The sequence below is a fragment of the Danio aesculapii genome, chromosome 3, assembly GCF_903798145.1.
Source record: "Danio aesculapii chromosome 3, fDanAes4.1, whole genome shotgun sequence".
Classification (NCBI taxonomy): domain Eukaryota; kingdom Metazoa; phylum Chordata; class Actinopteri; order Cypriniformes; family Danionidae; genus Danio; species Danio aesculapii.
This window is the reverse complement of record NC_079437.1, coordinates 16987498-17131676: the sequence shown is the minus strand read 5'-3', so window position 1 is coordinate 17131676 and position 144179 is coordinate 16987498. Positions and strand designations below refer to the sequence as shown.

The 144179-nt window shown below is 34.5% G+C and overlaps 8 protein-coding genes across 8 annotated transcripts in view; 4 read left to right on the top strand and 4 right to left on the bottom strand.

Annotated features, from left to right (window-relative positions):
* hagh (hydroxyacylglutathione hydrolase) overlaps positions 1-8035 on the bottom strand; it is a 12290-nt gene extending 4255 nt beyond the window's left edge. The window contains exons 1-5 of the mRNA XM_056453276.1: positions 7914-8035; positions 4884-5047; positions 4743-4807; positions 2773-2890; positions 1751-1859 (exon numbers count right to left, since the gene is read on the bottom strand). Coding sequence (XP_056309251.1) covers positions 1751-1859; positions 2773-2890; positions 4743-4807; positions 4884-5047; positions 7914-7983 — 526 coding nt within the window. The 5' untranslated portion in view covers positions 7984-8035. The remainder of the gene's footprint in view (positions 1-1750; positions 1860-2772; positions 2891-4742; positions 4808-4883; positions 5048-7913) is intronic.
* A 3066-nt stretch (positions 8036-11101) lies between these two features.
* On the top strand, positions 11102-12111 carry fahd1 (fumarylacetoacetate hydrolase domain containing 1). The gene has a single exon (XM_056450525.1). It carries the CDS (start codon positions 11343-11345, stop codon positions 12000-12002), a length of 660 nt encoding a protein of 219 aa, XP_056306500.1. The 5' UTR covers positions 11102-11342; the 3' UTR covers positions 12003-12111.
* A 2065-nt stretch (positions 12112-14176) lies between these two features.
* On the bottom strand, positions 14177-22481 carry msrb1a (methionine sulfoxide reductase B1a). The gene is made up of 4 exons (XM_056453275.1): positions 22301-22481; positions 21149-21291; positions 17333-17447; positions 14177-16980 (listed from the first exon to the last, which is right to left on the bottom strand). The coding sequence occupies exons 1-4, from the start codon at positions 22353-22355 to the stop codon at positions 16961-16963; spliced, it is 333 nt and encodes a 110-aa protein (XP_056309250.1). The 5' UTR covers positions 22356-22481; the 3' UTR covers positions 14177-16960.
* A 4531-nt stretch (positions 22482-27012) lies between these two features.
* Positions 27013-32668, top strand: ndufb10 (NADH:ubiquinone oxidoreductase subunit B10). The gene is made up of 4 exons (XM_056453274.1): positions 27013-27248; positions 28120-28258; positions 30852-30991; positions 32503-32668. The coding sequence occupies exons 1-4, from the start codon at positions 27101-27103 to the stop codon at positions 32586-32588; spliced, it is 513 nt and encodes a 170-aa protein (XP_056309249.1). The 5' UTR covers positions 27013-27100; the 3' UTR covers positions 32589-32668.
* Positions 32669-34800: 2132 nt separating this feature from the next.
* On the bottom strand, positions 34801-39047 carry rps2 (ribosomal protein S2). The gene is made up of 8 exons (XM_056453273.1): positions 38962-39047; positions 38400-38537; positions 38138-38227; positions 36832-36939; positions 36574-36747; positions 35183-35342; positions 35004-35095; positions 34801-34927 (listed from the first exon to the last, which is right to left on the bottom strand). Exons 2-8 carry the CDS (start codon positions 38532-38534, stop codon positions 34844-34846), a joined length of 843 nt encoding a protein of 280 aa, XP_056309248.1. The 5' UTR covers positions 38535-38537; positions 38962-39047; the 3' UTR covers positions 34801-34843.
* Positions 39048-40617: 1570 nt separating this feature from the next.
* si:ch211-139g16.8 (uncharacterized) lies at positions 40618-49308 on the bottom strand. Its single transcript, XM_056450512.1, has 6 exons — positions 49156-49308; positions 45139-45462; positions 43696-43793; positions 42803-42856; positions 42299-42406; positions 40618-41369 (listed from the first exon to the last, which is right to left on the bottom strand). Exons 1-6 carry the CDS (start codon positions 49244-49246, stop codon positions 41310-41312), a joined length of 735 nt encoding a protein of 244 aa, XP_056306487.1. The 5' UTR covers positions 49247-49308; the 3' UTR covers positions 40618-41309.
* A 3118-nt stretch (positions 49309-52426) lies between these two features.
* Positions 52427-61369, top strand: kdelr2a (KDEL endoplasmic reticulum protein retention receptor 2a). The gene is made up of 5 exons (XM_056450502.1): positions 52427-52672; positions 53776-53876; positions 54021-54179; positions 56897-57149; positions 60898-61369. The coding sequence occupies exons 1-5, from the start codon at positions 52582-52584 to the stop codon at positions 60930-60932; spliced, it is 639 nt and encodes a 212-aa protein (XP_056306477.1). The 5' UTR covers positions 52427-52581; the 3' UTR covers positions 60933-61369.
* Positions 61370-65083: 3714 nt separating this feature from the next.
* spag9a (sperm associated antigen 9a) lies at positions 65084-139461 on the top strand. Its single transcript, XM_056453272.1, has 31 exons — positions 65084-65630; positions 77296-77416; positions 84532-84602; positions 86084-86175; positions 90799-90949; positions 91739-91819; positions 97475-97634; positions 99126-99216; positions 99691-99812; positions 110769-110826; positions 110911-111063; positions 111292-111346; positions 113353-113483; positions 114681-114737; positions 114843-115007; positions 116944-117073; positions 117410-117499; positions 117689-117841; positions 119561-119726; positions 121119-121340; positions 124626-124809; positions 124888-125010; positions 126068-126148; positions 127316-127383; positions 127472-127620; positions 129177-129348; positions 133393-133506; positions 133601-133633; positions 135458-135637; positions 137279-137389; positions 138936-139461. Exons 1-31 carry the CDS (start codon positions 65331-65333, stop codon positions 139064-139066), a joined length of 3915 nt encoding a protein of 1304 aa, XP_056309247.1. The 5' UTR covers positions 65084-65330; the 3' UTR covers positions 139067-139461.
* Positions 139462-144179: the final 4718 nt, after the last annotated feature.

The window sequence follows — 144179 nt, the reverse complement described above, 5'->3', positions numbered from 1 at the left end:
GAACTTCGAAAAGGCCGACTGACAGCAAACTCTCTGACAGGAGGTGGGGTTTTAAATGCGTCACGCTTCTTGAGTGTACTGCTAAACACGACATTGGCCCTCTCTAGTGAGAAGTGTCCCATGGTATGTTACATTGCTTTATATTTGCCGCGGACAGACACCGAATGAAACATTGTTTACAACTTTCTCAGATGTGGCACAATGCGGTTGTGCTTTTCAACTGGTCTATGAAATTCTCCGCGAGTGATAGTACAGGTGCGGATACAGCTGTACCAGCTCTGTTACTCAACCGTGTAATGTATTCATGCTTCTAACTTGGTGTTGTTGTGCTGGATATTTTTCTCCTGTCTGATTTTTGAACTCCAAGAATACTGAGCATGTCTAAGAAGACGGAGTTCCAGAACACACTTATGGACTAATGGCAGCTCAAAGGTGTTTAGTATGGAGCCAGATCGGTCTCAAAAAGAATACAATTACAAAATAAAATTCATACATGCATGGCACAATTCATATTTACAAAATGCAATTTATAAATACACGTGTAAAAATCATGAACATTTTCTCCAAATAAATAGGATGTGTATTTTTGAATCGTGTTTTGAATTGATGAATTGAATTTGCGTATGTATGAATTGTTTTAAAATTACAAATTGGATTTGTGTATTTTTGATTTGTGTTTTGAATTGATGAATTGGATTGTATTTATGAATTGTGTTTGGACTTTACGAATTGTATTTGTGTATTTTTTTTTATTGTGTTTTGAATTTACAAACTGAATTTGTGTAATTTTGAATCGCGTTTAAAATTTTACGAATTGGATTTGTGTATTTTTCAGTCGTGTTTTGAATTGAGGAATTGGATTTGTGTATTTTTCAGTCGTGTTTTGAATTGAGGAATTGGATTTGTGTATTTTTGAGTCGTGTTTTGAATTGAGGAATTGGATTTGTGTATTTTTCAGTCGTGTTTTGAATTGAGGAATTGGATTTGTGTATTTTTGAATTGTGTTTTGAATTTTGTCAGGAAAAAGGATTTTTTTCTTACATTTTTGTCTCTTTATCTTTGGATTTGTGTATTTTTTTTTAATCGTGTTTTGTATTGACTAATTGTATTTGTGTATGTTTGAATCGTGTTTTGAATTACGAATGTTTGAATTGTGTTTTGAATTTACAAATGTTTGAATTGAGAAACCCTAAGTGTCTATATGTCACGCACACAAAAAAAAAGTCTTAAAGGGCAATCAATTCAAGTAAAAGTCCTTAATGTTGCATAATTATTATTTCCTTAGCATACAGTTCTGTTAAAACATCTGGGGTCAGGAAATTTCCTTTTATTTTGGAAATAATTAAAAAGAACTATTATATTACTTAAGAGTAAACGTAAAGACATACAGATTTCTAATTTCATCTAAATGCTTTTTTTTACTTTATCAAATAATGTTGAATAAAATGTATGGCAGTTTCCATCAAAAAAAACAACAACAACAACAACCCATTTTTAACCCAGGATAAAATCCTAAAACATGTTTCAGGATCATCTGACACTGAAGACTGAAGTACAGCTCTAAATGACAGGAATAAATATTAAATTGCATAAAAAACTTTTAAAAAATCAAGTAACCTGCAATGCAGTTGCATTATATACGCCAGCGCACTGATCACTAGACTATCAGTGACCACATATTGCTGTATTTTTGCTAGAATAAGTAAAAAACAATGTTCGAAAATGAGTGTATGTAAAACATACGTCTTACCCGTAAACACAGCTGGTGCTTCAGTGCTGTTTTCTTTTGTTACAAAATAGCAGATGTGACCGCTGGTGTGACACGGTGTAAACAAACACTTTACATTCAGAGAGCCCACCTGAAATGAACCAAAAAATAATAATTTATCACGAAAATGAAAATAATATGATCATCAAGGCTGCATGTATTTGATTAAAACACAGTCAGAACTGCAATTTTGTAAATTATGAAGTATTATGAATTATGACTTTAAGGAATTTTGAAATGATTTTATTTCTCTGAACATAAGAGCTGATTTTTCAGATTCACTCCTGCAATCTTCAGTGTCACATGATCCTTCCTAGTATTATCAGTGTTGAAAGGAGGCTTTGTACTTTAATCGTGTTCCAGCAAAACATCATCACAAGCGGCCAAGGCAGGCTCAGCGATCACTCACTGTGAATGAAACAACTGTTTTTTGTAGTACAGATATGTGCAATACATCATTCAAAACTGTAAAAGGTTTACGTTCATTTGTGTCCTTGAACAAGAATGGGTGTTTGAGGAGGAGTTGTGATCCACTTCAAATGCTGACCAATGTATTCCCTCCCCAAAACAAAACCATCTTCCTTTATGAATATAAAATAAAAGAAATGCTAGAGCGTATTTTTCCTCCCACACCACATGTGCATGATGCGTCTCTGTTGTTATTGTTGTTATAATTATATGTTTGTTTCATTTTTTATATATATATATATATATATATATATATATATATATATATATATATATATATATATATATATATATATATATATATATATATATATATATATATATATATATATATATATATATATAAATAAAATGAAACAAACATCACAAACTGTCATATGGCATTCAGTAGCTATCCGAAGCATGAAGTGACCAGGTGTAAACAGCCCTTAAAATGCCTTGTCACTTTTAATGAACTTACTGCCTCGTCGCAGACTTAAATTCACCTTAACCCCAAACGTTTGAACAGTGGCACTTGTAATATCAATCTGGCTTACTTTAAAAGTGTTGTAGTGTGTGACTTTCTGAGTTAAAGCTCCGACTCGATCATCTCCGCCGTACACTGTCAGTCCCGGCATGAGCTTCACCAGCTTCTCATTTCCTCCAGCATGATCCCTGCAGGTTATCAAACATCTGCTCTGAATCCTTTTGCATATTGGCTTCATGTGCAGCAAATAACAGTTGTTTTATTTAGTTATTTATTTAGCTGTGCCTTTACTGAATGAGCACCGTGCTACGTCCGACAGATAGCACTAGTATGTCTTTCTTTTCCCTTTTCATTTCTTTAAAACCTGTTTTAACACATTATAATCATGTTTACAGTCATTTTTATTCTCTTATACTTGTATGTTGTTTCTTTTATTCTTGTTTATGTAAAGGACTTCAAATTACCATTTGTGTATGAAATGTGCTATATAAATAAACTTGCCTTGCATTTATTTATTGCCACATTAGCATCTTATGGCAATTCCATGGCCAGATTATGAAGACCCCGAATGATGTGATGGTGGGGGGAAAAAGGGTGGGAGAAAAATAAACTGAATGATAGGAATTTTTTTTTTTAAGTTTTTGCGTTCCCTCGCAAAACTGTTTTTCCACAAACACTTCCTGTTCACTTCATACATGTAACATGTCAACTCTCCTGTTTTTGCCGGGTTTCTCACGTATTTTACCATTCTATTCCGCTATTATCCTATCATTAAATATTTTCCCATATATTTTTAATCTTGGAGGCACTCTCAAATTAAAATAAAAATATCTGCATTCACTCTCTTTGCATTAAAACTGTGCATTGATCGATCATCAAACTTCATACACAATCTCTGAATCAGTCAGTGCATGTTTAAGCGCTAACTGACGGACGCGCTCCGTATTATAAAATGATCTTAGATCAGCTTCTGTACACTTCATTTAGAGTGACACTTCTATTATCAAACAAGTGAAGAGCAGCAAATAAATCTCTGGTTGTGTTTTGTTTGATAACTGAGGTGTCACTGTAAGAATACACAGTATTGCTCTATAATGAGAGCATTTTATTACTTTAGTAACTGTTTGTGCTCATTCAAGTGAAAATTAGTTGTGTTTAAAATAAAAACATGCAGGACAGACATGTTTACTTATTATTAAGTGTATTAGTCTGTTTACATGTACCCGAATCCCAAAGTGTCCTGCACTTTAGCTCCTCTTTAAATGGCATGAACAGAAGCTGATCCGGGATCAGTTTATCATATGGAGCGCGTCCGTCAGTCAGCGCTTATACATGCATTCACTGACTCAGAGGTTGTGTTTGAAGAGCGATGATCAACGCACAACTTCAATGGAAAGAACGTGAATGCAGACATTTTCATATTAATGTCAGCACGCTTTCAAGATTTAAAATATGGGAAAATATTTAATGATAGGATGATAGAGGGATAGAATGGTAAAATACAGGAGAATCTCGGCAAAAACGGGAGGGTTGACATGTATGAAGTGAACAGGAAGTGTTGGTGGAAAAACCATTTAGAGAGATAACGCAAAACATCTTTGCGAGGAATGCGAAAGCTTAAAATATATTTTCCTATCACTCTCCTTTTTTTTTTCTCCCACTCATTTTATTCTCCCACCCAGTTTTTTTTTCCCCTTCCACCCTTTTTTCCCCACTATCACGTCCCTTCCAGGTCTCCGTACAAGATCAATATACATAAAAACATCAAATGATAAGAACAACTTCATATTTCAATAAGAGATAATACACAAACAAATCTATAAACAGAAATAAATGAATAAAATGATCAAATGATGTACATTAAAAGTGAATAAATATGATTTTTCAATTCAATATTTGATAAATAACATAAAATCCCTCTTTAAAAACATCCATCAAAGTGTTTTCATTATAAAAATCATGCCTTAAACTCCCATTCTACTAAAATATGTTTTTTGTTGAGAGCATCCTGACGGTAATTACTTAATTAGTTAAGTTTACCAGTGATGGTGAGTGGTCATGACAGTTTTGAGCTTCACACCGTGCTTTTTGACTGCATCCACAACCTGGAAATAAATGACAATTGTGATTTAAGTGCAATGCAATGTGTGATGTATGATACATGTAGACAAATGTTCATACTTTTTGTGGCTCAACAGGGTCGACTATGGCAGCTTCTTTCGTTTCTTCATCGATGAGGAGGTACATGTAGTTGTCAGTGAGAGCAGGTAGCAGTTCCACCTTCATGTCGGATTGTTCCACCAGAGAGGATTTCCGAAACACGGAGTGAAACAAGGCTGTGGGGACTTCAAAACAAAGATACAGGTTCAGTGCATGTTCATGACCAAAAAAAAATGCATTTGCAGAATTCACTTTTTTTGTGGAAAACGTGCTGTAGATTACAATAAATATGGTTTAAACCAGAGATGCCCAAACTAGGGCCTGCGGGCTAAAGTTGGTCCAGTCGGTCCTTTGATTTGGCCCACCATTCCATCTGAGAAGAGATGGAGAACGATGGGGATGGTTTAGAGACTGTAATTTCTAATTTAACATAACTTTTTGTTTGTTTGTTTTATTGCTAAGCTACTAAAGCTATTGCAAATTAAATGTTTCAATTAAATTAATCAGATTTGTTTTAAATGTACATACTGTCAACCGACAGAGATATCTGTGAGCAAATGAAGGCAAAGGCAGATTCTGCTTGACTAATGTATTGAGGATTGAACTCCATGTGATTGTTTTAATTGCAATAAGTTATAATAAAAATATAATTATATATTCTGCATTAGTTAATACGATTTAAAGTAGTGTTTTCAGTTTATTCGTGAAATAATATAAAATAAGTTAGGAAATTACTTGGAATAGCTTGGTATATTTACCTTTGGCCCACGGCTCATATGAAAAAGTTTGGGCACCCCTGGTTTAAACTAATTTTAATTTAAAAAATAATCTTGTTTTTCATGTTGACATAACATTATTTAGCTTGTTTTAAAGAAAAACACTAATTTGGCATTTAATTCTTTTAAATAAGATTAAGAATACTGTATGTGCCAAAATTAAGTGTTTTTTCCCTTAAAACAAGCTAAATAATCTGTCAATGGGATAAGTAAAATAATCTTGTTTTTGGTTTTGACAAAACCATTTTGCTTACCCCATTGGCAGATTATTTAGCTTGTTTTAAGGAAAAACCTAGCTAATTTTGCCATGTTATTTCTTATAATAAGACTATATATATCTTTTGCTTGTCTAGAAAATGCTTCTTGATTTAAGATTTCTTTAGATATCTGGACTAGAATCTGCACAAAATAATCTAGGTAATAAAATTGTTTTACCAAGTCAAATTTGAGACTTTTTAAGAAAAATTTCATTATGAATTATCATGAATTATTTTTGATTTAGTGAAAGAAAGAACTACAACACTGTGGAATCAAAACAAACAAAGCATTTTAAATAAGTAGCGTTCAATTTTATTACCCGTTTAAAGTGGTTTAGGAACTACAACACAACACTTTTTAACATTTAAGATATTTTAAGGCCTAAAATTTTTATTTTGAAATTGCAGCCATTTTAGGACTGCAGAAACCCTATATAAAGAGGGAGAAAAAAAATCTCTCATTTGGGTTATAGTGGTCAAGCTTCATAGACTTTCTACATTAATAGTACATTTTTAGTCATGAAGTAACAATTACTAGAGTAACTGGAGTATTTTATACAACCAACAGTTCATGTGCTACGTTTCTAACCTCTAATCTGAACAAAGATTAAAAATCTGTGGTATTTTTGTGTTTATGTGTGTGTTGAAGAACAAGGGTATTTCTAACCAAGTCTGCATTTATTTAGTAAAAATACAGAACTACTATATATAAATATAATATAAGTATTATACAATAAAGTAACTATAATTATATATACATTATTTTATGGAGACCATGAAATATTTTTAGGGATTTTTTCTTTGATTAGTTGAACGTATAAAAAGAACAGTATTTAATGCATTATATAGTTAATGCTTACAATAAACACCCCCCACACTCCTCTAACTTATACTCCTCACAATCACTGCACTATTTAACATTTGCACATTTAAAGTTTGCACATATTCATTGCACTGATTCATTTACTTGAACTGTACATACCCACAGCACATGGACATTTGTAATTATGTTTATCTATCTGCACACTTCTGCTATTGATAGTATCCTGTACATATATTCATTTATTGTAAATCTGTTCATAGCTAATACAACCTGTATATAATGTTGATAGTACATCCATCTGTAAATATCACCATAGTTTTTCTATAACTGCACTTTATAACTTATACCTGTATCCTGCACTTGCTGCTATTGCACTGCTGGTTAGACCTAAACTGCATTTCGTTGCCTTGTACTTGTACATGTACATGTGTAATGACAATAAACTTGAATCTAATCTAATCTAATCTAATAATGCATATTACTGCATAAAGCAAAAAATCTAATAAGCATTTACATGTTACTAATTTAAAACTTTTGAACAAAATATTTAAATATGAAATGCTTACATATTAACATTATGCTAAACTTTTACATATTAAATGACACAACAACATGGCTATGTTTATCAAAACTTATCCACACGCAAAATGGTGCCCACTAGTGTATATTTCAATCATCTTCATCAATAATTTACCTAGTTTATATTTTGGACAATTCATATGTTCAAATTGATAACGCCTCAATATGCCAATGCAATGTCTCTCTTCACAGTGCATTTGATTCAATGTCTTAAAATAATTCATCACAGATATGACCGCAAAACTCGTCTGTAAACACAAAAGTGAGATTTAATAAAACTTGAGTTGCACAACATCGAACAAACAGAAAGCGCGCTGTGTGTTTACATGACGTCACTCTTAACGCACAGCACATACAGCGTTACATTCATTCTACTATATATATATATAACACGATAGCTGTGATCATGCGTGTGCATTAAAACATGTCATGCTTGATGACGTATGCCAACAGATAAGATGATGTAACTCTTCCCAGTACAGGGAAACACTGTTCAACTCGATCAAAACATAGAAGCGCGACTCTGCGAATACAGTAAATGTTCAATGACAGCGCTCATATGCTGATGGATATCGACCAGTGTGCTATTATGATGAAGATCTAGGTGTAAACATACCGAATTTCTGCGATAAAGCTCCGAGGACTCCGACGGTGCAGGCGCTCACGGCCAGCGACCTGAACCACATAGCAGGACTCCAGCTGTCTGACAGGACGGCCAGCGCTCGGAGGAAGAGGAAAGGCTGATTTTTACACTCAAAACCTGCCCACTTTTTCACTTTGACCCCTCGCTTAACCAATCCTGTACGGAGGAGTGTCTCGCGCGTGCTCTGGCGTGTATGTGGTTATTTACTACAGATCCTACTATGGTGAAGGCTGCTCGTGCTTTACTTATGGTGACGCGGACATCACATGATCTATTTAATATTCAAGAAACAAATGCATTTTATGTTTACCCTTTTCTGCTCCTTTTCTTTTCTTGTGTTTGCTTTTCAATGTTTTTTTCAATTTCATTTTTACAAGAGTGTTTGGGCGTCACGGTGGCACAGTTGTCAGCACGATCGCCTCACAGCAAGAAGGTCGCTGGTTCCAGCCTCAGCTGGGTCAGTTGGCGTTTCTGTGTGGAGTTTGCATGTTCTCCCGTGGGTTTCCTCCGGGTGCTCTGGTTTCCCAGAGAGCTTGCGTTATATTGAATTGGGTAAGCTAAATTGTCCGTAGTGTATGTGTGTGAATGAGTGAACCCAGTGATGGGTTGCAGTTGGAAGGGCATCTGCTGAATAAAACATATGCTGGTTCATTCCGCTGTGGCGACCCCAGATTGATAATGGGACTAAGCTGAAAAGAAATGAATGAATTATTCATGAGGGTGTTTTCATCTTAATTATATGTAGTTTTTTTCTTTGCTTGATAGAGCTTTTTAGGTAAAATGCCATATTTATTATTATTATTATTATTATTATTATTATTATTATTATTATTATTGTTTTCTTTTCAAATTAACATTTTGTTCCCAGAACTAGAGTAATAGACAATACATTTTACAAATTTGTTCCCCTTTTTTACTTAGTTTAATTTATGTTGTATTTTAGTTGTATGTATGTTGTATCCACATTTCAATAATCAATTTAATTTAACCTAAATTAGGCAATAAATTCTAAAAATATTCTAATCATTTAACCAAAATGAAATGACGAATAAAAAAATGTGCACTTACAATTTAGATGAAACAAGATCTTTTTTAAAATCAAATTTTTGGATAATCATGAGCATGTTTTAATAACCTTTTGCCTAATTTTAATCAAATTGTGTGTTTGTTTTAGTGATTTAATATGAGGGGTGAAACCCAAAAAACTAAAATAAATAAATAAATAAATATGCAAATAAATAAATAAATAAATGAGTAAATAAATGTATAAATTCCTGCATAAATAAAATAATAAATAAATAAATATGCAAATAAATAAATGTATATAAAAATTGCATTCATTAATAAATGACTAATTAATCAATAGTGCGGGCAGGTAAATAATTAAATAAATTAAAAGAATGTTGGGGAATACAAACATGGTAAACCTAATGTAATTTTTTTCCCCTTTTCAAACGATTATTAATTTCTTGAACTATAGTTTCGTATTTACTTTTCCTCAGGTCAACATGCTAATGAGAGGGTGTCTATCAATCATCAGAAGCCATAGATATTTACATTAGATGTCCCCTACCCTGTTGCCTATTGAAAGGAATGTGTCAATAGAACCGCCGTTTTAGTACAGGGGACCGCTGCTTTGAAATAAATGTGGGACCAAGGTACGGTGGAGGACTGGCCATCCAGAGCCAGAGAAATATACACATATATACAGGATATGCAAATATTTTTTTAAACTACGAAAATTATAATTTGACATCACTTTTCTACATCGATGGATAAGTGACCGCACAGGCATTACCGACAAAGAGTGAGTGTTTGTGTACATGGAAGTGTATTATACTCCCTACCTGTTCAATTTGATCTACTCCGTGTCCTGAAATGCACACCCTCTTCATCTTTCACTTCTCATTCTAATGGAGGGAGGGATTCGTGTGTGAATGAATCTCGGTTATGAACGACACGTTCACTTATGTAATTATCAGACAATAATACAAGTTTCTGGCTGCACAGCATCTTGTTGTCATATTTCTTTTTCATTGTTTGCTTATTTTATTCAACAAAACCGGCATAAGCCTAGTGTTTAGTGCAAGTTGGTGCTACTTTGCCTTATGATCAGAGCAGAGACTGTATTATTATCAATAACACGTATTACTTGTTACGAACTTTTGTGCTAAACATTCAAAAACGTAAAAAACAAAATCTGAGCTAAGAAATGTTCTGCCTTTGTGTTTTGTTTTCTTCGTTTGCTCGTTCCTACACCCGTACACAGCACTAAAGTCCAGCATCTTCACACTGGCTTTGGTCTTGACTAGTGCGGTTGAATGACTTTTGTCCTGGGAGCACTGTACAAATGTGGCGGCGTTATTGACGCATGCTCAGGGTCCGTATACGATATCTAGTGTGTATATCTGTGATCAGAAGCCAGTCAAAAAATCGAATGCTACATTTTTCTAACGATCAACCAATGATGGCATAAAGACCGACTTCTGTTGATTGTCAGAAACTCTTTCATTAGCATGTTGAGCTGAGGAAAAGTAAATACGCATGAGTTTATGGATTTATTTATGCATTTATTTATATAAATATTGCATATTTATTGTTTTTGCAGGTTTCATCCTCCATAATTTATTATCTATTTTTAGGTTATTTGTTAATAATTCCTTAGCTAATGTATATCGCGTTTTTACATGACTTTCATTTTTTATGTAGCCTATATAGTGCACATTTTACTAATGTTACCTCATTTCAGGTAAATCATAAGCACAATTTACTTACTTGATCTTGATCATCCAGAAATCAGTGTATATAAATGTTGACTTATAAAAATTTTTTTTTGAAGAAACACCATTTTAAGTCATTTAATTCATAAATAAATCATTTAAATGATTACCTATTTCACCATTCTCACCAGCTATAACATTTTTGTTTCTGTTAGCGTTTCCTTTAGTTTGTTGATCTTTATTTTATTTAATTTTTTTTCCAAGTGACATTACAGTTAAAAAAAAAGCTTAGTAAAGTAAATCATGATAAATATTCTGCTTAAAAACAAAGTAGTAGCGACAGCCAAACGTATTTAATATTCAATGACGCAGGCTTCGCTATAGGTCAGATGTCAAGAACGTCAACGCGACCTAATAAATATTCATAAGGTAAGCCTTCGCCGTAGTAGCCAGACTTCGCTTTCGTGTATGCGTGTTGATCGCGATGAACAGCTTAAAATGAATGTCATGTCATACTTGTCATTTTGCACATCATTTAAAACCAGATTGTGTTTATTTACACCAAATTCACAAAAATAATTCGCTCTGTACTGTACAAACGTGTCTATCCGCCCTCGGTTAATCAGCGTCCAAAGGTCATTTCGACTTCCGGTCGCAGGTTGAGCTCGTGTTGGACTCAGAAATGAGCGCAAGGAACATTTCTCGCTTTTGGGAATGGGGAAGGAAAATCATATGCGTCGGGAGAAACTACGCAGACCACGCAATCGAGCTTAAAAATGCAATCCCTAGCGAACCCGTGCTCTTCCTCAAACCCCCATCTGCTTACATTAAAGAGGGCTCCCCAATTCTGGTGCCCTTCTACAGCAGCAACCTCCACCATGAAGTTGAGCTGGGGGTGGTGATTGGGAAAGGGGGAACCGCTATACCCCAGTCTTTAGCTATGGAGCATGTGGCTGGATATGTGCTGTGCCTGGATATGACAGCTCGGGACGTCCAGGACGAATGCAAGTCCAAAGGTCTTCCATGGACCCTTGCCAAAGCCTTCAACACCTCCTGTCCCATCAGTGACTTCATCCCCAAGGAGAAGATCCCAGACCCTGGGAGCGTCAATCTGTGGCTAAAGGTCAACAATGTCCCGAAACAGAATGGCAGCACGTCCCAGATGATCTTCTCCATCCCGTATCTCATCAACTACATCAGTGAGATCATCTCTCTGGAGGAGGGAGACCTCATCCTAACTGGGACCCCCAAAGGAGTGTCTAGTGTCCAGGAGCACGATGAACTTCAGGCTGGGATCGATGACATTGTGACCATGACGTTTAAAGTGGACCGGAAAAGTTGATGGACAGAAAAGTGTTGCCATTTGATGATAATTAATTTCAGTGATTTTAGAATTATTAAAATTGGGAAACATCATGTTTAGGTTTTTTAAATAAAAAGTTTAATCCTAATTTGTGAGAAAATGTATTTATGAGACTGATTTAAACTCACTTTACACTATAAAATATCTGTTAATTTGCAGGATCCATATTTCTGTGAAAAAAAAATTGGTGCAAAGTTTACAGTATTACTGGCAATGTTGGCTGCCAGTAATACTAGAAAATGTACAAGCGCACTGTAAGTTAACAATTACAACTGTTGTGTAGTTTTACTTGTAAATTCTACAGTATTACTACCTATTTTTACAGTATTACTGTCACAATTTACTAACCCACTGTAAACTTATAATTGTGCTGTAAACTACACCACAGTTGTAATTGTTATTGTTAATTTACAGTAAGCTTGCACATTTTACACTATTAGTAGCAATTTTTACAGTATTACTGCCATATTTTACAGTATTACTGGCAAAATTTACGAGCGCACTGTAAATTATCAATTTCAACTGTGGTGTAGTTTTACAGCACTTGTAATTGTTAATTTACAGCGCGCTTGTAAATTTTACAGTGTTATCGGCAACCAAAATTGCCAGTAGTACTGTCCATTTTACAGCAATTCTTTACAGTGTGATTGAGAGTTTTTTTTTTTTTCATTTATGGTTATGAATTGCATTATGGGATCTTTATTTGCGCTCTGTCAAGTTTTGATGTTGTAAATTCAGCTGTGCATTTAACAGTGACCTTTTATTGACTTTTTTTTAGTTTGAAGCAATATAGTGTATAAGAAATAATATATAGAGAATTAAGTCTGTAAATTAACAGATGTACTGAAAGGTACTGGCAGTTTATTATTAGGTTTTTGTAACACCAACCCAGGCAATACATCACTCCAAATTTTAAAAATGTCAACAAAAAGTAAACTTTTCAACATCAAAAGTTGTTGGAGGAAAGAGCGAGGTCCCATAATGCAATACAAAATATTTTCACGATAATACAAATATAACCAAACATCTTCCAAAAATTGGACAGGCTCAGACTATACAGTATAAGGGGTGTCATGGAAATCTGCTGAATGACTTCAGTCAGACAAGGCAAGGGTTAGAGCAAAGCAAAAAGGTAGTTTATAAAATAATCCTGCAGGATGACACCTGTTACACACACACGCACAGTTTTATACCCATTCAGTGCAGGTATACTCACATTTGTGCCAAACTTCTGGAAAGATACATTTCTGATGGGAAAGAAAAGATGTGTTTTGTGTTGTGCTTTTCTAACTCCTGACTAGGAGTGCTAAAGTGTATCCGGCTTTGGCCTTGGCCAGTACAAAAGAGCTTATTTTTGTCTGCATTTTACAAAAACATGTTGTTCATTACAAATTTCCATCACGGGGTTCAAAGTTTTGTTAATAATACAATTACAATGTTCCTTACAATAGGGCAAAGGCTAGGTTAAAAATAACCAAAACATGGGAGCCCAGACGTTGTAAAACTGGCTTTGTTTTTCATGTAATATGCTCTGGGGAATTAACTTTAAAAAAAAAAAAAACTGTAATGATTGGTTATGAGTGGTTATTACAAGGCATTTGAATTATATTAGAATATAATCAAATTCTACTGTAATTAATGTAAATACAGGTACAACCGTGTATGGTTTCTTGTCAGATACAGGGTTAAAAAAGGGTCTAAATGTACTTTAATAAATATACAAACTTGTACAAAGCAAAGATTGAACAATTATTAAAATACGAATTAATTTTTATTAATAATTAAATTAAATAAATCTTTGTGCTTTACCACTATCTTTCAAACCACTACGTAATGTTTTTTATAGCTATTTGCCAGCATTCAGTTTTTAATCATTTAAAAAAAATGATTGTTGTTTAGTTTATTTTAAATAGGTCTGAATATGCATGCCGTTTAATTTTCACATAAATATATATTATGCTGAATGATGGTGGAAAATGCATTGACATCTTTTCATTTCGGAAAAGAATCTAAAACTGAATCGCCTGGTCCTAAAAGTGAAATGTACTTTATTCAGAGCACAGTGTACACATCACAAATAGTGACATATTGACTAGATTGTTAACACAGGGACATATCAGTAAATGCAAGAAACACAAGTATTCACACACATGAATGATTAAGCAGTTTAATGTGAAGCAAATGAATATTACAGATATTTTTGTTTGTTTCTTGCTGTCTTGTTTGCTTTTACCATCAAGGTAGTGTGGATGTATTTTTACATTCAAAGTGTCAACAAACTCATTACATATTTAGTCACACCAATAATTGATTTACTGATCTAATTTAAAGAGATTTTAGACTTTGAGCATCTTCTGGGTCTCCATCAATGTGTAACAACAGAAACATCCAGCAGTTTAATGTGCAAACAATGTTTAGTGATTGAATGACACAAACACTGATATACAGCCGGAAACTGCAGAAATAGTGTCCAAAATAGATTATTTTGCATGTGTGATAGAGCTTTAATTTGTATTTTGAATATTATGTGGCCTGATGTATATTTTAAAAAATCTGAGCAAACAATAATGACGTTTTTATCATGATTTAAAGAAGACAATGTAATTTAGTGTAACAATATATAATATAGCACAAAATTAGTTTCTTTTTTTTAAAGCAAAAATTATCTAATGACGTATTAAAAGACTGTTTTTGTGACCCTGGAACACAAAACCAGCTATAACTGTAATGTTTTTGAAATTGAGATGGATAAATCATCTAAACGCTTTATTAAATAAGCCTTTAATTGATGTATGGTTTGTTAGGATAAGACAATATTTGGAATCTGGAATATCTGGAATCTGAGGGTTCAGAAAATATAAATATTTATAAAATCATCTTTTCGGTTGTCTAAATGAAGTGCTTAGCAATGCACATTACTGATCAAAATGATGTTTAAATATGTTTACAGTAGGAAATTTACTAAATGTCTTCATGGACTATGATCTTTACTTAATATTCGAATGATTTTTGGCAGAAATGAAAAATCTATCATTTTGCTCTATACAATCTATTTTTTTCTTTTGCTAATAATTGACTCGTGCAACTGATTTTGTGTTTTAGGGTCACATTTAAGTAGCACCAAAATAGTGATTATTTAAAACATTACTTATTTATTTACATTATAAATCTGAGATACCATCTTTTGTCAATCAAGAAGTATTTGATGATTTAAAATATAATCAAATTTGGCATGATCACTTTTATATATGAATTATATAATAATTATCATGTTTAATTTTTTTTATAAATATGTAACACTGAGCATTATTTCACCCATGTTTTTTCACATACAATTGCTTTTATTTTTGAAAACAACAAAATGGCTTAAAAATAAATTATGAATTTAGGTCAAAGTGGTAAATGTGCAAAACTAAATCCAAAAGATTATTTCCTCATGTCCAATTAGAACAGCATAAATGATAAAGTCAGCATTTGAGATTTCGAAGTTAACCAAAACATCTAAAGGATAACTGTTAATCTATAAAACCTAAGATAAAAGGTGTAATTTTGTTCAAAAGTTTGGAGTCATGTCCACAAAAAAACTGTTTAATGTTTCTTGGGCGTCAGAATGATTTCTAAAGGATCATATAACACTGACAACTTTTTAAATTACAGTGGGGAAAATAGGTTTTGAATGTTGCTTTCTGGGAATAATATTTCTAAAGGAGCTGTTGACATGGAATTGAACCAGATTTTGTTAAAACCCAAACAACACAAACATAAAAATTAAACAAATGAGTTATGTGTAATAACAATGGAATGACACAAGGAGAAAGTACTGAACTACTGAAATGTATTTTAATACTTTATATAAAAAGCTTTTTTTGGTGATGGCAGCTTAAAGACGCGTTTCATTCAGACTTCAACAGAGTGTAAAAGTCTTGATGGAACTTTGGGTTTCAAATGTGGTTTCAAATCTAATCTTTATTTTGTATTCTTTATTGGATTTAAGACAGGTAATTGGCTGGGCCATTCTACAGCTTGATTTTCTTTCTCTGAAGGCATTTGAGTTTGCTTGACTGTGGCTCATTGCCTGATCAGCGTAGTTTCTCCTGACGCTTATTTACAAAATGTCTTCATGGACCATGCATGATCAATTTGTCTTGCTGAAGACAAATTGGATCATTGTCTTGCTGAAATACCCACCATGGTTTCAACTTCATCATCCTGCTAATGTAAATGCTGGTTTGAAGCAGCTAATACTACTACTAATAATAATAATAATAATGAGGAAGGGCAGAGGGATGCTAAAAAACTACTGAGAGATTTCAGCTGCTGTCTGGGCCCTTAATACACCTTCCTTTCTTCATGTGTTCTATACTTTTTCCCTGTGTCATTTCATTTTATTACACACAACTTCATTTGTAAACTAACTAGATTTGGTTTCATTTCATATATGTATTTCTGTGGTTGTTATCAACACTGGTGAAAATTTCAAGTCAACAGCACCTTTAGAAATATGTTTTCTGAGAAAAATGGTGACGTGTTCAATACTTATTTCCACCACTGTATATATTCAAATAGAAACAATATAGTTAAAATTGTAATAATATCTAAAATATTTTGATCACAAGAATTAATTACACTTTAAAATATGTTTAATGTTCATTCTAACACTTAACATTTTATTAATATTTTTTATTTATAAAAATCTTTTGACCCCAAACCTTTTTGGACTGTAGTGTATTTTCTAAAAGAATTGATCATGCATGGTTGTGCGTGTTGATTGTCAGTAGCAGTAATTGTGAGTGAGCATCTTAATGTGTCCCATGAGGCTGTTTTACACATCCTCGCTCTGAATGTTCCTCGCTGGGCTTTTCTTCAGTGCGTTTCATTCGCCATCCACACGGTAGACACATTTGAGCTCCTCCATCCTCTCTCACATCAACCGAGCTCTACTGATGCTCACTCTTCACTGGGAAACAAACACAGAGGGTTACACAACATAATATTACCTGACATACTGTAGGTTATCACAATTAACTAAAACCGTGTATATATATATACACAGTATATGTGTGTGTTGTATAGGTTTATTCTATTTATTTACTAATAACACACTAACACTAATATAACACGAATGCATGGACAGAGGTAGTTGCCAAGACCTTACTTTTAGAAATTAAGAATAATATTAGGCATATTAAAGTACTCTTTTTTTTTTTTAACAGCCAATATTGTTATGTTTTTTATCACAGTGGTAAATTAAATACTTTATTTAAAAATAATAAAAATTCCAGTATGTTTGCAGTAAATGAGCATGTAACCTTTAGGAATGAACTTCAGAGAGCTGCTGAATATTCAGAATCGTGAGAGGCCGTGTTTGGGTCCATCATTCACAAACTCGTGGCCAAGACCATTTCCACACTTTCCACATTTGACCTGTAAAAGATGAAATTTTTTTTTTTTATTATTTATTGTTCACAATCTCCAGATGCGAGATAAAGGAATTCTCTCAGTTAATATGGTTTATATGCACACAGACTTTGAATTTTAAGTCAGCCAGCCCAAGCATTTGCGGTGAACTGTCGCACCATTATAAAATCACCACGTTTAAGATCTGATTTCTTTAAAAATCTGTGACCTTCACTGCCTGATTGATATATGATATAAAGTGGATCTCAGATTAGGCAAGAAGCACTGCATTAAATTCCATTTTTTCCCTGCCATGTGTTTAAACGGTCACAAAACACCAAAACACATTTTTTGAGATGTTGACAGTCATATATGTGTCCCATGCTGCTAAAAACACTATTAGGACACATATATTTCACAAAAAAGTGAAAAATTTTTGTTTTTGCGTTGTTTCGTGCAAATTTGTTCTTCCTGTTTGAAAAGAAATTTAGAAGCAAAATCACTTGTGTAAATTCCAGCATGTAGACTGGCTGTCTGTACCGGTGGATACAACATGACATCTTTGAGTTTATCAATAATTCAGCAGATAGATTTGGATCGAACCAATCAGCGTGCTCTATTGTGAATGAGGCGCAACTTCATCAATATGCATGACAGCTTCGAAGACTGTAACAATGTTCAGACGGCAGAAAGACACCATGTTGTGTTGCCAACTGTAATTAAAACAAGTGGAAGAAGAATTGTTTGGAGACATGGGTCATCAGTGTTGCGTTTATAAATGTGCCGCAACGACGTTTTTTTTTAATTCCCCGCAATGAGAACACAGCTGGACTCACGTGTGGATTACAGTGGTCTGCTAACACGTGACAAAATTACATTTGCAAGGAACATTTTTTTTACTCGAGCTTTTCGAATTGGCAAGCGGTGAAATCCAGATTTGTCGCTCGTCTTCTTGTAAAAAAAAGTTGCAGTTCCGGTTCGTGTTGATTATCCTGTTTCTACAGATTTGGTAAGTGTGTGATCAGTGTTCTTTGTTTGTTTATTCAGATGGCAAAGTTAGTTAGTATCGTCAGCAGATTTCTTTCAGTTTTTAAAGACATACCTTAGTCAAAATGATTTAGTTACTAAGTTTACAGTACGTTAATATCACTACAATATTATGGACTGAAAGATCCGCTGTAAATGCTGCTCTCCGAATGTAAACACCTTAATCAAACTAATACCATTGTGTAGGATTTTCACTGCATTTTGTGACAGGATAGTCTATACACACACGGCTTTCTGATACTATTCTCTGCATCTAAGTTACCGAGAAATGTGGAGGGTTTTTTTCCCCCATATGCGTGCGTTATCAAACATTCCATTAAAACAACACTCTTCCAGCAGTTCCTCGGATCCAGTATCTCATTTGTTACCGGGGGCATGCATGAAATGTCCTTGAATGAAAGAGAAAATGCAGTTAAATTTGACAAATTAAGAACTTGGCAAATAATTCGATTACTGATGTCCATGTAAACATAGTCACTGTCTTTCTCCCCTGCGTCTGTGTGTTGTTTTGCTTCTGTGAAAATCAGCGCGTGCTTGAACTGAAAAAACCTAAACAGAGCTAGACTCACCCACTTTCCTGATTTTTTTAAAACTAAAGTGTGAAAACCCATTGCTGAGACGAGGAGTTTCATGGCCCTTTAAAATACTGTGTATAATTTTCGATATTTTAAAGACAGTATTTTAAAGAGACAGACTTTCATCTCGTTTTACACTTGACCAACTAAATGAATGCTTAAAGAGCCCATATTATGGGTTTTTGAAAATGCTCTTCCATGTAGTGTGTAACACAGCTCTAAGTAAAGTGAAATATCCAGCTAAGGCTTAAATCTGTAAGTGTACAGTGTTTAAAACTATTGATTCATCTATAAAAGAGTCGACTCATAGTGCTTCAAACGAGTCGTCTTGATAACGAGTCATTAGGTGTTTCGCGATGACGCAGCTACGAAACACAAGTAGTTGGGCGCGCAAACCCGGGAGATTTGAAACCTGCGGCCCCGCCCACTAACAGAAAAAAAAGTCACACACACACACAGAGACACACACAGACACTGGTCGAATGAAGTCACGCTGTGCAGATGGATATTATTGAGTCTAATTAAAGAGGAAACCTCAGCATTATAGCCCAGCCTTGAGCAGTTCTGAGTGCTTCTGAAAACTATATGCTTTCAAAGAAGACTTCATCAGTTTGTTAAAGGAAGGATCAGTATAGACTGTCAGAACATGGATCAGTGCATCATGAATCAGTTTCTACCCCCATTTCACCAGTGTAAGTAAGTGCGATTAAAATTATTGCTTCGTTTACTCTATCTTGCAAATGATGTATTTAGTTGTGTTTTGTTACTTGTAACCGTGTGTGCTGTATCAGGTTAACTCTTTATATTCTCATATCCCGTGTAAAGCCACGTTGAAAACGCGACGCGTGCCGCTTTGATTACGGATCGTCAGCTGTTTACACACATGCAACGGTCAAGTAATGTGTGTGTGTGTGTGTGTGTGTGTGTGTAACGCACAGGTTTCTGCGGATATAACTGAGCGCCGCGCCGCCTCAATTCAGCCGCTCATTTATGGACGCGCCGGCCCTGTGTGTGTGTGTCTCCTCGTGTGTGTAACGCACGGGTATTCGCGGATATAACGGAGCGCCGCGCCGCCTCAATTCAGCCGCTCCTTTATGGACGCGCCGGCCCTGTGTGTGTGTGTGTGTGTGTGTGTAACGCACGGGTATTCGCGGATATAACCGAGCGCCGCGCCGTCTCAATTCAGCCGCTCATTTATGGACGCGCCGGCCCTGTGTGTGTGTGTCTCCTCGTGTGTGCAACGCACGGGTATTCGCGGATATAACTGAGCGCCGCGCCGCCTCAATTCAGCCGCTCCTTTATGGAGGCGCCGGCCCTGTGTGTGTGTGTGTGTGTGTGTGTGTGTGTAACGCACGCGTATTCGCGGATATAACTGAGCGCCGCGCCCTCTCTATTCAGCCGCTCATTTATGGACGCGCAGGCCCTGTGTGTGTGTGTGAAAAGAGTAAGAAGACTGTGACTAGGAGGCTAGGAGATCTCCTCGCCAGTTCTTGGACTTTTTGCTCAATAAAATAGTTAGTCGTCAGTATTTTCTAGTCCATCGTCTGTGTTTACATTCACCCACTGGCAGCCAAAATCCACTATGAAGCGTGTGTGCACTGTGACTACTTTTATATTGTAGATTAGCAGCTGGGCATTTCACTCTGTCTCGTGCTGAAGCCTGTCACTGTCGACCAATCGCAGCAGGCTGCCATTTGTCCAATCAGCGCAGATTAGCTTCGCGCTGAGGATGGGTTTGGGAACAAATGAATCGCTGAACGATTCATATGGGAGTCGCTGGGATAATTAGATAAAAATAAATGCAGATTAGAAGACCATCAAAGTGTTGTTTGACCTTGCATGCATATTAGACTGTTGTTGGAGACCCTTACAACCTAAATATGACCCTATTTCATGTATAATATGGGCTCTTTAAGTTTATGTAACTGAATGTATTTTAATTATAATTACAACATTGATGCTGTAATAAAAACCTGATGAAAATAAAATAGTCTCTTTGAAATAAATAATAAAATTATGAAACTGATAATGAAATTAAAATAGTCACATTAACCTTTCATCGCTGGCTGAAAAACACTAGCTGTGCATATACCCCATTGAGCTGACCTTGTAGGCGCCCCATCTCTCCTCCTGCTTCGACACACTGTCTTCGTGAATGGTTTCAGTGAAAGCTGGCCAGGGGGACGAGTGCTCGTATTTGGATCTGCTGGAGAACAGCTCGTATCCACACTGAGCACACACATACATGCCTGCAGGAGAACAAATCTCATTTGTTACTATTTCTACAAGTCACTAAATATCATTTAGGCTAAATGGGGTTTAAGAAAAGCATTAAAAATTAAATACATGAATGAACGAACGAATAAATAAATAAGGATTGTGAGACACTGAAGACTGACTTAATGGTGGCACATATTCATCTTTGAATCACAGTAATAAATTACATAAAAATTAAAGAAAATAATAATAATGTTATTTTAAATATGGTTTAAAATTTGACAACACGCTGTGTGACCAATTAAATAGATGCATTTTAAATTTCTTTGAAAAAATAAATACATTTTAATAAACATTGACAGAATTTTCAGCGATCGTGTACATCATGACCTTATAATGTTTATTCAGAATTATTATGAACAACAAGACATATAATGAAAGTGATTAAACATCTCTGATCAAAAGTATGATACAAAATAGGGGAAATTAATTATATTAAAAACGGTGAATAATATATCAATTCAAAATTATATACACGTTATTATGTAACAATACATTTATTTCACTATTCATGAATATTTGTTATATTATAAAAATAGAAATGCTGATAGTTGATCCACCTTAAATAATGTACTATAAATATTTATATAACATCAATAAACTTTCTCTGATCACACAACTTTAAATAACACGGTTAATGACTGATATACAAGTCATAAATAATATATCAGTAGACAAAGAATATGTGATTACCTATGATTAATATAAGCTGATGATGTTAATGTTAATAACAACTAATGTTGACTGATTAAACATCTTAAAGTGGCACTGCAAGACCTACATTTTATTAGATGCAAGTAACAATAATGTTCAACAATAAATATAATATTATATCTTCTCGAAGCAACAAGAAACTCGTGTAAAAGTTTAATAGCAAGACATTTCCGTAGCTTTAACATTCAAACGACACAAGTTTAATACATACCTACACATTACATAAGTTGACTTGTTTACACGTTACAGCACACAGGGTCAACTTACCGCTCTCAAAATGATCTTTATAAATCTCCCCTCCAGAGAATGAACAGAAAGACATGTTTAGACGGACTGGGATCAACTGAAAACGAACGACTGTAACTTTCTGTGTTAGCTGGTGTTTTATAAAGTCAGTCTCTGGATCAGGTAAATGGAGGAAGCGTGTCTGCTGTACCACGTGTTCAGACGATCTGCGACTGCGGTAAACGACCGCATGGTGGCAGTAAAGATCAGCAGCTCTGAACTGAGAAATTTACAGTATACAAAACAATGGCCAATATCATTAGAAATGATGCCAGAAAACCGTGCTATTTCCACCATCTGCAGGATGCAAGTGCACAATTTAAGACATTAGCAAAATTACTGAGTGCTAGGCTTTTTACATTTATAAGGCAAGACAAGGCAAGTTTATTCATATTACACATTTCATACACATATGGCAATTCAAAGTACTTTACATAAACAAAGAATATAAAAAAAAACAAAATACAAGTAAAAGTCTTACAACAAACAAACAAAAATAAATTAAAATTAAGAAAAACTAATTAAAAATGTGCTAAAACAGGATTTAAAGGAAAGACACAGGGCCTACTAGTGCGATCTTTCGGATGTAGCACAGTGCTGATTCAGTAAAGGCACAGCTAAACAGATGTGTTTTAACTAAGTCAACTTGAATGAGTCTAATGTTTAGCCTAAAGTAACACAAACACACATTAATGTATTCATAAAAATATGAATAATCATTTATTTGACAACAATAATCATTTACATTATTCCTGAGCATCAAATTCTCATAATTTGAGAATGATCTTTCGACACTGAAGACTGGAGTAATGAAGCTAAATATTCTGCTTTGAATTACAGGAATAAATTACATTGTAAAATATATCCACCTATACAATGTTTATTTTAAATTTAAATGAAGTTTAAAGTTTGCAAACATTGCTGTTCTACAAAATAAATGCATCCTTGTTGACAATATATATATATATATATATATATATATATATATATATATATATATATATATATATATATATATTTATTGTAATAAACATTGGCAACATTTTCTAATAGTTTACATCCAGGGGCGGACATAGTAATTTGGGGCCCTAAGCAATTCCAGGTATTGGGGTCTAGCATTGAAACTCAAAACATTCTCTTTCTCACCATATTTTTTTTTCTGTAGATTCTTTTTTTTAAATAAACTGCATCTTAAAATATATTTTAAGTGTAACCTTTATTTTCTTAGAGTAAAATACAATAAAATTTACAAATAAAAACAAAGTTCACAAACTTTGTACAGTTAATTAGCCATATTTGTGATGAATTTTTTTTGCTTATTTAAAAAAAATATATTTATTTGTTTTTATTTAAACAACAACAAATATACTTTTTAATTCAATTCACCTTTATTTGTATAGCGCTTTTACAATGTAGATTGTGTCAAAGCAGCTTCACATAGAAGATTATAGTAAATAGGAACAGTGTAGTTGTTTTTAGTGTTTAAATTCAGTTCAGTTGAGCTCAGTTCAGTGTGGTTTAATAATCATTACTGAGAGTCCAAATATTGAAGAGCAAATCCAACGATGCACAGCTCTACAGATCCCGAACCATGCAAGCCAGTGGTGACAGTGGAGAGGGAAAAAAAACTTCACTAAATTGCAGAAGTGAAGAAAAAAAACCTTGAGAGAAACCAGACTCAGTTGGGCACGATCATTTTAATTTCTCCGCTGGCCAAACGTCTTGTGCAGAGCTGTAGTCTCAGTGGCGGAGGCTGGAAGCTGGCCTCAGCGAAGACTCCTCTGTCTCATGTTCTCCACTCCTCCATGACCACCACAGTAGCTGCTCAGGAAACGACCTGGTCCAGGATATGGAAACCTTGGGATCATCTCGTCGCTGGTCTTGGATCGAATCAGTGACTCTGCAGAGTCTGAGGGCCTCGGGAAGAGTATCCCCAGGTGGAAATGGAGAATAAAGAGAATAATTAGCGTAGCTGCTGTTCATGGTGTATATAAACAAGATGCAGAACCTGTGTGGAAGCCCGCTAAGTGGTGCACTGAGTGTATGCTTTACTGAACAGATAGGTCTTTAATCTAGTTTTGAATTGGGAGAGTGTGTTTGAGCCTCGGACGTTATCAGGAAGGCTATTCCAGAGTTTAGGAGCTATAAATGAGAAGGCTCGACCTCCTTTACTCGACTTTGCTGTTCTAGGTACTACCAGAAGCCCTGAGTTTTGAGATCTTAAAGAGCGAATTGGATTGTAGCGAGACAGAAGGTTGGTTAAATAAACAGGAGCTAGATTATTTAAAGCTTTGTAGGTAAGAAACTTAACAGGCAGCGAGTGTAAGGAGGATAAAATTGGGGTGATGTGATCAAATTTTCTAGACCTGGTAAGAACTCTGGCAGCTGCATTTTGTACTAATTGAAGTTTGTTAATTGAGGATGCTGAGCAGCCCGCAAACATAGCATTACAGTAGTCCAGCCTAGAAGTCATAAAAGCATGGACTAGCTTTTCTGCATCTGAGATGGATAGCATACTTCGTAACTTAGCTATATTTCTCAGATGAAAGAAAGCAGTTTTTGTGACATGGGATATATGATTTTTAAAAGTTAAATTGCTGTCTAATATGACACCCAGATCTTTTATAGTAGAGCTAACGCTAACTTTGTATCCCTCTAATTGTAGATCGAGTTGTGAGATCTGCTGTGTACAGGATTTAGGCGCAATAAGTAATAATTCTGTTTTGTCTGAGTTTAAGAGAAGATAATTGTTGGTCATCCAGTCTTTAACATCTTTTATACATTCAGTTAGCTTGAACAGTTTAGACGTCTCGTCAGGTTTAGTTGAAATATATAATTGAGTATCATCTGCATAGCAGTGAAAGCTTACCCCATGTCTTCTAATAATGTCTCCCAGAGGTAGCATGTAAATTATATACAGAAAAGGGCCTAAAACTGATCCTTGAGGCACCCCGTACTTTACTGGGCTGACTTGTGAAGACTGACCATTAATATTCACAAACTGGTACCGGTCAGCTAAGTATGACTTAAACCATTGTAGAGCCTGTCCCTGGACACCTGTAGATTTTAAGCGATTAATAAGGATACCATGGTCAATGGTGTCAAATGGTGCACTAAGATCGAGTAAAACTAATAGCGAGATGCACCCTTGGTCAGCAGCTAAGAGTAGATCATTGATATTTTCACTAATGCGATTTCTGTACTTTGTACACTTCAAAAACATTGTTTGTCTGCATTGGGTAGAAACAACTTTTTCTAGTATTTTAGACATAAATGGAAGGTTTGAAATAGGCCTATAATTAGCTAAGTTGCTGGGGTCCAGTTGTGGTTTCTTAATAATAGGCTTAATAATAGCTAGGATTTGGAACATGGCCTAAAGATAAAGAAGAGTTGATAATGTTAAGAAGAGGTTCTCCTATAACAGGTAGCAATTCTTTCAGTAACTTTGTTGGAATTGGGTCCAATATACACGTAGCTGGTTTAGAGCTATTTATAATTTTGTCTAGCTCTTCCTGTTTTATGATTTTAAAGCACTGTAGGTTATTTAGATTCAGTGGCGTGTTTACTGGATCTGAAGTATAAGGCGGTGCAGAAAGTTTAATATCTCCTATTTTCTGTCTAAAGCCTTCTATTTTATCACTGAAAAAATTCATGAAGTCATCACTACTAATTTGCGGTGGAACGTTTTGTTCCAAAGATGACCGATTATTTGTTAATTTAGCAATGGTGTTAAATAAGAATCTAGGATTGTTATGATTATTATTATTATTCTTTTTAAACATGACATCCAAATAATACAAATGTAACTATTAATAAAATAAACAAAAAAATAATTACACAATTCAGATAAATAAAAACACAACTTCAATATAGACACCTTTACAATGTCAATGAAACTAAGGGATTATTTAACCTACCCAATTGACAGCAAGTTTACTATTCTTTATACTTTACTATAATTGTATCTTGACATTTCTTGCTTTTAATGTACTTGAGCCTATATATAGTACTCGAGTCTATATATAAATGAAAATCTATCATAGAAACCTTTAAACAAGGTTTAAAATTATTCAGTCTACATTTATGAATAAGAAATTTACCAAATAAAATCAAAAGATTCATAATAAATTCCACAAATAAATTCTTTGTCGCCCCCATGTACATCATGACAATGTTTAATCAGCAAAAGAAGAAAGAAAATAAAAGTTAGTGATTACAATCATGACAAAAAAAGGTGCATTTAAGAGGAGTATGAAAATAATAAGAATTTAAATAAACAAGTCAATCAAATGCAAAATAAAAATGACAAATTTCATTCCTGTTACACGCTTGTTTAAATGGATATCTGTGAATACATGGATGGTAGAATAAACAAAAAGCCCTGAAATGGCATTAGCCGCGTTAATGCCATAGACTGTATAAAAGTTAATACGCTATTTTAATATGTATATATTAGACGTATTGTGTTTCGCAAAAAACGACGACATCTATTGGCAGAAAACAAAACTGCGTGTATAACCTTTCACCTTCAACCTGTCTGTTTTAAAAACGAGGATAAAACAGGCAATTGTATTACTTTTGTACAATATTAACGAATTTTATGTGTTTTGTTTTTTTTATGCATAATATTTTTTACAAAGTAATGTCCACTCGGTTTATTAATCGCAGCTCGGTGACCTTTCGCCATGTTGTGAGAAGCGCGCATGCGCACTGTGGAGGAGAGAGACAGACTGAGGTCGACTAAAGGGTTGTTGAAAATTCCCTTCAAATTAAAGGCTGAAAATGCCGCAGGATTACAATAAAGATGCGTATCCAGAGCCGCCCTCTCGGACTCCGATGGAGAATAAACAAACGGCGGTACCGAATCCCGTTGTGCTGATTACAAAGGTCTTCTACTACACGGTGGATCTGCCAGTGAGCACATTCAGAGGTGAAGTACTTCACACTAGCGCACTTGAAGCGGTGTTTACCTCTGCTTATTCATCTGCTTTCATTTACAGTTGTATTTGTGGTGTTAAAATCGCATATATAATAACAGATATGCATTTGTGTGTTTGTATAACGTAATGCATTGTGTTAGGTATGTATTGGTGCTGGAAAATCCTCTATTTCTACTATTATTATTGAGCACTGTTAAGATACTGTTAAGATTAGCTGGTGCAGGTTCCTTATTGACCGTATTTGGATAACTTACAGTTCACCAAATATAACAATATGAATAAAGATTTGGTACACAGTAAACTAACACTAATACTTTAACACTACACCCATAACACCAATACTTCTCACAGGTTACTAAAATACTTTAATTTCATAAATGAATCAAGACATCTTTAAAACACTTGTTCATACCAATTTATAAATGTTCTAAACAGTAATATTGGTCGTTTTTAACCTTTTAAATTAAATAAAGGCAATTATTTGAATCACAATGCCAAAGACCACAATGAAAAATGACCAAAGTACAAACTGATTTAAAATGTAAGTCTTTAGAGCAAGGTATGTGTCATCTTATAAAAGTCTTCTGTCAAATGCATAATCTAAATGCCCTCAGAATGGAGAAACAGACATTTTTTTTTAATTTTGTCTCCGTGCAGCCTCTTTTAAAGTTACTGTTCACCTAAAAATGTAAATGTATTTTAGTTTAGCATCATTAGCTTTATGATTGTAAATACAGCCTTAAACAATTATATGCTTAAATACTTTGAAAGACTAATACAATACACATCGATATAAATATCTGCTTGTCTTTTCTTGTATTTCTTGATCTTTATTTTATTGTCTGATTCATGTTCTACCAGGCATCGTTGAGCGCTTCCGTGGGGATAAAAAGGCCTACTACTACCACCAGAAGTTTCGCCGTGTTCCTGAACTGACCCAATGCCAGCAGGGAGATTTTCTGTGCTATTATGAGGCCGAGATGCAATGGAGGAGAGACTAGTATGTTATATTTTTTTTTACAAAAATATTGCGAAGGCATGCTCATTTCGGTTAATTTTGCCAGCCAACAACCGCTGCTCATTAACCCAATATTAACGGTTAACTGGTCAGATTAATATTAAATTATTATTTAATTTTTAAAAAATTATTGACGTGTCTATTTTGTGTCAGACATATTAAATATTACATTTTAAAATACTGATTTATTTTAAAATGTGAACAACAGCATTCAGAACAACAGCACATCTTCAAGCACCTGCAGCGTTTCCAACAGCACAGAAAAACAGAATAAACTAAATAAAAAGAATAAAATAAATGGTCCTGCCCTAGATAAGTTTAGATTACAAAATGAAAACGCTGACTGAATCCTTTTTTTAAATAATTTTTTATTTTTTTTAAGAACCGGCATATGATGCTTGTCCAGTCATATGGTTTTTTTTTCCGTCAAATAAAAATAGCAGGCTACCTCAAATCGATCACTTCACAGAAAATATACATTTAATCAATGGAAACTCCGCTTTCATTTGATTGAAGGATGAAAAAGACACGACTGTTGAAACACGTATTTTCCGCTCAGAGATTACTTTATTTTAACTGCGAGCACACTGCGCACAATGAAAAAACATGAGGTGCGCAGGACGCCACAAAACGCTCGCGGTGTTTAGTAAACCATTCAAAAATGCACCTCTCAACGCAAAAATCGTGTTCGCTGTGATCAGCCCCTTATGCAGCCTAACTTTAAAAATGTATATAATAAAAAAATTTTATCATTTAACTGATACCATTAATTGGTTAAAAACGCACCCTTTCAGTTAATGGTTAATCGGTTATTATGAGCATCCCTAATATTGCAATATTAAGCCACTTTAAGTTGACATGAAATCAGTGTTTTATTGGTTAATTTGTTTAAAAATGTCAGTCAATATTTCAGCAAATCCCAGGCCGGATCATTATGTAAAAAAATACAGTTAAACGTTTTAACTTAAAACATTTTTTTTAAATATATATTTAATGGCACAGATATAGAAAAACACAACAGAGACATTGTCCTCATTCTCTCCCCCGACCTCTTTTTTTAAGCCCAAGTTCAAGCTAGAACAATCCAAAGTTACGTATCCACACCCACCCACAAACCTCTCGGGAGGAATGAGAATCAAATGAGAGATCTATACAGGCTCATTGAAATGTACACAAAATAAATGATAAAATGTATATTAAAGTATATAGTCCATAAATTTATTAAAAATAACCCCTGACAATCTCAGAATCTAATGAGGTCAAAGAGTCGAAAAAAGGAAGAATGGGCGTCCAAGTTTTATAGAATTTGTCGTTAGAGCCCTAAATGGAGTACTTTACTTACATTTGAACTATTAAGATAACCAATAGTCTCCAAGCATTTGGTGCCTGTTATGAACACCACTGCAAATACAATGTGAATGTTCTTAAAAAGGACTTAAAGACTAATATATTGAATAATTAAAAAGACATGATTTATTGAATTATTGAATATCGGCATTTGTCCACATGTTACTCACCTGAGATAGACCAATAGCAAAACCACAACCACCATTTCAATTCCTATATTAAGTCAAATTTAATATATAGTTTTCCACACTATCTCATTGCAATTTGTAACTTAAGTGTCTAATGCGTAAAACAGAATATTCCTAAATGTCCAAAACTTTGTATACTAAATGTTTATCCTGTTACAAGCTCTTTTACTCGCTCCGATAAGAAATTGTTGATCTTCTGTTTATTAAATGCAAAACCTAAAATAGCTTGTCATTGGACAAATACAGAAAGCCCACATTTTAAACAATGGTTGCAAGAAATGTCTCATTGACATTAGAATATTAATGTATATAAAGACACGGTTTTAATTTTTTTTTATTAATTTGTAGAATCTCATTTGTACAATTTAGCATGATTTGCTCATCTGCTCATGATGGTGGACATTAGGGGTGGGGTTTGGTGCGACGGCTCCTTTTAAAAAATCTTACGTTTTTTTAACGAATGAATTTACATGAAATGAATGAATTTAGTTCAGTCATTTTCTTTTCGGCTTAGTCCCTTTACTAATTAGGGGTCGCCACAACGGAATGAACCGCCAACTTATCCAGCACGTTTTATTCAGCAGATGCCCTTCCAGCTGCAACCCATCACTGGGAAACACCCATACACTCTTGCACACACTCACATACACTACGGCCAATTTAGCTTATTCAGTTCATGTCTTTGGACTGTGGAGGAAACCGGAGCACCCGGAGGTAACCCACGCGAACACTGAGTACATGCAAACTCCACACAGAAACGCCAACTGACCCATCAGGGGCTTGAACCAGCAACCTTCTTGCTGTGAGGCGATTGTGCTACCCTCTGCATCACCGTGCTGCCATATATGGATGTAAATATCGAATAAAATAAGTCTTAAGTCTTCGTTTGTTTAAACAGAAGCCATTTCATTCAGATAAACATCGCAACAGGGTTGTGAAGACAGCATTTAGTTTCATGTTGACTTGAAACTTTCTAAGTTTATGTTCACAAGCCTCTATTTTTGCTCACGATTACGTGTTTGTTGTCATTTCCTTTGCAGTAAGGTGGATCAGGAGATTGTGAAGGTGATGCAGAATCGCCTGAAGGCCTGTCAGCAGCGTGAGGGTCACAGCTACGTGCAGAACTGCCAAAAGGAAATTAAGCAGTTTAACGAAACGTCCAAGGCATTTCAGTCGCGCTGTGAGTATTTACTGCAATATTAATGTTATTGGTGGCCAAACAGAGGGTGCACAGGCATCTGTTTTCTGTTTCATCTTCTTCTGCTCGAGTCTAGAAGCTATCTCTATGAAAGTGCTTGCAGGAAAGTTACAAAATTTGGCTCACAGATCCTAAGCTCCTTTAGCTTAGTTTAGCTTGAATTATTGAATTGATTAGACCGTTAGCATCTCACTAAAAAAAGTATTGATGATTTGATCATTTATTTTTATTTCAAGGTTGACCCGATGTAGTTATCTGTGTTCTAAGATCAATGGCAAATGATATTACGCAGCAGTTACCTACCTGGGGACTATTTTCTGGTGCTGTGTAGTATTGTGCTTTCTGAGCCTTGGTACATTGATTATTACCCTAGAATTAGAATGTATTTCCTAGCAATATAACCATTTTCCATCAGTCTTAGTACATAATGTAACTACAGAAGGGTCAAGCTATAAATAGGACAATTATCGAGACTCTTTTTTTTATTTTGAGCGAGATGCTAATGGTCTAATTCAATTCAGTGATTTATGCTAAGCTAAGCTAAAAGTGCTCCCACCAGACCCTGAGGTCAACTAAATGCATTCAAAAATGGTAAAACTCAACTGTTTAACTCTAGAGCTCTTGTAAAATGAGCCTATTTCCAAAAACGTGGAGTGTTCCTTAACTGGGCCAGTTTTGGATTCTCTTAACTCAATCCCTCTGTCCGCTACCTGTCCTAACTTTGTTATAATTGTTTATCCGAATAACCTTTGAACAGGAAAAGCTGGAAACAGAATTAGTTTTCCCTCTTATTCTATGAATCAGGAAAATGTCATTCAACACAGACATTTTTCATTATGACAGGTTTTTTTCTGATATTCTGAATTAAAACACGCACAACTATAGGTCAGATATTCGCAAACAATGAATCCAATCTTCAGATAATGGCAACAAACAATTACTCTTAAAGTAGTTGTATAGTTAAATAAAACACAACTAATAAAACAAATTGGACAGAGACTGCCAAATTGGTTATGACGACAAAGATATGTAGTTTCTTGCTCAGTAGGTGAACATTAGAAACATTTATATTTTTATGTTTGGGCGTGTTACTAAGGCATAAACATTTTACTCTGGCCAACAATCACAAGACTAGAATTTTTATATTTGATGATTGTATTGATATTTGATGCAGCACACAGATATGACTGAAATTGTCTTCCTGTGTTGACCATTTTCATGTATTTATTCAGTGTATTTTGTCAATGCATAGTTGAATCGTTACAAATCTCAGTATATCTATTCAACATGAGCTGAAGATAGTTAAACAGTTTTTGGGCCAACGTCTGCCCTTAGACATTTCAAATCAATCCTAATAGCTTTTGATTAGTTTTGCCTAGAACATTGATACCAATTTTGTCAACTAGTGGACGGAAAGAGCTTTTCAGTTGTAGCTTTGTAATGAAACCATAACAATGTTTATATTATTTTTGGTGTGTCTGTATTTATGGTAGATGGGGACCTGGGTGCATACGGCAGTGCACGGAAGTGTTTGATGAAACAGAAGGATAGAATGATGAAAGAGGCGCAGAAGGAATAAAACTCCTCTCCTATGGCTTTTCCACATCAGTCTCTCTCATCTGTGCATCAAATTGTAAAATAAAGTTTATCGTAAAGTGACTTCTCAGTAGCTGTAGTTATTTAATAAAATCCTGTCGGTTTCAAAATACTCTTTTACATGGTTCCTTTAATTACTTCTATACAGTGGAAGATTTCTCCTTTTAGTATTAACTTTTTACAGCTTAATTTATGTGCAGCTTATATTTCATTTCCTGCTTATGATCTGTTAGTGTCACTATGGCCACTTAGTAACACATCGTCACATCCATTTTGTTTTTATTAAAATCACAACGTTCAGAATTTTGCTATTTGATGCATGACCTCTGTGAACACTATGCTATTTAATTGGGAAATAGCTATTTAATAAAAAGATTTAAGCTGCGGTCACACTTGACTTTTCCTCCCATAGACTTCCATTCATACGCACACGAATACGTCAGACCGGAAACGCGGGGTCATGCATTAAGTTTTGCATGTTGCTGCGGTACAAAGTTCAAGCTTGGTGAACTCTGACCTGTGTAGTAGCATCACTTGACTGCGTGAGACCAATTGAGGATCAAAACACGACTTCCCTGGACAGAAATTTAAAACATGGAGCAATCGCTCGCTTTTTTAAATGTCTAATCATCTTGTTTAATCCCGCCCCTTTTCGCAGCGCCGTACGACAGAATTTCGCGCACACAAAGCCCAGTGTGACCGTAGCTTTAAGATATAGGAATTTCAATTTGAATGTTTTAATTATTTATTTAATGCAGGGGTGTCCACACTTAGTCCTGGAGGGCCGGTACCCTGCAAAATTTAGTTCCAGCCCCAATCAGACACACCTGGACTAGCTAATCAAGCTCTTACTAGGCTTTCTAGAAACATCCTTGCAGGTGTGTTGATGTAAGTTGGAGCCCACCAGGACTGAGTTTGGACACCCAATTTAATGAGATTTTATCCAAGGTAACTTTACAAACTAAAATTATTCAACCTGAAAATATTAATATTTTTATATCTTTGCAATTGTAAAATGCAATGAGCATTATTAGGATTCACAGTATGGAGTTTGAATTAATTTCTTAAAGTGGATAGGTCCACTAATGCACTATCAAGTTTAAGATGACAATTGAAAGCATTTTATTCCAAATTAAATTGTACTTGAACTACATTTTTTCTGAACCATTTATGGATTTAAATAGATATTAAGCTTAAAATGTAATGCAGGTGTAAACTGGAAAAAAGGTCAGTAGTGCCCATTTTAGATCGGTAAATCATACACAGTGCATGTTATAAGGCTCCCACACCTTGGATAACCTCAAATTCAGTAATTTTTATTTCTTATGGGTATGTGAAAATTTAAGTCATGGCAACAAAGTTCCTCACATGAGAAACTAAGTGTAATGAGAATTAAAAAAAAATTAGCATTTAACACAAAAAAAGCTTGTTTGCAGAGGCCAAAGTGTTAAGCAAGATAACACATTAGCAAACCATAGGAAATACGGATTTTTCCCCAGAACTTATACATCATCCAATTTGCATACTTTTAATACACCCTTAGGTATTCACTTGATTTGCAAAGGAAAAGTCCATACTTTTGTGTGTGTAAGCTTTGGAACATATTACTTTAACAGACGGCCATGTTGTTTAGTTACATCGAGTCAATCACATTGACTCTTTCACATTTCTTTACCTACCTTATTGAAGCAGCAGATTAATCTTACATTCGCAGTGTTTTATGTAGAGAAATCTCCTCAGGTCTTTGGGCAATTATGCATTCATAAGTTAATGTCCAAACATCTTTATAGAAGTTCACATTTTTGTTGTAGATGAAATATAACACTAATGCAGTTTATTTAGGTTCCAATTCGCTAGATATTAACAGTCATGCAAACAACTTGACCAAGACTCTGTACTTGACAGTTGGTCTCATGTGTCCGCCTTGTCCACTTTTCACCCAGGTTTGTAGTTCTAATCAATTTCACATCCAACGCGTACTGAGGGCAATATTAGCGGTTAGAGTATAGACGCTACTACACTTCGTATTTTTACCGGATATAGTAAACCATCCGGGAACCTATGGCATACCCTTTTCAACATGCTATGCTTTAGGACATACTAAGTCTGTTTTCGAATACGATCTAGTATAATATCTAGTAAACCCTGATATTATTTAGCACCTTTCACCCAAGAACAGACCACACACACAAAGATGGTTTTACTTCTGGACTTTTATTTCAATCCGTTGTACAAAATTTAGGAGGTTCCCTGAGGAAGAGCTCCCTGAGTCCTCTGCACAGAGACCCTGGTGTGAGTCTTGGCCAGATGATCAGTGAATTCCTGGAAGACAAAACACACATCAGCTTCAAGAACGACAAGACAGGTTAGCAGAAACAAACATATGAACACACATTACCTGGTAAGGAGACTTGGTGAACACTGTTTCCTTCCAGAGATCAGGGGTCAGGTAGCTGTAGGTCTTTGAGATCGCATCAAAGGTGGCTTTAGCTGCAGATGACAATGCATTGGTTATTAACAGACTCATGCATGTATTGCTGCATCCTGAAATGCTGGGATTCAAACACAATGACCTACCAAAGTTGCCCAGAGTAGCGGTGCAGCCCCTAGCAGAGGTGTAGCAGTCGTCAATACCAGCCATCATCAGCAGTTTCTTGGGCACAGGAGCAGAAACGATACCAGTACCACGGGGAGCAGGAATGAGACGGACCAAGACTGAACCACAGCGACCGGTCACCTGAACAAACACATTACAGCCATTAAAGCAGCTCACTTTCAGAATAAACTCACCCTCATCATCCAAGATGTTCATTTCTTTCAGGTGAAGAGAAATTTAGGAAGAAAACACAGATTGTTCTTCATATTGTGGTCAGCATGGTTCTTCCAAATTGCAGTTTTAATGCAGCTTTGAAAGGTCTCACAAAAATCTTACTTTATCAAACCATTGGTTGATTTCATAACCCCCTAATAATGGTCACCCCACTTTTAGAGTTGACGCTTAAATTCTAGGTGATACATGCAGTGTGTTTAGTTTAGCAAGATTAGATGAGGTTTAAGGAATTCTTTAGTAAGTACTGATAAAAGCATGCACCTGTGTGAGGGTGATAGTTAAGAATGCTGAAGAGTTAAAGAAATGGACTAAACTAAAAAAGCTGGTCTGGATATACTGTAGTTAACATTAGAAGTGGATCTAAACCTTTTATTAAATTGGTCCTTAAAATACTGAACATCCATTCTTGTGTTTCACACAGACATTCGCCAGGTGGATTTCCAGTACAAATGTAATAGACTCACCTAAACAAAGACTTACCTTTACAAATATATAAAATGCATATCTAGAATCCACCTAAAATTTCCCTTAGACTATTAAGGGCTTTAAAAAAACAGCAATAATTTGGCAGAGTGTGACCCTTTTTCCTCATCTGGGATCATGTGAAGCCATTTGAAACTGCAATTTGGAAGATCAAACCACTGACGTCCAACTAGGGCTGCATGATCAATCGAAAAACAGATCACGATCTCTATTCGACCCTACACACAACCTTATTCAGCTTTTCTACAATTCATCTAAATTCTTTGATCAAGGTTAGGAGAGAAGAGTAAAGGCAGTCGCACAAATCTTCACGTTTTATATTCGTTGCTCAGCAAATGGACAAATTAAATGGTCACATACTGTGTTTATAAGAGACAAGTCGAAAAATCTAGATGTTTATCAATTCCATTTCTTTTTGACAGAAGTGATAACACAAAGGGGGCGATTTAACTTCCGGAAGCATAGCAATCCTTTAAAACTAAGATCTATTCTTATTTAATACCATATTAGCAACAGAGGCCATTTTCATGGCAAAAGCACTTCATTGCTAATATACGATCACAAAAGTCCACCAGACGAATGCATAAATGAAGGAAGATTTTCTTTAAGTGCAAAACTTGTCATATTGTGCAGCAGATAATCTCTGCAGACTGACCTTGCATGGCACGGTGTGTGGCTTTCCGATCTTGTTACCCCAGTATCCTCTTCTGACGGGAATGATGGACAGCTTGGCCAGGATGATGGCTCCTCGGATAGCGGTGGCCACCTCTTTGGAGCACTTCACTCCCAGACCAACATGGCCATTGTAGTCACCGATAGCAACAAAGGCCTGGAAGATGGAGATACATCAATGATTAAATGAATGTGCATGCAACCGGGCTGCTGTGTGTCATTCAGGACGAGGTCAAGTCACCTTAAACCTGGTGCGCTGACCGGCCCTGGTCTGTTTCTGGACAGGCATGATCTTCAGGACTTCATCCTTCAGCGCAGAGCCCAAGAAGAAATCAATGATCTCAGACTCCTGGAGAAAGAGGCATTATAAAAGTAAGTGTGTGTAAGCTGTAATGCAACCAAAGTATCTAAAAATTTTGTCATATTGTGACATGCATCAGGTTAAAAGTAATGAAGTTAAAACTTTTACCGCCATGTCAGCAACAATGGCTATTTTCATGGCAAAAACAACTCATTTGTTGTTGTTTTTTTTAATAAATAAATTAGATAATACTTTTAACTGTAATGCATTATAAAAATCTTTTTTTCCCCCTCGTAAACCTTTAGTTTAAGAAACAAGTCTGACTTAATTCAATTCTATGCATTGGTTAATTAAATGTAGCATTATCTGGGGTTCTCAAAAGCAGAGTTAAAACAAATTCATTTTCACATTTGTTTAAATTAAATAAAATATAACTTGCCCAACTTCAAAAATTGGGAATATTTTATATTTGAATGTTATAGTATTTCAATAAACTAGTAAAAAACAGGCCTAAAGTAACTCACCAGGTATCAAATAAGAATTAACAGTAATTGGTGTCTATTAAAGTGTTACTTGACAATTAACAGTAAACTTTATTCCAATGATGCTTAATGTTAACAGAGTTTGACCCTTTGGTTTAGAAATTGCATCAGATCTGATTGTTTCAGAAATTTTCCCCATGTTTGAGCATGAACATAAAACCTTTTAAAAGAATTCAACTATTGGCCAATGTGGAAAAATGTTCATTTAAGGCACTGAAATTTTACCCAAACTATATGCATTTTTTGGTAATTGTGGATGCATGTCACAGTCTGAAAACCCCTTATGATATTCATTAAACATTACAAAGTAAAGCTAGTAATTAGTAGGTAAACAGAAATAATAGTAGGTAAACAGAAAATACCATATATATATATATATATATATATATATATATATATATATATATATATATATATATATATATACATACTATAGACCATATTGAGGGATGTAAATCAAAACAATGGTCCCAACGCATTTCCCGTTTTACATTTAATTTCTATAGCTGCCTAAAATCCAAAAAGAGCCACATATTGATAAATTGTTATGAAAGCTGCTTTAAGTTATGATTGAATTGGCTCGTTACAGTTATGAAATAGTTTGATAAGCAGGAAATGTTTATGGGCCAATGACATGACCACATTGAATCGGTCTATAACGTTAATACATATATTATGGTCAGTTTTCATGCCAACTTCAATACCTTGATTGGCAGAGAATACAGATAGATCTCCTCCAGGGACTTGATCTTCATGTCCTTCACCAGACGACCAAGTTTGGTCACAGGCACCCACTACATGTGATATAGAAATATAAATTAACACATGGAAACTGATAAAACTACACAATATACGTTTTAACAGCTTATACAAAACACTCATTACAATTTGTGCCGAATGTTTAAGAGTATGATTATTTTAAAGCATGAATTAGCATTAATTAGAGTATATAAAGCAATGTTTCACCTCCTTATCTTCGGATTTTCCTCCCCGGGCACCGCGGCCTCTTCCACGGCCCCTGCCGCGGCCGCGACCGCGACCCCGGCCGCCAGTGCCGAAACCTCCGCGAAAACCTCCTCTACCACCGGCGTCGTCCGCCATTTGCTTTAAATTAAAACAAAAACATTCTGCATTAATAATGAATTAATACGTGATGAATATCATCAGACACTTTATGAACGTACACACATGATTAATACGCGCTTATTGCATTACTAGCGTTACGTTACCTATCACCTACAATGTAGCCGATAAAGTAGATGTACCGCTACGCGTTAATCGTTTTTAAATAGTAGAGTATTAACAGACTCATGTATTCATACGACATATCACCAGTGCCGCCATTTTTACACTCATCTAGTCAAACTACGATAAAACATCTATCCTCAGATCATATACTCAATTTCTCCATCATGTGGCTAATAATCCACGCGCACACATTTGCTGAAAAACTGTAATGTTTTTTATTCTGCGATTGCAGTGATACGAGCAGATTCAGATAATCAGAGAGAAAACCATGTTGACTTACGTGATGTGTATTCAGGAAGAAGAAGGCCGCACGAGAGTTCGCGCAGCATATATTCAACGCGAATCCTCGCGAGAATTCATGACAGCCGCTATGATGATGATGGTGATGACGACCTCTAGCGGCAACGGAGAAGTCTGTCAGTTTTGGACCAAGACGTTATAAACAAAGTAAGGATTTTTGGAAGACAAAAAGTATGTTGTCAGTAGTTTCGTTTCAGTTTTGTTGTTAATTAGCTAAAACAAACATATAATTCCAGTCAATGTACTGTATATACAGTTGCTCAGGGAGCAAATGTGTATTGTTTTGGAAATGAAGGCACATATCCTTAATTTTGTGATTTTGGCCGGTATCCCCCCTATATAACAACGATTATCTCTTACATTATTAAAGTCTTTTTTCAGGTTAGTGGAAAGAAAACAACCAAAATACGCGTTTAATTCATACATATCTGCATCTGCCGTTTTCAACTGCTGTACACCTCTTTAGTAGCCATTTTCTTCAAAGTAATGTATTTCTTGTGCAATAATTCAGAAATCATCACTTTAGTAGTTTTCAGATCATGATACACCAAACATTTACAGTTTTACAATAATTTATTTTAGAAAAGTGTTTAATCTAAGAAATTTATTTAATATGTTATCAGATAATTGCATGGTTTATGGTGCTGAAATCAATGCAAATAACAACAGCAGTATATCTGCTTTACACAAATTACAGCTATTTTGAACAATGAATACATTTTAACAACATATCTTTAAAGGTTATGATAGTTCACCCCCCCCCCCCCCCCCCCCCCCCCCCCCCCCCAAAAAAAAAAATCTCTTTTCATTGTTGCACCATTACGTTGTTTTTTTCTCTGTTGAACTCAGAAGAAGATATTTTGAAGAATGCTGAAAACATTCTTCACAGTGCAGTGTTGACTATTTGTTTTTTCTGGTGGCTGAGAGAGCTTAACGAGCTACAATTTAAGAAAAAAAAAAACGCCAGCAAACTGAGAAAAGTTAATCTGTTTGACAGCAAATGTTTAAACACAAACACAAACACATTTTAAAACAACACAAACAATTGAATAAAATGTCCTGCTTTTTCTTACAACACAAACAATTTATGAAAACCCACTGCATTTTCTCACAACACTTTACAATAGCATGGAACTCAATGAAAATATTTCAAGTGGGTCCTAAAACATGACGAACCCGGCTATTTAGGTTATGGTTATTTAGGCTAATGAAATACAAAAGACAAGGGAATCAGAATGTTAAAATAAACAAACATAAACTCACCTCTCAGAGATCACCTACAATTTTACTGAGCAGTCATGGCACAGCGGTGTCCATCATGTTTTTGGGCCCCCTTGAAACATTTCCGTTGTGTTCCGATGTTTTTGCAAGTGTAAGAAAATGCATTGTGTTTTTTAAATGTGTTTGCATTGTGAGGATTTGCAGCTTGATGTTTTCTTAATTTGCTGGTGTTTTTTGTAATTGCATGTGATTTCTTAAATTGCAGCACGTTAAGCTCTCGGCCACTGTAATTTTTCCTATGAAAATTAATAATTTTCAGTTTTCCAGCATTCTTCGAAATATCTTCTTTTGTGTTCAACATAGAAAAGAAACTCATATAGGTTTGGATCCATTTAAGGAAGAGTAAATTAAAAAATTGGGTGAACTATCCCTTTAATACAGTTTCAAATGGACCCTTTTCACATTTCCAGATTTCTCAGTAGCGGAAGTCGTCATAGTTGGGTAAACTTAGTGTGAAGTGACTGGGAGAGTACGACAACATATTTTTTTACAAGCCTATTTGCTGAAATAATATAAGAAAAACTGAATAATGGTGTTATCAAGACATTCAGTCAAATGAAAAATAAAATGTGTGGGACAGCAAAAAGAGAGTAACATCAAATTTACTGTCCTGTCTATAGATGCTGCATTACAAATGCCTCACATAAGCAGTATGTTGATGCAAAGATGATATAATACATATGTAAATACATTTATATATATTAAAAACGTTTAAGGATTTCAGATGCTTATGCCTGTTAAATGCGTCACAACAGTCTTGTGAAAAGGGTCTAATATTAATGACCATACATAAATTGTTAAACACTTGTGACAGGAAGGTCATCAACAGACATGTTGCAATTTTGGGTAAACCAATAGCCATATAGCATATTGCATCACATTTCAGCCGTAAAAATAGCAGTACAAAAGTGAACATGACAGATTTTTAAATTATGCAAAAATTCCTCTAGGTTGAGGTTTTCCCAAAACAGAAGCTTTCAGGTTTTCAGGAAGATGTAGGTTTTGTTGATGAGCAGGTCAGGAATTGATTAGGGCATTTGCTTTCCTTTACTCATCAAGATTTTGGTAAACATCTTTATTAGGCTGCACGTTTTCATGACCTTTGGGCTATAGTGAAGATTGAAAATATAAGTTACAGTTAGCACAGAAATTATGGAAAACTCCTTCTTTCAAAAATTATACATTTGCGAAATAAAATTCATACATGCACAGCAGAGTTCCCATTTACAAAATCCAATTTGTAAATACAAATAATTACAACACACGATTTGTGACGTAGAAGTCAACTTTGAAGTAGAACTTCAAAGTAAAAATTTGGTTTGATTTGGATTTTTGATTTTGAAAAATAGATTTTTGAATTGTGTTTTGAATTTACGAATTGGATTTGTGTATTCGTGAATCAAGTTTTAAATTGACAGACTGAATTTGTGTATTTTTGAATCGTGTCTTGAATTGAGTAAATGGATTTGCGAATTTTTGAATTGATGAATTGGATTTGTGTATTTTTAAATCATGTTTTGAATTGATGAATTGGATTTGTGTATTTTTGAGACGTGTCTTGAACTTATGAATTGGATTCGTGTATTTTTGAATCGTGTTTTGAATTGAGTAAATGGATTTGCGTATTTTTGAATTGATGAATTGAATTTGTGTATTTTTAAATCATGTTTTGAATTGATGAATTGGATTTGTGTATTTTTGAATCGTGTTTTGAATTGATGAATTGGATTTGTGTATTTTTAAATCGTGTTTTGAATTGATGAATTGGATTTGTGTATTTTTGAATCGTGTTTTGAACTTAGGAATTGGATTTGTGTATTTTTAAATCGTGTTTTGAATTGACGAACTGGAATTGGTTTGTACGAATTGTGTTTTGTGAAAATGTTTTGTGGATGTATGAATTTTATTTTGTAAATGTATTTTTTTTTTTAGACTGATCTGGCTCCATACTCAAACAAAAGGACGCTCAGCACAAACAAATGATGTGCATTTTCTCAAAGTCTGCATGCGTTGTTTTAAAAGAAGAGTCTGCAAACCTTGTCTTGGGGATCTTTGTGCGTCTGTATTTTGCCATGTTTTGGTAAGTTCCTCTTGTACAGTTCTTGCACCACTCCACTGAAAAGCACTTGCTTAGAAAAATCCTCCTTAAAAGACAAACAGTTGTTGATATTAAGCAGTGCAGATGATTTCAACATTGAAAATGTTGAAATGTTTCTTGAGCAGCAAATCATCGTATATGTAAATAGATTTTTAAAGTACCGTTTGTCATGATGTAAATCACAGCAATAAATTACATTTTCAAAAATACTTGTATAGAACATTATTTACAATTGGAATAATATAATACTGCATTGTTAGTTTCTTTGACAATTTTTTCTTGCAGGTTTGTCAAGCATTTTTTTTCAAAAGCATTATAAAATCAGACCAATCCGATAGTTTAGAGATTTAAAAAATATATATTTTTATTATTTAATATTTGTTTTATCATTTATTTTATAGATTATTTTACTTTATGTCATTATACAGAACAGAAATAATACCTTGTTTTCATTTTTGCCCAATCTTCTTTTGAAGACTGATTTGAACTGTCCGGTCTGTGGATTAAAATATACATTCATACAAAAAATTATTGAATTTCTGTTGAACACCACTGGCCAAATGTTTGGAAAATTACAGTTTTTGACATGCTTTTCAAAACAACTGCACTGCTTTATATATTTGTGAAAACTGTGATGTTTAAATATTCAGAAATAAGTACATTTCCCTTTTTTTTTTACAATAATATGAAGTAAAAAAAAGTTTTCAACATTGATAAAAAAAAATCTGTATTAAAGACTGAATACCCATGATAATTGATTTATTGATACTATTAAGATTGCTTATAATAGAGCAGCAAATCAACATGTTAAAATGATTTCTAAAGGGTGTTGTGACTATATAATAACAATTGACCAATAGCTTCGCACTTTAACATGCGTTATGTGTTTTCAATACACAATTTTATATGCATTTATTAAATTACATTTTCAAATGTGAACTCAGGGTGCCACAGTGGCTCAGTAGTTAGCACTGTCACCTAACCGCAAGAAGATCGCTAGTTCAAGTCCCAGCTTTTGCCAGTTGGCATTTCTGTGTGGAGTTTGCATGTTCTCCCAGTGTTAGCGTAGGCTTCCTCAGAGTGCTCCGGTTTCCCCCCCACAGTCCAAAGACATGGTGAATTGAGTAAGCTAAATTGGCTGTAGTGGATGAGTGTGTGTGTGTTTGAATGTCAGAGTGTATGGGTGTTTCCCAGTACTGGGTTGCAGCTAGAAGGGCATCTGCTGCGTAAAACATATTCCAGAATAACAGGTGGTTCATTCCACTGTGGCTTTGTGAAAGCTGAGTGTAAGTTAAGGGGGTTCAGAACAGGGGTGTATTATACCTTGAACAGTACCTTTATGCAAATGAGGATTCCAAGGATGAGCAAACTGTACACTGATAGCAGGACTAGCAGTGCAAACAGCAGTACTTGTCCAGTGGTAAAGCCTTGCTCTGGATAAAAAAACACATCTTTTTTTATAACAAGAATATTCAAATAATGTGCTGATTTCTTTTTTCTATGTCCCACGAAGTGTTCCATGAAATATGGGAGCAATTGTTTTAAACTGTAAACAATTAGGAAGTTTAAAAAAAACTGGAGCTGTTCTCATTTCCCTTACAGTTCAACCAAATATTAAAAGGACATTTAAAACTTCAATTGAATAACCCCAGGAACTTAAAGCAAGTCTTTCTGCAGAAATGGATTTGTTGAATATTACTGAACTGTAACAAAGACAGTGTAAAAATAAACTGGAGGAACAGTGAACTCAAAAGAGCTTTGGCCACATATTTGTGATACAAATTTCACGTAAAAACACCAGGCATAATGTCATAACAGATAAACAATAAAACACAAAGGAAAATATATGGTGACTCAGCTTTCACTGCACTGTAACAAATGTAGGACAAAAAGTCGCTACAAATAATGTTATGTTGCTTTAACATATTTTAAAACGTTAGTCATGTTTCAACTAAATTTTTTAACTTATACAAAGTGTGACTAAATATTTTTAGTCAGTTTGATTGATGTAAGTTGAAATGACTATAAAAGTTCATTTGATTCAGCTAAATTTAAGGCAGCTGAAATTGTTTTACAGTGTACAGATATGGATTATTTGTAATTAGGGCTCTGTGATTAACCGGACTAAATTTACAGCCGCGATTAATGATTGTCCTGCACATCTTGCCAGTGATGATCAGTTCTATGATCAGTAGTAATGCTCCGATAAGCCAGAGGGCGCTCTCACACTGAATCTACAAACACCCATGAAGAAGAAATCCAGGAAATTCCCATAGCATTGCATTATAAACAGAAGATTTAACAGCGTTCCTTGATTCAGCATGACTAATAAACACACGACACGACTAAGGAATTGTCTCACACAATTTATTTCAGACACTCGACTCGACTGAAGTTACAAAGTGTGTTTGGAGTAAAAATGTTATTATAAGTTGTCATCTCATGTGCTTTCAGATGTAGCAGCATTTACCCGCAGTTCACTGAAAAGCTATGCAGACTCCAGTCATTATCACAGAATGATTATATCCATTTCATTATTAAATTGATTTGGTGATTCTGTGATTCTGTAAATATGATTCTGTAAATGCTGCTCCATCTGAAAGCACATGGTGGAGGTTTACAATATCTGGCTTTACTGACAAAATGCAGATGAATATCACCTTCAATTAACTGTCCAAAATCTTATACTTAGTTCCAGTTCTTTAAAAAGAAACTCCTCAAGCTGGAAGTGCAACACATAGTTTGAAACACATCAGGAAACAATAGGACAGTTCTTACCTGAGACTTTGAGAGTGGTTCCCTTTCCAATGGCCTGCGCCCCTTCATTTGTGTGCCCCAGCAGAGCCGCGGCACAATAATAAACCCCACAGTCTGCTTTTGACAGAGACTGGATTGTCAGATCCCCCTGATTCAGGGTGAACTTCAGTGGCTGACTGCTCAGATTTATCTGATCGTGCGAATCTTTCTTGAACACAAACCAGGAGATTTGAGGCTTGAGATTCAGGCAGGATGTGTTGACGAAGCAGGGAATGGAGACAGATTGTTGCTCAGTTTTTCTTATCAGCCTCTTTGACTGTTGGACATCAACCTTACATTCGTTCGCTGTGGAAATTCACATTTTAATGTTAACATTAACACCAAACATTTAAGAGCAGACAAAACATTTAAAACTGTTGTAAATTTACTGTAAACCAAGGCTTGACTTGGCTTATTGCCAAAATAAACCAAAGCAAAACATAAAAAAGTCTCTGGTTGTGTCTGAAATGGCCTCCTACTCAAGTAGGTACTATATTTAAATTGCATTTACTACACAACCTTTAGAAAAGTGTGTTCTATATAGGCATGGGCCGGTATAAGATTCTGATGGTATGATAACCTTGGATACAAATATCACAGTTTCACGGTATCACAGTATTGTGATTACTGCTCTAATGTATATTCTTTTTAAATGTCTGGGTAAAAAACAACACATTTTTCCTCTTTTAAAACATTATATTTTATTTTTTGAAATATTTAACATATTTTGGAGCAGTAAACAAGTCAGGCTAGATAATTCAAATAAATCATTGACCTCCGATGTCTTCATTTGTTTCCAAACCACTGATTTCTTTACAATTTAAAACGGCATCTTTGGATATCTTTTCTGCTGAGGACATCTACAATCTTACACATACCTTAGGAACAGTATTACAGAAAATTTTGGTGGTTTTAAAACCTCGACTTTTCCATACCGCGATATACCTTGAAAACAGTTATCGTCCCACGCCTAGTTCTATATAGTATGATTGTGAGTAGTATGAATGGAATTTGAATGTTCTACATCCGCATTAGTCATTGTCACATGACCTACCCACGTCTGTTTAGTCGCTTCACTCCCATTCATGAATTCTCTTGTGTAGCATCAAAGGGCAGGATTGGAGGTGAACTACAGAATCTCGCTGGATATAGTAGGTCATCCGGGAGCTTCTCACGTATTGTTTTTCGAATACTATGAATTCTGACATTCTACTCACAATGCATACTGATTTTAACATGCTATATAGTAGGGACGTATGCGATTTCAGACACAGCCTCACTACAAATAATAGAATGGTTGCCCAGCAACAATAACGTATATAGACCTTTTTCTTGGCTGCTGCATAGAAGGTGCCATAGCGACCAGCGTCTTCCGGTAAAATGTTCAGAACTTCCGTTTACAGCGTTGTCAACTGGTAATTTGCGATCCGAAAATGGGTTTCAATAGCATTTTGAGTGGATTACGGAGTGTTTTGTGACACACAACTTTGAAAGGTGTGTGTTAAAGCCTTTATAATCTGTCAGATGAAGTTCAAGCGGGAGAGAAAAACATTCTCCTAGTTCACATGTCTGCCGTCAGAAATAGTGTGTGTTCCCGACCAATCAGCTAATATTTTTTAATAATATTATATTACAAAAATTACAAATAAAAGTCAGTGACTGATACTCTGCTAGCTGATGTGCATTAATTCCAAACATTAAAAGCAAATAAAATAGATTAAAACTATCGTTTCAAAGCGGTCCAAATGTGACTGTTTATACGCATCAGCTGCCGACCGGAAGTTCTTAGCATTCAGGGAAATAAATGACCAAACTATCAAATAGTAGCAGTAATGAGTACAACCGCATTAACCATTGGGAGACAACATAATCACTTACATAGGAGAATTTTGCTTGCATAGTCCATAATTCATAAAGTAATGCAACCTTAGTGCCTGATAGCTCCTCCCCTTCTGTTACACGAGCAAATATGTGTCTATTAAAGTACATCATCTGGGTATTTTAAGTGCCCTTTTCTGTTTTTAGAATGTTCTGTGTAAATGCATACTTACACTATTTATACTACAAAATGGCGTAGTGTGGGATTTGGGACACATTTCTTTGTTGAGAATCAAGGACTGAAATTATGATTTTAAGAAATTATGACTATGCGCCACGGTGGCTCAGTGGTTAACACTGTCGCCTTACAGCAAGAAGGTCGGTGGTTTGAGTCCTGGCTGGGTCAGTTGGCATTTCTGTGTGGAGTTTGCATGTTCTTGCCACGTTGGCATGGGTTTCCTCCAGGTGCTCCCGTTTTCCCACTGGAGTTTTGGGTTTCCAGTTTGAATGTGAGAGTGTATGAGTGTTTGGGTTGTGGCTGGAAGGGCATCTGCTAAATAAATCATATGCTGGAATAGTTGGTGGTTCATTCCGCTGTGGCGACCTCTAAAATAGAGACTAAGCCCAAGGAAAATTTATTAATTTATGAAATTATGACTTACAACGCCTTCGCAGCGCGTGGTGAATGCGCATGGTGAATGCATGTAACCTGAAGCGTTTGTGATGTCACAAACCCTCTCTGGCATTAAACTTTGAGCGTCTTACAATCAGAGATTTTGTTTATTCACACAACTGCATTACACATCAGCTAAAGTTTAAAATATGATACTCTAGTGCCATGATTCTCAACAGGGGGCGTCAGTGAGTTCTGTGGGGGGTCGCGTCATATTTTAAAAAAAATGTAGCAGTGGACAATTAGGAGAACGATCATGTTGCCTTATTTCATTTTAACCCCTGGTTGACCAAAAATTGGACAAATTTGTAATTCGTCCTCCACAAAAAAAGATCGAGTCTCACTGATTCGCCTTCAACGGCTAATAGTAATGACCCAAGCATACTGGACCCAGATGAGGAAGTTCCAAGCATTTTGGGTCACAGTGCTAGCAATACATGAAATGCAGGAAATACCAAGATAGTTACCTGAACTATGGTTTATCTCATAGCAAAGAGTCCCTGACCCAGCCACAGTGCATTATCTGCGACAAAGTTCTTGCTCATGAATGCATGAGGCCGTCCAGATTAATTAGACATTTGCAGACGACTCATCTCCAATTCCGCAAGTTGTACCCAATACAAGTGGCCTACTGATGTTTCGCTTTTATATTTTACACTAGGCTATTATTTGTGCATAAACATATCTACATATAGTAATAACCATAACATTTGTATGAGAACGACCTTATTTTTGTCATATCTACTAAAAACTTAAATGAGTAATAATATCGATAAATGTGGAGGGGGGCTTATAATATTTTCCAGCGGAAAAGGGGGTTACAGACAAAAAAGGTTGGGAACCACTGCCATAGTGGACCACCCCTTTAAACACCCTGAAATGATAATGATGAGCTGATACTAACATTTGCCTGCTCACATGTGAGGTTTGAGTTCATGGTCATGATTTCAACACCACCTTGCATTGACTGACTTGGACAGTCTTTGTGATTCTTCTTACGCTAGGGTCTCGTTTTAGGATCCTTTACCATAATGTCTGCTTAACTTCATCTTTTGTAAGTTTAATGTGTAGTGAAATTTGCTGTGTATGTTTATAATGAGGCAACAAAATCAGTGCATTTAATGGTTTCTTTAAAATGATTTCTTCTTAACTTGATTTTATTCACGTATGTATTTATATCTATTTTTTTTGCCCTGCTGCCCCAGACAGCAATGCGAGTTACATCTTGTTTTATGGCCAATTTTTATGTAAAAAGCAACCTGCTTAATAATTATAGACATCATCAATAAATGATTGTATATATAGATCACTGTTTTAAGCAATAAAAAACACACTCAGGGGGGAAATATGACCAGTACGAGCATAACACTCTTTTGTTATTTTGCTTTGCTTCTGTTATCCTCATTTGCAAGTCGCTTTGCATAAAGCATCTGATCTGCTATAAATAAATAAATAAATGTAAAGATAAAGATGCGTGATATTTCGCTAAAAGCCGAATCTCTGCTCACCTGAGTTGAAAGTTAGGAATATGATGATGATGGTGAAGAGCAAAAAGAAGTTCATGATTCCACAGGACTTTGTGGCTACTCTTCCTTTCATTAATGTCTGTTTTTGATTGTTTTCAATCTCGCTAGACAACGGAAACAAAGTTATCTCGCCTGAAACAGAAATGACAAACCACATGTAAAAATGAGAAGTAAGACAGGCCCTCCCCTCACTTCTTCCTTCCTTGTGAGAGAGTGTTTGTCACTATTTACTGCTACACCAGACTAACGGGCTAAATATTCTACCACATATGGTTGTTGTGAGGAAAGTCATTACATTGTTTGTTTAGAAAAAAAGTCAATAGTAAATAAATAATAATAAATAGTAACATTTTTAATAGATTTCTTTCACATGAAATGCCATCCAGAGTAAAACAATATATTTACATAGAGTATCTGTCTGTGGTTCAAATGTATTCAAATTTGATTGCATGACCTAGATTTTAAAACAGCCATTATTAATAATGAAACTGCATACAATTACAACAGAAGAAAAATAATCTACATTTGTAGTAAATAAACTAATAACAAAATAATTATACATTTTCCTTATGTGCTGTTGTGGATGTTTTCATCCACCCTGGGGTGATTTTGAGTCTTAATTTGGCCATTTCTTTGTCTGTATTTCAGCAAACTGATTGATTTTTGGTGATAAATCCTGACACATATTTTGGGAAAATGCTTTGCAAATTTTCTAAAATTCAATAATACACTCTGCTGTTATGTTGGTGGCTGTTTTTGCCCCTTTGACTTCCATTATATTGACATTTTCCAATAGTATCTGGATGCAGCCTTTATGATGCAAGCTGAGATAGCGTCTAGTGACATCACTGTGAGGGTTAGGGCTGGGGTTAGGCCTCTCATATTTTTAAATGACAAAGCCATGACAGCAAATTATCATGCGTTCTTGCCTGCTGCTGGTATTCCCTGTTGGGATGAGGTAGAATGAATCGTTTTTACTATTTTAATTAGTCATTTTACAATTGCCGTGTAAAAAAGCTTAGCTTCTTGACTTAAGATTATATGGTTATATGGTGTGTGTGTGTGTGTGTGTGTGTGTGTGTGTGTGTGTGTGTGTGTGGTGTGTGTGGTGTGTGTGTGTGTGAGAGAGGCCTTTGCGCACTTGATATGTTTGAGAAAATAAATAATAACAAGCTCAGTTTTAGAACATAATAAACATTAATTCATTCGTTCATTTTCCTTCGACTTAGTCCCCTTATTGATCAAGGGTTGACACAGCGAAATGAACCGACAACTTTTCCAGCATATGTTTTGCACATAGGATGCCCTTCTAGTACTAGGAAACATCCATACACACTTATTCACACTCATACACTACAGCCAATTTTAGTTTATTCAAATCACATGTAGTGCATGCCTTTGGATTGGCGGGAAACCGGAGCACCCGGAGAAAACCCACATGAACATATAGGGAGAACATGCAAACTCCACACTGAAACGCCAACTGACCCAGCCGGGACTCAAACCAGCGACCTTCTTGATGTGAGGCGACAGCGCTAACCACTGAGCCACCGTGTCACCCCATAATAAACATAGTAAGTGTATTTATGCACACACTGTAATTTGCTGTTTAACGTCTTTGCACAGGCCCATCTAAAGGGTTAATGGCGCCAACTGATGGACAACAGTAAAAAGAAAATAAATAAAATGTACCTCTTTCCAACAGGGAAAACCACCAACAATAAAGATTGCATGATTATATGGTGTCATGGCTTTGCAGTCAAAAATGTGCTTATAAAGGAAGTCAGTGGGGGCCAGTGTTGGCAGATATAGCTGACTTTTTCCAGCCCAAGCTGTCCAAAACCCACCCAAACGCACAAAAAAAAACAGCCAAAATGTTAGATATTTTATTTCATTTGAATTGATTTGAATGAAAATTAACCTAGTTACTTTAACTGTCATCATTTTTTCACCATATAAAAACCAACACCAGCAGTCACACAGAAACCACAACATAACCGGATCCCATCGAAACACTGCCCCTACTCACCCACACACTGCACTTAATGTTTTGTACATTTCACTACCTATTAGATTATGTTTTACTTTCGAAATGGGGTATAAATTCATCCCATTGAGCGTTTTAAATTCTTTTGGACATAATTAAGTGCTGCTCGTCAATCAGAGAACACTACTATGTTTGTTCTTGCTATCAATTGCGTAAAAAAAAATGTATCGTTAAGTGTTATGATAAACCGCTGCGAGTTTAACTGCAGGCGCTGTGTGATGCGCATGCATGGGAGTCAGATTTGACTGGGGAGTCAGATTTTAATACAACTTTTCTTCACCTCCTCTTGCGGGTGGCCCTATGCACATTGCACTGTACACTGGTCACTACTAACTGAATGGAGTAGGAGCACAGTTATATTTTGTTAAATAGGTTGCATATAAGTTTCAAAACCGCCCAAATTTAGTCAACCCGTACATTACTGCATTTTTTACCTGCACAATAAAATTCAAAACCAGCCAATCTGGCAACACTGATGGGGGCAAAACAGCCACCAACATAAGGACAGGGTAGTCAATTTAAACAGTAAACAAGGGATATTCATAAAAATCAGTGGTGTACAGTAACAAATTACAAATACTCAAATTACTGTAACTGAGTAGTTTTTTTCAGGAATTGTAATTTACCAAGTAGTTTTAAAATGTGTACCTTTTAGTACATTTTTATTGCAGTATTGGTACTTTTACTCCGCTACTGTAGAGTCTGTTTAAACTGGTTGATGGATGTATGATGTCTGAAATGGCCTTAAACAATCACTAAATGCACTGCAGAATGTTACTTTTTACACACATACATGCACAAATTGCATGTAAACGCATTAGACTTTCATAGTATCACAACCCTTGAGTACTTTTAAAAGCGCTACTTTTTACTCGTACTTTGATTAATATTTACAACAGGTATTTTTACTCTACTTGCACTACATTTTTGGCCAAGTAATGGTACTTTTACTTGAGTAAGATTTTCCAGTACTCTTTCCACCACTGATAACAATACATCTATTTTTACAAATAACAATTGAAGTGTATATTTATACATAACATGGTACTTCTCAGCAGAAATACACACTTAAAAACGGCACAGAACACAAAACAAAACTTAGCATTTTAAGATTTTTCGTGATATTTCAGCGGGCGTGGCCAGACTCGACGCGTCGCTCCGCATACAACTACTTTTCCCAGCATTCATTGCGGGTTCGCAGTTGGCCACGTCACGTCCACCGGCCACGTCGCCCCTCGTTCGCCATATTTCGTGGAGGAATGATCTGGAGGAGAGCGGCACTGAGCCGGTTTACACATCTCACACTCACCGCGAGCTCTCTTCACCGCAACTGAAAGCCGCCCGAGAGGGAATAAAACACCATGAATATCTTTCGGCTGACCGGGGATCTGTCTCATCTCGCCGCCATCATCATCCTGCTGCTCAAGATATGGAAGAGCAGGTCCTGCGCAGGTCAGAGCAACTCAAAAACCCAAAATATAGCATTTCCTCACATTTCTCTGATTTAAAGTGTGTGTTTTTGAAACAGAGAAAAGACTGTAGACTGAAATCAGCTGTCCTCAAAGCTCTCGTGATCTTTTTAATGCAAACACGAAGCGATAAATGAAGTTCCATTTGTGTAGCATGAAAGCTAGTAGGTTAGCTTGAGTTATAAGCTGATGAAGCTTTGTCAGTTGGTTTAATTGAAACGTAAATTGGGAGTTAAACAGACTGAATATGGATTTGAGACGTTGAATTTAACGTGTTTTGACCGCTAATGTTGTGCAAATATGTGACTGCCTTTATGTTCTTGCTGAAATGACAGAAATGGCTAAAAACTTCAGGCCTAGTTACTAATTGCAGATCAGTTATCAGTGTACATCAAATCAGATCAAATATCAGTTATTTTGCATATCTATCTATCTGTCTATCTGTCTGTCTGTCTAATCAATCTCGTCATCAACCTTATTACTCTTAGTATGCAGAAGGCATGTTGCATTTTCAATTTTTTGCATTGTGAGAGAAAAATGTGCATTTTATTGTGTTGAAAGTAAAGTTCGTCCATGTCAAATTATTTATGCAAATCCAAAGTGCATTGCGTTACTTGGATTGACGTGGCAGGTCGGTTGTCTTAGGAATCCTCATGGACTGACATCAAACTTGCTCTGAGAACTTAAATGCAACTCTTTTGCAATGTTTACTGTGGGTTTAAAGGGATGGTTCACCCTAAAATGAACCCTGGACTGTTTCCAAACCTTTATGATTTCACTACAGCAGATATTTTGAGGAATGTTGGAAACCAATAACTACTCGCTTCCATATTAGGAAAAACAAATACTATGCAGCATTTCTTCTAGCATTCTTCAATATCTATCTATCTATCTATCTATCTATCTATCTATCTATCTATCTATCTATCTATCTATCTATCTATCTATCTATCTAAATTTGTGTGTATTTAACTGAAGAAAGAAATGTAAATATTTGAAACAAGTAAAGGGTGAGTAAACGATAACAATTAGTTTTTTTGGTGAATTACTGTATATCTCTTTAAGTGAAATATTTTGTGTCCTCAGGTATCTCTGGGAAGAGTCAGATACTCTTCGCCTTGGTGTTCACCACAAGATACCTGGATCTCCTGACGTCCTTTATTTCTCTTTATAACACTAGCATGAAGGTAAACCGATTAAATGAACATTTACATGCACACATTAATATATTTGGTTGCTAAATCAATGATTTGCCACATGTGAGTAAGCAGTTTATTTGTATATTGATCTTTTATGTGTAATCAATGTTTTGTGTCTGTTCTGTGAATCAGATCATCTACATTGGATGTGCCTATGCTACCGTCTACCTGATCTATGCAAAGTTCAGGGCGACCTATGATGGGAACCACGACACTTTCAGAGCAGAGTTTCTGGTGGTTCCAGTGGGAGGTCTCGCCTTTTTGGTCAACCATGACTTCTCTCCACTGGAGGTGATTATTAGACTCTGGACATTTGGTGATTTGACTATCAGAATGTGTTTAGACTAGGGCTGCACGATATTGGAAAACTCTGATATTGTGATATTTTTATCTATCTGCAATAAATATTGCGACATGAATACAGTTTCATAAGATAGTTTGATGATTTTAAGTGTATTCAGGTACAGAAATTAAATAATCGCAATGCAAATAGATGCTTTTCTTACTTTGCTTTCTCATTTATAGTCCAAATATTTAAATTCTTAGACCACTTGGAGTTTTTCCTTAAAACAAGTAAAAAAATAATATTTTTTTTCCTTTGAAATTTAGATATTTGGACAAGAAACAAGAGAAAATTTCTAAGAAAGAAACTTTTTGCATTGTATAAATCCAATATAAATACAGTAGTTAAATGCAGATCTGTAGCTCCTGGTGAATGATAATTCAGACTCAACCCTGCATGTCCTGCAGTGTGACTATTGCGCATGCACACATTGCAATATCGATGCTGTAACGATATATTTTGCAGCCCTAGTTTAGACTGTGACAAACTCAGTCCTGGAGAGCTGGTGTCCTGCTTATTTTAGTTCCAACCCTATTTAAACACCCATGAACCAGCTAATCAAGCTCTTTGTAAGTATGCTAGAAACTTCCAGGCAGGAAGTTGGAGCTAAACTTTGCAGGACACCGGCCCTCCAGGACGGAGTATGGACACCCCTAATTTAATGACATGTAGATTTAAGATATTGAATTTAACGTGTTTTGACCGCAAATGTAGTGCAAGTGTGTGACTGCTTTTATATTCATGCTGAAGTGACAGAAATGGCTAAAACCTTCAGGTCTAGTTACTAATTGCACATCAGTTATCAGGCTACATCAGATCAAATATCAGTAATGATGTTTATATGTAAATATAATCTTGTTATTAACATAATTAGGCTAAACTAATATGCAGAAGACATGTAAGCATTTAAATACCTGTTACATGGTGTGTGTAACAAGTTTAGATGGCAAAAATGTTGTCAGTCACGTATAAAGAATCATTTAATGACATAAAAAGGGTCTGTCCCAGTGCAGCCTTAAAATATTCAGTAATTGTCATTTAAAATTGTTATATTTTGCTAATATGCATAAAACCGGTAGGTTTTGCTATTTGTATTATTTTAAATAAAAAAGGGAATAGTGTGAAGATTAGATATACTTTTAAATATTTTAATACGTACTGATCTTGTATAATTTGCAAAACATTTGCATAAATGTATAAAAATACATACATATTAAATGATAATGGAACAATATTTCACCTATCTTGATTTTCAATTAAACTATATGAAATATTAAAGAAGATATAAAGAAATAAAATGATTTGTATTATATGTAATTCAGTGGGATGCTGAAACCAAAATATTATTTTTGAGAGACGTGTAAGTAGGGTGTAATTTGTACGGATCACAACCCGTGTTTTGGAAAACACATGACCCGTGGATTTAATACTTTTTTTTTTTTTTTTTATACTTGTAGATTAATCCTAAATTTGTAACAATCATAGAGAGATCACCTCTCACATCATTCAAATCACATGTATGAAAGCATTTAGGCTTTTCTGTAAAATATAATGATGACGGAAGAAGTTGTTAGATTATTTGGGATCGGTTGGGTTTCTTAGGTTATTAAAGGTGTTTTATGTCACTACTTGTTTACCCTGCATGAATGCATTCAGTATGAGCTGCATGATTAATTAGTAAAAGATCGGGATCTCAACAATAACTATAAATTCTAAATGATGGTGATTTGTTTATCAATCCTTTGGATCACTGCATTCAAATCTGAAAACTCAAAAATCAAGAAAGAGATTCAGTCTTTTGTCTTTTTAGTTATGACGGTACAAACATTCAAATAACACAGAAGTACCGGGAGAACAGTTTATAGTTATATAGTCACTGATAGAGAAAATCAGTGATGTTTATGGTAAAGATTAAAATTTTACTTGACGCTCAAATGAAAGTTGTAGGTAGAAATTACATAATTTACCCAATAGGTGGCGACAACCAGCCATCAAAAATATGCCGCAGAATAATTCTTCAAAAATGATCCATCTAGCAATAAAACATTAAGTTTTATGAGTGAATAACTGAATCATTTATTGGAAATGAGACTAAAAATAAATATTGGTTGTACAAATTATAATGTTAGATTTATAGATTTAGCATTATCAGCAAAAGTTGTAGTAACAGTGAATTTTTCACACTACTGAATATTTTCTTGCAGTGATCCAAAAAATGGTACGATCCATGACTTAAAAAAAAAAAAAAAGAATCTGATCCGAACCTTAAGATTTGTGATCTGTTACACCATTATAAATGAGGCATTAAAATAAAGAAAATAAAAGATAGATATACATCTGTTGTGTACATTTTCCTTCTAAAAATATTGCTGTGGAAAAGGGTATTTAAATGAAAGGTTTATTGAAATAATAAATAGTGTTTTGTGCACATTAACCCAAGCTAAATGATTTATGATAAATTGGTCATAATTGCCAATGGTAAATATTAAATATGGAAACATAAACATCAAAGTAACCTTAGGGTGGTTTTAGCTAATTTTGGGTTTTTTCTTTATGTTGCAATAATGCAGTAACCATAAGAAATCTGTCTGCTTAAAATATTAGTACACAAAAATGAACCACCTTGGTCAGAAGTCAATGCTTAATTTTCTGATTCTCACGGCAGATTCTGTGGACTTTCTCCATCTACCTGGAGTCGGTGGCCATCCTGCCTCAGCTCTTCATGATCAGTAAGACGGGCGAGGCCGAGACCATCACCACCCACTATCTGTTCTGCCTGGGGGTTTATCGCGCTCTCTACCTCTTCAACTGGATCTGGAGGTTCTACTTTGAGGGCTTCTTTGACATGATTGCCATCGTGGCTGGAGTCGTCCAGACGATTCTCTATTGTGACTTCTTTTACCTTTACGTCACAAAAGGTAAATTTAAGTAAAATATACTTGCATCTTAGAATGGCTGTGAAATACTTTTTTTAGGGGTGATCTTGATCTGAAAACGAAGATGATACGAAAACTGATTCCATTTACTGTCATAATACATATGTAATCTGAAATTAAATTCATTTATATATATATTTATATATAAATATATATATATATATATATATATATATATATATATATATATATATATATATATATATATATATATAAAATAATTGATCAATTATTATTTTTTGATTATTCAATTTATTAATCATTTTAAAAAGCTTATTTAAGAGGCATACAATTAGGGTGTTGCACTAAAGTTGATCGTTAAAGGTGCACTAGAATGCATTGATACGTTAATACATTGTTCTTGATATCTATATAAAAGGTATGTGGTTTGAGTAAGTGCAAAGAATTTGTGTTTTCTATGAAATATTGGCAAAATTCTAGTTATATCTGACTCAAAATGGATCTACAGATGTATTTAGAGTTGTATTTTGTAGATTTAATGTGTATGACAACAAAGGCAGGAATCAATATAAACCTTTGTGTAAAAAGATGAGTTGATCAAAGTCAGTTTTTTTAGTCAATTCGACCACATGTACAGGACATACAGAGACTCTAAATTGAATTGTATTACACTCAGACCCTAGGTGGCATGAAGTGTAAACCAGTTGTGTAGATGCAAAAAGTATATATTGCAATAAAGCTTGTAAATATGATAAAGTGACTGTCTTAATAATATACAGGGAGGCAGTATGAGGTAACTAGCAGTTCAATGTTACACAAAGTGACCGATGCAGATGCTCTTGAATTTACTGGCTTCCTCAGACGTTTCTAAAGTTATTGGCATCCTTTCACTCCAGAAAAATCACAGTAAGAGCGAAGTGATATGACACGAAGTATATATGTGCATAACATGAATATATTCCACAGTTTACATGTGTTTGTTGCCTCATTACACATGTAGACAGCAAATTTCACAGTATACGTGTTAAACTAACAAAAGAGATATTTAAACAGACCTTATTCCTCTTCTGGGCTACTGAATAAACTTATAATTTGTCTTAGGATGAGCTGTAAACAGATAAGATAAGTCTCGCAGCTTGGCAGGTCTGCCTTGCCTTCGAAAAGCGCATGCTGTCATGAATAATTAAGAAGCAGGGTCTTCTCATAGGATAAGAAAACTCCGCTATGAATAATAATAATAAGAAAGCAGCAGATGAGCACTGTCACCGATTTTGATCCCACCCCAAAATTATTTTAAGCCTGGAAGATGAAATTAGCTGACAAAAGCTTAAAATGATCCAGTTTTCCCCCACAATTAAAGCTAACAGGTGCTAATGTTGTCTTAACTGATGCTCAACACACAAATCTGTTAACATTTCAAAAAGATTTACTCCAGGGTGTCTTGAACATATAAGAAAATTTGCCTTTTCTTTTTAGCAAACTTTTAAAACATTTTAACCGAAATGACTAAAACTCATATAAAACTAAAATCAAGATGAATTAAAGTTCTATATTTATAATGGTATATAGTAAAAACTATGATGGATGCTAAAATCATGCTACATTTTAGAAAGTAAAAATGACGTTAACCAAGAATTTAATTGATTTCTTTTTCCGTTTCTTTTCAGAATTTAAAACTAAAGATTTAAAAGATTTTGATTTAAGTATAATGGAAGTCTATTCTTTTTTTACAGTACATATATATATATATATATATATATATATATATATATATATATTAGGGATGCTCAAAATAATCGATTAACCGTTAACCGAAAGGGTGCGTTTGTAACCGATTAATGCTATCAGTTAAACGATTAAAATCATTATTTTATATATTTTTAGTTTGGCTGCATAAGGGGCCGATTGAATGCGCCTTTGCGTTAAGAGGGGCATCTTTTGCACGCGGCTCATCCCAGAGCAGCAGTTTGTGTTCAAGACAACTACATAGAACTTTTAAAGAGCATGGTTTCCGCTACATTCATTCTTCCATGGCGGGGACCAAAATGCATCTCGCCACGGCTACATTACCCATTCAAAACATTCAGTTATTGTTGTTGTTTTTAATAGCGGATTATAATCGCACCAAAACGTATTAAAAGGTAAGTGAATTATAACAGCGCAAACTTTTCTGTAACCGTATAGTGCTGTGCGCTATCTGTTTAACCCTTTGGCGTTACGTGCTGACTGACTGACTGACTGACAGGTGCGCGATGCGTGAGGCCAGCAAACACAACGAAGCATTTAGTTAAGATGAACACAGTTTCTATAGTTATACTTTATTTATAGATAAAGTATGAGTCTGCATATAATCACTCTATCTTGCTGGAGTTTATAGCCGTTTCACTTTACTCCAGGACGCATTAACACCGCTCTGAAGGTCTAATGGCTGTTTTAAGTTATCCAGAGCTGTATGAATTTACAAATCTTGAATATCACAATAGTATTAAATATTACGACTGTAACAACACAGACAGCAACACTTATGCACAATCGATACCAAGCTGATTCAGTCGTTTTATAAGAGGACCGCGCTTCTTCTCTTCTTTTTTCCTTGTCAACATATAAAGGCAGGTGCGCCTCGCGTTTTTGGAATGAAAAAAGCTTGTTAGCTGTGTCGGCCACTTGTTCAACTGCAAGACATACTTAACTAGGGGGACGATAACTTATAACCCGTGGCTACAGACACATTTGCCAAAGAAGCAAAATGGAAGAAGAATATTGCTGTTTGAAACAGACGTGTTGATAAAAAACCAGCGCTGATGTTGACCTGGATCTGCGTCATAAACGCAACAAATAGGCTTTACCTTTTATTTTACAGCTTATAAAGCATGTATGCACATTAATGCAATATCATATTTAAACAACAAAACTGTTTACAAAAAGTCAACATATGCGCGCGTTGTTGTCTTTTCATCACGCAGCGCGCGCACTTGAACTGCGAGGGAGAGAGAGGAAACCAATACATAATCTTTAAAATAATGATTTCTATTAAAAATGTAAAAAGGTTTTGTGATTATAATAATAACAGCGGGGCATTAAATAAATGCATATTTTCCATGGAGCGAGCGATTTGAGGAAGTCTGCTATTTTTATTTGACGGAAGACAAAAATATGATAGGAAAAAAACAGCCTATGCCGGTTATTAAAAATAATCAGTCAGTGTTTTCGATTTGCAATATAAATTAATTATTTAAGTGGAAAATAATTTAGGGCAGTCCTATTTATTTTATTCATTTTATTTAGTTTATTCTGCTCTTCTGTGCTAAACACTGCAGGTGCGTGAAAATGCTCTGTTGTCTTGTTCTATTATTAATATGCTAGCATAAAAAAATAAATCAGTATTTTAAAATGCAATATTTAATGTGTCAGACACAAAATAGACACGTCAATTTGTTTAATATAAAATTAATAGTAATCTGACCAGTTAACCGTTAATAACCGATTAATGAGCGGCGGTTGTCGGTTAGCAAAATTAACCGAAATGAGCATCCCTAATATATATATATATATATATATATATATATATATATATATATATATATATATATATATATATATATATATATATATATATATATATATATATCTTTAATATACAGCTACATTTTACAGCTTTATTTACTAGAATACCATCAGAACATTAATTTAAGTTTAAGCACTTGTTAAGCTTCAGTTTGAAAGATTTGGCTTTTAGGATTTTCTTAACATTTCTTCATCTGTTCCACAGTGCTGAAAGGAAAGAAGCTGAGTCTACCAGCCTAAAGTGCCAAAGAACAGCGAGCTGTGTCTCAATCAGACTTATAGAGGGGGCACAAGCCAATGATGCCACCGCAAGATGCCCAAGACAAAGAATGCAGAACAACACGCCACATTTATTTCTCTCCGCCTGGACACCAACTATCCCCATACAGAAACCAGGACGTTTTCGAAAACTTTTCTTCTGTCTTTAAGCATCTTGCAATTCATCTTTTTTATTGCTATCAAAACGAGAAAAAAAAAGACAAAATCTTTTCTATATGCAAGGTGTATTGAAATATTGAACAGTGTATTGTACACATTAACTTCAGTTTAATGCGCCATTTGTAAATTTGTCCATGATCGGTTCCCAGAGTGTCAAATAAGTTTGTGGTTCGGGGGGGAAAATGAAACGCGTATGTTCAATACTTCAAATAATTAAATCTCAGTCTTTCTTTTTTTAATTATTTTTTCTTTTCCCTTAGCTTCAAGTTTAGCTGCCACTTTATGGAGCCAGATCAGTCTCAAAAATAATACATTTACAAAATAGAATTCATACATCCTCAACACAATTCTAATTTACAAAATCCAGTTTGTTAGTTCAAAACATGATTCAAAAATACACATAACTAATTCGATATGGTTCAGAAATACACTAATCCGATTTGCAAATTCAAAACACGATTCGTAAATACACATCCAATTTGTAAATTCAAAAATAGGCAAAAATCCAATTCATAAATTCAAAACACAATTCAAAAGTACACAAATCCAGTTCATAAAATCAAAACACAATTCAAAAGTACACATCCAGTTCGTAAAATCAAAACGCAATTCAAAAGTACACATCCAGTTCGTAAATTCAAAACACAATTCAAAAGTACACATCCAGTTCGTAAAATCAAAACACAATTCAAAGTACACATCCAGTTCGTAAATTCAAAACACAATTCAAAAGTACCCATCCAGTTCGTAAATTCAAAACACAATTCAAAAGTACACATCCAGTTTGTAAATTCAAAACACAATTCGAAAATGCACAAATCCAGTTCGTAAAATCAAAACACAATTCAAAAATACACGTCAAATTTGTAAATTCAAAATGCGATTCAAAAATACAAAACACAATTAAAAATAGACAAATCAATTCATAAATTCAAGACACGATTCAAAAATTCACTAATCCAGTTCGTAAATTCAAAACATGATTTAAAAATGCACAAATCCTATTTGTAAATTCAAAATGCGATTTGTACATTCAAAACACTATTCAAAAATAGACAAATCCAATTCGTAGATTTAAAAATACACAAATCCAATTGGTGAATTCAAAACATGATTCATAAATAGACATCCAAGTTGTAATTTCAAAAGACGATACAAAAATACACAAATCCATTTCATGAGTTCAAAGCACGATTCATAGTATTTACAAATCCTTTTGGTGAAAATATTTATTATTTTTACTTGTGAATTTACAAATTGTGTTGGATTTACAAATTGGATATTGTAAATGTCAATTGTGCTGTGCATGTATGAATTTTATTGCGTGAATGTATTATTTTTGAGATCTGGCTCCATTCCACTTTGTTTAAAAAAATACTTATTTTCATCACATAAATGCCTTATTTTATTTCAGTTTCTGTACAGAACTACTTGTGTCAAAGTCCCCGTAATAAGAGCTGTAAATAAGAGGAAAAATCCAGCACATTTCTCCTTGTGTGACCCAACAATATTAATGACATGCTATTATTATTATTATTATTATAGTAAGGTTGTTTAAATATTTGGTTATTATCTGCAGACATCAGCTTGTTAAAATGCAGTAATTTATATGGTATAAGAACATTAAAACTAGTGGTGTGGAAACTGTCAAAGCACATTTTGGAGTGAACATGAGTTTTGTAGCGTAGTTTTTTTTTTTGACGCACTACAACTTTTCTTTTAATTTGAGCATCTCCAATGTTTTCCCCTCTCGAGTCATTCCTGTAGGGTTTACAGTTATTTTTCTAGTTTTTACATGTCTCCCAATAAATATTTTAAGGGACACTATTTTGAGTTTTTTTTTTTTTTTACATTTGTGTTATCAGTTGTCTAATTTATGTTGACAACAATAAACATTCAAGTTTTCTAATATAAACTACAAAATAAACACCTTTGGATTATTGTTTGCACAATCAAATAAAACTTTTGCAAAGTTCAAAAGGCAAATCATGCAAATATGAAAAATTATGGAAAACTTAAATAAGAAAAAATAATAAATGAAAAGAAACTGTTCAACAGTGTAATCTTTTTAAAAATAATGTTAATATTATCTCTTGGTAATCATAGTTTTAGACTCTTCATAAATAATAAATATGGAAAAGAAATGAATCAGAAAATGAGTACAGAATATATTGAAAGTACCTAATGTTTCAATAACTTGGCTGAAAATATGGTCTGTGGTTCAGCATAATTACTATATTGAAGTAAAATGAACTGTTTCTGATGTACTTACTAATATAAAATTATTACATTTGATTTGACTTCAAATTTTTCTAAACTTCTTGAGGGCAAAAGGGTAAAACCTAGCAGTTTTTAAAGATGGCTTCAAAGTAAAAAAGATTTAAAATTACAATTATGAAATGTATAAATATAGATATAAATCTTGTAAATGAAAAGTTAAATGCAAAAGTTACATAATTTTTATTTGAATATTCATTATAATATTTATTTTAATATATTTTATTATTGTTTTACCCCCTTCATTGACCAATTTCACAGTTTAAATTAATTCATTTATAAAATTCACGTGATTTAGGCTTGACTAAACATTTTGACCAATGTTTGGTTAAAATTAAGATAATATAGGATATTTTAATCAACACTTGCAACAATTTATTTTAGTGACAAATCACAAAACAATGAAAAGAAAAGTTTAAACTTCATTTTAAAACAAGTTAAATTGGCTATAGGTTATATATATATATAAATATACACACAACACTCACTGGCCACTGCAGTTCAAACCGAGCATCAGAATGGGGAAGAAAGGTGAATTAAGTGACTTTGATTGTGGTATGGTTGTTGGTGTCAGACGGGCTGGTCTGAGTATTTCAGAAACTGCTGATCTACTGGGATTTTACAATTACAATTAACACAGGCTCACCAAAAATGGACAATAGAAGATTGTAAAAATGTTGCCTGGTCTGATGAGTCTCGATTTCTGCTGCGACATTCGGATGGTAGGGTCAGAATTAGGCGTCAACAACATGAAAGCATGGATCCATAATGCCTTATATCAACGGTTCAGGCTGGTGGTGGTGGTGTAATGGTGTGGAGGATATTTTCTTGGCACACTTTGGGCCCCATTTGTACCAACTGAGCATCGTGTCAACGCTACAGCCTACCTAAGTACTGTTGCTGACCATGTTCACAGTTCACTTTATGACCACAGTGTACCCATCTTCTGATAGCTTCTTCCAGCAGGATAACCTGTCATGTCCTAAAGCGTAAATCATCTTAGACTGGTTTCTTGAACATGACAATGAGTTCACTGTACTCAAATGGCCTCCACAGTCACAAGAGCTCAATCCAATAGAGCAGCATTAGGATGTGGTGGAACAGGATATTCGCATCATGGATGTGCAGCTGACAATCGTGTCAATATAGACCAGCGTGATGCTATCATGTCAATATAGACCAAAATATGGAGCATGGACCAATAAATATATATATATATACACACACACACACACACACACACACACACACACACACACACAATACGATTGGTAATATTACAATGTTTTTTTTATTTCAAAAACAAAAAGGAACATATTACACAAAATTATGCACAAAAATAAAATACTGTCAAAAGACATAGCATACAGTGTCTTTACATTGTCATTTTAAAGATTACTAGAAGAATAAAAACATTTGTTGTAATATTTTATACATATCTTTCTTTATATTATTATTATTATTGTTTCGGTATTAAACATATGAACACAATATGCCAACATTACATATTATTACAAGTAGATGAAATAAAGCTAAATCAAATTTAGACAAAACATGTTGTGATGCTGCAGCTTACTTGTCAATTTTGAATTTACAGCTAACATTGAGTCTTGAGTTTTACGACGATTTAAAAAAAAATTATTGCTTTACGACGAATTTTCAGCGTGTGTTACGGTACCGAGCGTGACGTCACCGCGCGATTGTCTGGTCAACAACTCAGCTGCTGTGGGGCGACCGCGGGAAAATATTCCACGTAACACATCGGCCGGTTCCAGGGAGGGACTCCGGGACTCTCTTTCTCGGCATCACCGTGGCTGTGTTTTGGTGAACATAACGGGAACACGTCTCCGAAAACACGCCGAGACACGTCTGTCCGGAATAAAGCGGAGGAGGTTTTTCTAAATCTAAGACAGAAGGGGGAAAATGGAGCTGGATGACGGAGTTGTGTACCAGGACGACCCGGGGACATCGGCGGTGATGTCGGAGCGGATCTCGGGCCTGGCCAACTCCATCTACCGCGAGTTCGAGAGACTCATCCGCAAATACGACGAGGACGTGGTGAAGGAGCTGATGCCGCTGGTGGTGGCGGTGCTGGAGAACCTGGACACGGTGTTCGCCGAAAACCAGGAGCACGAAGTGGAGCTCGAGCTGCTGAAGGAGGACAACGAGCAGCTCGTCACTCAGTATGAGCGCGAGAAAGCGCTGAGGAAACACACTGAGGAGGTGAGCTTTATGATTTATCGTCTTCATCATCAGGGGCAGAGCAGCTTTGTTTTGTTGCAGCAGACATGATCATATGATGCACGTGCGCGAATGGCTTTGTCATCATCACCATCACCATCACCATCATCATCATCATCATCATCATGCCCTTTGATGATCAATCGGGCCCTGAGTAGATATAAATGCATTTAAGCATCCTCAGTGCGCCAGGCAGTCTCATGTCTTTCGATTATGTTTGTTTGCCCCTTCCTTGTTAAATGCTTGAACTTGCTTGCTTGCATATAAAGGCTGCAGATTGTAAACAAGCAAAAATACTGCAAGTCTGTTTCTTGTTTCAGCATGTAAACTACATGAGAGTCATGTGGGACAGTAAGTTTTCACAATGGCTAACTAAGGTTTTATTATTTATATAATCAGTTTTTATTACCACATACATTTTTACCATATATATGTAGTAATAATATTGACCGTAGCAGTTTTTTAATTTAAAATATATACAGTTGAAGTCAGAATTATTATCCCCCCTGAATTATTAGCCCCCCTGTTTATTTTACTTCCCAAATTTCTGTTTAACAGAGAGATTTTTTTAACACATTTCTAAACATAATAGTTTTAATAACTCATTTCTAATAACTGATTTATTTTATCTTTATCATGATGACAGTAAATAATATTTGACTTGATATTGTTCAAGACAGATTGGCTTAACTAGGTTAATTAGGTTAACTAGGCAGGTTAGGGTAATCAGGCAATTTATTGTATAATGATTAATAGTTATTGTAAAATGGTTTGTTCTGTAGACTATCAAAAAATATAGCTTAAAGGGGCTTAATAATTTTAGACTTTCTCCAGAAGAAAAAATGTTATCAGACATACTGTGAAAATTTCCTTGCTCTGTTAAACATAATTTGGGAAATATTTAGGGCTAATAATTCTGACTTCAACTGTATATAATTTCAGCCAAACTAAAAGAAAGAAGACTTTAAAGAAAAAATTAAATCTGAAACACTGTGGAAAAATTGCTGTTGAACATCACTTGGAATAATAATTTTGTCTAAAACTAAATAAATAGATAGATAGATAGATAGATAGATAGATAGATAGATAGATAGATAGATAGATAGATAGATACAGTGCTCAGCACATATAAGTACTCCCCTCACAAATCTATCCTTTAAATTCTTATTTTTAATAGGAAGCTATACAATATTATATTTGTGCATTTACATTAGATTAGTGAATACTGAAGCCAAATTTGGAGCTTATCTAACAAAATAACTTATGGTAACGGTCCAAAAACTAGTACAGCCAAATTTATATGTTTAAGAAAAATATTAAATACAAATTTTAAAAGAAGAAAAATCAAGAGAAGCAAAAAAAACAATAAAACAATTAGTTGACATTTTGTAGGTTGTTTTTTTTTTTGCAATATTTGCTTGAATTTAATTGTATTATCTTTCAATTTTTAAATATGATTGGTGAAACGTGTGAAAATGTACGTACACCATGTTTATAAATGTTACTCCTGTAAGGTGTTTGCATTACATGTGTGTTTTAGCAGAGACTTTTTTGTATATATACAGTTGAAGTCAGAATTATTAACCCTCATGAATTTTTTCTCCAAATTCTGTTTCACAGAAAATAATTTTTAAGATAATAGTTTTAATAACTGATTTCTAATAACTTCTTTTATCTTTGCCATGATGAAAGTACATAATATTTTACTAGACATTTTCAAGATACTAGTATGTTTCTTCTGTTGACAATATATATATACATATATGAAGAGTTCAGATGCAAAGCCCTCTAAATCCATCAGACCTCTTTTCTTGTAAACGAGCATTTTCTATCAGGCTCCTCTAATTAGGTTCAGAAGTTTCATTTTATATGTAATGAAAAGGTTATTAGCTGGTAAATAAAATTACTTTTTTTTTTCAAAAATGCAACTTTAGACATTTCTTTGGTTTTTAACAAGGTAAATTTTCCTTGGCGTCAAAACCAGCTATATCCACTTGTGCTTTTTATGCAAAACCCTCTAAATCCACCTATTGAGACAAGACAGTGTAATTAGTTGAAAAATCACTAAAGATGCCATTAGAAATTATTTCACCAAACATAAAACACATTACACAAAACCACCTAAAATACATGAATCTGTCAAGTAAGTGCATTAATCAATAACATTAAAACTGACATTAATTAAATCTTTCAACATTCTGTTGTCATTTCTGATTTAGATTTAATTTAAGTAGAACAATGTAAACATTGTGAAAATTGTAAGCTAAGCTTGTTAGGTTTAAATATTGTAGTTTAAAACATTGTGAAACATCAATATCTGTGCATTGTCCATTGATATAAAAAGCTTATCAGACGTATAGGTAATATGAGGTAATATAAATGATGTATAGTTTTATACATTATATTTATCTTTTAAAAAATAGCTTAAATTAGCAAATAAAACACAAGGTCGGCCTACTGGGCAAAATTGGGATGCCTCTCAATCAATTTTAGAAACTGTCATTCATTCTCACTATACTTAAGGTCTTGGTCTCTTGTTTATCCTCATAACATCCACGTAGGATAAAAGAACGGCATCTTAACTCTGTCTTTCGTGAAACGCAGTTGCAGATTATTGTATAGTAATTCGGATGCAAAAGCACATTATGAATGCATGTTATACTTCCGACTGTACATTGTGTTTTCTATTCCTTATAGTGCACAGAGTTTTAAGGTAAGAGACGTTTTCATTTGACATTCAGTGACAGTCAGACAGGCTCATGCAATTCATCAAACTCCATCTTTTAAAATTGAAATCGAAATCAGAATAAAACAGTCATATATATATATATATATATGCACAAATGTATATCGTAGGTTAATACAACATTTATAACAATTGCAGAGAGAGATCGCCTTCCACATCATTTATACCACGTGTATGAAAGCATTTTGGCCTCCCTGTAAAATATAATGATGACGGAAAAAGTTGTGGTGGGACCTAAATGCTTTCTTAGGCTATTAATTAAAGGTGTTTTCTGTCACTGTTTAGCCTGCTTTAATGCAGTCAGTTTAAAGCTGCACAATTAAACATTAAAAGATCTTGATCTCAAATCAAACCTGCGCAACATGAATGATAAATGATAATGATTTGCAAATGTTTATTAATCCTTTGAAGCGCTGCATTCAAATCTGCGATTGATCGAGAGAGATTGTTTTTACACTTTTTCAGTTACGAACAATTAAATAACACAGAAGAACTGGGAGAACAGTTTATAGTTCATATATAAACACTGATGTTTATGGTAAAGATTAAAATCACTGTTTAATGGAACTTGATGCTGGTGTATGTTGTAGCGATTACATTGTGTAACCAATGGGTGGCGACAAACACGCGTCAAAATTATGTCACTGAATAGGTTTTCAAAAATGATCCACCTATAATGAAACATGAGGTTTTGTGTGTGAATGGTTGAATCATTAATTGAACATAAATATGATGTGTATTTTTATTAGAATTACAGGCTCTATAGACAATGCAAATTACATTGTCTCCTCTTTTTTTGCTGATCCGGAAAAGGGTCCGATCCGTGACTCAAAAACCGTAGTGTGATCAAAACTGTGAGATTTGTGATCCGTCGTCTTTCTTTTTATTGCCATGGTTTTAATGGAGCAGCTGAGATGCTTTCATGGTACCCAAAACCCAGATTTGATAGAAATTAAACTGAAACTTGCTTGCTAGATATTCATGGTACTTGCTGTCTTCAGTGAAAGAGGATATTGTGTTCATAAGATGAACAGAAATGTGTTCAATAATGTAGTTGAAATGCTCTAGGGCTTTTTTTGTGTTTTAGATTAGATTAGATTAGATTCAACTTTATTGTCATTACACATGTACACGTACAAGGCAACGAAATGCAGTTTCGGTCTAACCAGCAGTGCAATAGCAGCAAGTACAGGATACAGGTATATAGAAAAACTATGGTAACATTTACAGATGGATGTACTATGAACATTATATACAGGTTGTTGACCAAACTGTTGTTGACCAAACTGTAGGATTTATATCTGGAAAAAAATTACTAAAAAAAATAAAATAAATGTATGATAATTTTTGTTCAACAAGAGCAAAAGGAAAAATGACAGAACCAGAAATATTACTAATAAATAACAGTACAAACTTTTAATTCAGAAACAAAGACCAAAGTTTAACCCACATATTGTACAATAAACAATATATGATGCACATAATACCTGTAGGGGTGGGCGATATGACCTAAAATTAATATCACGATATTTTTCATCTTTTGAACGGTGAGGGTATAATATGATGGTATTACTTTTAAATAGCAAAATAATATACATCTCAAGGAAGAACAGACAAAAAAAAGTCTCACTTCTATCACTCTTTAAGTTTTGGTTTCGGTTTGTGTCATTGTAAATGCTCCGTCCCGTTATGAGCTGATCTTCATTTTTCTCTGTTTGTGGAATAAAGCCGCACCAATTTATGAGCAGACAGAGCAGGATTCTCGCAATGACCACCGGCGCAATACTGCTCTTTGTTATGAGCCGTAGTTTCAGTGTAAACTTAGTAAAGACGAGTTTCTTTGGCGATGATGTGTACAGTATTAGATTTTATATTTAGCGGACATTTGCGCTGAACACGCAGTGAAAGCAATGCAACAAGATTCGGGCACCTTCTCCGAAAACCCTCGATTGATCTCAGCTGGCGGATCAACATTTACCTCATGTCATGATCGCTGTCCTCTGCGCCATTACTATTATTATAACTTTAGGTGAGGTTTGCAAACCTGTGAACTTTTCACTCTTCAGCCGTTTGCATTTCCTGCAGTAACAAAAGCTCCCTGTTATCTGTCAGCGGGAAGCGTTGAGTGATTGACAGCTAATATGAACCAATACAGCGGCAGGGTAGAGCGATTCAGCAAGTTTTTAGAGAAAATCAAATCAGATTGCACTACAACCATTATATTCAGACACACAAATGCTCCCAAATATATTATGAGGGCGCATAGATTAAATTTCGGGCGCTCATGCGACCAAAATGGTTGCAATTTCGAGCCCTGTAGTATAAGGACATGTATTCAGACCACAACTGAACGTTTGAAGAAAATTGAATGCCTTATTATTTAGAATTAGCTATTATTGATGTAAATGCAGCCGTTCAAGGCGCATAATTGATTTATCACGGTATTGACGGTATTAGAAAATCCATGTCGTGGCGCAATGTCACACCGGTGATGACTATGACACCTGTGTACCGCCCACCTCTAAATACCTGTAGGTAAAAATTCAGGCAAATAAAGGGTGGCAGCATGGTGCATATAGTAATAAAGGAATGAATGATAAAAAAAATAGTAAAAAAAAAAATAAATAAATCAAAAGGAAAGTAGAGTAATGTGAATTGGTTGGGGCAGAAATTAATAAAAAAATATTATTATAAAAAATGTTTAAAAAAATAATAAATAAAATGATCTGAGTAGATAATAAAAAATCTGCTCTGATATTAATTTGAGTCTTCTGGTTTGCATGATTATTAAGCAATTTCTCATTTTAATCTTTGTGAAGTATTAATTTTACATGTGTGATTGGTTTTGTATTAAATTCGTGCAGGAGTTAATTGTTTAACGTGACTTTAATCTGTTTTAGAAATAAGATTACAGTGCATTGTACAGTTCTGGATGTGTATAAGCCTGAGTTTGGACAGATTAATGCTGCTCAGTGGCTTTGTGTGTGGCTGATACAGTGACGGACGCTTAACTGGGATTATGAGCAATATGCCTGAAACATTCAACTATCTAAACACAAGTGAGCATTGAGCTGCATTAATCTCTCTGTTTGTGTGATCTGCCGTCAGACTGAAGTGTGACAGACCGCTGCGGTCATTATTCACTGCTCAACATTGATCTTCTACTCACATTTCAGATCACTGATAAACTAGAGAAACTTTGAGGACGGTTTAGGGTGACGTTTCAGGCCTGATGCGTTAAACTTTCATGCTGTGTTAAATAATATACTGAAAATTAATTACTGTCTTATTGTATTTTAGAATTTAAAAAAGAGCATAGTATATGTTATTAAGAGAATATATTAATAACTTATTAGAAATATCGTGAATTAGTTTTATAATCAAATCAGTTTTTCCAATTGCATTTGTTTTATATTTGTTATTTGTTTTCTATTATAAGTGTTTTCAGGTTTTTGTTATTTTATTTTATTTAAGATTTATTTAGTTCAATTTAATTTTCATTTAATTTTATTTATTCATTCATTCATTTTCTTTTCGGCTTAGTCCCTTTATTAATTTGGGGTCGCCACAGCATGAATGTATGAACAGAATGAACTGCCAACCTATCCAGCACATGTTTTACGCAGTGGATGCACTTCCAGCCGCAACCCATCACTGGGAAACATCCACACACACTCATTCACACACATACACTTTGGACAATTTATCCCTCCTAATTCACCTATACCACATGCTTTTGGACTGTGGGGGAAACTGGAGCACCCAGAGGAAACCCACGCGAACACGGGGAAAACATGCAAACTCCACACAGAAATGCTAATTGACCCAGCCGGGGCTCGAACCAGCGACCTTCTTGCTGTGAGGCGATTGTGCTACCCGCTGCGACCATCGTGCTACCCCTCATTTAATTTAATATTTATTTAATTCAATTTCATTTTAATTTAATTTAATACAATTTTATTTAATTTAAGCCTTATTTAATTTAAATGTAATTTTTATTTTACTAATTTACTTTAAGCCTAATTTAATTACATTTTTAATTTTAATGTAATTTTATTTTATTTTATTTGTCTAATTTAATTTAATGTAATTTTTATTTTATTAATTTAATTTCATTTAAGCCTTATTTATTATAATTTAAAATTTATTTTATTTAAGCCTTAATTAATTTATTGAAATTTTTATTTTATTTTATTTAAGTTTAATTCAATTTTATTTTATTTTATTTAAGCCTTATTTTATTTTACCAAGCTAATATTTAACATTTAGCATAGTTCATTTAACTTGATGTATTAAAATAACTAATACTTAATTGAAATAATTAATAAAAGCTGTATAGACATTAAATAATTAAATATATTTTGTTCCAGTCTTTTTACAAGTATTTTCCATCTTCTGTAGTTCATAAGATAACTACAAACAAAATAATACTAGAATAAATACAATAAATAAACATAAAAATTATTTAGAAATTAATAAAACTGAATGACACTAAAATGACACCAATGCCAGTGTGTTTGGTTTTCGATTTACACCTATTTTTTTATATATGTTCTGTGCAAATACAATTATTCAAGAGTTATTTCAATTATTTGTAATAATTTTAGTTTGTTTATGTTTGTTTATTATATTTTAATTATATTTTATTTGGACCTTATTTTATTTTACCACGCTAATATTTAACATTTAGCATAGTTAGTTTAACTTGATGTATTAAAATGACTAATACTTAACCAAAATAAATAATCAAAGCCGTATAGATATTAAATAACTGAATTTATTTTGTTCCAGTCTTTTCCAAAGGAAGTATTTTCCATCTTCTATTAGTTCATAAGATATCTAAAACCCAAGTAATACTAGAATAAATACAATAAATAAGCATAAAAACTATTGAGAAATTAATAAAACTGAATGACAGTTAAATGACACCAATGCCAGTCTGTTTGGTTTGTGCAGATACAATTATTCCAGCTTTATTTCAATTATTTGTAATGTTTACGCTTGTTTATTACTGTCTCCATAATGGATGTCAAATCAATATGAGATCAAAGTTTAAATCAATAGCTGTATGGTCTCATCTAAAATATTAAAGTCCATAGCTTTGAGTTCCTCCATGGTTAATGCTTATTTATATATATATATATATATATATATATATATATATATATATATATATATATATATATATATATATATATATATATATATATATATATATATATATATATATGGACAGCATATTGTGTGATTATAATGCAATACAGTTTATGTTGATGACTTAATTTGCTTCACAGAATATTCACAGTTAAAAAATATAACTGATTTACTATAATGTTAGATTATCTTGAAGTTCTTAAACTTTAAATCTCAGCCTACATATATATGAGGGTTTGGCATAGCACTGAAAATGAAAGTGAATTGAAAGTGACATGAGCCTTATGTTTGTTGATGTCTGAGCTCTGGGGGTTGCTGAATGAGTTTTGTGTGCCAGTGTGATGGAAACCTAAAGTGACACCGAAACGGCTCCTTTTTAAAAGATACTTGCACTGCACCATGCTCTCCAGGAGACCCCTGTACTCCAGGCATCAAGCATGAGCTCTGTATTTTAGAGTTTGCTGTAGAGAGATTCCAATTAGGGAAAATATGTCAGGATGTTACTTCCAGGTCACGAGGTCCTTTACAGTGTGACCAGACTAAATATCCCTTTCTGTTTTATTTCTTGTCAAATGTTACGACTATTTTGTCTGCATAATGCACATTTTGTTGTTTTCATATTTCACTGCTCGAATGTTTGGGATTAAGAATTTTTTTGCGAATTATTTAAAAGTAAAATAAAAAAATAACAGTATATTTAACAAAAATAAAAAAATAATACACAAAATATAATAATAATAATATGAATTTAGAAAGAATGCATTAAATTCATTAGTTTTCTTTCTTTATTTGTTAAGCATTAGCATTAGCATTATTTGATAGGGACAATGCACATTAAAAATACAGAAATGTATATATGTCAGAATTAGCCAAAAGGCTATTTTGCGTCTGAAGGTAAAATGTTCTTCTTAAAAATATAAAACTATTAATCAATATATAATAAATGAAAAATCTTAAGTTTCACAATACATATCAAATTTACTGCATTTATAAAATAAAATAACAATCTACCAAGAAATTATACTATGCTTACAATTAGGGCTGCACAGTACTGGAAAAATCTGATATTGCGATATTTTTTTTCTGTGATTAAATGTTGCGATATGAATAGTGTTTCAGAAGAGGGTTTGAATAGCACTGTTAAACGGTTTTCTGGGGAGTCTAACAGTATTTGGGTACAGAAACTTAATAATCACAATGCAAAAATGCTTTTCTTACTTTTTGTTTTGTTTAGTACAAATATCAAAAAATTATTTGAGCAAGTAAAAATATTGTTTTTCACCGTCAGAAGAAATAAATAAAAATAATAAAGTTAAATAATTTTGCTTTCGCTTTAAAATGTGTAGATATATTGACTAGAAACAAGACAATTTCTAAGTAAGAAATGTTTTTTTAGCATAAATTTGTAAAAATTTCACTCAAATACAGGGATTAAATACAATTCTTTAGCTTCTGTTCAACTATACTATAATTCCAACTTAACCTTGCATGTCTTTGTGATGTGACACATTGCTATATATTGTGCAGCCCTACCTACAGTTATACTATAAATCCAATAAGAATACTATAAACACCAATTTATTAAACCAACACACACAACTGTCTGACAAAATGACCAACACATTTCAGGATAGAGAAGTAACATAGCATTTGTAAAATGTGACTTTAAATACACTATGATACAATGACGATATCTATATTAAATCAATACAGCTATTTTGAGCTTGTTAAAATGTTTCTTGAGCAACAAATCATCACACCAGTGTGATTTCGCAGAGTGATTAGACACTGAAGACTGGAGAAATAAATGACACTGAAAATCAGGAATAAAATGTAAATACATTAAAATAGAAAAGTAGAATATAATTTATAATAAAGATAATGGGAATTTGCAATGTTATTATTTTACTTTTGGTGAAATAAATAAATGCAGCCTTTATAAGCAGAAGGGACATACTTTCAGCATCCTTTACAATGTTTAACACACTGAAGAAATATGTGGAGTAACGTTTACTTGGAAATAGCTTGTCAAGTATTTCCAATCAAAAAAGGCTGATAGTAAAAAAACAAATCTTTGCCAAGTAAAAGCCCAACTATAATTATTGGTATCATTAATTAGAATTTTTATTGTGTTCATTAATTTAATATTAGGATTACAGATATAAACATTCTTTTGTTTCATTTTCAATTAAATTGATCAATGAGCAATTAGGGTAGGACGGTTAAAAGAATGAGATAACTGCATTGGTTGGCATAACAGAGGGTGGCAGATGCACATTGTATTTTTAAATTATTGTTTTAATGGAACTGTATTTATATTAGGAGGTATTTTAGGATTCGAGTTTTAATATTTATGTTATATGTTGTCTTGTGGGTGTCCATGTAAAGCAGAACTTTTTTTCTAAAACAAATCTCTCCTAAAGGAGACCATAAATTTTACCTTGAAATTAAATTTTACCTTGACCTTGATCATATTTATTACTCATTAAACTTGTGAATTGGCTGCCATTATATCATATTTGTTTAATTTCAAGCACTGTACTTTTGAGATATCGGAGTCTGCTGAACATCAGTCCACCATTTATACAACAGTTTATTTCAGTATAGATTTTGTTATACAAGTTTCTCTTAAATGAAACCTGTAGAAAACTGTTCTACTTTTTACCCATCAGGCTTGATAGATTTGACATTTCGTTCATCCATAAAGATCTGAAAGATCTATAAAACTGGATATGATGTACCAGGCTTCACGTTTATCCCTGATTCTAATTTTAATTAGTCCTACTATCTAACAGAGATCATAGTGCTTTTTCTGCATGAGGTTTTCTAAAGGTTTAATTCCCTAAATTAAACTTTTCTGCCTTTTACCCATCAATAGATTTGGCATTTCATTCATCATCATAAAGATCTGAAATAACCATAAAGCTGAATACGATGTACCAGGCTTCACATTAATCCTTGATTCTATTTTTAATCATCTAACAGAAATCATAGTGCTTTTTCAGCTCGAGGTTTTGTATCCTTTAGTTTAAGAGTGCAATCAATATCTGTGAAGTTGAATCAAAGTTAGCAGACACAGGTTTAGTTTATTTTTTTAAAGTGGACCAAAGATATTGCTAACTCATCTTGCTAATACAGAGGAAAAATAGCCACTTTCCTTTTAAAGCAATAGTTCACCCCCAAAATGAATAGTTACTGTTATTGTATACACCCTCTGGCCATCCAAGATGGTGACTTTTGTTCAGTAGAACATTAATGACTATTTTTTAGTTGAAATTCACTTTGGTGATTCATAAAACCCAAGTCAGCTGTTACTTGCATTTTGAAGTACACATTACATTTTGTTTTAAAAAGCCCACAATTCACAATGGTGAACATGCAATCATAAGTGTGCGTCTAAATGCGTTAATATCAAATAACATTTAAACTACAATACAGATTCAATTTCAGCTTGTACATGTTTAGTTTTGGTAATACAAACTCTATAAATTAATTTTCGTTTTTATTTTGCATGAAGGTTTGTATGGTAAATTCTGGTCTAAATATAGAAACACAATGCCGTCTTTCATATTCCATTGGCATTTTGCGTATTATTTCAAAATGAATTGTACTTCTTGTACACTTCCATAACCTGCTGATATATTGAGATCTATTGAAGCAAAATGAAACTGAACACCATTTACAGCTAAATCCTCTTATGTCTGTTAAAAACCAAGGTTATGCAATGTTTCATTTTTCTTTTGTCAGAGGTTCATTGAATTTGAAGATTCCCAGGAGCAAGAGAAGAAGGACTTGCAGAACCATCTGGAAAGCCTGGGATCACATTCCCGTCAGATGGAGCTGAAGATCAAAAACTATTCTGACCAGAGTGAGAATCCTGCTTGTATTTTACGTATTCTCTCACTATTTCTAAAACCTTCACACACACAGTACTGTGCAAAAGTCCTAAGCACTATACCAGCTTTGTTGGCCTAAAACGTCTGCACAATATATAATCAATAAGTCTCTTTATTAAAACCGGACAGAAAATATAGGAAATATGTACAAAAAAACAACAACAGCACAACAATTCCTCCTCAAGTTAAGGTCTATGTTTAATGTGGCTTCCCTTGGCACCAAGCACACAATTGTCCTGACATTTTCTAAAATAATGGATGTGTAATATCAGGCTTCTTTCAGCACTTTCCAGAGTCCTTCTTTAGGTTTAGAGTGTCATATCTTTATTTTTCTGTCCAGGTGATCTCATACAGCCTCTATAATATTCAGGTCTGGACCCTGTGAAGGCCATTTTATGACTGTCTGTGTTTTATCAGCTGTTTTCTTTTTCCAAATTAGATTTCACTGCAATTTGCGGATCATTATCATGCTGAAAATGAAAACTATTACCACTGAAGTCCTTTCCAGAAGGAATGGCATAATGGATTAAAACCTATTTGTACTTTTCAACATTCACAGTTCCATCAGTTATTACAATAACTGACAATATTGATAATAGTGCTAATAACACTGGTAGAAATGCAGCTCAAACCCGGACAAACAGCCTCTCTCCAACATTGTCTTTCACATGTCTTAAACATTCATTCATTCATTCATTTTCAGCTTAGTCCCTTTATTAATCTGGGGTCGCTACAGCGGAATGAACCACCAACTTATCCAGCATATGTTTTATGCAGAAGATGCCCTTGCAGCTGCAACCCATCTCTGGGAAACATCCATACACACTCATTCACACCCATACACTATGGACAATTTAGCCTACCCAATTCACCTGTACCGCATGTGTTTGGACTGTGGGGCAAACCGGAGCACCCAGAGGAAACCCACACGAATGCAGGGAGAACATGCAAACTCCACACAGGAACGCCAACTGACCCAGTCGAGGCTCGAAACAGCGACCTTCTTGCTGTGAGGCGACAGCACTACCTACTGCGCCACTGCATCACCTATGTCTTAAACAATTAAACCAAAATAATTCAAACTCTAACCTGACTCCCATCCTAACAAACCATACATCAACTGAAAGGTCATTTATTCACCCTGTATAAATCTCAATTTAAAACAAAATTGACACAAATATTTACACTTATGCCTGGTTTCTGGTAAAGAGTCACATATATCCATTATACCATCAGTAAAACAACAGACTTAATGTTGGCCTAAAACTTTTGCACAGTACTTTATGTCCATGCATGTGCTCTAAAAGTCCTCGTTCTTAGCTATGACATGATATATTCCACACTTATATTAGCTGTTAGGCGAAGTGTCTTACTGCTTCATTTACACGTGGTCGATAATGGAGTACTGTGCCATTATTCAGTCTGCTGTCTCTCTTCGACCCCATTGATGGATCACTGATAATGTGCAGTGGGCTATTTACAAAACAAAGCTTTCACATTTTCCTTGGGATCAACATGTAGATGTGTGATTCCACCTGTTCCTCCATTCATTGAAGTTGCCGGTTGTTGATTTACGGCAGGGTTCACTCTATTAAATTAGATCATACTCCAATTCACTTTTGTTCTGGATGTGAATGTGAAACCTGTAATGTTTGATTTCTGTCAGTATTCCAGTATAAAAGTCCCCGCAAGCACATTTGGATTTATGGATGGACAATATATCAGTATCATATCACTTCTCAGGGAATGGTTGTTTGTTTGTGTGTGTTTTTTTATTGAAATGTTTTATAGGGTATTTATTATTTACTTGTAGATGCATATTTTAAGATCAGTTACTTAATTTAGTGTTGATTTGTAGTGGTGTTGTTATGTATTTTACAGTTAATATTTCTTTAGATAGTTGCTGTTTGATCTAGAAAGTGAAATAAGCACATACTCCACTCTAAAGGGGGTATTGTGTTATCAGTGAGCTCTGCTTCTTCACCCAATGGCTCCATTTAATCCTTTTCTTAATTTGACTGAATTTAAATAAAATGTTAAATAATGAAGCCTGGCTGCTGTGCTGTCTTGGCAACGCTGGTAAAAAGATGCCTCCAGACTTTTGTTTACTGTAGGCGTGGAACGATATCCAGTTTCAAGGTTTACAGTGGTTTGGAAAAGTCAAGGTTTTAAAACCGCAAAAATGTTCTGTTATACCGTGCCTAAGGTTTTATATATGTGTTTTTTAATGGGTTGTAAAGGAATCTGTGCTTTTGAAACTAATGAAGACAGCAGAAGTCAATATTTATTTGTTTTCTAAAATGAAATATATTGTGTTATATGGGGAAAAGTAGTTGTTTTTTACCCAGACATTTAAAAAGAATATATTTTAGAGCAGTAATCACAATACCGTAATATTTTAATCAAAGTTATCATAGCATTAGAAACGTATACCGGCCCATGACTACTGTCAATACAATTTTATTGCCAATAATATGTAGTTATTTTATTGGCTCGTTTTATTTTTATTTTTTTCAATCTGTATAATTTATACTATTATTGATTTGAATTGAAAAAATCTTTCAAAGTGACTTCGATTATTATACTGTTATTTTATTTAATAGTATTTACAAAAGTGTAATTAGTATATTTTGCTTGTATATGCTGTCTGTTATATTTCTTTAGAAAGTTATATTTTATATTATAGAAAATCTGAATCTGCTAAAATCTGTTGACATGTCACACTTAGCCAATTCAGATTTTTTTGCTATGAAAATTGCTTAAAGGGGACGTTTCATCCTGCAAGATGATGTAAAAAAAGTGTGATGTTTCAGCTCAAAATACCCCACACATAATGCTGTATAACTCTTCAAAACCATTTTGGTGACTCGCTTTAAATTCGAATGAGATTGTGCGCTTTTTAAAAGAGGGTGGAGCTACAAATGCGTGTCAGCATAGTGGCAGATTCAAAAACTAGACTAACATCCTATGCTAATGAGCGAGAGATTGACACTAATGGGCGGGGCTTTTCCTCTCTGATGACATGTACAAAAGGAGAATGTCAATCAAAGAGTTTCTGCAGACTGTTTTTATAAAGTGAGATTATAAAAAATAAAATTAACAACTCTGTTTAAACCCCTTAGAAATGGGATTTTTGCGTAATAGGTCACCTTTAAATTATTATAAAAAAGCAGTTTTGGAATATTCATCTGGGTGCATCTCTACCTAAATCCTTAATTCGATTCAATACAATTCAATTCATCTTTATTTCTGTAGTGCTTTCACAATGTAGATTGTGTCAAAGCAGCTTATCACAGAAGTTCTAGTTAACTGAAACTGTGTCAGTCCAGCTTTCAGTGTTGAAGTTCAGTTTAGTTTAGTTCAGTGTGGTTTAATTTTCAGTGCTGAAAGTCCAAACACTGAAGAGCAAACCCATTCATGCGCAGCTCCACAAGTCTCAAACCAAGCAAGGAACAAACTTCACCAATTGACGAAAGTGAAGGAAAAAACCCAGAGAGAAACCAGGCTAAGTTGGGCACGACCACAAGCTTAAGCTTTTGGACTATTTGTTTAATAACTTCAGTCTAATTAAACACAATTTTTCTGTGGCCCTGAATCACATGACTCATGTACTGTTGTTCAATCACATTTGTAAAAATGCTAAACAAGGACAATTCAGACCAAGCATGTGCTAGAATCGTGCTTGACAATATTCCCATGGGTGATAATGAAATCAGTCAAGCACCAATACATGCTAATTACAAACATCTGCTGTTTTAATCTGGCTCTAATGAATTAATTCTGGCATCAATTAATAGTGTGTTGCCAGCAAGATTTGAAAAGGATATCCGTTTCACTAGAAATCACTGTGCTGAAATGACAGTGAATTAGCAGGTTTGATGGTGGGAACGAAGCATCGGGCAGTTCTGCTGTAGGCTTACATTTAAACCTGACAGCTAAAAGTGGATTATGTCTTTGTGTCACCTCTTAAATCAAGCCTGTTTAATATCCTCTGCTTATCCTCTTTGCAGAACTTGCCAGTGTTTTATGGGCCCCACTGAAAGCATTATCTTGACTAGCTTTCAGGCCAGTTTAAAGTGGTTTTACAGTGCTGTACAGTGAGTTGTCATTGGTCATTTGGGACCGTCTAACCTGTTACGAAGACGACTGTGATAATTAATTAGCCTCATTTCTCTGTCCTCATTTAGTTCTAAAAGCTTCTGCATTGCTTGCTGAGTGTAACATGTGCTTACCGGACACTACACATGAACATTTTGCACACTGTATAAAAAATATTCTTATTAAATTAGCAGTTTTCTGTATTTGGTGATTGATGTTTTCATTTTTTTTATTTTCCCCAATTATTTATGCTTTTGAATTGCATTATGGAACTTTGATCTTTCTACCATAAATTTTCATCTTAAAAGTTCCAAAAAGTGGCTTTTAATAACAATTAAAGTGATATATTGTCTGGGTTGGTGTTGTATATTATGGTAGTAAAACCTTGTAATAAACTGCCAGCACATTTTCTGTTATTTTACAGACTTATTTCTATCTATATTATTTTTTGAGGCACCTCCGCTTAGGTGAACCGTAGGATGGCAGCATGCATAGAACCTACTCTCCCGGTCAAAATGTTCAAAAAGCTCTGCATGGTTTCTGCTACATTCATTCGTCCATGGCGGGGCGCCACACCAAAATTCATCCCGCCACGGCTACATTACAGCTTCTCGTTCAAAATATTGTTTTTTTTTTTTTTTTTTTAAATAGCGGGTTATAATCGCACCAAAACGTTTAAAGAGATAAGTGAATTATAACAGCGCAAACCTCTGTAACAGTAGTGCTGTGCGTTATTTGTTTAACCCTTTAAGGTGACATGCTGACAGACTGACTGAGAGAAAGGTGTGTGATGCATGAGGCTAGCAAACACGGCGTAGCTTTCAGTTATGATGAACACAGTTTCCATAATTATATTTTATTTATAGATAAAGGTCTGTGGTTCTGCATACAATGACTTTATCTTGCTGGAGTTTATAACCGTTTCACTTTACTTCAGGACGCATTAATGCCGCTCTGTAGTTCTGTTACAGACATTCATAAATATTCCTAGCAAATCTAATAAATGTTGGAGACATACTCGTTACATAAACGCGCTAAATAACACTTCAGCAGTGTTTATTTGAGGGTGCGCAAGAAAATCTGCACTTGAGCAGCGTGTATTTGAGGGCGCGCAAGAAGTTTTGTGCACGAGCAGAGGAAATCGGCACTCGAGCTCAGAGATTCACATGCTCATAGGCTATTACATGAATGCGATCTCGACTTAATAGTGCGCTCACGACATTTGTCAATGAAATAACGCCACATGTAGTTGGTAGATCTGTGTAAAATGCCCAACAGAGTCTGTCGCCACAGCTGGAAAAAAATTCTAGAGGAAACACTGCCCTGATACTTTTACCAATTCAAGTAAGCTTTGCGCCAGATGTTTAAAGTCAGTAAGGCTTAATCTAAAAATGGGTGTGTAAAACTAAAATTAAGTAAGGAGAAGAACGAGACGACGGATGACAACGACAAACCGTTACCTGAGAAAGAACATATCTCCAAAACTTTGTGAGCAGTGAGAGCACTCAGCAAGGACATCTCCGAACTGAAGACGGATTTAAGAAAAGAATTCAGCCAATTCAAAGAAGATTTTAAAAATTATATGAAAACAGAAGTGGACAGGCTGAAAAGCAACATAAACCAGACGTTAGAAGGCAGAAGTTATAGCCCAAGACCTGTTACAACTGAAGCTGAGCAGGGCTGACAACATGGGAAAACTAGGTTGCTGTTGGAAGTGGTGTTAGTGAGACTCAGCCTGCGGTCTGTGTGAGTCCTAATGCTCCAGTATAGTGAAGGGGACTCTAAACTGTCAGTAAGCGCCGTCTTTCAGTCTTCTTGTAAAGTAGGAGTGTAACCCCGGTGTCCTGGCCAAAATCCCTCCATCGTCCCTTACCATCATGGCCTCCCAATCATCCCCATCCACAGAATTGGCTCTATCACTGTCTCTTCACATATAGCTGGTGTGTGGTGAGCACACTGGTTCCATTGTCCTGTCCTGCATACTGTTGGTGATGTTGGTATATGGTCATACATGATAAATGTGCTATATAAATACACACATTACATATTATTACATTACATTACATCTCTGAAGATATTCAGTCACATGGCACAATGAAGCAGAGGAGCGAATAGCTGAACTGGAGTAGGCAAACCTTGAATTAAAGACACCTTACTACATACGTTGAAAGAGCAAAAGACAATGCAGAATAAGGTTATGGATCTCGAGGGCTGATCATGGCGAAATAATATTGGAATATACAGTATTTAAGAAGGAGCGAAAGAGACATTAAGTTTAAGTTCATCACTTTTCTGCTGAAAACTGAAAGCTTTCATTGAACAACAATTTAGACCTTCAGATACAGGGAGCACACAGATCTCTCGGTCCTAGACCTCGCAATAATAATACTGTGAGATCAATTATCGTCGGTTTCCTGCAATACAGCACTGAAGATCAGATCTTGTGAGTTGCTTTGTCGAAAGAACCGCAACATGATGGCAAGCCGAATTTCTTTGTGCACGATGGAGAATAATGCAAAACTGAAGGAATATAAAGAAGTGAAAAAAGTCCTAAAGGAGAACAAAATCCAATTTCAGACACCCTACCCAGCCAAGATGCGAACTCACTTCATAGATTATTTCTTATACATTATATTACTGAACTACTCAAATGTCAATAAAAGTCACTTTGTTAAACTGTAAAGTTGAATTTTCATCATCAAAGTTCGACAGAGCAGAGATCAAAATCCCATAATGCAATTTACAACCGCAAATAAAAAGAAATTACTTTAAAAAATGGAAAAGAAAGTTAATTTACAGTTTTTTTTACAGTGTATAATATTGCATGTAAAGAGAAGATTAAAAGTTTTTAAAACGGTGGATTTGTTTATAAAAAAGCAAAATGATTAACTTGTAATTGTTTGTGAAGTGTGCTAATTACAGTACTGAACCTAATTCTTTAGTGGTGTTGAACTGATCAGGGTTCTTTTGTCATTTTTCCCTTTTTCAGTAAGTCGATTAGAGGAGCGAGAGGCTGAACTCAAGCGAGAGTATAATTCCCTTCACCTGCGACACACAGAGGTAAGAAAGTGCTATTCCAATGCCATTTTTTGTGCTACTCCAATGCCAACAAAACTCTTGTACACTGTTTTTTTTGCCAGCAACAATGGTATTAATAATAATAATAACAAATTGAATTTATGATGTGCATTTTTAAACTTAAAGCACTACAAAACAACTCGAAAAAAGCACGAGTGGTCTTTGATGAACCCAAAAGAGCACATGTCACTCCGCTACTCACCCGTTTGCACTGGCTGCCAGTTGCTGCTCGCATCAAATTCAAAGCTCTGATGTTTGCTTACAAAGCGACCTCTGGCTTTGCTCCTTCGTATCTGCTCTCACTTCTGCAGATTTATGTGCCCTCCAGAAACTTGCGTTCTGTGAATGAACGTCGCCTCGTGGTTCCATCCCTAAGAGGGAAGAAATCACTTTCCCGAACTCTCACATTCAATCTGCCCAGTTGGTGGAATGAACTCCCTAACTACATCAGAACACCAGAGTCACTTGCTGTCTTCAAGAAACGACTAAAAACTCAACTATTTAGTCTCCACTTTCCTTCCTAATCTGTAACTGCCTCTCTGGCTATACCACTAACTGTACTCTCTCTCTCTTTCTCAAAAAAACCCCCAAAACATTACTAATGCTTTGCTTCTTAGACTTTACACACCTGAAACTTGTCTATAGCACTTGTTCACTGCTGCTCTTATAGTTGTGTAAATTGCTTCCCTGTCCTCATTTGTAAGTCGCTTTGGATAAAAGCGTCTGCTAAATGACTAAATGTAAATGTAAAACAAAAAACTGAGTAACAGACTTGCCTAAAAATCTCAGTAATAATCAGTTAAAACAATAGATGATGCAAAATTACAAGTTGATGGTGCTGTATAACAAATTAAACACTTAACATGAATTTACATGATTGTAGAGCTCTTTTCAAAAGTCAGGGTTTTCATTTTATTAAAGAAATTGGTACTTTAGGGATCTGTTGAATTAGTGAAATGCTGTTCTTTTGAAATTGACCTTTTGTTATAATTTTCACAGTTTCGACAAATATCTTATTAGATTAGATTAGATTAGATTAGATTAAATGCAACTTATTGTCATTATGTACTAGTAAAAGGCAACAAAGTGCAGTTTAGGTCTGATCAGGAGTGCAATAGCAGCAAGTGCAGGATATAGAAAAACTATGGTGATATTTGCAGATGGCTGTACTATGAACATTATATACAGATTGTATTAACTATGAAAAGAGATAAAAATGAAGCAGCATATTATTAGAGTATTCGAATGAAGAAGTAATGATGCTGGGAATACAGCTGTGAATCATAGGAATAAAATAGTTTTTAAAATGTGTTACCATCTGAACAAGTTGAAAAATTGTGAAAATACTTCTCAGTATTACTGTTTTATTGTATTTAGGTGAGCAGAAGGGACTTTTGTTGTCATTTAGTGCTTTAAGACTGATTAATCCACCTGTCTTTTTGTAATGGTATTTTGTTGATCAGATGATCCACAATTACATGGAGCATGTGGAACGGATTAGGATGCAGCAGACGGTAGGAGAGGCTTCTGACACGGGAACAATGGGCAGAATTCGGTAAGATATACATTATGTTTGTTTGTTTGTTTGTTTGTTTGTTTGTTTGTTTGTTTGTTTGAAATTGATTGTCCGTTCTGCTGGTCACACTGTGGAAATTTGTCTGTAACACATAAATAAATACATAAGTGACATAATATAAGCACACAAATAGGCCTGTCACAATAATCAAAATATGGACTTATCGCATTACATGGACATGACCTCAATCATTTTTGCTGATGCAATATTTATCGCCCATACATAAAAAAACAATTCTAGCAACATTTCAGCTTATTATGCAACCTCTCTATCTCTTTTGGAGGCATCAGTGTTAAAAACACTGTAGTATTTACTATAAATGACTATAGTATATTTTCATGTGGGTGTCTGTCAACTAAGAATAGATCTGATAGCAGATATCACAGCCTCTGTTACTCTGCTATAGGGCTGCACGATTCTGGCTAAAATGAGAATCACGATTTGTTTTGCTTAAAATCAAGATCACAATTTTCTCATGATTCTGTAGGTGTAAAATAAAAGTTAATATGAGTAGGCTATTATTATTGTTATTTCTCAAACATGTGGTAAAACAGTAATATTAGCTCTACTGTTGGTTAAAGTGCTACATTTTGGATAGACTTGGAATTGTGAACTGAATAGACTAACTTTGTCCTGGTCGTTGATTCACAGTAAAGTAAAGGCATCAGAATACAACTATTCATAATTCTGAAGTTGAATTACTATGTTTGAACGTATGCAATCTGTCATTGACAAAATGATTAGACAATTTTTTCACTGGTAAAATGAGACATTTGTCATTATCAGATTCCCTCATGCATTATATTAAACGTTATATGGGCTTGTAGTATTTATACTGACACTGTTAAACATTTATTCTAAGAACACACAGCTCACATTCAGCTCATGTGTGATTTCACGGCCACGAATACGAATATTGTTGGGTGAATTATACCTTATTAATACAGTAGGTGACCCTTTCAACACCATTTGGAGATGTCCAGATCGACGGATATAAAACAAGACATGCGACCGCCTTTATGCTTCTCTCCTGACCTTGAAAATATTGTCTGAAAGGTAGAAATGTAGAAGGTAGAAGGTAGAAACTCTGTTACCCTGCACTTTTTTGTTACATTATTTATTATTTATTTAGGATATGCATTTTCACGTTCTGATTCCAATGCCTCATTATTGAATTGTTAAAATAACTATAAATAAATGAAATATTCTTAAGAATAAAATGTGATGTGTTTTTTGGCAGAGTGCACTTGCATTGCAATGCTTTTATATTGTCATGCTGGCATTAAATGGTCTTAAAATGACAATAATATAGTTTATCACAATAAATTTTGGTGCAATATATGGTACAACAAAAAATAGATATCGTGACAGGCCCACACACTCATTATAGATTGTTCGTTCTCAACAATAACAAAACAACTTTCGCATCAAACGATGATCTGATTTAAAATAGCAACTACAAATGATTTTTAATAAGCCTTTATTGATACAGTATGGCTATTCCTTAAAACTGCAGCTACGCATTTTGGCATTTAGTTGTACGGTATACTGATTTCTTTAAATATATATATATATATATGTTTTTTTTTTTGGTGGTTTTATTCTGTATACTGTACATTGACGCTGTATTTTTTGAGAAATGTGTTGTAAAACACTCATTATCTTTTTTTATTTCTATTTTTATTTAAGCTGACCTTGTGTTCAATATGTCCTTTTAGTGTTGTTTAGATATTCTAATGAGTCATGAGACCATATCGTTCAAAAGAAACTCCAGACGCACCTGATCTCTGTTACTCTGATGAAGGCAAGTGTTTGCCGAAACACGTAGGCGCAGTTTTAAGGAAAAGCCATGTCAATAAAGGCTTTTAAACATTTTTTTCACATTTTTCTAGTGCCTTGGGCTTACTTTTGCTGTTTATTCTAATGAATCCCTTACCCTAAAGAGCACCAACACATTAATTAAGCTACCCCTAAACACTTTTTGTTTGATTTTGGATTTTTAAAAAGCCTGTCTTCTGGCTCCAGGAATTTTAAGTCTGCATCCTCATTGTAACATTTCATAACCTGAGTAGAGGCGGTGTGTTTGATCTTTAAAAATGGCAATTTCTGTTTTTTTCTAATGTGAATACCAGTGACAGTGATCTTTATTTGCCTGATTGCAAATTTGAGAGAGTTTCTTCTTCTGCCAAACTGCAGTGTAACATCTGTTAGAGCTACTGGGTTATGGGAAAAATCATAATCACGATTATTTAGGTCGTAATTGTAATCACGATTATTCAAAACGATATACATTTGAAGTGAGAATTATTCACCCTCCTGTGAGTTGTTTCTTTTTAAAACATTTCCCGTGTGATGTTTAACAGAGCAAGGAATTATTCACAGTTCTTTTTCTTCTGGAGAAAGTCTTATTTGTTTTATTTTGGCTAGAATAAAAGCAGGTTAAAATATTTTTAAACCAATTTTAAGATCAATATTATTAGCCACCCTTAAGCAATATATATATATATTTTGATTGACGTGCCCTATAGTTGATTAACCCTATAGTTAAGCCTTTAAATGTCACTTTAAGCTGATTACTAGTATCTTGAAGAATATCTAGTCAAATATAATGTACTGTCATCATGGCAAAGATAAAAGAAGCCATCGTTATTGGAAATTAGTTATTAAATCTATTATGTTTAGAAATGTGTTGAAAAAAATCTTCTTTCTGTTAAACAGAAATTGGGGGAAAGGGGCTGCTAATAATTCAGGAGGCCTCTAATAATTCAGGAGGCCTCAGATAAGTTCTGAGGCCTAATAATTCTGACTTCTGAATTTTCCTCCCTGTAAATAAGGAAAAGAAAATAAATACAATAGAAAAATAAAAAATATGAAAACAAACTGTGCTTTAAGCATCTTCACTGTTAGGAAAAAAACTTTAATTATAGCTACAAAAGTCCTTCAGTCAAGAGCAGTGAGTGATTTTCTCCTTTTGTTGTTTGATTAATGATAAAAACAGTCGGCAGCAGGAATATTGCGCGCTGTCACTTTAAGAGCAGTACGGTTTTGATTTATGGTTTCACTTTCACGTGTCTTTTGATTCTCAACTCGTTTGTTTATTACATAAATGATGATTAATATGAATAATGACTAACTTTGCATGTATTTGACCATAAAAGCGCTCACATTAAGAAGACTTTAGATGTGTGTGCTCTGCTCGTCTCTGAGGCTGAGCGCGCGCACACACACAACAGCATGCGATCTCCTTCGCGCTTTTAGAAACATGAATGATTCGAATGTGCATAAACGAATGATGCGCATCCCGTGCTGCAAATGTTACAGTATAGTACATGCTTTTAGTAATTTTCACATGTCCTAACAACACAATACGTGACGAGATTTGCAGTGATAAGCAATTTGGCTGTTTGCACCAGATGAAACACGACAGAAATTTAAATACAGCCATTCAGAAGCACAGAACATGCACTCGTTCACAAAATGGTAAGGTTTATAATCTAATGAATACATATTAAACCTCTTTACATTATTAGATGTAGATGCTGAATCACTGATATGTGTTGGTTTTGAGTCACGGTTCTAATGTTCAGTTTGAAACGGTTTATTTTATTTTCAATATCTGAGGTAAAACTATCTGCACTGTTTTCAGTAGTTTGGCAATTCACGAGTTCACACTTGCAATCGTTTAAGAATAAGGCGTATTTAGCGTGCTGTCTGGGGAGAGGGCTCTGAGCTCGGGGAGACACCCCAACTTGAGTTATTCCCCTCAGGAAACAGAGAGGAGTTGGGATTCGAGCGAAGTATTTAGCCCGGCCCCAGAACGCTCCCCCAGGGAATGTAATGCTTAAGAGGTGAGGTGTCGGGGTGGTGGAGGGATGCTAAAGTCATGAGATGCTGCAGGTAAAACAGCTTTGGTATATATAGGGGTTTCCTCAAGAACTGATTTGATAATACAATAATTGTCAATGACGTATTTGATACTGAAACTTCTGCACATGCTCCTCACTAAATGTCATGTAAATTGGCATTCAAACTCGCATTATTAGCATTTAACACTGAATTAAGCACATAAGGTGTACCTGAGGTGATCATTGTCACAGTTTTCTGTTGTTCAGCTGCAAGAAATTGAAGCCATTTCCAATATGTCAATTCGAGGTGTTTGTTAAGACAAAAACCCTTTTTAATATGGAAAATATTCCTTCTATCGTGTGTCGGTGCTTTTATTTAGAACACAGTTTAAATCAGCCTTTGGACTCGATTGTCAGACTCGTTTTTTTTTTTGGTCGTCAATCTGGCAACCTGCGCTTCCGTTTGTTTTGATCCAGGAGTGCAATACCTAGTTCAACCACTGGGTGTCAAACTTACATACTGCACCTTTAAGATTTTATTGATATTTGGACAAGAAACATGCAAAAACTGTAAGTAAAGCATTTTTGCATTATAGAACAAAACTGAAACATAATGTAGTTGATCATATAGTTGAAAAAACTGACAGTACTTTCGCAATATTGAGAAGGACTTTTCATATTTAATATAATGCGATGCAGATTTGCTTGATTTTATTTATTTTTTTTTAACACTCATGCTCTCCATCTTACTGAACAGGAAAGAGCGACCTCTGTCTCTGGGGATCTTCCCCATGTCTGCAGGAGGCTCTTCACTGACGCCTGATGTCCAGGGCAGAGCCGAGACTCCTGGGATGGAGGGCTGGAGATTCAACAATCTTAGCCATCAGCGCTCTAATGCCAGCCTCAAGGTATGAAAGATATCAATCTAAAGCTTGAAGTCAAGGGAATTTACACCAGGCCATGACAAATGTGTAAATCTGTTTACATTTACAACAATGAATATAGTAGGGTAATAATAAATGAATGGGCCCTGGTGAAATGGAATGATGGATATGTCTTTGATTTGATTGTTTTGTGTGGGCATCCTCTGAAATGAGCTGTCTGCCTTATGATGGATGTTTGCTGGTGGATTGGGAAGACAATATGAGCAATGGTTGGTCGACAGATGTTGCCATGGAAACGTTTGGCAGTAATGAGGCATTCTTAAGCATAATGCAACATCCACAGTGACCTATTTTATCAAATTTACTACAGGTTTAAATGAGATTTAAAGGGATGGCTCATCCCAAATTAAACTTTCCTTATCATTTACTCACCTTCCTACGGTTTCAAATCGTTCTTCTGAGTTCAACAGAAGAAAGAAACTCAAACAGGTTTGGAAAATGAGTAAAGTGAGTAAATAATGGCCAAATTTTCCATTTTGGGTGCTGTTTCAATTGTTCTTCATGTGAACTGATTTGATGCTTCGACATCCACATTCACCAGCATGAAACATGGCAACCATAAAGAATATGACGCTCTCTTGAATGGTATCTTGCTGCTTTAAATGCTCTCATGCACAGTAATAGATGTTTTTCCATCCACCAATGCTAAATCACAGCACAAACTAACACATGCGAGAGCTATTGTGTTTTTGTGTTGTGCCGCTGTTGCAAAGAAATACACAATGCCACATCCCGGTTTTCTTGTCCAAGCAGCTGGAGGCCGAGGACACTCCTAAGAAAAGGGAGGGTAAGGATGTTCTGGAAGCTTGGGATTCGCTGGCAAACGACTGCAAGGTAGCAAGGCTTCTGCGCCGGCGAGCAGTGTGTAGTGCAAAAATCATTGTTGTCCTCCAGTAGTCAGAAAGTTTGTTCACAGAACGTTTTCTGGTGTCTTAGCTGCATGCAACTGCACATATGAAATATAAACAAGGTCAAATCAGTGAAGTAATAGAGCTGCATGATTAATATAGATGCACTGGGCATCTGGCTTATTCCAGACAGTCTGTATTATTAGCGGTGATGAAGTCACAGAGACGCTCACAGTCATGAGAACATGTCTTGGCCCAGGAAGTTTTTCCACAGGGTTTAAAAATTGCTCCATGCTTGGTGACTCCGAGGTGTTAGTTGTTTTTAAGAAATACACGATAAAATCCTGACTAATGCTGAGGTTAAAGCAACTGTGCTCCTCTTTTGAGAAGATAACTTGTACAACAGCACGAATATTTACAGATTAATACTGTCATTTACAGATTAAAATGTAATTTAATTTCTTGTTAATTTTCAGTTTGAGTTAAAAAAAAATTCTGCTAGACTATCAGTCAAATTTGAGTTCAGAGAGAGAAAAAGCATTGAAGTTCAGAACAAGATTAAAAATAGATTCAAAAAGTTGTATCTATAACATAATAGTGCAGAATGATACATGCAAATATTAATCCAAACATATTTCATATGCTTATAATCTGGGGAGTTTGTGAAATGAGAAAAAGAGAAAATGTAAAGTTATAAACTGTGGAAAATTACTCATTTTGTTAGTGTTGTTGCGATTTGGAGGAAGCAGAAATGTTTATACTAATAATCATTTTTACATTGTAAATAATTAATTTAATATTTATTAATGTTAAACTAAATTCAAATAATTCTGTAATGCTGATGTGATGTTTTTTAATATGAAAAAGTATATATAATTGTGTTTGTATATGCTGTGAATCACAGTTCTTGGAAAGAAAATCAAAATCGTCAAAAAACAGTAAAAAAACAACAACAACAAACAAACAAAAAACATAAAAATAAATCTTCCAAAATGTTTTAAAAAAACAAAACAAAACAAAACAAAAAAAATCTAAAACGGAATATGCCAAAACAGTAAAAAAACAAAAAACAAAAAACAAAACCTTCGTAAAACTGAATCTGCCAAAATGATAAAACCCAGCCCTCACACTCCCTCCAAAAAAAGCGTAAAACAATATCTGCCAAAATTGTAAAAAACTCTTAAAAATAATAATAATAATAATAATATTAATAAAAATAATAATAAAGAAACGTAAAACAGAATTGGCCAAAACTGTACAAAAAAACTAATAAAAATGTAAACGAAATCTGCCAAAATGGTAAAAAATAACAATGATAAAGAAACGAAAAGCAGCCAAAAGGTAAAAAACAAAGTAAACAAAACAAGTCAAACGGAATCTGCCAAAACAGTGAAAAAAACTATGTAAAACGAAATCTGCCAAAACGGTAAAAAACAAAAACATAAAACTGAATCTGTCAAAATGGTAAAAAAAAAACAAAAAAAAAAAAACTGAGTCTGCCAAAATGGTAAAAAAAAAAAATAAATAAATAAAAAACTGTGTCTGCCAAAAGGTAAAAAACAACAACAAAAAAAACTGAGTCTGGTAAATGGTAAAAAAAACCCCCATAAAACTGAATCTGCCAAAACAGTAAAAAACAACAACAACAACAACGTAAAACAGAATCTGCCAAAACGGTAAAAAAAAAATTTAAACGGAATCTGCCAAAATGGTAAAATAATAAATAAAAACAATATTATTGTTATTATTATTAAGTACGGTGAATAACAATAGTGGATTGGCATAAGGCAAACTCCACTAACAATAAAAAAAAACATAAAACAAAATCAGCCAAGGAAACTGCATCTGCATCTCTAATGATTTAATCCCCAAATTAGCACAATCTTTTCAAGCAAATACACAAATGTCCTCAATTTTGGATTTAGATGTGTGTTTGGTTTAGAGAGAACAGTTGTCATATATGATTATGAAACTGCTTCAGTGATTTACAAACACAGTATCATTACTGATGTTCCTAATATTACATTTACAGCTAAATAAGCATTGATATAAACACTGATTTCTGTAATCACAATCAAAATACCCAGCAGAAGTCTCTGAATCACGAATCACTGAATCATTCGAATCAAATAAACAATTGAATTGACTGTATTTAGCGTCGTTTCAGATGCTGACACTGTTTTTAGTTCGATATTTGTAATTGTGTAAAGATTGTGATCTCAATTTTAAACCAACAAATGCAATGTTAATTTAATCAGAATCCTGCAGCTCTACTATTTAATAAGAGCATGTGCAAAACGAAGTAATTCACAATTATCTGTTTGTTATCAGTATGAAGATGTTGCATACAGCTAATGCACGGTAGCTCTCACCGCATGTCATTTCAGCTTCATACTGTTTTATATTTCATTCTTCATCTACACCTTGCTCACTTTGGTAGCTGATAGTAGGACTTTTCTTTAGTTGTAACACTCATTGTTAAGTCCTATTCATGAATAATTGAAGTTTTAATCAGTGTTGGGGTATGTTACTTTTGAAAGAAATGTTATTTCTTTTCTGCTCATAAAAGTAACTGTGTTGCATTGTGCTGTGTAGAGTGTAGTTTTTCCACTGTAAATGTGTGTGCGTACATTTGTACTAATTTACCTCATTTGATTCCTGTAACTCTTGGCTTTAACATAGTTTTTTTTTTCTCAAATCACTGCATTCATTTCAGTTGTGTTGTGTTCACAGCAGTGTTTTCACTTTTGTGATTGTGGGTGTATGGATTTCACCCATAGTTATTCAGGGTGTGAGAGGATTTTTTTTGTAAAGAGATTGACTGATAATTGGTATGAGTATTTTCTTTTAAAGAGTAGACACCAACACATTTGAAATCATTATATTCAATCAGTTTCATAAGACATAATAGTCTGAGTGCTAAAAATGTTCATTTTTTTCCAACATTTGCATTAAACATAAGACATATTGAAGCTCTAATTTTAGATAAGTAAAAAATAAAGTGAATACACATTGTCCAATTTTCACCAAGGCCACAGATCTTACTAATAGATTTGAGAGTCACTCACTGTGTTAAAAAAACCCACAAAATGATCCTCTTGGTGAAAACTCTTTCATGACATTATAATATTTTGGCTTTAATAACTATTTACTTACTTACTCTAGAGTCTAGGCCCACATATGCATACACTGAACAAAACAGATATAACAGAGATCATCACAAACATTCAAGAAGAACAATTGGATATTTAAAAGTCTAATTGATGTTGGTAAAAACGTTTTTATGTTTGTCTTTCTTCAGAAAAAAGAAAAAAAAGAACAAAATCCAAACCTTTGGGCCATTTCTGAGCTCTGAAGTTTTTGAAATTGGGTGTATTTGACACACATTGAGCTAACATTATTTAAAATAAGTATAACATATTAGTTATCAGACAGACAAAAAAATCTTATAAATCAAATAAATCAGTCAATCTCATTTTCTTGGTGCTTTTCTCTGTGGTCTTGTTGTTTTCTTTCCATCTAGTAATCTGTATTCTAACTGTAGCATCAATAAACTGTCAAGTATTGTTTTTGTCTTTCTCCTTTATTTATTTATTTAAATAATAAATAAGTTCTTTGACACCCTGTTCAGATGAAGGAGGATGACAAATTCAGTACGAGCATTTCTGAGTATTATTCCACTTGTGTTTCTATGTGTGTGTACTATGCAGTGGTGGGGAAAGTTACTTTTGAAAGTAATGCATTACAATATTAAGTTACTCCCTCGTAAAAGTGACTAATTTTGTTACTTAGTTACTCTTTACGTTATGTTACTTTTGAGTTACTTTTGCGTCACATTTTCTTACCTGGCTGAGGTTTGATCTCTTTCAGAACCTGCAGGTTTTGTTTCTTCTTCTTTTTAATAGAGGAGCTCGGCAATTAAAAATGCACGGTATAACCTACACCTTCAGTGCGTTCAAAATAATAAGAAAACTTCCATATCTTAATTGCAAGGTTCTGCCATCTTTGTTTCTCTCTGTTCCTGCGGGGAGCTCATTTTCTGATTGAGTGCGGGATTCAATGTGACTGTTTTAAATTTATTTAGAAATTAATTTTTTAAGAGCTAATTAATAAAACTAATAAATAACTTACTTTACATTTTTAAAAAGTAACTCAAATATTATTACTTAATTTTTTTAAGTAATGTGTTACTTTATTCGTTACTTAGAAAAGTGATATTATTATTACATAACTCACGTTAATTGTAATGATTGTAGAATATTTATCATTAATCAAACTAAAGTCGCCGGCAGTTAGCTCTCTGCAACTCTTACATGGTTGCCCACTAAAGCTAAGCAGGCTGCGCCCGGTCAGTACCTGGATGGGAGACCACATGGGAAAGCTAGGTTGTTGCTGGAAGTGGTGTTAGTGAGGCCAGCAGGGGGCACTCAATCTGTGGTCTGTGTGGGTCCTAACACCCTAGTACAGGGGTAATCAACTATATTTGTCAGAGGGCCAGGGTATTACCAGACAGTCTCCTTGGGGGCCGGATCCCCAGAAAGAAAATCAAATTTTGGCTTAACATTTTGTCAAGTTTCAAACTAGTATCAAGCATGTTGTTGAGACTTAGAAATAAAAAACAAATGTTAAGTAAGGGTATGAGGAAAAGTTATGCGTTCGTTCGTTTTTAAGCCTGTTTGAAACAAATGCTTAACACCGCAGTCTGTCCTCATTTCGGAGTGTAGCCTAAATATAGTCATAAATAGTGGTTATTCTGACAAGAGACTCGGTTGTTGTTATTTTTAGTTGCTTTAATAGTGTGGACCACTATTTTCTTTTTGATCTTCACAATTTTGGAATCCAGTCGCGGGCCGGATTGAATGGCTCAGTGGGCCAGATACGGCCCGCGGGCTGCCAGTTGATGATCAGTGCCCTAGTATATTGAAGGGGACTCTATACTGCTCAGTGTGCGCCGTCTTTTGGATGAGACCTTAAACAGAGATCCTTACTCTCTGTGGTCGCTAAAAATCCCAGGATGTCCTTCGAAAAAGAGTAGGGGTTTAACCCCGGCATGCTGGCCAAATTTGCCCACTGGCCTCAATCCATCATGGCCCATATCATAATTGGCTACATCACTCTGTCTCATCTCCACCAATCAGTTGGTGTGCGGTCTGGTGCAATATGGCTGCCGTTGCGTCATCCAGGTGGATGCTGCACACTGGTGGTGGATGAGGAGATTCTCCCATTGTGTAAAGCGCTTTGAGTGTCCAGAAAAGCGTTAAATAAATGTAAGGAATTATTATTAATTATTATAAAGATTGTATATGACTCTCTTCAGTTTTATTGTTATTTGTATGTTTGTTTGTATAATGAATGTTTACGAAAACGATATGAATGCATGTTATATATTGTATAGGTTTTGCCATTAATATAGAGCAAAAATACTGCTGATATGGCATTAAAACATAAATAAATAAATAAATAAATAAATAAATAAATAAATAAATAAATAAATAAATAAATAACTTGTAATGCGTTACCCCCAACACTGGTCCTATGTGTGTGTTTGTGGTCAGGTTGTCTGAATATCTGTAGTTTTCTGTCCTCTGTCCTGGAGCACTGTCCTTTGCTCTTCAGATATTGATGTGTTGAATGATTTCAGGACGAGCTTTCTGACCTCAGCCAGGGCGGCTCCAAGTCTGTGACCCCCATGTCCACCACGGCCTCTGACCTGGCCCTGGACTCAAACAGAGAAGACGGAGACGCTTTCTGGAAGAACACAGAGGTGCAAGCTGTTCCTGGGACCAGAAGCGTCTCCTCAGGTCAGACTGTTACGTTCTGTGGATGAAAGTAGGGCTGCACAATATAAAGTTTTATCATCGATATCTGCAAAAGTCACATGGCAGGCTATGCACTGTTGAGTTAGGATTATAGTCGATTATAATCAATGCACAGTTTAATCATAATGGAGTAAAAGTTTTTAAATTGATAATTCACTTAGAAATTTAACTTTGCTCACTATTTTCATTTAACCTTTCTCTAGTTTCAGACGTTTAGGAGTTTCTTCATGTTGAACACAAAATGTTTTAATAATTCATAAGCATTTGAAACAAGTGAAATGTGAGTAAATAGTGAGTACATTTTCACGTATTACAGTGTATAATGCGATGCATTTAATTTCATGTAAGTGGTACAGAAAGAGTGCAAAAAAAGACAATCGGGGTAAACAGCTCAAGCTAAGAAAGATGAGTTGAAATATTAAACAATGCTTAATCTTAATGTGAAACATCACAGTGCTTCCCACAGGTTTAAATATACTTGCGGTGGTGGCCGGATTGAAACACATTTTACACACAGCACATAAATAGTTAACTGTATGCGACAAACAACACATAATTCAATTTTTAACACTATTTTTTATTATTGTCTGTTTAAACTTTTTCTTTTCAATGGGTTAAAGTTAAAAAAGACTGTTGAAATAAATTAAATAAAAAAATCTACTATTTCTTTTATGCTGATCTGGAGGCATGTTGCACCCACTGACTGGTAAAATCTGCTTCTCTCCATCATGACATTTTCTACAGTATTGCCAAAGCATTTTAGATGTATAAAATATGTAACATATTGACATCATCAAATTAAATAAAATATACAGCAAATGATAAATAAATGACAGAAAAAGGAATAAAAACAGGCAATATCTCTAAAAATTTAATAATTACAAGAATAAAACGTGTAAATTGTTTAAATAAGACGAATGAGTTGATTAGCCATTTCTAATGGTGTACAAATATTCTGCAGCCAGTTTAGATGTAATTTCGTCCTCTCCGAGTGTTTGGTAAAGTTTTTCTAAATCGTTTAGATTGAAGAATTAATTATGTAATGCATCTCTCGCGGCTGTGCGCATAAAATTAACGACAGCTTAGAAAACGAAAGCAAAACCTAATCCCGGACATTTTAGTAGATTTAGAAACCCCGGCCAGACGCAAAAAGGTTTGGATCTCTGTAGGTCTGCAGAGCACATGAGACTTGAGACTGAGTCTGTGCGTTGACTGCGCACACAGAACGAGCAGTATGAAATGGGTAAAGAAGAGTAGATTTTCCACTACTTAATCGCTTGCGGATGTTTACATTAGGCGGATACAAAAAAAGTTTAAAGGGGGATAATAATAATAATAGTAAAAACAAACGTGTCACTATATACTTGGGCAGCCGTTAATATACCTGGGCGGCCGTCTAAGTAAAGTCTATGTGTGGGAAGCATGCATGCTTATCTACTGACCTGTAAAGAAGTATGCATTCTGATGATTCAGGTTTGGCTGATAAAGAGGAGAAGTCAGATGTTCAGGCCATTATTGAATCCACACCGGAGCTGGACATGGACCTTGGATATAAAGGTGCAAGGTAACTGATGTACCATAAAATCAAACACTGTGTCTAACATGCTGGAAAGTGTCTATAATGATGCCCAGAAATGCTGTTTAGGTGGACATAGTACCAGGGTTTGAAATTAATAAAGGCTTAGAGCAAAAATTATGCTTAAATTATAATAAAGTGCCCAATACACTGCAAAAAAAAAGTTGACAACTTAAAAATCATAAGGCAACTTGCTGCACAGCTTATTTGCAGTTGACTCAGTTTATAACCCTAGTACTGCACTTGACTTGATTTGAGTCAACTAAAAATGCTCTGCAGAAATTTGGTTTACAATTTTAGGTTGAGTAAACAAAAAAAGTAATAGGTAAATGGGGGAAAAGGAGGTCAAATTTAATATTACAGATTCATGCTAAAGCTCATGGCTAAAGTTAAAAAGCTCATGCTAAAGTGTGTTATATTGAGCTATGTGTGAATGATGTGGTAAACTGTGTTGTGTTGAAGTACGCCAACCCGAGGGATTGAGAACATGGCGTTCGACCGCAACACAGAATCGTTGTTTGAAGAAGTGTCATCCGCGGGCACGGGACTGATCGGAGATGTGGATGAAGGAGCCGATCTGTTGGGTAGGTTTGTTTAGAAATGTGGAAGGGAGAGCAAAGGGAGTATAAATAGAGCAATAAAATCAGTCTGTCAAATTTCAGATGCAAGTAAAAGCATGAACAGGCTGTAGATCTGGAGTAGGAGTAGTAATTCTTAAAGGAATAGTTCACCCATAAAGGATCATTTAAACTTTGATTTATTCTTTTAGATGTTTTTGAGTGTCTTTCTTCTGTCCAACACAAAAGATATTTTGAAGAATGCTGGTTTCTGGTGCCCATTGACTTCCATACAAACTAAAGAATGATATTAATAAGGATATGAAGTGATACAAGTTTTGAAAGTTGCATGAACTTCATAAAAATGTCTACACCGGTAAATACAAACGAAAAGAGAACATTGCAAAATACATGTTAGAAGCAGCAGTATCAGGTTTTACTTAATGTTGTTATTTTGATATTTCGTCAAACAATTAGTTTAAACATAACAAAGTATTCAAGCTTTAATTTATTCAACCTTTAATTTAGTTTTTATATAAATTGTCTGACCTGAACTAATGTAGAAATTACATTTTTATGTGTGCTTCGTCACAGAATATTTTTTTCAGTGCAATGTAATGCTGTTTTCTCACTGAAGTCTCACTTTTTGGGTTCATTTTCTTATTAAAAGTAAAATGTGTAGCATATTTACACATATTTGCATATTCAGGTAATGATAACAGGGTTAATACAGTCGTGGAAAACCTGAAAAAGTCATTAAAGTCATTTTGACATGACATTTTGCAGGCCTGGAAAAGTGTAGGAAAAACATAAAAATCCACAAAGTTTTGAAAAAGTCATGGAAATTAGTTTAACAAAAATCTGTATACTGAATATACACGCTGGCCACTTTATTAGGTACACTTCGTTGATGCATATTTCTAATTATCAGCCAAACACATGCAGCAACTCAATGCATTTAGGGATGTAGACATGGTCAAGATGATCTGCTGCAGTTTAAACCGAGCAACAGAATGGTGAAGAAAGGTGATTTGAGTAACTTTGAACGTGGCATGGTTGTTGGTGCCAGACGGGCTGGTCTGAGTATTTTAGAAACTGCTGATCTACTGGGATTTTTCACACACAACCATCTCTAGGGTTTACAGAGAAGGGTCTGAAAAAGAGAAAATATCCAGTGAGAAAAGATCTATTATTCTTACTTAGATATAAAAGTAAATGTAAACTAAATAGCTTGTTGCGAGTTTTATGATCTGCTGTAATAAATGTGAATGATCATTGTTTTGCTTATTATTTACCACATGTATCCGTATACATTACATGACACATTAGGTCATAAAAAATTGACTTGAAAGTCCTGCAATTTTAGTAGTAAAAATGTGAAACCTGTATTTAGCAATATATCAGAATACTTTAAATTAGTTCTAAGTAAACAAACAAATATGATGTGTTTTTTATTACGTGTGTGATTTTTGCATCATATTGAGATGAGCTGTGTGATGCTGGCACAGTCCCATGATGCTCTGTTGTGCATGTTGAACTAACCCAGATCTCTCCCTCTCTATGCCCTGTCGTGCTGTTCTTCTCTAACCGCAGTGGAGTACTCTGGTGTGTATCACATCCTTGCTTCCTTCTGTCCCAAAATCAGCATCTTTACCTCTGTCTAACATCTTAGCATCTCAATCTTCTAATTCATGCTTCTGCATTACTTTAACTCAATCAATCAGCTCTACTGTACGGGTTTGGACCAGTGTTGGGTAAATTACTTCAAGTATTGTCAAGTAATTAATTACTAATTGCATCATTTGGATTGTATTTAAATTACTTTTCTAATTACTTTTATTCTGAAAAGTAACTTCATTACTCAAAATAATTGAGCTACTTGACTCTGTACTATTTAAAATTCCTATAAATCTCAATGCCTAGACAATAGAAATTAAACTCATTTATGTCTTTAAATTGGAGTCACACCAGACTTTGGTTTTATTTTTAAAAACACACTTAAAATGTGTTCAAATTGAGATGCATCAATAAAATGTGTGTTTTTTTCAAGTGAATAACACCATATTTCTTGCATACCATATTTTGACCTTTCTCACTCATTTAGTTGTTTCTTAACCATTCGCATAGACCATTTTGAGGGATGTAAACAATAACAATGGTCCTAACCTATTTTCTGTCTTACATTTTTAATTTATATAGCTTCAGAGACTCCAAAAAGGTCCACATATTGATAAATAATGTTATGATAGCTGTTTTAACGTTAAGTTAAGATTGAATTGCCTCTTGGCACAGTTATGAAATCGTGTAACAAGCAGGAAATGTTCATGGGCCAGTTACATCGCCACATTGACATGGTCTATAACTGTCTTTATTTACCTAAAATGAATCGTAATCCTTTCATTTAATTTTAGTGGAAAAGTATTTTAATTACAGTATCTTTATACTATATCTTAGCCAATTACACCCAACACTGGTTTGGACTGAAAAACTAACATGATATGAGTAGTTTCACCTACTGTCCTTACTTTTTTAACTAGCGATAGCATTAACAATTCCACACAGAATCTGCTGACGTTTTCATATTTTCTGTTTTGATTATGACAATGATCTGAGTCCTGTGGGTGTACTTTGGATAAAGACTAGAGGAGAGTGGGCACTTTTTGAAGATTTTGTAGACCACTACATTTTACTAGTAGTACAATTAATTTTTTCAGTTCCCAATTGTGACAGTGCCTTTTACCCCTTGTTCCTGGAATCTCTGAAAGTGTTTCTGTTCGCTCGGGGCTAGAATTTTTAAATGGAAAAACTGATTGTTTTTATTCAAATAATATGACCCGATCAGTTTACCTGCTTCTTTGTACAACTAGTAAATGTACGAGGTTTAAATTTGTGACCAGTAATCTAACCCATTGTCTCAATTGAAAACAATTAAATAGCTATTATTTTCTGACTATTCTTTATAAAACCTAATTGAACCAACATAATGCCAAAGGAGACATGAAGTTTCTGGATGGGGAGAGGGGGGGGGATTTTTTTAATTCAAATATTGTCTTAGAATGCTACATGGTGTAGCACATCCTTAGTAATTATCAAATTGCAAGAACTTTACTCTTCATACATAAATATGTAATCTGATGCGCAACACGGTTATTGTTTCTGTTAGTGCCTTTAATATCTTTTTGATTAGCATAATGCATCTTTGCAAAATAAGTAAGGGATAATGAACGGCTTGAATTTTTGTCCATTTTTACATGTTAGATTTTCTAGTCCCTCCACTGAATCAGCTGTCACAGGCAGACAGAGAGAGCGAACATGTGCATGCTGTTTATACCTGCTAGGCTGCTAATATTACTAGAACGCGATTTCATCAGTCCGATCGCAGGTAGCCAAATAAGACATTCTCAGTCACACCTGGAGTGTGTTTCTAGTCACATTTCCAGTCACACATGTTCCTATTGTCTACTTTTTACCAGTTCTCTGATGAGGGAGGATCTTTATGTATATTGGCTTTCTCCTAACAGTACCTTTAATACTGCAAAATCTAGGCTACCTATAGCAAAATTTCCACGATTTACATTTCAAAATCAACATACAAATCTTATAAAAAAGTATCATATCAATTAAATACGCTTTAGGACTGTTACTTCATGCAATGGTTAATGAAATTAAGGATAATTTATTTCCTATGAACCTTCACACTTAAGTTTTAACATGCTGTTTTTATAAAATCCGTTAAACACATTTTTGAACATTTAAAGTAAATAAATCGTGTGTGTAAGTCTCTTTCGAATCAAATTATTAGGCTAGGCAAAGTGATCTCATGGAATTGATCTAATCTCAAAGACTGTTTTGAGTAGAATAACGTTAGGATTATTAAAAACACATTAATCTACAAGTCTATAGACATGAAATAAAACATTCACTAAGCTGTAACGCCGTCTTACAAAACACCAGTTCAAGGGCACATAAGATGCATTTTGAAGAGAAAGCAGCCAAAGCCCATTTCAGAAATCTCTGCTGTTAAATATGTAGGTCAATTTTGCAAAAGAAAAAAAAAAACATTTCGGGCCAGGTAAGAGAACATTTTAACGTTACTTTATTTATCTTCTACAAAAGCAATCAGCCTAACACGCAGGATCATTGTAACGTTAATATTACATTATTTACGGTCATAAATAAATCATGAAACTTAACTCTGCGATCTGGCAAAAAAATACACCTGAGAAAAATTAATAGGTTCAAAAGTCCAAAGACTGACCGTTAGATACACCAAAGATAATTATATATTACGTTTTAACAACAAAGATGCAAGAGATTAGATCCAGCGGAAGGTTCTGAGATGGTCTGGCCGATTTAAAGCTTTGCTCGAGGGGGAGCCGTTTGCGGAGCTGCCGCTGACCGCCTGGAGCTTCTAACATTTTTAAACACGCTCTATGCTTATACATAAACTGCAGATTTTGACTTTAAAGTATCTCAATTCTCGCTTGAAAAAACTCTTAACTTTTGTAGCATAATTAATGAGTATTTTCCTAATTTTGCGGATTTCTGTCCGCTATTAACAGTCCTCATCGGTTTCCTGTGCAGCACATGCGAGTTGCTATGGTAACTATAAACATTTGGGATAAGCGCATTTATTTCGATCTGTGATCAAAACTGACTGGAACTACCTGTGCGTTTTAACGAAAACAATGCACACCCTCCAGCCAATCAGAATCAAGAATTTCAACAGACCATGGAGTAATGAAAGTTTTATAACACAAAATCTTACTAACCTCACGGTTGAGCAATAATATGAATACTGCTTTGATTTTATCACAACCTATGGGTCGAGCAGTTTTCAACCACATATTTTTATTACATGTTTAAAGATACAGATTTTTCTTTTATGCTAAAAATCTTTAGAATGATAGAATTTTTCTCAATATATTTTTTTTAACCTTCAGATTACAGACTTTCAAGTTTCTCTGCCAAACAGTGACCTTAAAGAGCCCATATTATACATGAAATAGGGTCATATTTAGGTTGTAAGGGTCTCCAACAACAGTCTAATATGCATGCAAGGTCATAAAACACTTTGATGGTCTTATAATCTGCATGTATTTTTACCTAATTATCCCAGCAACTCCCATATGAATCGTTCAGCGATTCATTTGTTCCCAACCCCCTCCTCAGCGCGAAGCTAATCTGCGCTGATTGGACCGATGACAGCCTGTTGCGATTGGTCGACAGTGACAGGCTTCAGCACGAGACAGAGTGAAATGCCCAGCTGGTAATCAACTATACGCTTATTTCACGCGGCCGCCATTTTAAAGAACCAAAGCGAGGCTGCGGTGGGAAGAAACCCGGAAGTATAGGACAAGGACTGTACACATTACAGTAACATGATGCGGAGTACACACCTCCAGCTGTTGCCGAGATTTCAAAATGCAGAACTGGTGTAAACATCACTTTAATATCATTCAGTAAGTTTAATTTAGAAAATTAAAAGCAATTTAGCATCAAACAACATCACAATCTCTTTAAGAGTAATATGCTCAAGTGTCCTCCTAGGCTTCAGATCATGGCAGCAGGTAAACACCGTGGGGACACTTCCCTGCTTCAGTCTATGTTACCCAGTGAGCGCTAAAACACTGTAGCACACCCTCGTGTTGTCTGTAATAGTGTTGTCCCGGTACTGAAGTTTTAAAACCATCTATTTCCCGCTGAGTTTTTGACTCGACTGATCTTCACGGCTGCTTCGCGTTCCAGTCTCCGTGTATCTGTGTTTGCACACAGTTTACTGCCCTTCACCCAGTGCAAACACAGATACACGGAGACGCGAGCGGAAACAGCCATGAAGATCAGTCGAGTCATCAAGCAGATCGCTCGGCTCGTCTGTGTTTGTACTCGGTAAACAGCGGAGGGTGAACTGATGACCTTCTCGGCCAATCACAAGCCATTCTGTTGATCACGTGAACACAATGGCAAATCAGCGCTGTTTTAAGAAAGCCGTCAACAGTGCCTTAAATGTTAGCGGGAAATTGATGTTTTTTCTTTTAATTCAGTATCGTGACAAGTCTAATATAGTGAAAGAATCAGTTCATTAACTTGAGTTTGATAAATGGCATCTAAAACGTGTGTTTGGGAAAGAAAACGTTAGCTAACTAGTGCCATTTCCCTTAACTTAGCTGAAAATGAGCTCTGATATCCCTTTCTATTTTCACCATTCATTCAGGACGGACCTTCGGGTCACTCGGAAGGCGGTGAAATGATAAATTTGTGTCACTTTCTCTTCGCTGATAAGATATACAGCCAAGTACACAACGTTCTAATGTAACTCCCAACGATACTTCCGGGTTTCTTACCACCGCAGCCTCGATTTCGCTTTTAAAAATGGCGGCCGCGTGAAATCAGTCCATATAAAGTAGTCACAGTGCACACGCGCTTCATAGTGTAAGGCTTTTTTCACACACACACACACACACACACACACACACACACAACCCTCCTCAGAAGAACTGGGGAGATCGACGTGAGTCTCTCTCTCTCCCTCTCCCTCTCTCTCACACACACACACAACGCTCCTCAGAAGAACTAGGGAAAGCGACGCGAGTCTCTTTCTCTCTCTCTCTCTCTCTCTCCCTCTCCCTCTCTCTCTCTCTCACACACACACACAACGCTCCTCAGAAGAACTAGGGAAAGCGACGCGAGTCTCTCTCTCTCTCTCTCTCTCTCTCTCTCTCTCTCACACACACACACACACAACGCTCCTCAGAAAAACTAGGGAAAGCGACGCGAGTCTCTCTCTCTCACACACACACACAACGCTCCTCAAAAGAACTAGGGAAAGCGACGCGAGTCTCTCTCTCTCTCTCTCTCTCTCTCTCTCTCTCTCTCTCTCTCTCTCTCTCTCTCTCTCTCTCTCTCTCTCTCTCTCTCTCTCTCTCTCTCTCTCTCTCTCTCTCTCACACACACACACACACACACACACACACACACACACACACACACACAACGCTCCTCAGAAGAACTAGGGAACGTGACACGAGTCTCCTGTATCCTAGCTTACGATCGATCGCCATAGCAACGACAAACGGCAGTGGAACGCGAGCTCCCAAAAGCCTTTAACGTTAAACCCGTAAACAAAGCGGCACGCGTCGCGTTTTTAACGTGGCTTACATGTGATAAGAGAATATAAAGAGTAACCGCGTGTACTGTACCAGGTTAACAACTCATCTTTGGGTAGAGACTGTCAATATTATCCATCTGAGCACAGCGTGACTTCATTGGACCGGCGGCGTCTGTGTGTGTGTGTCTAGTGTTTTTTCTGTGTTAGTGGGCGGGGCCGCAGGTTTCAAATCTCCCTGGTTTGCGCGCGTAACTACTGGCGAGGCTTGTGTTTCGTGGCTGCGTCATCGCGAAACACCTAATGACTCGTTATCAAGGCGACTCGTTTGAAGCACCATGAGTCGACTCTTTTATAGATGAATCAATAGTTTTAAACACTGTACACTTACAGATTTAAGCCTTAGCTGGATATTTCACTTCACTTAGAGCTGTGTTACACACTACATGGAAGGGCATTTTCAAAAACCCATAATATGGGCTCTTTAAAGTCAGTGTGAACTGTTGATGTAGTTTCAACTGAAACTGAATGTGGAGTAGGGGGCGGAGCTTTTTTTGCGCATCATTCTCTCATAGAAAACTAATGGTAAGAGGGGCGTGGCTAGGGCTGGGCCGATAAACTATATTATATCGAATTTCGATAAAATTTATGCCAATAACAATGATGAGCTCTGGACTTTTTACTCTATATTGGCCTAAGAGCCAATCGAACAGCAGAAATGTGCAACAATGTGCAATTTTTGGCCTCCAAAAATGTATCAACCGAAAATGTTATGATATTTAATCGACCATGTAATTTTTGTGGCTTAAGTCATTTTTGGGATACTCTTAAATCTGTAAGCATTAACAACTTATATCGAAATATATCGTCATCATTCAATATGGAAAATAAATATGGTGATTGCATTTTTGCAATATCGCCCAGCTCTAGGAGTGGCTAAGAATATTGTGGCTGAAGCCTTCATCATCTGACAACCACTTCAAATGCAGAAGCAAACGAGCAGACTTTGATTGAAGATTACCAAAACAAGCATTTATTTTCAGTGGATTTACTTTAAACAATAACAGTGACAGCAAATATTGATTTCACACAGACTTTATCAAACCAAACATCAATGGAAAGCTTATTTATTTAGCTTGGAGTTGAATTATAAAACTAGATAATAAAAAACTGATACATATGACTGGTTTTGTGGTCCAGGGACACATTTTACAAAGTCTCCTCTACTAGTTCCTGTTCTATAGACCTTATTCCCTGAAGTAATCCGTGAAATGAGGAAGTGCGCTTGTTTTCCAATCCAGTTTCCTATGGGAGAAATAACTAGAAATAAAAAATGGCAGACAAGGGATAAACCGCTTGCTCTACAAACAAGTGCGTTCATGACTATACATAAAGAGTAGAATAATATAATATCAGTTTGCAACATCAAGCAACAAAACAATCTGCTTTTAACATCTAAAAATCAATGAAAGTGAAAATGAGACCGAAAGTCTGGAGCCTAAAAGATTCCAATGGTCAATTGATCAGACGAGTAAAACTATGAAATAAGCGTGTCAGATTCTGTGTGGAGCTAGTTAAAGCTGATCTGACTGTGTCTGAATGGTGGTGCTGATCTGTCCGAGGTCTTTCCACTCTCTCCAGCATCTCTCTTGTTTTTCTGTGACCTGTTAACTCTCACCTCACAGCTGTCCATTCGTGTTTCACTCTCCATGTGTCTGTCTCTCTGTCAAACACACGCAGTGCATGCGCTTTCACACCCCAGTCTGTCCGGTAAGAGCATTCATACTGCCCGTCTAACCTACAAACATCAAACTCAGCTCTTTACTTTTCAACAATAATCAATCAGATCTGGCTAAAATAGATTTTGAATGTATGCCAAATATGCTTGGTAACTGTAGGGATCAACGAAATATCTTTTGGAAATCAAATATATATTCTATTCAACCCTTATTGCCAAAAATATATTGTATGAATAAAAATGATAGATTTTTTTTATGCCAAAAAGATGATCAATAAAGATATTTAGTAAATTTCCTACTTACAGTATCTATAAATATCTAAAAACTCAATTTTTTATTAGTAATACACTATGAATACATTTAATGAGGATTTTCGTAATAATATATATATTATTCCATTAATATATATACAGATTCCAATTTTTTAAATAGTTGTGTCTCAACCAAATAATGTCCTATCTTCATGTGGAAAAGCTTATTTATTCAGCTTTCAGATAATGCATAAATCTCAATTTGATAGAAAGGACATGTTTTTAGTTCTGATTTATGGTCCAGTGTCACATATATCAAAATATATTTCAAAAAGTATTACAGAAAATACATGTACAACCTTACAATAGAATGTGTATGGAGATCTAAAGTATTCATTATTTAAAATATGAATAAAAAAGATTGCTCTTTAAAATATAATATAGCTTTGATTTTTCTATTAAATGGCAGTCAAGTAGAGTTTTTTAATTTATTTTATTTAATTCATGTTTTTGTAACTCTAAAGTTTATTCTTTAAATGTTTAAATGTAAAGATTTGCTTAAAATGTTACATTAATATGTTGAATATATACAAGTAACAATAAAATCTATAAAAAAATAAAATAAAATAAAAAAGGAACTTAAAAATATATTTTTTTTCTTTTTTGTTTTTTTCTTGTCCTTCTAATGGCCGTCAGGAAGAGTAGTTAATTTAAACGTTTAAATGTAAAGATTTGCTTCAAATATTAAATATATATATATATATATATATATATATATATATATATATATAATATATATATATATATATATATATATATATATATGTATATATATATATATATATATGTATATGTATAATTAATAATAAAATCTATAAAAAAATATATGAATAATATAATAAAAAAGATTAAACTTTGAAATATAATATATTCTGTAATATAGCTGTGATTTTATATATTTTTCAAATAACAGTCAAGTAGAGTTTTTAATTTATTTAATTTAATGTTTTTTTAAATGTAAAGTTTGTTGTTTAAATGTAAAGATTTGCTTCAAATGTTACATTAATAAATATTATATATATTTATATACAGTTGAAGTCAGAATTATTAGCCCCCCTGTTTATTTTTTTCCCTAATTTCTGTTTAACTTAGAGAAGATATTTTCAACAAATTTCTAAACATAATAGTTTTAATAACTCATTTCTAATAACTGATTTATTTATCTTTGCCATGATGACAGTAAATAATATTTGACTAGATATTTTTCAAGACACTTCTATACAGCTTGACATTTAAGTGACATTTAAATCAGGCAAGTTATTGTATAATGATGGTTTGTTCTGTAGACTATCGAAAAAAAATTAGCTTAAAGGGGCTAATAATATTGACCCTAATTTTGAATATATAAATTATATAAATAATAAAATCTATAAAAAATATATAAAGATAATAATAATAAAAACATTGTACTTTAAAATATTATATAGCTGTGATTAATATTTTTTCATTTATTTGAATTAGTTTATGTTTTTATTAAATGTAAAGTTTGTTCTTTAAATGTTTAAATGTAAAGATTTGCTTCAAATATTATATATATATATTTCATTTATTTATTTTTTCAAAATATACCAAAAAAATGGCCAAATGAAATATATATTTATGTAAAACTATTTGTAAAATTCTTGTTCTTAATCTATATTTTTTGTATATTTTGAAACGTATTTGAAAAAAAAAAAAAAAAAAAAATATATATATATATATATATATATATATATATATATATATATATATATATATATATATATATATATATATATATATATATATATATATATCATACGGGATTGCATTGGTATCACTCAGGTCTTGTTGTCTTACATTTGTGCAGGCATGAGTCGTGAGGTGGAGAATCTCATTCAGGAAAATGTTCAGTTGCTTGAGACAAAGTGAGTAATATTTGTTACATTCTCTATTTTCTATATCTGTGTCCATTATTGCTGTCAGTGCTTAGTTTTTGTGCGTGTGTGCAGAAATGCATTGAATGTGGTGAAGAATGATCTGATCGCTCGCGTGGACGAGCTCTCCTGCGAGAAGGAGGTCCTTCAGGGGGAACTGGATGCGGTTTTGCAGGCCAAAGCCAAACTAGAGGAGAAATACAAGGAGCTGGAGGAGGAGCTCAAAAAGTGAGTCACTGTTTTGTTCAGATATTTAAAAAGTGCCAACGGGATGCTTTCATATGCAGTTGACCAGGGTCAGCTCATGATGTGGCCAAAGTTTATAATAAATCAAATAAGACATGTTCAGGTTTATGGCCACAGCTGATGTTTATCACATTAGTGTGTGTGTGTGTTTTTCATGACATGCTAATGCTACATGAACTGTGTGATTTATGTGGATATTTTATCACACAGAATAAAAACCGAGTCGGAGGTGGCCAAACAGAACAATAATAAGGAGGAAGATGAGGTGAGTGCTGTTAAATACAGTTGAAGTCAGAATTATTAGCCCCCCTTTGAATATCTTTTTAGAAATATTTCCCAAATGATGTTTAACAGAGCAAGGAAATTTTCACAGTTTGTCTGATAATATTTTTTCTTCTTGAGAAAGTCTTATTTGTTTCATTTCAGCTACAATAAAAGCATCATTTTAAGGTCAAAATTATCAGCCCCTTTAAGCAAATTTTCTTTTGATAGTCTACAGAACAAACCATCGTTATACAATAACTTGCCTAATTACCCTAACCTGCCTAGTTAACCTAAATAACCCAGTCAAGCCTTTAAATGTCACTTTAAGCTGTATAGAAGTGTCTTGAAAAATATCTAGTCAAATATTATTTACTGTCATCATGGCAAAGATAAAATAAATCAGTTATAAAAATGAGTTATTAAAACTATTATGTTTAGAAATGTGTTGAAAAAAATCTTCTCTCCGTTAAACCAAACTTGGGGAAAAAAATTAATAATTCAGGGGGGCTAATAGTTCTGACTTCAACTGTATGTAGTATTACAATAATTATTCACTTTTATTCTTGAAGACCATTTGGGACGGTAAGGCTTTTCCAAAGTTTTTATTTACTTTTATTTTTTTTCGAGCAAGGATGGATTATAGTAATCAAAAATGACAGTAAAGACATTTATTAATAATTTAATGTTATAAAATATTTTGATTTATTTTTTTGATAAATGCTATATATATATATATATATATATATATATATATATATATATATATATATATATATATATATATATATATATATATATATATATATATATATATATCATGGCTTCTATAAAAATATTAAGCAGCGCCAGTTTTTTTAAACATCAACAATAATTAGAAATATTTCTTGAACAGCAAATGATGATATTTTAATGATTTGATAATGTAAGGGTACTTGCATACTAATGCTGACAAACGCAGCTTTGAATGACAAGAATAAATGACATTTTGAAATACAATTATAATCTTTAAGTATTTTAATTTGGAATGTTATTTCACATTATTGCTGTTTAATTAAACAAACCTGGATTATATACTTTTAAAAATAAACACACACACACACACGCACGCACACGCACACACACACACACACACACACACACACATATATATATATATATATTATTATTATTATTATTATTAAATTAATTATAATTTATTAAAAAAATATTTAACTAAATATGTGTATTTTATTTTAGTTTCTTTTTGTTTAGTTTAGTTTTGTTTTATTTATATTATTTTTATTTATTATTTTTATAAAATTTTCATTTTTTCATTTAATTTTTATTAAATTTTTAAAATTTAATTTAGGTTTGTTTTAGTTTTTATTTTATTTTATTATTTTGTTTTATTTTATTTTATTAATATTAATAATACATTAATAATAACTTCTTAAAAATATTTAATTAGCTAAATATGTGTTTTGTCTTATTTTGTGTTGTCTTGTGTATTCTTTGTTTTATTTTTTATTTTATTTATTTATTTATGTTTCATTTAATTAATTTTTTAATATTTTTTATTTATTTTTTTATTTTTTTTGTTTTGTTTTGTTAATTTTATTTTATTATATTTATATTATTTTTTATAAAATTAAAATTTTTTCATTTAGTTTTTACTTAATTTTTTAATTTAATTTAGTTTTGTTTTGGACGGCAAGTGAAGACCTCCGTGAGGGACATACTCAATTCTGTTCATGGTTTTTTTTAAGGAATTAATTTAGTTTCATTTTTTTTATTTTATCATGACTAAACCAGCTTTCATCGTAAATATAGCTATTAAGGAAGGCATGTAAAACTTTTAGCTTTGTGTAAATAGAAGTAGCTTTTCACAGACATTTGCTGTTGCTCTCCAGGCCACATTTTAACACTGCTAGTTTGGCAGATTACAATATAATATTTGAAAGCACAAATGGCATATACTGTATGCCAGCATGATAATCATTCAGCCGAAACTGGTGTGTGTTTCTGCAGAGTGACGTGCCCACAGCTCAGAGACGGAGGTTCACGCGGGTGGAAATGGCTCGAGTGCTGATGGAGAGAAACCAGTACAAGGAGAGACTGATGGAGCTGCAGGAGGCTGTCAGGTGGACCGAAATGATCCGGTAAACATTTCAGCCCTTTTTATTTATTTTTTTAAAATTTATATTTGTACATTTTTTCCACAGATGGTTCTGTTTATGTTAATTATGGGTATTACAAAGAATTTTGTTATATTTTATTTTAATGAAGTATTTTTTTTACATATTTAGTTTTTGTTTCATATCAATTAATTATTATTATTATTATTTTACATTTTATTAATTCAGAAATGTGCTGTTATAAAGACTAAATATTCTTGCTTGTTATAGTTTAAAATTATATTTGATATGTTATAAAGAGTTTTATTTCATTTTATTTTATATAAATTAATATGTTTTTTTTCATGAATGTGTTTTTATATTTTGCGTTTTTGTTTTATTTTACTTATCAGAACATTATTTTCTCTCTCTCATGCTATTAAAAATGTAGTTTTCTTTTCTTGTTTCATTTATTTTTATTTTACTTATTTTTTTACAATCTGTAGAGTAATATGACTTTTATACGAAAAATAAAATAATATCTAAAAAATTAATTTATTTGACACAATAATAACAATTTAAGTTACATTTCATTTGCACAGCAGACAAGCAAAATCATATTTATAAGGATGATGCTTCTGTTTTATAATTTTTTTTTAAATATATTTAGTTTTTATTCCCTATTATTTTATTCATTTGTTTAATATTTTCTTGCATCTTATATTTTAAAAGTATTTTATGTGTTACAAAGTGTTTTATTTTATTTTACATTAAACAATACAATTTTCTTATGAATGCTATAACTTATTGTTTTGTTTTTATATTACTTTAGCAGTTTTGTTTTATTGTACATATCAAAACTTATTATTTTTTTCTCTCATGCTTTTAATAATATATTTATCTTTTCTTTTTGATTACTTTTGATTTACGTCTTAAAATTCTCTATATCTGTAGAATAAAACGGCTTTTATAAGTAAAATAAAATAATATCTAAAATGTAATTTTAGTTGACACATTATTAACAATTTAATTTACATTTTATTGCAGCCAAGATTTTGTCTTGTGTTATTGACCTACAGTAACCATATTTTTTTACGCTCAGCTAGAGATCTGTTCTCATACTAATTGTCCAAGAAAGTAGGCCAGTTTTTCTGGATGATGAACAGAAAACCCCATGGCACCGCATTGAGATCGTCTGCTCGCTCAGGGCTTTTCTGCAGTGATATGTTTCTGTTTCCTCAGAGCTTCAAGAGAAAATTCAGAAGTTGCAGAGAAGAAAAGGTCAAGCATCAGGCAATTGTAAGACCCATTTTTCTCCAATGGTCCAAAAAAATCTGTAAATGCAGAAATGCTAGTAACACACATTATAAATGTTCATCTTTCTGCGTGTGTGTCCTCTTCCAGCTTCAGTCGCCTGTTCAGTTCCTCCAGTTCTGCAACGTCCAGCAGCTCGTCCAGAGCTTTACCGTCCAACGTCAAGTACAACCCACCCAGCATCATGAAGAAGAGCAACACCTTCTCCCAGTTCCCCAGAGAAAAGTCCAAAGCTTTCGACTTCCTCAAAGAAGAGTGAGTGTACCGTTTTAACCTCCAGTCAACAATTGTTTTTGCACTTAGATCAAGGCGTGACCCAACAGAGCAACAAGAATGTAGTAAATCAAAATATCTTTAAACATGTATTATTATGTTAGTGTTGGGTAAAAACGGAATATATTACAGTTTTTAGCCTTTAAATTTTATAGTATAAATAAAATTAAATAAAAACATAAGGTATAATATACTTTTTTAAGCCAAAAATGTAATAAAGTAATTGATTTTGTTTCTTATTTTTATTAACAGTTAGATCAATGTATGTTTATTTGGTTTTTTATGCATTATAGTATTGCTTTTTCACATTTTGATGTAAAAATGTAACTTTTGTCTACAATTATTACTGAAAATGGGAATATTCCATGCACAGTGTAAAGCTTATTGGTTGGTTTTTGTCACGTGAGTCCCTAGTTTTTCTTGTGGCATTCTGAAAAGTTGAGATGTCTCCATTTAAAATAACTTAATCTGTACCTGCAAAAGGAGCAAAATGTGAACAATACCTCACTCTTCCTGTCTTGTTTTCAAAATAAGAGTCTCATACACATACATGGTAAGTTTAATATAGACTTCGATAAACTTAAAAATAGAGGAAACAAATTGTGATACTTTGTGTCTATAAAACACTTCCTAAGACGTTCATATGACAGCGGAAACAGCCATAAAAGCGTACCGTACCGTACCGTACCATTCAGTGGAAACGGGCCATTAATGGTCCTGTGCGGATCAAAAACCAATGAAGCTTGAAGCTCACGATGTTTCATAACCGTGTACTGAAATCTTATTATTATTCAATTTTGCCTATTAGGTAAATCCAGATTTTCATTCTATAGCACCTTTAAAAGACATGTTTGTATTTCTTGCCATGCCGGTGTTAATATTCATTTCAAAAGATGATTAGGAAGGATCAGAATTTTGGATGAGACGTTAAACCGAGGTCCTGACTCTCTGTGGTCATTAAAAATCCCATGGCACTTCTCATAAAGAGTAAGGGTGTAACCCCGGTGTCCTGGCCAAAGTCCCTCAATCGTTCCTTACAATCAGGGCTTCCCAATCATCCCCTTCCGCCGAATTGGCTCTATCAATGTCTCTTCACTCCACCAATAGCTGGGGGGGCGGGGGGACATTGTCCTGTGGCTGCCGTCGCATCATCCAACTGGATGCTGCACACTGGTGGTGGCGTGGAGAGTATAAATACACTTTATATTACATTATATTTGTTTCATGGGCTCAGTCCTATTCACAACTGAGCAGATACCCTGTAATGACATCTTGCAAACGAAAAGTTTCTCCATTTAATTTTTTCCCTGTGGAATAAATTATATGTAAGTGTGTAAATATCTAAGTAAGTAAGTATATACTTGCTTATCTATAATATAAAAAACTATATATGTAGGGGTGACGCTGTGGCGCAGTAGGTAGTGCTGTCGCCTCACAGCAAGAAGGTCGCTGGTTCGAGCCTCTTCTGGGTCAGTTGGCATTTCTGTGTGGAGGTTGCATGTTCTCCCCGCGTTCGCGAGGGTTTCCTCCGGGTGCTCTGGTTTCCCCCACAAGTCCAAAGACATGTGGTACAGGTGAATTAGGTAGGCTAAATTGTCCGTAGTGTATGACTGTGAATGAGTGTTTATGGATGTTTCCCAGAGATGGGTTGCAGATGGAAGGGCATCCGCTGCATAAAACATGTGCTGGATAAATTGGCGGTTCATTCTGCTGTGGCGACCCCAGATTAATAGAGGGACTAAGCCGAAAAGAAAATGAATGAATATATGATGTAAAAGTGTGTATAAAATGCAGAACCACCAAATTATCAGTACTCTGAATTATCAGCTATTAGCATCAGCTAGGAGATTTAATACCAGTCACAAACAGAAAGTCTCATATTCAGATCCTTTGTCTCTTCCTTGTTTTTTGCAAGCAGGGTGGACTCGAGTGGCTCTCTGTCCCGCCGAGAGCAGAAGCGGGCTCAGTATCAGCATGTGAAAGCACACATGCAGAAAGAGGACGGCCGGGTGACCGCTCATGGCTGGAGTCTCCCAGGAAAATACAAGGTAAGAGTAGCTTAATTTTATCTAGTTTTGTTTACTTCATATAACTTTTCGTTGCTAAAAAAAGAATAGTAATTACATACTACTGTACTATTTTATTGTTTTAAGCTATTTTGTTCTTAAAAGGTAATTTAGACAGCCCCATGATGGCGTGTTTCTTTCACTCTCAAAATGCTGACTTTCATCTTTGTGTGTACCACTTAATTAAATATATATTTTTTATATTTTTTGTTTTTACACTGTTTTGCTTTTCTTCTTTTAAATTCAATTATTTATTGTTCTGTTCATTCTGATAATGTAATATAATCTAAAGTGAAATTGTCATCCTCTTCTGTACAGGTTGCCAATGGTGGTCCAGTAGAGAACAAAATAAACCTGCCGGTTCCTGTGTGTCTCAAGCCACTGGAGCAGAAAGATGCTTCTATGAAGGTAAAGTTGTGAAGGAAGGTCATTTAGTGAGGAAATATCAAGTACAAATAGCCTGATAATCATAATTACCTGAAATCAGCATTTTAAGAACACTTTTATTAAAATTCACACATTTACGAAAGCCATTTTCAGCTTGACTCACCTTAAGCAGTTCTGACTGTCTTTGTTTTGCTGATTTGGTCTGTGCAGCTGCTGTGTGCCACTGGAGTGAATCTCTCTGGAGGACGCTTGTGTGATGGAAGCTCTGCTGTCTCTGCTGAAGACTCCACAGTAGAGACAGACTCAACTAAACAGAGGAAAGGCTCCCAGAGCAGCCTAGATCAGCTAGAGCATGAGCATAAGGTGAAATATTGTGATAAATTTTCCATAAAACCCTATTTCACTGTTTTATATATGAGCAATATCACACTCGTAGCAGTGCGATGTTGCTGTATATCGGCACTGGTAGGAGGCATGCCTTAACCTCTCACCAGTGATGATATTCAGCCACATCGCACTGCTACGAGTGTGATATTGCAATTATACAACAGTTTGACGGCATAATCGTATATATAAAAAAGAAAATCAAACACAGAGAGTTTAAAAACCCTTTTGGAAGAGGAACTACTGCCATTCATTTACATCTGCAGCTGACGTCAGAACAGCAGAAACTGTTGCTACTTCACCAACGTCACTTTAGAGCTAGTGTTTGAATGATTCTCTAGCGTAGTGTCTGAAATGATGACAAAACAGGTGAACTTAATCACTACCAGATTACTGTTGTGTTTGCAGAAAAGACGCTAAACACATGCGTGCCTTCTTTCTGCCAACACAACACACATTACTGATATGCGAGTCCCATCTCACACTCAATACACTACAATTACTATGGTATAAATACAGCACTACAACATACAAAAGAGAGAGATCGACTAAGAATGTCATTTACCTGTTTAATAATGATTTGATCAGCTGTAGTTTAAAATTGAGCTGTATTTTTCCTCTACGGGTTTATTATGTGGTCTCTGTCGCCATCTTGTGAATAGACAACGTCAACCGTCTTTGTTCAGTATGACAGGCTAATGGCCACCGACGGGCTCTTAGAAATTATAAATATTTTGAAATTGGCACTATCCTTATAAATAAACTACGTAGTTGCAATCTAAACAACTACATTCTCGACTAAAAAAGCCTTAAAAGTACATTATGTTGCCCAACAGTTGCAATATTTGTCAAACTGTAGAGTGTCCTCTGCTTGTTGCTGTATGTGGGCGGAATAATACACAAGGGTGAAGGGTGAAGAGGTGGTACGAGTGCTGTTACTGGCAGAATATTGCACGGCTATCAACCAGTCAGATTCAAGAACCAGACAGAAATTTATATATGTTTTTCATTCTGGAGGACTATGTGCACCTAATGGTTCAAACATTGTATCCTGAAGGTGGTTCCGTGTATCAGGATGATAATGCACCAATACACACAGCAAGACTGACAGAGTGGTTTGATGAACATAAAAGTGAAGTTGAACATCTCCCATGGCCTGCACAGTCACCCGAAGTAAATGTTATTGAGCCACTTTAGGGTGTTTTTGGAGGAGCGGGTCAGGAAATGTGTATATATACCTAAATTAAGTGTAACAAACATTGTGATATAAGTAATAAAAAGCAATGTAAATGCAGGCAGACAGAATTGTTGGCTTGAATCCCTTTGAGAAAAAGATGTCCCTTTGATGTATAAATAACAATCTATAAGACAGTTTAATTTCCACCATTGGGACATTGATTTTTAGGCAATCATGTTTTTGCATTTTATCTTTTATTCTTTGTTATTAGTGATTTTATTTAGGCTTCATTTCATTATAGAAGCCTATCTTTTTGACTATACATTGTGTATGGATTTCAATAAAATACCTGTATTACAGTGTATAAAATGGAAAGTAGGTATTTGGATTTCCATGAGGTATTGATTGTGATGAATAAAATGGATTAGACAATGCATTTTCCAAAAAGTGAAGAACACACAGCACATTTTTAAGTGGCATATTTCTTTAGTGACACAGAAATGCTGTGTGGTTGTTGGCAGGAGCGGGAGCAGACGCTGCATGTAGAGATGTCCAGTCGAGTCTGGATCTGCACGAGCACTCACTCCTCCACTAAGGTGATGGTCATAGATGTGACGCGACCTGACGACCTCCTGGACAGCTTCTACGTCTGTAACTCATGTGTGCTGTGTATCGCCAGCATACCAGGTCAGAAATGCCTCTTCCTAATGTTTCTGTTAATCACTGAAATCAATAACTAACCATTACGTCTTAATATATCATTGGGGTATATACAGATGATTAGCGATGTAACTATACACTGTAATACCGAGATGTTCCCAAATGCGTCAATGCGTAACACTGATGTAAATAATATCATTAGAGATATTGAGCTTGTTTTATCCAATAATCAGCTTACTGTATTAATAAGGTAAAATTCTAATCAATAATTTGTCATAGGCAATGTCCATTGCATAGACATATAGATGGCAACGAAATCACAAGTGAGCTGACGCACTTGGGTTTGAAGTGTAGCAAGAGTAGGCATACAAGAGTAGCCAAGAGTAGGCATACATATTGTAATCCGCTTTGTGTTGATTATTGTAATCATGTTGTTTATTGTAATCAACATGCTAAGTGGTGACATGTTGGTGACGTATGTAATACTGTTTCCGGGTCCAAGCCTCCACTTATTTGAACTGAGAAAATATTCGTTTTTGATCACTTTTTTTTTGTTCATATCACACATTAAAGTGAATTTTATATAAAGGAATAATGTACACAACAATCTCTGGGCTTGCTGCATCACAAATACCAAAATTTTAACAATTTTATAAAAAAAATTAATCACTTTCTGGCCTTCTCAAAAAATTAGCATATTGTGATAAAGTTCATTATTTTCTGTAATGTACTGATAAACATTAGACTTTCATATATTTTAGATTCATTACACACAACTGAAGTAGTTCAAGCCTTTTATTGTTTTAATATTGATGATTTTGGCATACAGATCATGAAAACCCAAAATTCCTCATTGAAATGCTCCCACAATGCTTTAGAATGTGTATTTTTAAGGATTTTTGATCTTGCAATGTATACCACTCACTTTGGGGAGGGATTTATCTGTGGATACAGAATTGACCAAATATTAAGTGTCATGTATGTTTATTTAATCCTGACAGGCCTTAAACGGCAAATGTACAAATATAAAAACCCAACCATTAAGCAAAATATTAAGTATCTTTTTTTGGTCAGTATTGCATAACCCTTACAAATATAATCTGGTGTATTACGACTACAAATCCACAAATGAGACCAACATTTAATTCCTGAAAAGTTTTAAATTTTACATTGTAAATCCTTCAGAAAAGTGCTTTTCCCCCGCATATGCTAGGCTACGCCTCACTAAAACGAGTACAAACACGTTTTGTTCCTCAACTTTGGGAAAGAATAAGCAATGTGTACATATATAGTACATCATATATATGCATCTTATATATAGTACAGTGTTAATCAGACGGAGTATACTTTGACAGCCTGCATGTTGATTTAGATGTGAATAAAAAGCAGTGATGTAGTTGTCCATGGTGCGATCTGCAGGAGTGTTGGAGACGGATTATCCCGCGGGGGAGGAGATTCATCAGGATCTGGATGCGGGACCGGATGCTCTATTGGCCAGCGGCAGCTCTCAGGGCAGTGAGGGAGTGTTGAGTGACGTGTCGGCGGTCAGCTGTGGTGTTGAAGAGTCCAGTTTAGGCTCCCAGACAGGCAGCACAGGAGCCCACGAACAGTCTGCTGAACAGAGTCCCGCCAGAGGAAGTGGTAAGGAGGAGTTGTTGTACTTTAATTGATAGTTTTTTATGTTGTCATCATTAGGGGAGTGCAATATTTTTATAAAACATTATCTTTTTCTGACGGCCAAGTCGAGGGCTAAGTATTTTCCTGAGATACGCCTGGGAAATGCTTCTAAAGAATTTCTTCAGGGAAAGAACAACCATAAAGAAAACATTTATGGATTTGTGCCGAATGCTAGCATCATTAACCCATAACAATCCGCGTTACCTACATTGTCAGTACGCTTTTTATAGAGTTTCTATTCTAAATTGCTGGTTAAGAGCAATTAAATTATAAATTGAATGCAAAATCAAAGTATAAACAGCAGACGTGAACAAATAGATTTTCCCTAGCAGCAAATATTAATTTAAGCAAAAATAAAAGGACACTAAATATAAAAGCAGACACTTACGAGCTGTAATGCTGTCAATAATGACAAAATCGCTGAGGAATATCCAAACGATAGATTTAAAAAAATGCTAAATTGGAGCTGTGACAAGGACATGAGGCTCTTAAATGACTGAAAACCGCTGCGGGTGCAGTATATGGATCACTAGTGCCCACATCCACACAGTGATACAAATATTCAACAGATGTGACTGGTTTGTGCTGCATTTCTATGGAGATCCCAATGTAGTTGCCATTACAGCGCATTGTTTTTTTTTTGCCCGCCAGTCTCTGCCCAGGTCACATGAGTGAAAACTATCAATAGGTACACAAGGAAGTAAAGACAATCACAGTTATCATGTCTATCATGCTGACTTTAATTGATCTTGGGTCAGATTTCTAATGTAGGTTTTAATGTTTGGTCAGGTTTTGATACTAATGTGTGTTTAGAAGCACTATATGTAATATTGCTTTATTAAAATATCCCAAAACCACTAAAACTGTGTTCTAAATTTTGTTGGCTTATGGACTTGCTTTACCATAAATGTTTCAAAGAATGTTCAAATCCAGAGAACTAAGCAATTTTACAGACACTATTGGATAAATCCTATAGGATATGGTTGATAAGATGATAAATCCCATGATTCCACAGTTATAAAACTACACCTTTGTTTGCTGTGAATATGTATGTCATCTATAATTGCATATTCGGTAAAATTACATAGTGGCTTTAATAAAAACTAAAAAACTAAAGACTAAAAAAAGTGGAATATTAAATTGGTTCTAATGGGCTATACTGAATGCACAGTAAGTGTTTTTCAGCCACTGATAAACTTCTGGCACAAGTTTATTTGTGACTATTTTCAATTTTATTAGGTTCATTTTACAGCATTGATAATGTAATTTAATTCAAATATAATCAGGTAAATAGCTTAAAGCTTTCATTTAGTTATTAAAGAGTAAAATGAGATGAAAGGCGGTTAAACACAATCAGAAGCAGCAGGCGAGTGGCGAAACCATTAAAAATACTAGGGTAAAATAAATGTTCATATTTTAAAGACAGTGTGGAACAATGGAATTTAATGCAGTGCGTCTTGTGCGGTCTGAGACCCACTATTTATTGTATATCAGTCAGGCAGTGAAAATCAGGGTACAAATTATACATTGAAGATTGGGGGGTGGTGGCTTCAGTGAGTCAAATTTATGCATTTATTTAAATTAAACGTAATTTATTAATAAAACGTACTTAAGCTTTCAATTTTGTGAAGAATATTTAGTGTATTCGGACCCACAGAAACTATTTCAGAGGTTATTTTGGGTCAAACTATAAAAACTATGCGTCTAATTTGACTTTGCCTTTAGGTTATATCTTGACACAAACAGCTATTTTACTCTTTCTGAACACTTACATTGTCTGTCGGTTTTAGACTGTTAAATATATATATATTTTCTCACATAGACTGATATAAGGGTGGTAAAATGTAGATTTATATTCTGTATTATTTTTATTATTAATATGTAAGATGCAAATCAAAGAAAACAATTTCTCACTATTAAAGGGCTGAGACGTCCCCCCCTCTCACTCACCCTATACATCTTGTTTTGATGTCATTGGGGTGGGGGTTAAAGGGTTAATTAGGGGGGTCAATCCCCCCCAAACCCCCTTGTAATAACCTTGGTGAAGATCACTGATTTTTTTCTAAATGTGGCGATTTTGTAATTGATTGTCAGTTCAATAGAACTGCTTAAGCTGGTTTACTGAAAAGTCCTCGTGACTAAGCATTGCTTAATAATACTCAAAACAAGTAAAAATGAAAAATAAATCACAAATGAACTCACTGGAACTTCATATTTAATAATATGTCATTACTTGCAATTCACATTTGGTAGATTACAAGTTTATTAACACATCCAATTGATATAAATGATGTGTAATTAAAGATGCAGTAGGTGATCTGTCACAATGCTAACCAGTTAGCATAATATCGTTGAAACACAGTCAATAACAATATATAGGGAGCGCGTCACAGGTTGTCGTTGTTCATAAATGAACCAATGGAATGAGAATATAAAAACAACTTCAGTAAAGCAGGCTAGGCAGAATAGCGCTATTGACTTCTGTTTAATTGTTAAACTAAATAAAAATCGACATTATCGATGCTGTAAAAGGTGCCTTATGAAACAGAAAATGGTCACATCAGTCTTTTGCCAGGAGATTTCAGTGGCTGAACAACACGTCTGTGCATATAACCTGTTCATAAAACAACAAAATCTACATCAGCTTTGCGTGACTAAAAGAGTTTTTAAACATAACTTTACTTGTCTAACACAAATAATTCAGCCATGGTGTCGTCCCTCCTCCAGCGTGCAAAAGTAACTCCAATATTGATTCAGGATTTGAAAAAGTTTTGATTCAGCATTTGTTTTGCTCTCTCTGTCTCTCGTGTGCAGGTGCCTGCGAAATAGCGGATCTGCGTGAACGGCTGCAGATGTTCAAATCTACATTTGTTGACACAGTTTGGGTTACTTATCAGATTTATGGAATTATTGGCTATTAAATACTATTTAATTGGATGAACATTTTTTAGTCTTGTGCCTTACCCAAAATATAAAAATACATATAAATACATTAAGATCATTTACTTTAATCATTACTATTGTAATGTGAAGAGACTTTCAACCAGCACAGCAAAAAGTGTTTCTGAAGACAATCACCTACTGCACCTTTAATTATCTGTGTTTGGGCTGAATTTTCATTCCATTTACCATGTTTGACCACCAGGCGGCGCCAACCTGCTGTTTTTAAAGCACCGAAACGGAATCATTTTAACAGTAAAGCACTCATTTGATTTGATTTAGAGTTTTGAAAAGCTGTGTGTGTTGCAGATCTCTCCAGAGCTCCCAGTGAAGATGGTCTCCCTGCCGCTGAGGAGGCTATGGAGGCCACTGAAGAGGACCAGGAGAGTCCGGGACAGGACAGCAGTCAGCCGGGTATCTACACGGAGCACGTGTTTACAGACCCGCTGGGAACAGAGTCTTCTGGGGCTTCAGCAGACCATGATAACCAGAGGTAAAGCAGACGCTGTGCCTTGTTGATAATTTCATATGCAGGTTTGGATGGGAACTCATGTTTGGTTGGGGTTTTCAGAGAGTCCTATCAGGACAGGGATGATACGAGCTCAGCAGGGGGCAAGACGGATCTGGCAAAAGAAGAGACACAGCGGATGAGCAGTGCACTGCCCACCATGTGGCTGGGGGCTCAGAACGGCTGGTGAGATGCAAACAGACACACACACATACTTGTAAATATGGATTATGAGTCTACACTCTGTATGCGTAATGTATTTATTCTGTAAAGACCACTTATTATATGGCCTTTGTTTAAACTTAACCCTCACAGGAAACTTGTTACTATTATGATTTTTAAGCGTTTTGAATTACAAGAAACAAGGTATGTCCCTCTAAACCACCTTAATAAACTAAAACTAGGTCATACCCATGTCATTATACAATTTTGTGTCCTCATAAACCACATAAACAAGTACACACACACAAAAGCACAAAAAGAACACAAACGATATCGGGCTAGAAGCACCAATTAATTTATAAATAATATTACTGTGAGTTTTTTTGAGTTATTTTGAAATAAAAAATCCATCAAGTAAAAATAATATGTTTTATTTCAGTTTAGTTGCTTAAGCAAAAACAAAACATTTTCATGTCCAAGTCCAGTTAACTTTGTTTACAAAAAATTATTTTGGCAAATTTGTATTTTATTTTGTGAAATTAACAAGTTTTTATGGTTATAATTTACCATAATAATTGTTAGACACCACAATAAAATCAGTTTCTAAACTGTTTATTTAAGAAACATTATTAATTCTTAAAAATGGTCAGACAGGTAGACTATTATTTTACACGGATGAGAATGAGTAATAATATTTTGTTTAAGGTTTTGTTTCCATGGTATACATGTAAATAAATTATTTATTCATTTTAAGATTTTACTTTCAATTTAATAATTTTTTTTTCTATGGGATTTAAAGTGCGCCTTCATCTTATCCCAGACATGCTCAATAATATTCATGTCTGGTGACTGGGCTGGGCAATCCTGGAAAAATCTACCTTTTGCCACATTTCCAAATGATCAACTAGGAGTCAAGTTATTATTTTGTTTTATTTATGTGCAATTTTAGACATCTTTACATTGACTAGTTTATTTAATAGTCTATATGTGTGCTTAAATAAATCGAAACCACAGTTTTTTTGACAAACAGATCTGAGAGTTTAATGTTTCTTTTTTGTTTTTGCAAATGTCTTGTATGTAGTTTATATGTGCACTCTTCTGTCGCTCGATGGAGAAAGTGTCTTCATGCTGTTAAGCTTAAGGATTCCATCTTGAACATTGTGTAAGTAAAAAAGTGACTTTACAAGTTCATTACGGTAATACAGTTTTGTTTTACTTTGTGTAATTCAGATTGAACTCTGATTTCAGTGGACAATAAAGCATTTTGCTTCGTAGTTGTACTTTTTTATTACACTTTTAATAAATTTCGGGGGTAAGACTTTAATAATGGTCCATTAGTTAATGTATTTACTAACATTAACTAAGTTTAATTTAGTTTAGTTCATTTAAAATTTAACCAGACAGGGTATTGCAGCACAATTCCCTGAAATGCGTCAAACACGCACTCGAAAAATTATTGACTAATAAAAATACTAATATAAAACATAGGAAACAAACAAAGTAAAAACACTAATTAAAAATATCAAACACTATAATTATAAGTTATCTACACAGCAATTTTAGAGCAGGAGGAATAAAGGACGTTTAGTTTTACTCCTGGGTATAGCAAATGTCTTATGTTGGCGAAGAAGGTAGGATGACACTAAAGCCTTAGTTTGAATAATCGTGTAAAGCATTTATTAATCATAGTTCAACATTAACTAAAGCAGTAAAATCCAAAGTTATGCTTGTTAACATTTGTTAATGCACAGTGAGCTAACATGAACGTTATTTAACTTAAATAGCGTAAACCAGTGGTGTAGTCCTAAAAAAAAAAGGTGGTGTACTATTACCTGCCCATGCTGTTTTATAATTTTACCTGAACGTTCAAGGAGACATCATTCAGTTGACTTCGAAAAACTCACGCAAAATATAAACAAAAATGCACCAATTGCAACAAATTAAGATGAGAGTTAAAAAAACATTTGGTATACAGTTAAAGGGGATGCGAAAACACTTAAATTAGGGAAGTCTAATCAGCAAAACAACCGAGTATACCGAGGGTATACGCAATTATTGATCCTCAGAAGTCGTAATACCCAAACAGCTAGTGGAATAAAGTAGGCATACTGAGTATACATGCGTATAGCCCCGACCACACCACTGGCGTAAACTAACGTTAACAAACATGCATAAGTACTGTAATAAATGTATTACTAATAGTTTGTTGATGTTAGTAAATACCTTAACAAACATTTACTAATGGACCATAATTTTAAAGTGTTACCATCTCGGTCTAACACGAGTAAACATGAGAACTGGTAATATTAAATAGTATTTCTCTGCACAGACATGTGAAAAGCCGTGTTTTGGTGGCTCTGGCTGACGGTACACTGGCCATCTTCCATAGAGGTCTTGGTAAGACACAAGTTTTATTTTACTGATAGTTCAATAACAAAATAAAAAAATTACAATATATAAAACCACTTTTCATGTACTTTTACAGACAGCCAGTGGGATTTAACCAACTACCACCTTCTGGACCTGGGCCGACCACATCACTCAATCCGCTGCATGACTGTGGTTCACGATAAAGTGTGGTGCGGCTACAGGAACAAGATCTACATCATTCAGCCCAAAGCCATGAAAATAGAGGTTCATCATTATGTTCATTATAGTCTTCAGGAGTCTGGTGACTTAAAAGCCTGGTTTATACTTCTGCATCAAGTGATCAGCATTTACACTTCTGTGTGCTGTTTGTGTTGCTCTGCATAACACTTCAGAAACGCTAGCTGGCAGTAGGTGTTTATGTTCCTTTGTGTCGAGTTTTATAGCCTGTGTTTTTTTTTCTTCTGAACGCTACCTACATAATCAAGTAGCTCAAACTCGCTCATTTTGAGGCGGGAACCGGCAGGCGCACAACAACTTTAATTATAAGATAAACACAAAACAACAGTCTCCATCCGGAGCCCCTTCACGGGACTCCACACTTGTAAACACTCGCTCCATCTGGCTCGCTTGACTCTCACCTCTGCCCACACTCGTCTGCGCTACCAAGCCGACCAATCACAGAGTTTGCCATACGTGTTGTTGCAATGTGTAGTTACATTTTCTGAGAGGTGCACGTCTGCATTGCTGGGCCGGAGCCTACGCGTGCGCTTGACGCAAAAGTATAAATCAGCCTTAAGTCTGTGTGAAGTTTCTGAGTCTCTTATTTCAGTATATCTATGTACTTCTAACTGAAATGGAATATTGAGTAGAGAGCAGGGATTTGTTTTTGCACATCACTCCCTTAAAGCAAACTAATGGTAAGAGGGGCATGATTAAGAATATTGTATCTGAAGCCATCAAACAGACATCATCAGACAAGGACCGACACTCCAAACATGGAAACATGGTCAGACTTTGAAGATTACCAAAACAAACATTTTTTGTGGATTCACTTTCACTGATTCATTTATAGCATAACAATGTGCGCTAGCAAAAAAAAAAACATTGTACATTTTGATTTCGCACAGACTTTAAGCACAACCTTGTATTAAGATCCACTTTTTTTGTACATTAAATGTTTTAAGCCTGCCTAGTTAACCGAATTAACCGAGTTAAGCCTTTAAATGTCACTTTAAGCTGTATAGAAGTGTCTTGAACAATATCTAGTCAAATATTATTTACTGTCATCATGGAAAAGACAAAATAAATCAGTTATTAGAAATGAGTTATTAAAACTATTATGTTTAGAAATGTGTTGAAAAAATCTTCATTAAACAGAAATTGGGGGGGGGGATAAACAGGGGGGCTAATAATTCAGGGGGTTTAATAATTCTGATTACAACTGTATATGATATTGCATCTGAACAAAATTTTAATAAATATATTTGGCAAAAAAATAAAGTAAAATGTATAACGGCAAACAAAAAAATCCAGATTTTCCATAAAGTTGATTAAAAAAAAAAATGTAAAAAAAAAACTTTAATTGTTTGGAATAGACCTTTTAAAATTCCACGATATTTTGGAAATTTCATGACCCATGGGAACTCAGGAAAAATTATATCAGAAAAAACTCATCTCACCTGCCCATAAACCCCACACTCAGTAAAATCAGGAAAGTGGCCTAAAGAGACTTTTGAAGAGACTTTTTGATCTCATCTACATGTTATCAACGCTTCTATATAGTAGATGTAATCAGGGCCTTTGTGTTTGTGTGAAAACAGAGGTCTTTCGATGCTCATCCGCGTAAGGAGAGTCAGGTGCGTCAGCTGGCCTGGGTGGGTGACGGGATCTGGGTGTCCATCCGTCTGGACTCAACACTCCGCCTCTTCCACGCTCACACCTTCCAGCATCTGCAGGACGTGGACATTGAGCCTTACGTCAGCAAAATGTTAGGTGAGGATATGTTTATGCTGTTATGTACTTGTTCCCTTTTTGTTCATTCATTCATTTTCCTTTGGCTTAGTCCCTTATTTATCAGCGCTAACCACTGCGCCACCGTGCCGCCCCCTCTTTTTTGGTATAGTTCGTTTCATATTTTCCTGTAGATTCTGTTGTTCTGTGTTGTTTTGTTTAATTTCGTGTTTTAGTTTTTTTAAGTCTCATGTGTTTTGCTCATTTATGTACGCCACAACAGTGTTTTAGAGGCCCAACATCTGTTTAGCTGTGCCTTTACTGAATGAGCACTGTGTCTGACAGATCGCACTATTGTGTCTTTCTTTTCTTTTTCATTCTTTTATTACCTGTTTTAACACATTTTAATCTGTTTATACCTGTTTTTAATCATTTTTATTATTTGTTTTTTATTTTCTTGTCTTTTTTTAAAATTCTTGTTCATGTAAAGCACTTTGAATTGCCACTGTTTATGAAATGTGCTATATAAATAAACTTGCCTTGCCTTGCCAATAATGCAGGCTTTTGTAAGCCGGTTTCAAATTGCAGGTTTTTAAAAAAATACCATAATTCCGTCCACTAAATAAACTACAGAAATGTGATTTAAAAAATGGTCACATCATGTGCATACTGTTTAGGTCTGTATGTGTGAGTACTTGATGATAATCAAACTGGACCGCATGTGTGATTGCCATTGCTGACCTGAAAGTTTACTCGGCTGACATGCAAAATATACAGCATTTTTGACTTTTCACAGATATGTGAATTTAATTTTCAGAATCATTTCCATGATTATGCACTGAATTGCAGAACAGCATATAAGCATATATTTTCTATAATCACACAAGGACGAGAGGTGGTGGGGTTCATAATGTTCACAATGGTATTTTATCAGTTGTTGGTTTAACCATGGATGAGCTAATGGCTGTTATGTTATTTTCTTTTCAATGACATTTCTTGTTACATGTTACAAAAACATCAACCAATATTGCATATCCATAATCATTATATAATTAAAGAATACTTACACTATAACGTAAATTAGTTTTACGGCCATTTTGAATTTTACTTGAACACAAATACAAATACTTTTCCCCCTTCAACAAATACAGATACAAATACTGGCTGCTTTGCACACCCTTAATATACATATATATATATATATATATATATATATATATATATATATATATATATATATAAAGCATTCATTTAATCCTTGTGTTGCTTGTAAATAAAAATAAGATGTATGCTACTGATGCATAAAATGATGTATGTTAAAAGTTGAAAATGTTTTTGTAAATCTTTTGTACTCAGTTCCTGCTAATTTGGTGGTTAAGCAACAATTTAAAATATTCATATACATTTGAAGTCAAAATTATTACCCCCCCCCCCCCCCTGAATTATTAGGTCCCTAGTTTATTCTTTCCCCAATTTCTCTTTAAGAAGATTCTTCAACACATTTCTAAACATAATAGTTTTAATAACTCATTTCTAATAACTGATTTATTTTATCTTTGCCATGATGACAGTAAATAATATTTGACTAGATATTTTTCAAGAGAAATAGGGTCATATTTAGGTTGTAAGGGTCTCCAACAACAGTCTAATATGCATGCAAGGTCATAAAACACTTTGATGGTCTTATAATCTGCATGTATTTTTACCTAATTATCCCAGCAACTCCCATATGAATCGTTCAGCGATTCATTTGTTCCCAACCCCCTCCTCAGCGCGAAGCTAATCTGCGCTGATTGGACCGATGACAGCCTGCTGCGATTGGTCGACAGTGACAGGCTTCAGCACGAGACAGAGTGAAATGCCCAGCTGGTAATCAACTATATAAAAGTAGTCACAGTGCACACGCGCTTCATAGTGTAAGGCTTTTTTCACACACACACACACACAACCCTCCTCAGAAGAACTGGGGAGATTGACGCGAGTCTCCTAGCCTCTCCCTCTCCCTCTCTCACACACACACACAACGCTCCTCAGAAGAACTAGGGAAAGCGACGCGAGTCTCTCTCTCTCTCTCTCTCTCTCTCTCTCACACACACACACACACACACACACACACACACAACGCTCCTCAGAAAAACTAGGGAAAGCGACGCGAGTCTCTCTCTCTCTCTCTCTCTCTCTCACACACACACACACACACACACAACGCTCCTCAGAAGAACTAGGGAAAGCGACGCGAGTCTCTCTCTCTCTCTCTCTCTCTCTCACACACACACACACACACACACAACGCTCCTCAGAAGAACTAGGGAAAGTGACACGAGTCTCCTGTCTCCTAGCTTACGATCGATCGCCATAGCAACGACAAACGGCAGTGGAACGCGAGCTCACAAAAGCCTTTAACGTTAAATCCGTAAACAAAGCGGCACGCGTCGCGTTTTTAACGTGGCTTACATGTGATAAGAGAATATAAAGAGTAACCGCGTGTACTGTACCAGGTTAACAACTCATCTTTGGGTAGAGACTGTCAATATTATCCATCTGAGCACAGCGTGACTTCATTCGACCGGCGGCGTCTGTGTGTGTGTGTCTAGTGTTTTTTTCTGTGTTAGTGGGTGGGGCCGCAGGTTTCAAATCTCCCTGGTTTGCGCGCGTAACTACTGGCGAGGCTTGTGTTTCGTGGCTGCGTCATCGCGAAACACCTAATGACTCGTTATCAAGACGACTCGTTTGAAGCACTATGAGTCGACTCTTTTATAGATGAATCAACAGTTTTAAACACTGTACACTTACAGATTTAAGCCTTAGCTGGATATTTCACTTCACTTAGAGCTGTGTTACACACTAAATGGAAGGGCATTTTCAAAAACCCATAATATGGGCTCTTTAAAGTGACATTTAAAGGCTTAACTAGGTTAATTAGGTTAACTAGGCAGGTTAGGGTAATTAGGCAAGTTATTGTATAATGATGGTTTGTTCTGTAGACTATCGATATAAATATCGATAAGAATATAGCTTAAAGGGGCTAATAATTTTGACCTTAAAATGGATTTAAAAAAATTAAAAGCTGCTTTTATTCTTGCCGAAATAAAACAAGTAAGACTTTCTCCAGAAGAAAAAATATTGTCAGACATACTGTGAAAATTTCCTTGCTCTGTTAAACATCATTTGGGAAATATTTAAAAAAGAAAAAATTTGAAGGGGAGCTAATAATTCTGACTTCAACTGTATATAGTGTTGACAACGGTTGTGCAGCTTAATCATTTTTGTAGAAATATAGATACAGTGTTCTTTTTGGGATTGCTTTATGAATAGAAAGTTAGAAAGATCCACATTTATTTGCAATTGAAATATTTATGTTTCTTTCAAATTAAATATATTCTTTTTGACTCAGAATTTTCTGCAAATTACAAAAAAATACAATGTCATCGTACTGGTGCGTTTAATGTCAAATACGAAAGTGAAAGCATGATGAACTGTTTATCCGTTAGGAAAATTGACTGCAGTCTTGTTTTATCTGTTATTTCTCTATATATTGTAAAGCCTGTTATGCTTAATTATAGCCAACAGCTATGTATGAGAGAGTCTTACCTCTGATTTATATTTGGTGAAGAATCAAAATTAAAGCGCATCTTTTCTCTTATAATGTCTTATTGCTTATCATCCTAAATGAATATATGGATGCAATATAGCTGAGTGAGACTGCAAAATAAACAGTAGAACTCTGACCAATGTGACGAGAGTTTATTCGCACGGGACTTGTTTTAGGTATTTTGGTCTGTTTAGAAACTGTGTGAAAGCAAACCACACCATAAGCAAAGAGCAACATTGTAACTATTTTAATCCCTGTTTCCAAACAAACCAATCGATCTACAGGTGTGAAAGCACCCTAAAAGTGAGCTGAAACAATGCAATTCTTGAGATTGTTTTTTGGGACAACTTAATAGTTTACATTCACTCCACCTAAATTTAAGTTAAAAGGCTTGATCGATTTGTGTTGGCATACCGTGAATAAATTTAGTGGAACCCTGCATTTTTTACAGTGTATGTAGACTATTGAATGGACTTTTTTCTTGTCTTTTACAGGAACTGGAAAACTGGGCTTCTCTTTTGTGAGAATCACGGCTCTGATGGTTTCCTGTAACCGGCTATGGGTGGGAACAGGAAATGGTGTCATCATCTCCATCCCTCTGTCAGACTGTAAGTCCATATCATAACACTCATAAACACGCATGGAAGGCAGCGTTAGTTTGGGTCTTCATTGTTGCTCTCTCTCTCTCTCTGGTCTCTGTAGCTGTAGGTCAGTGTGGATATCTAGGTCAGAGGGGTGAGTGGGAAACACAGGCTAATTCTCAGACCAAGATGTCTTGCTCTGCTTGTTTGCTTTTTATGTCTGCATCACGCTCGGCTTTGTTCAATATTTCATCAGCAAGTGCTTGGTTCCTCTTAGATCTCCCTCTCTCTCCACTTTTCATCATATTTCTCAGCTGATCAAAAGAAAACCTGCTTCAAGCCAGGCTTTGCTTTAAAGTCCCCCTGAAAATATAAGTAGAATTTCGCAGATTTTTAGCCCATCATTAATTCTGTTTATTTACTTGAGTAAATGTGTGTAAATCTATATTTATTCAGTTTTTCAAATTAATTACAGTGATATTATTGACTAATATGAAAATGTTCATCTGATTGATGTACAATGCAGTTTGTACAGTAATATTTTCTGTCTTTTAGTAGAGATATTATATGAGAGACTTGCTTTGTTTTCCAAATAAAGTCAATCTAATTGGATTTGCATTTTAAAGATTAAATACAAGTTAAAAAGATAATATTTTTTATTTCACATATTAAGGTTTTAGTTATGATACTCCCAAAGTAATTCCGCAAAAATCCGCTGATTTTTACCAAAACTCTCTGCAGAAATGACAAAAAACGTCTGCAGATTCCGTCTGGCTCTATCTATAAGTCAAAGTCCAAAATGACAACAAAAATCACATTCAGAAGATATTAGCATTCAAAGCTGGCAGTTTCTCACATCCACCAATAGGGATTCAGCTGTTCATTAGATCTTCTGACCAATCAAATGCTTTCTAGTGTCTGATATGTCCCGCCCCCTCCCGACACTTTTACTGAAGCTCTCTATTATTCACATGTAATCGAAGACCTGAAAACTCTCCATCTGATCTCCTTCATGTTTATTAGTCAAAACAATTTAGGGAGGAACCCCAAATGCTGAGATACTGAAATCCAAACACTCAGAATAGGAGATTCAAAATGAATTCCTCCGGGGTGCTCCGGTTTCCTTCACAGTTCAAAGAAACACAGTATATGTGAATTGGGTAAACTTTGTCCACAGTGTTTGAGTGGGTGTGTATGGGTGTTTCCCAGTACTGGGTTGATAAATAAGGGCTGGATAAATAAGGGAAGAACCCGAAGGAAAATGAATGAATTAATAATAATAATATTAAAATAAAATACAAATAAATTATAATATTAAGTAACAGATATAAGAAGTTGGAGCTTTTGACAACAATACATCAAACAAAGCTGCACATTTCAAAGTATGGAGTGGGAATCAGTCCCCATAATATCAAGTTACTTAGGTCACAATATAATAGTATTGCAGTTTAAAATATGTTGAGATATTCTGCATAATATAAATGACCTTTTTCAGTTAACTAAACAGAAACATTTCTCAGATTGTGGAATGGTTTTGCTTCAGTGCAAATAAATGGGATTGTCAAGCAGACAAACTGAACCAACTAACTTACTGCATGCTGAAGGTGACCCAGCTCACCAAAAAAAAAAAAAAACTCATCCGCACAATTTACTGTAATGGAAGTTAAAGGATTAGAAAATTTAATTTTTATATAATTAAATTGTTGGAAATAATATGATAAAATATTGATGATATTTCGATATGGTCATCAGTGTATCAAATATATTGCGATACCATAGTGTATCGATATATTTCCTCACGCCTATTGTCAACACACTTCAGGGGATCTTTAATGCTATAATATTAACGACTGTATCTCGTATTCTTTTCAAGAAAAGGCACTGCTTTTAGTTTAACAGGTGTCTGCTCTGCAAGATATAACCCTGTTCTCTATTATCCACTTTAGATAGTTGTGTTTAAGCATGGTTTGTTTTCCAGCAGCTAACAAGACGGTGGGAGCAATCGCCTCTCGTCCTGGCGGAGCAGTGCGTGTGTACAGCGAGGACGCTGTGGACGGTGGAGTGACCGGCTCATACGTCCCGTACTGCTCCATGGCACACGCACAGCTCTGCTTCCACGGCCACAGGGACGCTGTTAAATTCTTCGCTACAGTTCCAGGTGAGATGCACTTATACTGATGATTATAGAGGGTGATGGCAAAGTTAACTTCATGAGTGGTCCAGTTAAAGAGATGGTTTACCCAGTAACGTAAATGTACTCACTATTTACTCAACCTCAAGTGGTTTCAAATCCCTTTTGGTTTCTGTCTTCAGTTTGAATACAAAAGAAGATATTTTGAAGAATGTTGGAAACTGGTAGACATTGACATTCATAGAAGGAACCAAAATAAATATTGTATGGTAGTCAGTGGCTACCGGTTTCAAACATTCTTCAGAATATCTTTTTTTGTGTTCAGCAGAAGAAAGAAACAGGAAAATGAAGGATGAGAAAAATTATGGCAATTTCATATTTGGTTGAACTGCTTTTTTAAATGCAAGATTTGTGGCGTTCCATCATAATTAGGTTAATATAAATAGATTAAGCTTGAGGATATGTGCGTGGGTAAGTAAATAATATTCAGATAGTATATTTTGAATAATAGAACATCAACATCTGTAAAGAAAATGAAAATGTGTTATTTACTTTAACACAATGACTTATATAAAGTGTTAAATCAGAATCATGTATAAAAAATGTGCAATATTGCATGAAGAAAATTATTTATCTTTCCTTAAAACACAATGATTTATAAATGAATAGGTTTTTCAAAATACAGTTGAACTCAGAATTATTAGCCCCCCTGCTTGTTTTTGTCCCTAATTTCTGTTTAGCAGAGAGAATGTTGTTTTCAACACATTTCTAAACATAATAGTTTTAATAACTCATTTCTAATAACTTTTATTTATCTTTGCCATGATGACAGTAAATAATATTTGACTAGATGTTTTTCTAGACATTTCTATACAGCCTAAAGTGACTTTTAAAGGCTTAACTAGGTTAATTAGGTTAACTAGGCAGGTTAGGGTAATCAGGCAAGTTATTGTATAACGATGGATTGTTCTGTAGACTATCAAAAAAACATAGCTTAAAGGGGATAATAATTTTGACCTTAAAATGTTTTTTTTTAAATTAAAAACTCATTTTATTCTAGCCAAAATAAAACAAATAAAGACTTTCTCCTGAAAAATATTATTAGACATACTGTTACTTCAAATACTGCCATACAGATGGATCTTACAAAAGAACACAAATAGTATTATATATATATATATATATATATTTAATCTAACAAAATAACTCATGATAGCGGTGTGTACACACAAAATTATGTTATGGAAAAATATTAAATAAAAAATGTAAAAAGAGGAACAATCAAAAGAAACAAAAATATATATAAAAATTAAATAAAATTAAGATTCAATTTTGTTCTTTGCAATATTTCACTTGAATTTAAATGTATTATCTTTCTGTTTCTAAAGATGTTTGGTGACAAAAATATTATTTTTAATAAATGTACATTTTAATAAATCTGTTTTGTTCAAATGCACCAAAATATTTTGCCTATATTCACTGATAAATCTAAAAAATATTAAGCTAAAATATAAGTTTTTTAAATTTGGTATTATCATTTATGCTCAGTTATATATATATGCATGTATAATGCTGAGCATAAATGAGTTTCACTTCAATAAGTGGAGCACACACTTAATAAAGATAAACAGAAAAATGGATGATAATAAAAATGTTGATGTTCTTCAGGTCAGGTTATTGTGCCTGGAGCTGAAGGTGTGACTGAGAGCTCCGAGTCTTCAGACGGAAAGAGCATGTTGATCATGAGTGGAGGAGAAGGATACATCGACTTCAGAGTCGGTAAGAGCTGCAGATCAAAAATCACCATCTGCAGGACCCGTGCTTGTGCATGTGTGCAAATGTCAGCCTGCACATTCTGCACTTCATTCATAAGGGGCTCATAGCTTATTCATGTCATGTTGGGAACCTGCCCGAGAACAAAAGAGGCTTTGATTGAAGTTTAGGACACTGACAGTATAAAGTACAGTATATTGGACCTGATCACAATGCACAGATTAAGAACAACTATGTTTGCGTCCATCAAAAAGCAAGTTGAAAAAGTAAAAACAGGAGATAAAAGGATTTTTAAAAACCTTATAAACAATATTACCAGCCAAAGAATTAAATTGAGTAACTGTACTGTTTTTATCAACCCTATTTACTTCATTAAATATTTGTGGGTTAGTTGTGCATTATTATTATAAACAGACATTGTTAAATAAATAATAACTTCTGTGTAAATAAGTTTGCTTGTAAAAAATGAACACTGATTAATATTATCAGCCTATTTTTATTGTTTAAGAGTTAAAATCCTTAAAGTCCTTTTTACTCAAAGTCACTTAAAAGACATTTATCTTTATTCTTCTCATTCTGCTGAGTTCACACTAAATGACATCAGCCTAATTTAGGTGTCATGGTTATTCATAAATGACAATAACAACTAAATGCAAACAATTGATTAGTTTTCTCCATGGTTCTTAAACCTCCTCCAAAGTCAAATTTAAGCAAACATTTCCAGCAGTTTACAACTGTAGTAAACTGTGACAGGTCGCTTACACTCTTGTTTCTAAAGTCAGTTGCAAGTTCCTCCCTTCAGAATGACATCATTAATAAATGACAAGTTATGATTGGTTGGGAAGCAATGTTAAATCTGACATGCTTCTTTTCCTTGACACAACAAGAATTCAGAGAACAGTAACAGCTGCTAATATGAACCCAGCATAACACGCAGATGACACACTGGCTCTGTGGTTAGCATTGTCGCCTCACAATAAGAAGGTCGCTAGTTCGAGTCCCGGCTGGGTCAGTTGGCATTTCTGTGTGAAGTTTGCATGCTCTCCCCGTGTTAGTATGGGTTTCCACCGGGTGCTCCGGTTTCCCCCACAGTCGAAAGACATGCGCTATAGATGAATTGGGTAAGCTAAATTGGTGGTAGTGTATGAGTGTGAATGAGTGTGTATAGGTGTTTCCCAGTGATGGGTTGCAGCTGGAAGGGCATCCGCTGCGTAAAACATTTGCTGGATAAGTTGGTGGTTCATTCCACTGTGGCGACCCCGGATGAATAAAGGGACTAAGCTGAAGGAAAATGAATGAATGAATGAATAACACACACATATCTGCTACATAACTGTGAGTGATTTACTGACTCACAAATCCTTCACGTTGTGACAATCGATTATTTAGCTTAATTGTTTTTACACATTTAAGTGTGGGTTGAACATAAAACTATTAATTTGTCTGAAAAATACTTCAGAATTGTGTTGCTTCAACTCATTTAACATAAGTAGCTTGAACAAGCAGCTAAAGTCATTTCTTTTGAGTGTATGACTGTCTCTTTCCCTGTCAGGTGATGAGGATGGAGGTTTGGGACGAGATGAAGATGAAGAATCAGCTGAACCCACACTGAAACTGCAGTCGGCTCCTGCCAAACCCGAGCGCAGTTATGTTATAGTCTGGCAGGTTGCGAGCGACCGATAAACCACTGATCAACAGAGAACTCTAGGTCAAACCCACACATGGCGTATTATTTTACAACATACTATTATTCTTATTAATACAGATATTATTATTATTGATAGCGTTGTTCTTAATACTTAAATCACTATGAGTTCTTTAATATTTGTGATTGTTTATTTAATGATCTTCTTTTATATGAATCTGGCATTGACTGACAGAAAAGGGATCAATGTTGAAATGAAGGAACAAAGCGATGACTTGAATTAAGTCCGTCCATAACTATATTGCAGATATGCCGGAGATCAAATGTTTGGAATATTTAGAATTTTTTTATGTTGAAAATGTTTTGTTTTTTTTATCTTTAATGCACAGTTTTATTATATTAATTGATACATTTAGTATAATTATTAGCCCCTCCTGTGAAATTTTTATTATTAAAAATGTAAACAGATAAACATAATATTTAATTTTTAAAATATGTATAAGTATGTTAATTGGAAATATACATAGCATTATGTAGAATGTAAGAATACAGAGTATCAGGGCATTTTTTTCAAAAACAATTAGCAAAAGAAAAATAATAAATACAATACAAAAAATTACAATAAACAACCCCTCAATAATTGTCTCAAAGTTTGTCAAAACATTTCTCATATTGATGTTACTTAAAGATACAGTGGCAATGGTTAATGGCAATAATAAATAAAAACAATAATATCCAGAAATCATGCATAAATATATTACATTTAAAAATATGATAAAGCATTGAATTTAAACAATAACATAAAATAAGAAATAGTAACAGCTATTTTAAAATGGTGTTTAACAGAGCAAGGAAAATGTTACATGATTCCATTATTAGTTTTTCAATAATCAATATTCAAGGTCAATATTATAAACCCCCTTTTTTTTTTAGAATTTTTTCTATTTTTGTTTGGCTACAGAACAACCACTGTTGTCCAATGGCTTGCCTAATTAACCTAGTTAAGCCTTTAAATTGCACTTTAAGCTGAATACTAGCATCCTGCAATATAACTTGTAAAATATTTTGCACTGTCATCATGGCACAGACGAAACAAGTTAGTTATTAGAACTATTATGTTTAACATGTCATGATTTTGCCAAGTATGATGCGGTCTTGGATTAACATCTATGTTGATCCTGGAATATCATTTTTGTTGGAAAATGTAATCCATACCTATTCCCTTCCCCCCAATTTAACCATAACTGTCAGTTATTCCCAAATTCAGAGGGGAATAATAGTTGCAAAACAATCATGTAGAAGTGCATAAACCTAACCGTAAGCCTAAATTTAACTTGAACAGTAAACGTATCATTTCATTCTGATTGAAATGTTGTTCCAGGATCAAGTAATCTAGTTCTACTTGGTGAAATCAGGTTAGGGATTATGTTTACAAATCTCTCCAATAAACATCACTTAATGGAACTATTTAAGAAGAATTCAAATTTCACAGGAGGATGAATCATTTTGCCTTTACTGCAAGATAAGCATTTTATAGCATTTATTTGGTCAAATTAACTATAATTTAATATATACATAACTGAAATCATTCTGATATGCTGATTTGATACAAAAGAAAGCAATTATTGTAAATGCTGAAAACATGTTTTGTCATTTGATGCTGTCTGAGCATTAAAAAAGTTTTGCACTACACCGATAATGATAATAAACATTATTAATAAATGCGCACCAATCATAATTAAAGGTCCCATGAAATTAAAATAAACCTTTTTAGACGTTAGTATCAGTATTGTTCGTTTTTAGGATATCTATAAGCTAGTGCGCACCAAAACAGTGACACAATTCACGTTTAGAAGATATAAAACTGATATAAACATGTAAAGCTTGTGAATAAAACTGTGAATGAACAGTTTTATTCACGTCAACTCACACTACAGTTTCTCATCACATCATAACCAATCAAATGCTCTCTAGTATCTGACATGCCCCGCCCCCTTCAAGACGCTTCTCATCTGCTTTTTATTTGATACACTTGAGCTCAACCACTCTCACTGGCAGAGCTGTCATAAAACAAAACACTATTGGCTGTTTTTTTAAAAGGGGGAGGAGCTACACTATGTCCCACCTTCTTTTTGTGTTTCAGTTGAGATTACGTCAAACGTCGAGTAAAAATGCACATTTTAAAGCACTTCACAGGACCTTTAATAACATCTGAGTACTAAATCAGCATGTTAGTCTCACTTGATCCATCAGAAATTATTCTGAGGACTGGAGTAATTATGCAGAAACATGATAATTAACACATTATAAAATATATAATTAAAAAGGTATTTTAATTTGTAATTGTTTCATAATTATAATAATCATACTCTATATTTTTGATCAAATAAAATTTTTAAAAATGTTTTTTCCAAACTTTTGATCACCGATCATCTATGTGAAAATCCTGTGCTTAAAGTCTTGACCGTTTACCTTCATGATTACTTTATTACGTTGGCTGCTTGATAATTGTTTAATTTTTGTGTTTTTGACGGCATTGATCAGAGTTTTCTCTGCGCACTATCGGCAGTGGTAGCATTGTGTAGTTGATGTATATAGAAACTCAGAGAGCTATTTTTGCTATCTGTCCGGCATAGATCTGGCAAGCGGTGTCTCTGCACCTTATGGCATGGTTTGTGCGCGTCTGTGTGTGTATTTCTGGCTTGCATGAGTCCTCTACCATTCCTATCCCGAGCCCCGGAGCTCTAGAAATGTGGGCTTCCCTCACGCTAGAGCTTGCTGGCACTTTAAAGACCGAACATGGACAAACCTAAGCCGGATAGAACAACTCAAGTGTTGTATTTAAGATGGTCTGGTCATTTTACCAAAGGACAAAACGTCGAACAAATAACCAATACTTAAACAGCCTAGTAGTTCTTTTGCATTGCCAAGGCTTCTGTGATTCTCTCGAATGGTCGAACAATGGACAAAATAATGTTACAAATTGACAGGGATTGTATAATAAACTTTGTATTTCTCGCGCGGGGTTTAGTTTTGTCTGCTTCAGCACTAAGCATCTTTAATGTGGGTCTTTGTCTGTGTTGTATGTCCCAGGTTTGGGCTTGAGTGTGTTCAGTTTTCTAATTCTAATCAGAGTTCTGCGCTCCTTTTGTATCTGGTCCGTACGACACTTTTATTGTACTTTGATGTCTGTCGAAACAAAATGCAACCTGATATTTGACTTTTTATGTGTAAACCGGAGGGGGGGATCGGGTCGGGTTTGGGCACATTTGGTCTTTGTTTCTTTTCAATTCGGACACATAAAGGGAATCTTTCTATCATTGTTGTTGCCATTCCAGGTATTTATTTTTTCATAATGAACTTTGTGGTTCAGAATGTAACTTTTTACATGTGTTTGTGAACATGGATGAACATTTTTGGTTTTGTTTAAGCAACATCTGACACCTTTAAGAAGTGAAAGAACTAACCGATATATGTTGACAGTATTAGGGCTGGTTCTGTGGAAGCTTGTTTACACCATTGAATTAAAAAACAATAAAATGGCAGTGATATTTTCGTGCAGTTTGCGTCTTACAATTCAGAATTTTCTTTCTCAGATGGTGAGTTTGTGAAATGTGAATCCTTAATATTTATTTAGGTATTTTTAATGTTACAATTGCAAAATATGAACTCTTATTTGTGGCATGTAAATTTGAGTTGTGACATACTTTACTTTTACTTTATACACTCAATTCTTTATTTGGGAAATTTGTCTTGGACCCTAGGCCAGCATTTGCATATACTGAACACAACAAACAACTCAAAACACAAAAATTTTATACTGCAGATAAAAAAAAAATCTTAAAATGATTGTATCTGCACACAGGCAGCCTATAGTGCCTAATGGAAGGCAGTAACTCGACCTAAATTTTCATCTTTTTTATGGAGTGGCTTTGGTTCTTACCGTTACCAAAACCTGACATACAATAACTTCACTACCACTTCAATACTGATCACTTCACTACCAGCACAAGATGTCTACAGGGTCTTAAAATGTCTTAAATCTTAAAAACTAAATTTTAGGCCTTAAAAAGTCTTAAATTTACTCACATTGTGCTGTAGGATCACTTGTATCATTTAGAAAAGGATCAGAAGGTAGAGTTTTCTGATGAATCATCTGTTGAACTGCATCCCAATCATCATAAATACTGCTGAAGACCTATTAAACCCACATACACTCGAGATTCTCAGAGAAATCAGTCAAGTTTGGTGAAGGAAAAATCATGGTTTGGGGTTACATTCAGTATGGGGGATGTGTGAGAGATCTTCAAAGTGGATTGCAACATTAACAGCCTGAGGCATTTGTGCTGCCCATTACATTACAAACCACAGGAGAGGGCAGATTCTTCAGCAGGATAGCGCTCCTTCTCATACGTCAGCCTCCACATCAAAGTTCCTGAAAGCAAAAAAGGTGCTTCAGGATTGGCCAGCCCAGTCATCAGATATAAACATTATTGAGCATGTCTGGGGTAAGATGGAGGAGGAGGCATTGAAGATGAATCCAAAAAATCTTGATGAAATCAAGAACGCTTTCTTTGTCATTCCAGATGGACGGAGTCATTGTAGAGATGGATGGATGCAGTCCTCCAAGCTCATGAGAGTCATACACAATATTAATTCTTTTTCCACTGCACCATGACTTTATATTCTATAATGTACATTATTTCTGTTAAGTGACAAGACTTTTGTCTAAGCAAAGTCAGACCTTACTGTCCTAATTAAATAATTAAAAATCAAGGTATGATCATCTTTTATTTTGATAAAATAAGCGTAATCTAGGCCTTTGCCTTTCAATTCAATTAATCTTTATTTGTATAGCGCTTTTACAATGTAGATTGTGTCAAAGCAACTTAACATAGAAGATTATAATAAAATGAAACCGTGTCAGTTTAGTTTTCAAAGTTCAGTTTAGTTCAGTTAAGTTTGATTTAATTTCACATAAGCCACTTTTGATACCAAATGATCAACTAGAAGTCAAGTTATTATTTGTTGTTCATAAAACTTGGATAGGCGACAAGACTTTTGTCAGGTAGTGTTAACTCAGAATTGCGGCATGTAAGCAGAATTGTGATGTAAACTCTGAATTGCAACACACAAACTCTGGATTGTAAC

Bases quoted from the DNA above. Each gene is read 5' to 3' on its own strand.
- ndufb10 (XM_056453274.1), top strand. From the start codon at position 27,101: ATGCCGCAGGATTACAATAAAGATGCGTATCCAGAGCCGCCCTCTCGG. The intron at 27,249-28,119 runs GTGAAGTACTTC...ATGTTCTACCAG, and splicing joins GCCAGTGAGCACATTCAGAG to GCATCGTTGAGCGCTTCCGT. The intron at 28,259-30,851 runs GTATGTTATATT...TTTCCTTTGCAG, and splicing joins ATGCAATGGAGGAGAGACTA to TAAGGTGGATCAGGAGATTG.
- spag9a (XM_056453272.1), top strand. From the start codon at position 65,331: ATGGAGCTGGATGACGGAGTTGTGTACCAGGACGACCCGGGGACATCG. The intron at 77,417-84,531 runs GTGAGAATCCTG...TCCCTTTTTCAG, and splicing joins CAAAAACTATTCTGACCAGA to TAAGTCGATTAGAGGAGCGA. The intron at 111,347-113,352 runs GTGAGTGCTGTT...GTGTTTCTGCAG, and splicing joins ATAATAAGGAGGAAGATGAG to AGTGACGTGCCCACAGCTCA.
- fahd1 (XM_056450525.1), top strand. From the start codon at position 11,343: ATGAGCGCAAGGAACATTTCTCGCTTTTGGGAATGGGGAAGGAAAATC.
- rps2 (XM_056453273.1), bottom strand. From the start codon at position 38,534: ATGGCGGACGACGCCGGTGGTAGAGGAGGTTTTCGCGGAGGTTTCGGC. The intron at 35,343-36,573 runs GTCAGTCTGCAG...GTGTTTGTTCAG, and splicing joins CACACACCGTGCCATGCAAG to GTGACCGGTCGCTGTGGTTC. The intron at 34,928-35,003 runs GTAATGTGTGTT...TTTGTCTTCCAG, and splicing joins TCACCAAGTCTCCTTACCAG to GAATTCACTGATCATCTGGC.
- kdelr2a (XM_056450502.1), top strand. From the start codon at position 52,582: ATGAATATCTTTCGGCTGACCGGGGATCTGTCTCATCTCGCCGCCATC. The intron at 54,180-56,896 runs GTGATTATTAGA...TTCTCACGGCAG, and splicing joins ATGACTTCTCTCCACTGGAG to ATTCTGTGGACTTTCTCCAT. The intron at 57,150-60,897 runs GTAAATTTAAGT...TCTGTTCCACAG, and splicing joins TTACCTTTACGTCACAAAAG to TGCTGAAAGGAAAGAAGCTG.
- si:ch211-139g16.8 (XM_056450512.1), bottom strand. From the start codon at position 49,246: ATGAAAGGAAGAGTAGCCACAAAGTCCTGTGGAATCATGAACTTCTTT. The intron at 43,794-45,138 runs GTAAGAACTGTC...TTTTTTATCCAG, and splicing joins AACCACTCTCAAAGTCTCAG to AGCAAGGCTTTACCACTGGA. The intron at 41,370-42,298 runs GTTTGCAGACTC...TCTTCACTATAG, and splicing joins ACAAAGATCCCCAAGACAAG to CCCAAAGGTCATGAAAACGT.